This window comes from Diabrotica undecimpunctata, chromosome 3 (genome assembly GCF_040954645.1).
Source record: "Diabrotica undecimpunctata isolate CICGRU chromosome 3, icDiaUnde3, whole genome shotgun sequence".
In the NCBI taxonomy this organism is placed as follows: domain Eukaryota; kingdom Metazoa; phylum Arthropoda; class Insecta; order Coleoptera; family Chrysomelidae; genus Diabrotica; species Diabrotica undecimpunctata.
The window spans coordinates 61,419,833-61,564,011 of NC_092805.1; the positions used below are offsets into that span (position 1 = coordinate 61,419,833).

At 32.6% G+C, this 144,179-nt stretch overlaps 1 protein-coding gene across 1 annotated transcript; it reads left to right on the top strand.

Moving 5' to 3' along the window:
* Positions 1–6,586: 6,586 nt before the first annotated feature.
* Positions 6,587–75,969, top strand: LOC140435819 (uncharacterized). The gene is made up of 2 exons (XM_072524536.1): positions 6,587–7,811; positions 75,719–75,969. Exons 1-2 carry the CDS (start codon positions 6,587–6,589, stop codon positions 75,967–75,969), a joined length of 1,476 nt encoding a protein of 491 aa, XP_072380637.1.
* Positions 75,970–144,179: the final 68,210 nt, after the last annotated feature.

A 144,179-nucleotide genomic window follows, 5' to 3' on the forward strand; every position in this document is an offset into this window, starting at 1 on the left:
GCCACAACCTAATTTGAGACGTTGTCACGTCAAAAATCTTTTTAAACAACTTCAAAAGTCTTAAATGCAAATGTATATTAAAAATATTCTTGTTTTGTCAATAACCGGAAGAAGACATCAACTTTAGTATTTGAAATAGAATAAAATAGTAGTATTTTAAAGAGAACCTAATATTTTTTATTTTATTTTCGAATTGTACATAAAATTTAAGATATTAAATTTTATGTATAATTTTTTGACAACGTCTTATACCAAAAATAAAGTGTTTTCGAGATATTTAGATTTTTTGAAAAAGTTCAATATTAAAATTTAAAAAAAAATCCTAGTCCACATTGAATAACGATATCTCCATTAATAACAAGGCTAGTAACGTGACATTGTAACCAATAAATAACAAACGCTTTTCCGCTAAACCAATATGTCCAACTCATTGATTATTTATACAGGGTGTTTTAAACTTAGCCGTCAACATGTACAATTTAAATCATTTATAAGTTGCTTACTTTAAAAGGAACACTCTGTATTTTATTACATTTTCCGCTGAATTTTTTTTAGTCCAATTCGTTTGGCATTGGTATTTCCTATACCCATAGTCAACCACTTTTGAGATATTTTATTATGTAAGTTAAAACATCTTCTTCTTCTTAAAGTGCCTATCCGTTCCGGATGTTAACGATCATCACGGCTATCTTTACTTTATTTATTGCAGCGCGGAACAGTTCAGTGGTAGTCGTGTTATACCACTTTCGTAAATTTTGAAGCCAGGAAATGCGTCTTCTTCCTGGTCCTCTCTTACCATTTACTTTCCCTTGGAGAATCAGCTGGAGAAGGCCGTAACGTTCTTTATTTCTCATTACATGTCCTAGATATTCCAACTTTTTAGTTTTGACTGTCATGAGAATTTCACATTCTTTCCCCATTCTACGCAGGACCTCCACATTAGTAACTCTGTCAACCCAGGATATACGTAAGATGCACCTATAACACCATATTTCGAAAGCTTCGAGCCGATTCATAGATGCAACAGTCAGTGTCCATGCTTCCATTTCGTAGAGCAGAACTGTGAATACGTAGCAGTTCAATAGACGGCATTTTGTTTTTAATGATATGTCTCGACTGCTGAAAATGGTTCTCATTCTAACGAATGCTGCTTTTGCTTTTATTATTCGCTGTTTAATTTCTGTTGAGTGGTCCCATTGGCTATTTAAATTGGTGCCTAGATATGTATATTGCTCGACTCTTTCGATATTCTGTTGGTTGATTGTAAGATAAGCGTTTAGTATTGGTTTTTTACTAATTGTCATAAATTTGGTTTTCTTTATGTTAAGAGCTAGTCCGTATCTGTTGCTGACTTCTGTTATGCGATTTGTTAATATCTGTAAGTCATTCAGATTATCGGCAAAAACTATAGTGTCATCTGCATATCTGATGTTATTCAACCATTCACCGTTTATTAGTATTCCTTTCGCACAACCGTCTAAAGCTTCCTTAAATACCCATTCAGAATAAATGTTGAACAACAATGGAGACAAAATACAGCCCTGTCGTACTCCACGTTCTATTGCAATTTTATCAGTTAACTGGTCTTCTATTTTGATTTTGGCCGTTTGATTGTAGTAAATGTTTCTGATAATTCTAAGATCTTTGTTGTCAATTCCAATTTCTTGCATTAGAGTCATTAATTTGTCATGTTTTACTCTGTCAAATGCCTTCTGGTAATCTATAAAGCATACGTATATGTCACAATTCACATCCCTGCATCTCTGAAATAGCACCTGTACAGCAAAAAGGGCCTCCCGTGTTCCCAGAGCATCACGAAATCCGAATTGTGTTCTTGTTAGTTGTTCCTCACATTTTGCGTATATTCTTTTGTGAATGACCTTTAGAAATGTTTTAAGTAAATGGCTCATAAGGCTTATAATTCTATAGTCTTCGCACTTTCTCGCATTGGGTTTTTTTGGAAGATTTATAAAAGTTGACACTAACCACTCTTGGGGAACCACGCCCGTATCATATATACTGTTAAATATATTTGTCAACCATTTTATGCCATCATAGTCCATAAGTTTTAAGAATTCTGAGTGAAAATTATCAGGGCCTACTGCTTTACCATCTTTGGTGCTTTTGATGGCATATTTTACTTCTTCGACTGTAAATGGTGGTCCAGATTCGCAATTGGTGTTTGTTGTAATACCAGTGTTACTTCGTATATCTTCAAAAGTTGTTTCTACGTATTTAATCCAAATATCTCTTTTATGTTCTATTTCCAGTACTATGTTTCCCTGATTATCTGTCAGGAATCCAGTGTTCTTGTGTTTATATAAGCCTGCCGCTTCTTTAATCTTTTTATGGAGGTTAAATGAATCATGTTTTTGTTGTAATGACTCTATCTCTGTACACTTCGAGCTAAACCAATTTTCTTTTGCTATTTTAATAGCCCTTTTTATTTCGTTATTTATGTTGTTGTAGTAATTCTTATTATCTTTAGCGTTTCTTCTGTCTTCCATCATACATAGAATCTCCTCCGTCATCCATTCCTTTTTATTTGTTCTTTCAGGTTTTAAGTATTTCTCTGTTATTTCTTGACTTACTTTGTGCAAATTTTCTAGTTCTACATCTGTGTTATCTGTTTCTGTACGGGGCCATGGTTTTTCTGTACGAGCCCACGTTTTTTCTTTTAGGCGTTTTTGTACCTTTTCCTTTACTGTTTTATTTTTCAGTTGGTTAATATCGTACTTCATAATTTTTGGTCTTTGAACTTTATTTAAACTAAGTTTCATTTTGGCGATAAGTGGATTGTGGTCCGAATTTATGTCGGATCCCGGGTACGCTTTAACAGATGTTATAGAGTTTCTAAATCGTTTGTTAATAAGAATATAGTCTATTTGATTTCGTACTGTGTGATCTGGAGTATCCTGGGGAGATTTCCACGTATATAGTCGTCTTGGAGGAAGATCATAGAAGGTGTTTGTCACTACGAGCTGTTCTTCAGTTGCAAATTCAATCAAACGGTCTCCGCGTTCATTACGTTCCCCTAGACCAAAGGATCCCACTAAATTTCCACTTTGTCCTTTGCCAACTTTGGCATTAAAGTCTCCCATTATTAGTATTATTTCGTTTTTCCGAATCCTTTTGACAATATTAGTAAGGTCATTGTAAAATTCGTATACTTGAATAATGTTTGTTTTTATGGGAGTTGTGTTTAGCTGAACTAAGAGCATCCTTTCTGATACAGGTACAAAGTGACTGACACAGTTGGCGATTTTATTATTCATAATTAGGCCCACTCCATTTATATGTTCGTTCTTAAGATTTCCTGAGTAGAATATTTTGTGATCTTTGATAACTCGGTATCCCGTATTTGTCCAGCGCATTTCGCTTATTCCCATGATATTAATCGAGAGTCTTTCCATTTCTTGAATGGCATTATAGATTTTTCCCGCCTCGTACATTGTTCTAACGTTCCATGTACCTATCTTTATGGCTGTTCGCAATACTCTTAGAGATCCATCATCTAGATTGTAGTTTGGTTCGTGAGGATTTCTCTTGATAACGTTAAGTTAAAACATAACAACACTTAATTATTTCAATATTAGTAAAGGGTGGGCCATGGCTGTCAAAGATTTGGCAGTTGGACCGTTAATTGTTTGTACAGTATTGTTCTCTCATTTTTTGTTGATTGTTATCCCAATATTTATATTATTTAACAGTTTGTATATCATAGTAAAAAATGACAAATGTAGGATTTACTAATGATGATTTTGTTTTCTGACAAAGATTTGGTAGTTAATAGTTCATACAGTATTGTTCTGACACTTTTCTTTTACAGCTTGTATATCATAGTAAAAAATGGAAAATGTGAGATTTACTAATGATGATTTTTTAAATCTTGTTATTATTTTTAGCGAATGTAATAGAGTTGTTTAACGAACTTGCCACGTTCCCAAATGTTACCAAATTCAACGTTGATATTTATAAATAAAAAGTTTGCTTAAAAACTGTCGTTAGTTTAGCTTATTTAAGACAAAAATTACTAAAAATAAACCACCAGGCCTACTTTGCCGACGAGAACCGTTAGACGAAGCAAAGTTTAGGAAAAATATAAATATAAAGATAGTTGGAGTTTTAATATTTTTTGTGCAATAAAAGATGACAAAATTTTACCATTAAATTTTAAATGGTAAATATTGCTACTTATAGAAGCAGCCATACGACCGGCGTAACATACTTTAAGCAATGAGTGGCCTTCATCTTGGTATTAGCAAGATGGAGCATTTCCCAATCACTTTGGGCGTGTTGCTCAGCGTCTTTACACGGCATTTTTGGTGATAAATTAATTACCAATCAGGGTTCATTTCGTTGGCCAGCTAGCTCTCCTGACTAGACTTCTCTAGATTTTGGCATTTGGTGTTACATTAAAAATTAGGTATTTTCCAAACCTGTTCTGACAAAGGAAGATATGATGCAGAGAGACTGATTTGCTTTTAATTCTCTAACACACGCCTGTATTTCCAGAATTACAAGACATAACTTAATGAAACGGATTCTTAAACGTTTAGAAGTCACTAGTACTAATTTTGAACAATTAGTTTATAATTTTATTTGTTTATTATTACATTTAGTTATTTAAGTTTGTAAGTTATCTAATTAAATTAATAGAAAATACCTTCATACCTTTCACGCTATTGGATATTTTTCAGAATTAATAACATAACAAATAATAAAATATAATATAATAGTCTCCCGTTTTATACCGCCTCGCGGCTTTGGGAGTATAGCAGGGTAGTCTGCTATATCTAGGGCCTACGGTATACAAGGAAGGTAACATGGCCAGTGCTACGCTTCAACCGCCTATTATTACCCCTGGTTTTACCCAAGGTACTCATTTTATTCAGGCTGAGTCGACCTGGGGCCTATAGACATTTTTAAAAATGTCTAGTTGTTCTTGCCGGTGGTAGGATTTGAACTCTGGACCACCGGCGTGCGAGGCAAGCATCCTACCGCTTGCGCTACGCAGGCCCTTATAATAAAATAAAATATCACCTTAAATAATCTAAATCATGCCGTACCCTTTACTAATGTTGAAATGATTAAGTGTTGTTATATTTCAGTCTCTTTTGTTTATGTTATCTTCTTGACAATGTCTCTCCCTTTCTTCCTGTCTCCAGTATTTCCTCTTCATTTCCTGACTCCTGCCCTTTGGAGGTCTTCTTCAACTTCTTGCAGCCAATTTGATCTTGATCTTCCCCTTGTCTTTCTTGTTCCTGAATTTCATTCTATCATTGCGTATGCCACTGCCTCATCTCCTGCTCACCAAAGGTGACCTAACCATCTACCTCTTCATTGCTTTATTTTAGTCACGATGTCTTCCTTAAGTTCTTCATTAATCTCTGCATTTGTTTTGCTTCTATATTCATTTTGCTCTGTTCTTATTGGTCCCAGTATGGTTCTCATAATCTTTCTCTCTGCTATTCTTAATTGTTCTTCATTTTTTTTTTCACCGTCGTTATTGTTTCTCCTACATATAATAATATTGGCTTAATTATGGTGTTATAAATGTTCATCTTAGTTTTCTTAGTCAGTGTTTTGCTTTTAAGTAATCTTTTGTTGGCAAAATAAGCTTTATTCGCTGCTAATACTTTTTCTTTTATTTTATAGGTACCTATTTAAAGTATTCTACTTCTTCAAACGCAGAACTTCCTATTTTGATTTTTTCTTTCATTGGCTTTTTCCCTAATCTTAATATTTTTTTATTTTCTTGATTTAATCTTAGTCCCATTATCTCCCCTTTCTCTCTAGTTTTTCTAGTATTTCGTTTAATATTTTCATGTCCTTTGCAATAATAGCTATATTGTCTGCATATGCAATTATTTGACCACCTCTTCTGTTCTGAGATTTTCTTTATTTATATTTTGTAGTACATATTCTACTGCTAGATTAAATAGCGTTGTTGAAAAGGCATCATATTGTTTCGACCCTTTATTTATACTGAATTCCTCTGTCTGTCCTCTTTGTGTCTTTATATTTATTTTTGTAGTTCTCATTATCATTTCTATTAATTTTCTGTGTTTATGTGGAATTTTTAATTTTTTAAGTGCTATCATTAATCCTTTTCTTAATGTAAATTCAGTGTGCAGTATCTCTAAACCGAGAGTTGTGAGAAGAAATTCCACATCAAGTAACAGTTCTGAATCTTAAAAAAAAAAGAAAACTGAATGAGAGCGATTATATTGATAATTATAATGAAAGAGTTGAGAAAAGTACAGCCAGTTCGTCAATCTTACCAAATCCTTACAGGGATGAGTTCATGAGACATAAAGAAAAAATAGTTGAAGGTATTACTAATATAATATTCAGCTTTCTCTCTGATGTTTTAAATTGCAAAGATTATATAGACAATGATTAAAATTTAATTAAAAAACATATTTCAAATCTATTGGAAAATTTATCCACATCCAATGGATCATAACAGTTCAAATAATTTAAATATAATTCAATGGAATAGTCGTTCTACTGTATCTAATGCACAATCTTTTAAACAATTTCTGTATTCAAATACTATTGATATTGCAATTTTATCTGAAACATGTTAAAAGATCGTCAAGATAGTAGATTTAGAGGTGTAGCTATATTTTTAGGCCTACGGATAAATAAGTATAAGATATTGGATATTATAAATGTTGGAACATTGGAAATGTGTGGTATAAAAATTGATTTTAATGGCAGAATAATTATTATAATCTCATTATATAAACCTGACAAGAATATAAGCATCCGAGAAGGGGAACGGCTTTTTAATTGGTGTTCCTTACTCGAAGGAGAGACGGTACTAGGAGGTGACTTCAACGCCCATCATGCGGTATGGGGTTCTCCAAAAAATGATACTGATGGCAATAAAATAATTGATGCATTAACTGATATGGATTTAATATTTCTAAATGATGGTTCGGCGACTAGAATTACCCCTCCAAACTCTACAAAATCGGCTGTAGACTTAACGCTAATAACTCCTGGACTAATTGCATTAGCACATTGGCAAACATTGGATAGAACTCTTGGATCTGATCATTATATTATTTCCATCAAGTTGAATATTGATGTACCCTCTTTTGTTGTCTATCCAACAAGGAAATGGAAATTAGAGAAGGCCAACTGGGAATTGTTTCATAGCACTCTTGAAATGGGACTGAAGAATGTTGTATACTTTGAAAACTGTAATGAAATGGCATTTAATTTGAATAGAGCAATTAATACAAGTAGCGAAGCTTCTATCCCCCAAAACGTACCCTTCAGTCCCAAACATAAACAAAAATCAATTTGGTGGGATGACGAATGTAATACACAGATACAGCTTAAGAAGAATGCTCTTAAAAAATACAAAACCGCATCTACACTGAATACCTTTCTTGAATATAAAAAGATAGAAGCTGCAACTAAAAAAATGTTTAAACACAAAGCCAAAACAACATGGATTAAATTTTGCTCCAGTATTAACTCTAGTTGCCCATCAACTCAAATATGGAAGATGGATAACAAATTAAACAACAAAAACGCAAACATCAAACATGCTACTTCCGCAGTTGCAGAAGATATTCTTCAGAAGTTATGCCCACCATTTGTTGACAAACATATACCTTACATGGCTTCATATCCAGAAGAACATTATCTATTAAAAGAAATAACATCATCTGAACTGGAATATGCTATCAAGATATTCAAAAACACAGCTCCAGGTCCAGATCAGATTTCTTACATTATGTTACAAAAAATGGGTGTACTGGCTAAAAGACTTCTACTACATATTTATAACTGTATTTTGCAAACTGGAATATCCCCTTACAAATTTAATGATTGCTTTGTTATATTAATTCTAAAACCGGGAAAAGACAAAGATAATCTGGAATCATATAGACCAATAACATTATTGTAAGGCATTTTTTAAAAATTTGAAAGAATTCTAAAATTGAGAATGGAAATTTGGCTAAGGCGGCATAATATTCTACCAGCAACACAATATGGATATAAACAAGGCTATGGAACTACGGATGCAGTAGTTCGTCTGACTACAGATGTACAAATTGGTTTTTCTAATTCCATGACAACAGGTGCATTGTTTATTGACATAAAAAGTGCATATGACAATATTGATTTAAATATACTCTGTGGTAAACTTGTGTTTATTGGCATTCCAAAATCGATAGCACATTTACTATCAAATCTATACAAAGACAGAAGTGTATCGATAAGAGTAGGTCAAAATATTATTGGACCCAAGATCACATCAAAAGGTATTCCACAGGGAGCTATTTTAAGTCCATTTGTTTTTAATTTGTACACATACGATTTGCACAATTTATGGTCTCCCAATATTGTTTGCTTAAAATATACTGATGATTTGTCATCTACTCACATAAGAAAACGTACAGTGAAAGCACTACTGAACTCAAACATATTATGTACAACTTGGATAATTGGACTTGGTTAAATGGATTCAATATTTCGTACCAAAAATGTGCCGTAGTATTTTTTTCAAGAAAACACCCTATTAAACATCACGCTGTAACCTTACATGGCAATGATATTCCAATTGTTTCGGAATTTAGATATCTTGGTGTCGTACTTGACAGAAAATTGCTTTGGACTCAACATATTAAGTATACAATTGGTCGCTGCGAAAAAGGTATTAATTTTCTTAAAATGGTGTGTAAGAGATCGTGGGGTGCAGATCAAAACATTGCATTGAATTTTTATCGAGCCTATATAAGATCTATAATAGATTACTGTTATATGGTATATGGGTCAGCTAGCATAACCAATTTACGTAAACTTGATAGAATCCAATTTAAAGCTCTAATGATTGTGTTAGGATTGATAAAAAGCACTCCAAATGAAGCCACCCTAGCTCTAGCATCTGAAAACCCACTCTCATTGCGCAGATAATATCTGGCAAGCAAATATTTCCTAAACCAACATTATCGTGGCACTTATAATGCAAAAATAATTAATGAATTAAATACAGCTGATTTAACATCTACATACTTCATTAAAAAAACTCTCCACCACTTGCAAGAGCAATTATAACTTGCAACGAACTGAAGTTAATAAATTCCCCTTGTAATCTTATCTGGGAATCGTTGGATATACCACATCTAACAAGTGTTCTAGCTACAAATATTATTATCCCTAAATACCAAAACGAATTTTGCTACACAACTCTTAAAGAAATCTTAAGTGGCTATTCAGATCATATTGTGATCTATACAGACGGGTCAAAATCACCAACATGTACAACCAGTGCTTACTTTGTACCAAAAATGAAGATTAAAAAATCATTTATTTTAAATAATCATTCCAGCATTTTCTCTGCTGAAGCATGTGCTATATACAAAGCCCTTGAATTGTGCTGTGAAAACCAGTGGAACAAAATTGTCATATGCAGTGATTCACTGTCAGTATTACACTCCTTGCCGTGATGATCGCCAACGTCCGGAACGGATAGGCACTTTAAGAAGAAGAAGATTACACTCCTTGAAAAAACTTTAAATTCACAATAAATAGCAATATATTCATATTAGAAATTTTTCAACAGTTACTAAAACTATCAGATCCATATGGTACTAAATTTCTATGGGTTAAGACACACTCAGATATTGTTGGCAATATTATTGCTGATTCTATAGGTAAAAATCCATTACAGCATCCACATATGGTGATAAAAGAATTAAACACATGTGACCTACTTGCCTATATCAAACAACATATTAAATTTAAATGGGACAGACAATGGATTCAGTTTGGTGAAAGCAGGGGCACTAATTTATACAAATTACAACCAACAGTTGATGTAAAACAATTTTACAAAGATGGTCACACTAAGCAGAAACACAGTGTCAACTGTCTTAAGATTAAAAGTAGATCATGGATGTTTTCCGAAACATCTACACAAAATAGGAGTTCTCCCAACAGACCGATGTGAGTCTGGAACTAGTATAGCTGATTTAAACCATATATTCTTCAACTGCCCACTACATCGTAATACAAGCACGTGGCTGCTAAAAGAATTGATAAAAGAGGGTTTAAGTACACCATTAAACGTAAATCTTCTATTAAGTGAAGACAATATAAAAATCTTTAAAATAATTATGATATTTGTTGTAAAAATTAAATTAAAGGTATGAGTGTAAAATTGATCGTATGCGTGAACATTTCCTTTGTATGTTTACCATATATGTTGCTCACCTACCTAACCGTGGTTTATGTCTTGTTTGTTACAATAAAGCCGCTCTGATGAATCCCTGAGCGTGAAAAGTGTCCTCCTTGTACAATCCTGTATGAATGAATACTAATATTTATATGTAATTACGTGGCTAAAGGTTTCAAGCCAGAGCCAATAAAAAAAAATCCTTTTCTTTTAATTTAATCAAATGCCTGTGTGAAGTCTATGAATAACATTTCCAATTTTAATTTATATTCGTTTGCTTTTTATATCATTTGTTTTATTGTGTGTATTGCATCTATTGTAGATCTTCTTTCTGTGAATCCACATTGGTACTTTCCCACTGTCTTCTTTCTGATCTTTGATAACCTCCGTTTTATTATTAATGTCAATATTTTGTATGTTGTATTATGTATTGTTTTAATCTGTCCTACCTCCCAGTCCCCTGGCATTTTTTCTTCTTTCCATATATTCGTTAATAGTGCTTGTATTTTTTCTCTCGGTTCCCTTCCTCCGTATTATATTAGTTCCATATTAATTCCATCTTTACCAGAGGATTTTCTATTTTTTCTTTTCTGTACTACTTTATCCAATTCCTCTAAGGTTGATTCTTTTGAAATTTCGATGTCTACTGCGTCTGCTTCTTCTTCGTGCACCGTTTTCTTCTCGTTATGCATTTCTTCTCCTGTTGTTTCCTCCATCAAGAGCTCTCTGTGGCAATCCCTTCATACTTGCTTGTATTCTTGATCCCCTATCATCACTGTTCCCTCTATTTTTTTATTGCGTTTGTTTTGTCTTTGTATTTTTTGTTTTGTTCTTTAATCTTTGTGTAAAAATTTTTTGTATTTCTATTTGTTCTCTCCTGCTCTATTTCCTGTATTTTTTCGTCTATCCATCTTCTTTTATTTTGCCTTATCACTTTATTAGCATTCTTTCTTAATTTTTCATATTCTTCTCTGTCTTCCTGTTTATCTGTTCTTAGCCATTTAATTCTGGATTGTACTTTTTTTTCTGTTATTTCTCTACATTCTTGGTTATACCATCCTTTTTTTGTTTTATCCTGACTTTTGGCATAGTTCGTATTTTTCTTCTTATTTCATGTGCTTATTTTCAACTCTTAATTTTTTTTGTCCTGTTGTCTTCGTCTTTTATTTTTGTTTTCTGGTCTTTCTTTCTTTTCTATCTTTCTTTATTTCACTTTTGTTGTAACAGAGTTTATCTGCAGTCATTTCCTGTTTCTTTGCCTCGTCTGTCAACGAATAATGTATCCTCGCGTCCCTTATTAGTTTCTTGAACCACCTCAGTCTCCTTTATGTTATTTTCTTTCTTCTTCTTTTGAAATGAGGTGAGAGACTAATCGTCTGTCGTTTAGTGTGTTATTTAACAAGATTAATTTATATTATTTTGTTTTAAATTTAAAATAACAAAATAACTGTAATAGTCATCAAGAATCACGTCATTTGCAGTGCTGGTTTCACGTATTCTATTGTTTTAGTTGATATTAAAACCATTAAATAAATTATTTGAACCAATCTCGATAAAAGTAATTTTTCATAACCAACTCTGCCTGCATATATATTTAGGCTATTGCTAATGTACTTAGGAAGAAAGGAACTACAACGTTTTAATTAATTTGTATGGTCAATGAATGAATCAATGAATCTTCTTTTATAGACATTTTAAAGGTAATTAAAAAATAAAAAGGATTTTTCTTTTAATTAAATGTACCACTGCATATACTTAAAACTGCGTAGAAAAAAGTTATGGAACAATGTTTGCAAAAAAATAGGAAAAATGGCCAAAATATTATCTAAAAGGCGAACTTTGAAAAATGGTATCTCTGGTAAATACAAAATACTTTTATCAAACATCGTTTTTAAGAGAAAAGATAAAACATTTTGTCTTTAAAACAATACCTATAACCCCAGGAAAAACAGTTATGGGGCAAAAAAAAAATCGCCTGTGTTCCTGTTTTTATTTTACTTCGTTTTTTGAATATATTTTTGTAAAACAAAAATATTTTTGAGTTTAAAGAAGTTGTTTCAATGGGAAATGTTGTAAAAATATATATGAAAACGGCATAGAATGCACTCAAATGCACCCTAGTGCATAGGAACAAATTCAACTCTTTACCAAACACGTACCCGTTTCAATGGTGGCACCCCACGGTTTTTTCATATTTGGGGGTCCATTGACTATATAAAATAATAAAATCTCTTTAACGTTATAGCTCCTTTTAGTCCTATTTTTTTAAACATAATCAATAGCCTAATTACAAATTCTTTTTGACTGATGGCATTTCTTTGATTTATTTTTTGTAAAGTCGCACTAAATTTAGTAATTTGTTATTTAGTGATTCTGTTGCTTTTGTTATAGAAGTTTTTTTATCATTTTAATAAACTTCTCATTGGTCAATATTTTTATGACATTTAAAAAATTATTCTTTAAAAATTATAAAAACGCACAGTCTGCAAAACAAAAGAGGTTCTGAAACTATTTTCTTGTGGTATGTTTAAGTTAAATGTTATTTTATAGAGAACTGAACAACAATTGATTGTAATAAGAACTAAATGTTATATTTGTTTCGACCTTTTTATTTCCAATTCGAAAATCGCTTTTAAAACATTTTTAAAATAAAAATTATTAATAATCTTAACCTGTAAATGTTAATACTTGGCGATGAGTGAAAATATTAAGTTGACAGTTGACTTACTAGGACTCGTTCTTGTAGACATTAGCCGTGTTTTGAGTGAAATTCTGAGATGTGACGTTAAACCCTCGAATTGATATCAAATTAAGATCTGTCTGTGCTTGTGATTATGGATGAAGTATTATAGACCAGGGAAATAAGCAAAGAAAGTACCCTGTTTTTGACATTGACCCGGCAAGGCAAACAACAGTTATTGTTTTGAGTAGTATGGGCGGCTGTAACAAAGATCGTTCCTGCAGTCGATTTTTTGGACTTAATTAATTATTAACAAATTAAGGTCAAAAACAGTAAATTTTTCTCTTTTCTTATCTATCAGCAAACAAATTTGAAATAAATTTGAGTATAAGAAACTTTAATTTTCTAACGTTTTCTAAATATTCGTATCCTTATTTATTGCTTAGAAAGATGCAAAATATTTCAAAAATATTCGTTTTTGATAAATGTTAATAATTTTTTTAAAATACATTTATAACCTTTATATTACAAGCAACGTTGGGTCTTGTGGTGCTTAAAATATGATAGAAATTTTCGTTTTTGATAAATGTTGATATTTTTTTTAAAATAAACTTATAACCTTTATATTACAAGCAATGGTGGGTCCTGTAGTGCTTAAAATATGATAGAATTTTAAGCTGATCGGTCAAATAGTTTAAAGGTAATTTAATTTGTTTATCTTAAATGAAATTTTTTGCAATAAGTCAAAAAACTATATAGTTATATTAATTATACGGGTATATTCTGAAACAAGAAGATTTATTTTGTTAATATTATTAAAAGAAAATTAGGAAAAATAATTTTAAATATTGTAAACCAATTTGGCAAAAACATGTCGATTTTTTGCTTATAAATAATTAGAATAACTTTTTTACCTTTGCTTGCAAAAAACTGATTTTTTCAAATAGAAAGCCTAAATTTTTTAAAAAAATTTACCTAGAACACTTTGGGACGAAGTTAGTTCTTTTTTTAATTGATAGCAGCTTTGTTTATAACAATTTTGAGATCTTATAAGGGTCATCTAAAATAACATACTTTAAAGGTTTAATGTGAAAAATTCGAAAAAGATGCATTTTAATGGAATCTTTCACAAAACTTTAAAAATATGTTCTTCATAATCGGTCGGCTTTTCAACTAGTGACAGCGGTGAAGGGGGAAGGAGCTGTTAACTGTATATCCGTTACTTGTTTATGGATATCGACGTTTCTTTTTTTAATTCGTATTCAACTTTTGCGTGAATTAGAAATATGTATTATTTAAATAATTAAATTGTTAAATAAACTACTTAATTTTTTAAACAATGTTTTTTCAGTTTTTTTTAGGAATATTTGTGGTTATTTTTTTTATTGTAAAAAATAAATATTTATGATTAATAAGTACTCGTCAATAAACTTCGTAAGCATTTTATTTATACTAGATGTTAAGAAAAAACAAATTATCCTATTAAATTATTTCTAAAAATAATATTGGTTTATGTAATGCTTTGGAAATAAATAATCCCAAATAAAGTAGGTTTTATTTCTTGCTCAAAAAAAGCCGGAAATAGTCGATTTCATACCCACATGCTGAAACTTGTTTTAATCGATATTATGATGCCAATATACGATGCCGAAAAGTTTACCGAAAATTTTCAATGGCAACCTATTTATGTATAACAATTTCCAAACAAATTATAAAAAAAATCTTTTTTCACTTCAAAACCATTTTAATAATAATTTGAGAGTTATTTCAAGAACGAAAATTATTATTATGATTTTTATATAAAACGCATACTTTAACCGTAAATTGCCAATAAACTACTGAAAAACCAAAAAAAAGCAATTTTAGCGTTTTTTGGGGCCATTTTTTAGTAGGTTGAACATCACAAGTAAACAAAAAACAATAAATAGAAGATGAAAGCTTAAGTCAATTCGTTTAAAAAAGCTTAATTTCATTTTGATTTTATATTGCAAAAGTTACATTGCAAAAGCATAAAAAAAATTAAAGAAGCATATAAAAGAATGTTCTACAAAATTTTTATGAATTATATTGTAAAAATCTGACAGCTGTAACTTATGCTGTTTAAATATGCATGTGGTGACAAAATATAAAAAAATCATTTGATTTAGTTTATAATAATTATAAAAAAAGAATAAGAACATTTTTTTAAATTTCGAGAAAATGAGAACGGTATAATGGAAATATTTCACCTGAATAAATTTGACAATTGATGAATGTTTTTTACAACTTTTCAAAAAGTATTTACTGATAAATTTATCGTTTATTTTTCTACTATTTTCGCCTTCTTTCGATGTATGAAAGTCTAGAGCAGTGAATTATTAGCATCCTCTGTGAGTTCAACATTCGCTCCATAAATTAAGCAGGACGTAACCTTAAACGCAATTATCTTCTGCTCCATCGATTATTTTCTACAGTTTCCATTTTAACCTGTAAATCATAAACAGATTACGATGCGAAAAACCATAAAATTGGTAGATTTCACCCGCGCATGTTTAAAATATTGGTGAATACACACTTTTCCCACGCCGTTTTCATTTTGATTTCTACCAGTAAACATGCCGTTTGCTTATTACAAATGACTCATTTTGTTTACTCATTCAGGATTTTTAAACATGTTTTTGACGTGGCTGACCCGTGAATATTAGTGTATTAGTTTGCATATTAGTACAAAATAGTAAATATATAGTGTAATAAATAATCATAATATGATTAAAAATGAATTTTGATGATATATAAGTGTCAACGTTTTACCTATATACAGGGTGTTAAAATAAAGTTGTGTTTTGTCATCGTATTTTGTAACACTCTGTGGAATTTATTAGAAACAATCGCTACATCTTATTATTATTTCAAGATAGCTTCATTCTCTTTAAATATTTTAGTCAAATCAATGGATAAAAAAATCATCTCGATATCTATATCATCATAAAAGAAAAGTACGTTTAAAGCATAACATGATTTTATCGAATTGTAATACTCATTTATAGCAGTTATTTGGCTATACAAAATCAAACAATTTGACTAGACCGTTTTAGACCGACAAAATTTTTACAATTCAATACATTATGTTTTCTGCTTTGCATTAGGGATGGCGGTTTTTGACAAAACACCGGTTTATTTTGTTTACGGTTTAACGTGGCGGTTATAACCGGCCAAAAAAACCGGTTTTTCCAAAAACCGGTTTTCGGTTTTTTTTTAATAAAATAGGTTACAAAGTTACATTTATAATGCACTTTAGTTTGCGATACTACATTCGACTCGATATCAATATAATCAAAATTAGTACTATCTAAACAACATCAATATAAATTTAAATAAAACACAATTTTTAATAAAACCATTTTATTCTACTAATTATTATATTTATTTATTATTTTATTATTATTATATATTTATTGATTAATATTAAATATAATATAGCGTAAGATTAATATATACATATTACAATAATAATGTATAATAAAAGTATAATATAAGTAGAATGAAGTAATATTTTAAGTAAAAAAGTATAGGTTAGAAGGTTACAAATACATAGGTTATATTATATGAAATGGATTTAGCACTATGTTGGCCAGTGTTTTTCATGAAGCCTATTGAGAAAAACTCGTTCATATATATGTTGGTCGGTTAAGCGACTTCTCTCATCTAACACAATATCATTCAATGATGACACCAGTCTCTCTGATGCCACCGAACTTCCAACCAACGACATGTATTTTTTAGCTATAAAAGCCAAGCCTGGCATACAGGTTCTGTTCTGCTCCTAGAATGAAAACGGATCACTTAATCTCGGCAGCAAAGGCTGCTGCAGATATAGAGTCAATCAGAACTGGAACCACTTTTCATTAACTCCAGATCGTGTGAAGACCAAAGAGGGTTTGATTTTAAACTCACTTTAGCTTCTTCCTTCTGAAAGGAGCAGGAAGGAGAAAGTTTTCCGATTTCGGTAAGATACTTCCGAGCCTAAATTGGATGTGACTGTCTCCGCCATAGACGGATGCAGATATAGTTTTTTGAACCTCTGGTCCGTGATTGTAGCATGGCAAAGCAGTGGGTTTCGTAAAAGCTTAGTGCCTCTCTCTTGAAGGCTAGTTATAAGCTTTTGGCATAACTTTTGGGCTGTACTAAGGTTTGGCTTAAGGTTTTTTAAAGATATTGCGATAATAGACACAAGGGGGATAACATGGCTAGCAGTAATGTACTGGGAACCCGAGATCCCCTTTGTGGCCTCATCGAAAGGCGATAAAATTTCAGTAGTCAGATGTAGAGAACAGTAAACCAAAATTATTGTACTACTGCTCAACAGAGAGCGCTAAAATAATTCAGATTCTATTGTCATTAAATATATTATGAGAGTAGAATATAATATGCAACTATTGTATTTAAATAATGATGCTAATTTAATTAACCATCTAAAAATATAATCTTCTAATATATATATATATATATATATATATATATATATATATATATATATATATATATATATATATATATATATATATATATATATATATATATATATATATATATATATATATATATACATCCTACTATCATTTTCGCATCGATACATTATGCTTTTACCATCAATTTAGCATCGTCTTGCAAAGTAGCATCTGTATATCGACGCTACTTTACAAGACCTTAATAACTTTTTTCCTGTACTTGTTACAAGAATTTTAACCATCTCATTGATTAGAGTTTTGATACCGTGTTGGTATATTAAAATATCCGCTTTCTCTTTTTATCCCTTACTGAGTTATATAAGTTTATTCCAGAAAATTTTTGAGTCTAAAATGATGGTACAGTGAAAATATTATATATATATATATATATATATTTAGTTCAGGGTTTTACCGTTTACTCGCTGCCATTATATACATGAAAATGTATATCCCACTTTCATTATCAATCATTTTCGCATCAGAAATTTGGCATCGTTGTTGAATATAATATTACCCACAACGAAATAGTAAATTTAAGAATATATATTATTTTTTTCATCCACAAATCATTCTGGCATCATGTTTGGTTAAAAGTAACGGGTTATGATATATTGCAACTACCTATTGTATCTTTGCTCCAATTGGTCCAGTCGCGACGTACAGCGCCTCAAATGATAGGATTTAAACAATACAATACAATAAGACAAAAAAATCAAATATAGCAGCATGTCAAAAAGGCCTTAATTATATATCTTCGTTTCTATAAGTCCAATCGTGACGTACAGTATCTCAAACGACAGGATTTAACCAATTGAAAACGATGAAATAAAAAAATTAAATACAGCAACATGTTAAAAGGGCCGTAGTCACGTATCTTCGGTCCTATTAGTCCAATCTGGACGTGTAGTACCTCTAATGATAGGATTTAACATAAAAAATACAATGGAATAGAAAAATCAAATGCAGAACAATGTCAAAAGGGCCTTAGTTGTGTATCTTTAGTTCTATTAGTCCAATCATGACGTGCAGTACCTCAAATGAAAGGCTTTAACAAATAAAATACAATAGAGGTATAAAAATTAAATGGAGTAGCATGTCAAAATGGCATTAGTTATGTATCTTCGGTCCTATTAGTCCAATCGTGACGTACGATACCTCAAATGATAGCACTTAATCAATAGAATACAATGACATAGAAATCAAATACAGCATCACGTCAAAAGGGCCTTAGTTACGTATCTTCGTTTTTAGTGGCCCAATCGTGACGTACAGTACCTGAAATGATAGGATTTAACCAATCGAATACAATAAGATAGAAAAATAAAATACATCAGCTTGTCAAAAGGGCCTTAGTTATGTATCTGCGGTCCTATTAGTCCAATCGTGACGTTTCGTACCTCAAATGATAGAATTTAACTAATAGAATACAATGAGATATAAAAATTAAATAGGGTAGCCTGGCAAAAGGGGCTTAGTTGTGTATATTCGATCCTATTAGTCCAATCGTGACGTATAGTATCTCAAATGGTACCATTTAATTAATAGAATACTACGATGTAGAAATCAAATACATTAACACGTCAAAAGGACCTTAGGTATATATCTTTGCTCCTATATATGATGGTGGAGAGAAATTAAACATGGCGGCATCTAATAACACCTTAAACTGGCAGCAATAAAACGAATTAACGCACAGAGGTGTGTGGCATATTACGTGACAGGATTTAGCGAATACCATACGATTACGTCGTACATCTCTTTGCTTACGTCCACTTTTAGTTAACTACTTACTATGTATTCAGTACTTTGCTTAACGGTGTTGAGGCATGGACTCTTAAACAGAATAATGTTAAAAATCTTGAAAGCTTTGAGATGTGGTGCTACCGCCGTATACTAAAAATAAGTTGGGTGGATAAAATTACAAATGAAGAGGTAATACGCAGAATAAATAACGATCCAGAAGTTATACTGAATATAGAAAAGAGAAAACTTGAATACTTTGGCCACCTGATGAGAGGACAAAAGTACACATTCCTACAAAATATAATGCACGGAAAAATCCAAGGACGCAGAAATCCAGGCCATAGAAGAATCTCCTGGATGAGAAATTTAAGAGAGTGGTTTGGCTGTACCACTAACGAATTATTTAAAACAGTAGTAAATAAAATTAGAATCGCCCTAATGATATCCAATCTCCGATAGGAGAGGCACTCAAAGAAGAAGATATGATAAACTCGAAAAATTTCCAACGTTCACTATTAGACATATGCCTTCCGTTCACTGCACACATTTACTGCTCCTTGACGCTGTGACGAGAATGAGATAGGATTTAACAAATAGAATGACAAAAAACTAAACAAGACAGTACGTCAAACGTGGAATGCGTCGTAGAACGTGAAATATTAGCGTAAAATTATATGATGGCCATAGACGGTTCTTTAATACCCAGCAAATGACTCGCGTTGTAAAATTACATAGGCGGGATCTGTGCGAGTAAAAGTCGATCATTTGTTTTATAACCCAAAGGGGACCATAAAATATTCGACGTTAAAATGTGACATAATGTAACGGTATGACAAATCTTTTTTCTCCCGCACGGGTGCATGCCTGTGTACCTATACAAGGGGACCCGTGCATAACCTTTAAGTTGATCGTAATACATAACTGCAACAACAAGTATGTTGACGACTTAGGTTAGTATATACAGTGCATTCCGTACGTTTTTTAAACGTGATTAGGAAGTTGTTGACTGGAAGCTATTAAAGAAGTTCTTAAAATTTTTGCGGGTCACCTTCTTTTCTGTAAATGGAGTGAATATTGCTATCCATTTAATTTTTTTCCTCAGTTGAATAATTCCTGCTGGTATTTGGTCTAAGCTTATTTCTTTTCCCCATTCAAGCTGTTTCATAGCTAATTCTACTTCCTCTTTATAGTGCCCTGTTCACCTGTTTTGGTAATTTCGGACTATTTCATCTCTTATAACATAAAACAGTTGTTTCAGATATCTTTATCGCGTTTCCTTTTTTATGGATGAATATGCTGCCGTTTTCATCTTCTACTATTTCATATGGAGCTACACGATTAACAATTCCAAATCAAGAAAACACAAATAACACTCCGAATTATATTATACAACTAATAGTCGAAAAATGAAGAGCAAGAGGTAAATGACCAAGAAGCCGAAATCTTAATGACGAACACAAATATAATCGACTAATCAGACAATTAAGATCAGCGCTACATGATGCACGCAATGTCACATTTGAACACTACATTAGTACATTGTCTAAAGAAGATCATTCAGTATGGATAGCAAGAAAAACACTTAAAGAGACCTGAACAACACAACCCACCAATTAAGAAAGATGACGTTAGTTGAGGAAGATCAGATCAGGAAAAAATGTCAACATTTTCAGAATACCAGATAATAATATTCAAGCAATAGAACACTGAAAGACCAGTTTTAATCCTTGCAACATTTAAACATCATAGTTGTACCATCTCAGGCAAAGCGATGTAAATAATACAAAGAAAAGAAAGTGTACAAGATGTTACAAAATTTTAAGAAGAAGCATGACTAGTAGAAAGGCCGATAGAAAAGTTAAAAAAGTTAAAACATACTCTGAAGAATGTGATGGCAAAACTGCAATATGTCTAGTGTGCTTCAATGAAGCACATTAAAAAACAATCTTTCTTATACAGAAACTATTATTGAGTAAAAACATATTGTCCCTCAAGTGGCCTTATAGTATTGGAAGTCGTAAGTTGACAGTTTCTAGTAGAACGCTGTTATTGTTAATTACCTCCGTAAAAGTGAGTTATATAATATATAAAAAAAAAGGATGTAAATAATATGCCTTCGACATCTAAAAAAGCTAGATGTGAAGATAAACGTAGATTAAGTACTATTTAAATGGGAATAAGCCACAATTAAAAGTTAAAGTACGTTTATTGACGTTTCAATTTCCACTTCGGAAATCGTTCTCAAATTACAAACATTAGTTTATAAATACTAATGTTTGTATTTTGAGAACGATTTCAGAAGTGGAAACTGAAACGTCAATAAACGTATTTTAACCATTAATTGTGGCTTATTCCCATTTAAATAGTAATTAATTTAAAATGCCACAATAAAATAGCTTCAGAACAATATAAACGTGAAGTGGTCTGAAAACTAAAAAGTCCCCTATTGAAACTGGTTTTTAATAATAAATTTAATAATATGTTAAAGTTTTTTTAATATACCCTAAAACTGAAAGCGCAAAGAATCAATTGCAAGTTACAAAATACTGGTAGAGTCATACTGTTTGGACAAGTACAGTTGTTTAAATAATCGCTTTCTGTGATAAACAAATTGAATACATTGTAAAATATTTGTTGATCTGCTTGATATTTAGCACACTTTAATCATCAATTGCCATAATTTCAAGTACCTATATTACCTGTCGTTAGGCAAAAAACAAAGTTATTAACATTTATAAATTACTACAAACATAATATCTTAGAGTTTACGGTTTTTTGGAATTATCTCAATTATTTATGTATTTAAATTTGGTATTTCTCTACATAAAAAACTTTTTATGGTCTACAACTTTGAAATATTTTTCTTTAGAATGTATAGAAAACGTTTAATAAGCAAACAATTTTTTTTTGCCTTTTAAGATTGTTTAAAAAAACAAAGCAAAATCAACTGTACGTCTTTACGAATTTTTCGTCGGCTACCCCTCATACTATTTAGAATTTAAATTTCCGTATAAGATTTTTTTAAACTATTTAGCGAGGTCCGTGAACTACTTTCTTATGGCATGGTCAAAGTCAAATATTATTTTTTGATGTGATTAAGCCACCATTATTGGTCGATATTGAGATGAAAATTACATTTTTAATTAACTAATATTTAACGATACGATTTCCAATATTTAACCTTGTTTATTGTACAAATTATGTAAAAATGTGTATAGGTACACATTTTGTACAAAAAACGTTTTTTGAGAACGATTTCCTAAATGGAAATCAAAATGTCAAACATTAAATAATTAAAAATGTGATTCTCATCACAATCACGACCAATATTTTTGACTTAATCCCATAAAAACCTAATATTTATCTTAAACTATTCACTGATAGCTTCGATTAAACAGCTTGGAAATTAAAATATGTAAAATTGTCCCCTACACAACTCTCTGGGAAAAAATATCTAAATTGAATAAAAACAACTGAACGTTGATATAAAAAACTAGTTGGTTGACCCCAGTCGGCTAAAACCAGCCGACCGACAGGTAGATTCAATGTCTTCATTTGAACTTGAACCCAAACCGATCGATATTTTTATGTTTTCGAATATTATTCTAAGTATTAACACTGGCAACATATATTGGCTTTAAAATGATACCAAATACAGTAATTTTACCTCCTGTGGTTACAATGATGGCTTGATGTAAAAAATTTAATATATAAAAAAATCGGATTATTGAAAAACCGATAACGGTGCCAAGCCTACAAAGGTGCACTAAACGAACATACACGACTTATAAATAGAAAATGATAGCATTTCTTGGTGATGCTAAATTACTGCAACGTGAAAAGAGCTCTAAATGATAGCGGGATGTATATATATATATATATATATATATATATATATATATATATATATATATATATATATATATATATATATATATATATATATATATATAAATATATATATAATTTAGCTCTCCAGGCCTAGAAGGCCCATGGGCTTGGGTTACTATTCTTTTCCATTCTTTTCTGTTTGTTGCTTTATTTTTCCAGATTGGTATTTTAAGTTTTTCTATGTCTTTTTCAACATCCTTCTTCCACCTGGTTTTCGGTCTGCCTTTCTTTCTTTTCCCTCCTATTCCTCCCATTAGAAATCTTCTAAAATATCCACCAATTTTCCTCTCCTCCCAAACCCAAAAAATTCCCCACCCCAACCATTTCAAGTTATAAAAAATTTTCCAGACTCTTTCAAATGGGATTTGAAAAAATATATCAACATAAATATTTTACTTAAGAATAAATTGGATAATGCAATTTATCTTTTATTTTTACTACCATCAAAAAAAATTTATCATGTATAACTTTTAACACGTTTGTATATTTGTATAACAGATACATTTTAACTCATTTAATACTTCCTGTATGGGTGTATCGTTTTTAAAACGTAGGGAAATCCTTGGAGATTCGTATTCGTAATCGGTAATTCGATATTCATAGTCAGAACATTATTTTTGGTAATCAGAAAAAGTGTGAAAAAGCCATTCTCCCACTTTCAATGTCAAGAGTCAAGTGTGAAAAATAGATGATGTACCAGATCGCTTCTTATGTAAATATTACGACTACATATAATTTAAATTATGGTTTTTATGAAATAATTACTTGTAAATAATAATTATGATTGGTATCCAAAATAATACCTAACCTAATCCTAATCACGGTAAAAACCTAATAACCGGTTTTTACTTTAAAAATAAAAAACCGGTTATAACCGGGACAAAAAACAACCGATAAAACCGGTTATTGCGAAGTAAAAAAACCGGTTTTTGGTTAAAACCGGTAGGTATTTCCGATCCCTACTTTGCATGTGTTAGTTAGTTGACATGGACTAAAGAGATCTAAGCCGAGATGAATTTGTACAGGCAATAAGTTTGGTTTATATAGGGTCAAGTTATAGAGAAATAGGCTTGAGGTTAAAAGTGTCTCGTACTACAATATCACGAGTTATTTAACATTCTCAACAAACGACCATACGAGACGGCATGGACAAGGAAGAGAAAGGCTCACCACGCCTTTATCGGGCTTCGTGCTACATGAGAACGTTCTGTACCAATGAGATATTTACAAATAATAAAAGTGGCAGATGTTCACAACATTCAAACTATACAAAGGCGTTATTCTGATCAAGATTTGTATGCAAGGGTACCAGTCAGAACACTAGCTTTAAACGTAAATTATCGTAGAAATAGATTACAATTTGGCAGAGAGCATGTTGATCGGAATGTTGATGACTGGAAGCACGTATTGTGTTTAAGATAAGTAGAGGTATATCTTATATAGGTCAGATAGACGTGTTAGAGTTATTCGAAGGCTAAGAGAGCGCTATGCATAGTGCAACATACGAATTATTAGTTTATGGAGGATCTGTAATGGTTTGGGGAGGAATATCTCTTACAGCGCGAACAGAGCTTGTTGCTTTACAAAGAGGTTCCTTAACAAGTAAAAGGTATATTACAGACATTTTGTCTAAACTAACCGTGAAATTCTATTTGTACCTTGCATAAAAAATAATTTTCTTTTGGTCCATGATTATGTGGACGAGGTTGGAATACAAACCCTGGAATAGTGGAATATTTGTGGAATATTATTGATCGCCAACTCAAGAGCCGACAACCATCACTTGTTTCTCTTGACGACATAGATATGATAGTGAAATTGGTGAAAGTGGGATGAAATTGATTAAGACCAAATATGACGCTTGATTTTAAGTATGCCTTGTCGCTGTGAAGAAATAGTTAGAAGTAGAGGCGAAAATACTAGTAAAAGTGTTTTTGAGAGAGACAATTATTAAAAATTATTACAGTAATGTTTTATTAGGCTTTAAATGTATTAAATATTAACAAAGTGTATGTAAGTAGTTTTTTCTTTGCTTTAAATATCAATAAAAATGTGTTACATTTGATCTGTATAATCTTTGATAATAGAGGTATTGAGATAATTTTTATACGAGAAGAAAAAATCTAAGCCTTAAGTACAAACGAAATAATAAAAATTTAAAGTACACTAAGGACCGATACTTCGAACGCTAATCAAAACTTGATTGTAATCAAATATTTAATTACAATCAAATACGTCAGAGCAGCTGTCAAAATTATTAAAAATTGCTTATTACTATTGTTGTGAATTTATTAAAAGGTTCAATATTTATAACACTTATGGATTTAATTTATTTTTTATTTATATTAACTTATCTGACAATAATTTATATATATCCGTACGTAACAATTAAATTCGCGAGCGCGTCTTCAGAATTAACTGTCCCTCCAAATAAAATGTCCTGTTAATCCATTGCCGTTACGCTAGAACCATCGAACAGCCTTCTCGACTAGCGGCGAAATTATAACGCCAAAGGCAAAGGGGTATTCTCGCATCGGTTCGACCTTTTTCTGGAAGGTCAGTTCAGGTAAATAGAAGCCTGTCGTAAAATCTAAAACATAAGCATGTGAATAAAAACATGTTTACAGGTTAAAACTATGACTCATATTTTTACGTCACATTGCCCCCCTCTCAAAAGATTGTTCCTCCTGGAACCTTGTCGGGACTAGAACTGGAACGGTATGCTGGTATCGGCAACTGGACCCTCTTATACACCTTCCAGTTGTATAAAAATGACAAGGGACGGTTTTCTCTCCGCACCAGTAACTATGCGGATTGCAACAGACTAACACCCGGACTTCGGTGTCTTTAAAGATCTCCTCCACCATATTTTGGATAACCCTCCAATCCAATTGGCGGCACTCCAACTTTGGCATGGCTAACTTTTGCACGTCGGACTCTAGTACGTGCTCTCTTAATTGAAGTAAGGCTTCCCATACATCTCGGTAGGTAGGTTGGTCACGGGCAGTGTCTTTTTTTACCAGGTAGAAAAGGTAACGTGATGCATCTTGAAGTTTCAAGGTTTTACCGGGAGCTGGCACCTGGCATTGAAGTTCTGCAACTCGACCAAACTTCCTTCGAAAGACGGATGCCAACCCTGGTGCGTCTTTGGTACTGGCCGGGATGGTAAGGACCAGCGAGTAGTCATCGGGGAGCGCGAGTAGATCTTGCTTTCCTTCAGTGGTAACACCATGTCTTGCTTTACCGGTACCTCCATAGGCACCCATGAATTCCTCAAACGTGAGGTCAGACACATCTTGGACTTGGTTTACTTCCACTTCTTCATCTACGTCGTGGTCACCTTCGAAAGACGCCAGCCGGTTATGGTGTACTATCATCGGCTTTCCCCTCGGAATCTTGCTTATTCGGTAGATGACATCGTTGATTTTCTCCATGACGAGGTATGGACCTTCCCAAAACTGCTGCAATTTGGGAGAACAACCTTTTCGCTTCTTGGGATTATACAGCCAGACTTTGTCGTTCTTCTTAAAGCAACCCTTTTCGGCTTGTGTATCGTACCGTTTCTTCATTCGGTCGCTAGCGATCTGAAGGTGGGAACGGACCAACTCATGTACATTGTCCATTCTTCTTCGTAATTCGATCACATAATCTTCACCTGCTACATCTTCTCCAGGTCGACACCCAAACTCTAGATCACAAGATAGTCGCATTTCGCGTCCGAATAGGACTCTGGCTGGTGTCTGGCCCGTTGATTCGTTAACAGCAGATCTGTAGGCCATTGTGAAGAACGGAAGGTATTGGTCCCAGTCTCGCTGATGATCGGACACCATCTTTGTCAAATACTTGCCAACTGTCCTATTCATTCGTTCTACCATACCATCCGATTGCGGATGATACGCGGTAGTTCTTGTTTTCTTCATGCCTAGTCTATCACATATTCCTTGGAATAGATCACTTTCGAAGTTCCTGCCTTGGTCACTATGGATCTCCAAAGGCACTCCAAATCGGCTGATATATTCTTGGATCAACTTATCTGCAACGGTGGCGGCCTTCTGGTCTGGAAGTGCGTAAATCTCGACCCACTTAGTGAAGTAATCCATTACTACCAACATGTACTTGCCCCCATTTTCACTTTCTGGAAATGGCCCTGCAATGTCCAAAGCTATTCTTTCAAACGGGCTTTCAACATTATATTGTCTCATAGGAGCTCTCCTTTTTCGGTGAGGCCCGTTACTCGTAGCACAAATAGTACATTTCTTACACCAGTCTCTTACGTCGTTGGAACTGTTCATCCAATAAAACCGTTCCCGAATTCGCTGAAGGGTTTTCCTTACACCAAAATGCCCTCCCGATGGACTGTCGTGTAACTGACGAAGTACTTCGGCTATTCTGCTCTTTGGGATCACCAACTGTCTTCTCTTCTCTGAACCGTCATCATTTTCCAGGACTCGTTTGAGCAAGCCATCTTCGATGATAAATGAGTCCCATTGGGCCCAATACGTCTTAACTACTGAGCATAGGTTTGATATTTCCTGCCAAGGTGGTCGACGGTTATCCTCTTTCCATTTTCGGATTTTCTGTATAACTGGATCTCTCTCTTGTTCTTCCCTGATCTTAGTAGGCGTCCAGTCGTCGTTGACAATCGTCGTTATTAGCACTGCTGCTTCCTTGGATTCCGTTTTGTTGCAGTGGGAACACTCTGCTGAGCATGGCCTTCTGGAAAGAGAATCAGCGTTTCTGTGGCTAACTCCGGCCCGGTGCTCAATCTTAAAATCGTATTCTTGGAGTCGTTCGATCCACCTGGCTATCTGACCCTCTGGATTCCTTAACTGCATCAACCACTTAAGGGCGGCATGGTCGCTTCGGATTAGAAACTTTCTGCCATAGATGTATTGATAGAAGTGCTCTACTGATTTAACTACTGCTAGAAGTTCTCTTCTCGTGACGCAATAATTCCGCTCAGGTTTTGAAAGAACTTTACTAAAATATCCGAGGACTCGTTCCTGTCCTCCTTGAATCTGAGACAGCACTCCTCCAATTCCCACATTACTTGCATCCGTATCTAAGATGAACTCTCCTTCTGGCAGTGGATACCCTAAAATTGGTGCTGTTATTAGATGTTTTTTTAAGGTCTCAAAGGCATTTTGGCAGTCTGTATCCCAGCGGTATTCTCTTGCTTCCTCTGTAAGTCGCGTTAATGGCTTAGCGATATCTGCAAACTTCTTAATAAACCTCCGGTAGTAAGTACATAGTCCAAGAAAACTTCTCACTTGATGTTTGTCAGTTGGTTTTGGCCATTCCTTAATGGAATCGATTTTTCCCTTATCCACGGCCACTCCTTCTTTACTGACTATATGACCCAGATAATTTACTTTAGCTTGAAATAGCTGGCACTTCTTGGGGTTTAGCATCAATTGGGCAGCTTTAGGTCGATTAAAAACGTTTTCTAAATTCCTCAAATGATCTTCGAATGTCTCCCCCAAGACGATTATGTCATCTAAATAAACCAGGCATGTTTTCCAAGATAACCCTCTCAACACATTTTCCATAAGCCTCTCAAATGTCGCAGGAGCATTACAGAGTCCAAATGGCATAACGTTGAATTGCCACAATCCAGATCCTGTGGTGAAGGCTGTCTTTTCTTTATCTACTGGGTCCATTTCTACCTGCCAGTATCCAGACTTCAAATCCAAAGTAGAAAACAATTTACTTCCAGCCAATGTGTCCAATGTGTCATCGATCCGAGGCAGAGGATAACTATCTTTCTTGGTAACGTTGTTCAGCAAACGGTAATCCACACAGAACCTCGTCGTTCCGTCTTTCTTCTTAACCAGGACCACCGGAGAGACCCATGGGCTCGTAGAAGGTTCTATCTTCATTTCCTGAACAATCGTTTCAGCTTCCTCTCTTTTCGCCTGTGGTAATCGTCGAGCTGTTTGACGATTTGGCTTAGCATTACCAGTATCAATTTCATGCTTAACAACGGTAGTTCTTCCCGTCTTTCCTCCTTTCGGTACGAAAATATCACGATACTGCCGAAGAAATTCCCTTAATTTCCTTTTCTCCATCTGATTTAGAGACTGTCCTGCAACTGCAACCATTTGGTCGAATTTGTCGTTGGAATTATCAGATGTTGTCGCCTGACGGATTATGGATGTCACAGGTACACAAGTTCTTACTTTTGTCTCTTTCTTTATGGTCACTGGGTAGTCGTTGACATTGATAAGTCTCACAGGAATTTCCTTAGCCGAAGTCACCAATTCCTTTCCAATTATGATTCCACGGCCAACCTCATCGTCGTGGTTCCAAGGCTCCATCATAACAGGTCTCCCTTCGTCCACAAATCCCTGTAGCCGCGCTACTATAATCGTTTCGCTTCTCGCAGGCACGACTGTATCTTCTGTAATGGCTGCTTGCACAGTGTTGTCATTATGTGGATGGAGAAATACCTCCTCGTTGCCAACTTTGATTACCTTATTCTTAAAATCCAATTGGAATCCATGCATATTCATTACGTCCATTCCTAATATAACATGCTTTATTTATTTATGTCTCTACATATACACTATCTTCACGACATTTCAAAGAAGCTATTAGTATGAGAGGGTCTTTGGAAAAGTTCTGGGTCGAAGCTGTCCCCCTAAGGCTGACCCGTTCTAGTTTTCCTGATGGTGAGTTTCTTGGTTTGCGTCGTACCTAGGGTGCTTACAGGAGCTTCGTACGTGTCCTATTTCGCCACAATTCCAGCATCTGATGGTCTTCGTTTTCTTGTATGTCATGCTTTTTATCATATTAACGAGCTGGTCAAGTTTATCTTCATCTCCTTCCTCTTTTACAGTTCTAACTTTACTGTACCCGCCAGAGGCCTGCGTAGCTGACTCGTATTCGAGGGCGGCGGATAAGACATCAACCAGCGTTTTGTGACGAGCTAATCGCAGTGTTCTCTGCATTTCATGATCACGAAGACCATCAATAAACGTTTGAACGGCCAATTTTTCCATCATGTCTTCGGGAGCTGTTGGATAAGCATATCGTACTAATCTGGCAATATCTACCTCATATTTTTGAAGAGCCTCATCTTTCTTCTGTCTACGATTTTTAAGCTGTGACTGATATACATGCTCCAAATGTTCGTGGCCATATCGCATATTTAACCTCTTCTTCAGTTGTTCGAAATCATCGGTCTCCTCTACGGCTATGGTCTGAAGCACATCTAAGGCATCTCCTCGAAGAGCGATAGTCAGGTTTACAGCCTTTTCTTTTTCAGACCATCCATTTGCTCTTGCGGCTGATTCGAACTGTTTCATGTAGTTATTCCATGACGATTTTCCGTCGAAAGTTGGGACTTTCACATGGACAGAACCTCCACTTCCTTCAAATTTTGGCCGTATTTCCAACTTACATTTCGTCTCATCTTCTTTTGTCTCTATTGTAATCGGGTTGTTTCCTCTCTCTGCTGTCCCTGTTTCCTCCATCTTCCTTTCCATCTCTTTCCATATCTTTTCTTCGAAGGCCAACATATCGGCAGCAACTTGGTTTTTTAGCGAAGACACTCTATCGTCAAGAGCAGATATTTCAGAAGTGACTTTAGAGATGTTAGCAGAAACTTAGCTTTCCAGAGAAGAAATCTCGTTAGAAACTTTGCTTTCTAAAAAAGCGATGTCGCCGGATACTTTGTTCTCCAATGATGCAATGTCGCCGGAAACTTTGGCTACATCAGAAGACACTTTCGAAATATCGTCAGAAACTTTGTTCTCTAATAATGCGATGTCGCCGGAAACTTTGGCTACATCAGAAGAAACTTTCGAAATCGACGAGAGGACAGCATCTTCAAATATATGTCTCTGGATCTAGTCCTTCTTCTAGCAAAGCGTTCTTTAGTCGTTGGACTAACTCAGCCTTTTTTCCGGTAGAAGCTAATTCTCTGTCTTCGAGATGTCTTCTTAAATTAGTCACTGTCAGCTCATAAATCGTCGTCATTTTCACAATGTACAAATATTCACTTGTATTATTATTATAAGTCTAATTTATGTTCGATCCAACTTCTAACACCATTTGTTGTGCATTTATTAAAAGGTTCAATAATTATAACACTTATGGATTTAATTTATTTTTTATTTATATTAACTTATCTGACAATAATTTATATATATATCCGTACGTAACAATTAAATTCGCGAGCGCGTCTTCAGAATTAACTGTCCCTCCAAATAAAATGTCCTGTTTATATATGCCATTGCCGTTACGCTAGAACCATCGAACAGCCTTCTCGACTAGCGGCGAAATTATAACGGCAAAGGCAAAGGGGTATTCTCGCATCGGTTCGACCTTTTTCTGGAAGGTCAGTTCAGGTAAATAGAAGCCTCTCGTAAAATCTAAAACATAAGCATGTGAATAAAAACATATTTACAGGTTAAAACTATGACTCATATTTTTGCGTAACACTATTATTGATTTGTAAATAAAAACATGAAATTAACATTAGAAAGAGTTTATTATGGTTTATTCTGAATTAAAACGCATAAGAATAAAATTAAATAAAATAAATCAGTCAACATAACCTCAAAATGTGACGTATTTGATTTTAATTAAATAGTTAGTTACAATCAAGTTTTGATTAGCGTTCGAACAATCGGCCTTAAATAACTGAAAAATGACAAATTTTCGGGTGACTTACTTCGCCTCGATCTTGTAGGGAAATAGTTATGCTTTTACTTGAAAATTTTGAGGGTAGTGTTTGTACCCTCAGGGTGATACCAAATTTTGATGGTTTTGTGTGATTTTTTTTTTGCATTTATGTATGGCTATTTGCCTACTAGCTCGAGGTCAATTAAGTTACTTGTAAATTTAAAAATAAAAACCGCCAAACAATCCTTAGTTATTATAATAGCTCACTATTTTAAAATAATCTTGTTTTAAATCTTAAAATAATGATTTTCGCAGTGGAAATCGAAACGTCAAGTAAAAACTACAAAATTTAAGTTTCATTACAATTAATTGTTTCTTAATCCCGCAATATTTAACGTGAACATGTCACAAGAAAATAGTTTCAGAACCCTTTCAAAAAATAACAAATTCCTCATTGATAACCTAGAATTGATAACCTGCCGATAGCTTAAACCAAATCCGGCAATAACAATATATTATCTGACAAAGAACTGTAAAAACTGTATAAGGTGTAAAAACTGTATAAAGTCGACTGAAAATCAGTCGAACAAAATGAACTTAACTGATTTACATTTGGTAAAACTCAAGGAAAAATTTCAATACTAACTATTCTAAAATAAACAAAATAATCTTAGAACATATAAAAGTAAAAAGTTATAATATAAAAAGGATATAAGAAAAATCAGTCGGTGGGAAGAAAAGCTCTTCAGGAGTATCGCCTTTCTAATCGATAGTTGGGAAAAGCCAGTTTATCGACGTGAGAGAAGAGCGTACATCGAACCTCTTATTAGTAGTAGAGATAGTAATCTTATTTAGTGACGTAAATAATGATTTATATATATATATATATATATATATATATATATATATATATATATATATATATATATATATATATATATATATATATATATATATAAAATAGTTAGGTATTATTGACTGACACGTTATGTAAAATAAAGTTTTATTTTAAGGTTGCAGTCATTAATAGGGCAGGAAAGTGAAACTCTGTTCTTTATCAAGCTTTCGCAAAATTTATTTGTTTCTTCAGGATATGCTAAAATATGGTATCAGTAAATACAATGAAATTAGAATTAAATAGCATTGTATAAAACTAGTATAAAAACTTACAACATGAGGTTAATCCATTAAATTTTCAAATTTACAAAACATTAAAACTTAACTTATTAAAATTATATAGTTATGTAAGTACAATATTTTAATTTTATTTAATTTTGTACAAATTCATTATGACATTGATTATGTTGATATTTGATTTATGTCAGAAAGACACTCGTTTCTGTTTATTATATTTTTTGTTGTTGATAACTAGCTCTCGATTGTTTTTATGGTTACGTACAAAGTGGCGCCAAATATGAATATTTAAATTTTTTGAAATTATAGTATTTATAGTACGAAAATCTAATATTAGAAAATTATAGTATTCATTTTCGTAAGACAGAATGTAATTATAGATATTGCTTAGTTTATCAATATCAGTTTTTTTAATTAACGCATTGATATTTATTTATGCATACCATTTCTAAGAATTCTCTTTTATTTAATTGGTTTTCACGTATTAATATATTAGTTTCATTTTTATGATTACGTATTAATATATTAGTTTGATTTTTATTAATTGCATGATCTATTAATGCACATGTATTTTCATTATTTCTAAGGTCACTTTTATATGATGTTAGTCTGCCTATTAGATTTCTAGATGTGTGTCCGATGTATGACTTATCACAATTTTCGCATGGTATTATATAAACTACATTTGAGCTTTCCATAATGCTAATAGGTGATTTAGTTTTTGTATACAACGATGCTAATGTTTTAACATTTTTAGTTGCAATTTTAATATCAGAATAGTTAGCAAGGACTTTAGTTAGTTTATGTGTTAATGTTGGTATGTAAGGTAGTGATGTGAAAGTAAATTGAGATTGCACGATTTGTTAATTTGGTTGTCTTGTTTGATTTATGTCAATCATTCTATTATTAGGATTGTTAAATAAAAATTTGTTAATTATTTTAATTGGGTATGAATTCTCTAATAAAATGTCTTTAAGTTCTAATAACCCTTTGTTGATGTTGTTAATGTGTGATAATTTGACTATTCTGTTTTTAAAGCCAATATCAAATTTATTTTCATATGAGGTGGATGTTGTAAATGATAATTAATAAATCTGTTACTAAATATAGGTTTTCTGTACCATTCAGTGCTTAATACTTTTTGTGCATTACGTTTGATTTTTATGTCAAGATATGGGATGCTAGTTATCAACAACAAAAAATATAATAAACAGAAACGAGTGTCTTTCTGACATAAATCAAACATCAACATAATCAATGTCATAATGAATTTGTACAAAATTAAATAAAATTAAAATATTGTACTTACATAACTATATAATTTTAATAAGTTAAGTTTTAATGTTTTGTAAATTTGAAAATTTAATGGATTAACCTCATGTTTTAAGTTTTTATACTAGTTTTATACAATGCTATTTAATTATAATTTCATTGTATTTACTGATACCATATTTTAGCATATCCTGAAGAAGCAAATACATTTTGCGAAAGCTTGATAAAGAACAAAGAGTTTCACTTTCCTGCCCTATTATTGACTGCAACCTCAAAATAAAACTTTATTATATATTTATATTTATATATATATATATATATATATATATATATATATAAATATATATATATATATATATATATATATATATATATATATATATATATATATATATATATATATATATGTTATTGTGATATTTAGAGTCTTGGTGCGCCAAGCAATAATTAGCTAATTAAATTTTTTTGATTAATTAAGATTATTTAAATGATATGATTAATCTCTATCACAATTTTTAATTCTTTTATCTCAGGGTTAAATTCGTGCTTCAATATCTATGCTATTACATGTGGAAGGTAAGGTCCAGAGAATACCGGAATAATAAAAAACACATATGATCTAACACTATATATTGAAATAAAAATAATGAAATAATTCACACTCAAAAGTTTTCAATAAACAAATCTCATATAAGGATTCTCAAAATTTTGTTCTCCGTACGTGAACAATCAAAATTTATGGTACAAACAATATTAATTGAAAACTCAAAATCCCAAACTATTCTAACTCTCCTAATCAAAATATTTATATCCTTTCTAAATTACGAGTAAAAATTGTGTTATCAATAAAAGAAAAAAAAACTGCAGAAAACAAAAATATCTCTCTCTGATGATGAGTGGTCCAAATCCTTGTTCCTTGTAGACTGTATTATCTCCTCTCAACCGCTCCCTATGTAATCAGCAATCTTACAACAGATTGTTGCAAGTATATCGTCCTTAATGATCTCCTTCAAAAGCAAAAATCATTCAAATTATGATAGCCTTTCTCCTCTCGATAAACTGAATCTCTCGTTGGCCCGAGTGAAAAATGACTCTTGGAATATCTTCTCTTTACGATAAACTGAATATCTCGTTGGCCTGAACAGTGACTCTTGGAATATAAGTAGGAAAATATGACTTACAATATTTTGTTGCTTCAGCTTCTGTCAGATACACTAACTCCACAAAAACTCACTAACATTCAACACTACTGCTTGCTACTTCTTTGGAACCACCAGAGAACAATCACTGTTCCTCTTACAGACTTGGAAAATCAACTGACCGCTATCTTTTCTCTCTCCTCAATCTCGCTAAACTTTCTCCCACACACTTATCCCACCTTTTTCAATCTCCGCCAATCACAACTCGTCACAATTCCCCCATTTCTTCATTTCGATAACAAACAAATTTTTACCTATAATTATAAATTTCCTAAAACTTATTTACAAATAATATTTTTATATAAATCTTAAAAACTAACAAAAACCTCTTTCTATAATCCCTTCTATTGTCTTTAATCACTGCATTAATGGATTTTGAAAAACCCCGTTCAATTCTTTGGCTTTCACTTAAACTTATGCGGGTCACTCAAGTTTAACAAAGAAATGATTGATGTAAAGCTTACATTTTGTTTGGTACAGGTAATTCAAAGATTTAATAACTTTCCTTCTCCGAAATGTTTGTTGGATATTATCCTACTTATCTGAATTATTTTAATGTTTTTGAACTTTGAAATATTTTTAAACAAACCAATATTTTTCTCGATTTTACATATCATAACAAATCCCCGCCATTTGATCTGCCGAAAACTCTTTGTTAAATTTTAAAAATGACAAAAGTTTTCTAGGATCAAATTATTTCACTATGTTATTAAAATCTATTCATGATATTGATAGATGTCGTGAATGTTAAAATACCCCGTATATTTCCTGTCTCTATGTGCGCTAATTCATAACTATTTACCCCATTTTCCGTATTGACCCTATATGGACCTTCAAATATCGGCATCAATTTAGCACAAATACCATTTTGTAAATTCGACACCCTCAGTGCCTTCACTAAGACTTTATCTCCTTTCTGGAATTTGATCGGCCTTCTTCTTCGGGTTCTCTCTTGTCTTTGGAGATATTTCTCTCCACTTCGTCTCAATCTTCTTTGAACCAATTCGATCACTTCTTCGTATTGTTTGGGGGCGGTGTCTTCCCACGGTCTTGTAGGCATTGTTCCTTTCATTATATATAAAGGCGTCTCTTTGGTAACCGTATTTGGAGCACAATTCAAATAGGTCTCGATCTCAAACACTTTTCTGTCCCAATGTCGATGATGTTCTTCCGCGGCAATTCGTAGAAATTTTGTGACTTCTTGTATAAAACGCTCCGATGGGTTGCTCTGTGGATGACGGATGCTTATAAATTTTGTATCGATGCCTCTCTCTCTTAATTCCCTTTTAAAACGTTCGTTCCTAAAATATGTCGCATTGTCCAATAAAATATTGTCTGGTCTTCCCACCGTTTCTATAAAATTGTCTATCTTCCTAAGTATTTCAATTCCTTTTGTGGTTCTGCATGCGTACAATTTAACATATTTTGAGAAAAGATCCACCATAACTAATATGTGTTTATTCCTTTGAGTTGTTGGTATCAAATCGCTCAACATATCAATAGCAACAATATCAAGTTTCTTCCGAGCTACGACGTTTTTTGTGACGTTTTCATTTTTAAAGTTCCTACTTTTACACTTTTGGCATGTCACATAATTTCGAGTCACCTCCTTGGCTATTGTATAGTCCTGTCGACAAATGTAGTTCTCCCTGAATATAAGCCACACCTTTCTACTTCCAATATGTCCGTTGTCACAGTGTAACTTTAAAAAAACTTCTTTTGCCATTTGCTTCGTGATTACATAGAGTTCTTTACCATCGACCCTCTTAAAATATAGGTTATTTTCTTGTTCAGCCCTTTGCTTTTCTCTTTCATTCAATTCTTCCTGATTTTCCCTGATTTTGGCCAACGAAAATAAGCCTGCTTCTTCTCTCATTATGTTCATGCCTACGTGGAGAGTTTTGTGATCCTCTTTGCGGAATTGTTCATCTCTCGTCAACGCATCAGCCAAAATATTTTCCGTTCCTTTGATATATTTAAATTCAAAATCATATTCTTGGAGTAAAAGAATGCCCCTATGAATTCTATTATTTACCAACCTATTTTTCATTATATGTATCAACGCTGCGTGGTCCGTTTCAATGGTGAATCTTGCCCCAAGTAGGTAAAAACGTAATTTGTTTACACAAAATAACACACTGGCAAACTCTAATTCAGTAACGCTGTATTTTCTCTCATACGTTTTGGTTACACGGGAAACAAAACATATTGGCACCTCTATATCGTCTTGTATCTGTGATAACACCCCTGCAAATTTTTTTATGGAAGCATCGGTCCTGAGAATGAAAGGTTGCTCATATCTTGGGTGGTGCACTCTTACAGCTGTGGAAAACGCTCCTTTTAAATTTTTGAAAGCGATTTCTTGTTCCGTTCCCCATTTCCATCTGACATTTTTCTTAAGTAATGCTATTAGCGGTATTTCTTTTGTACTGAGGTCTGGTATCAGCTTTTTGAAATAGTTTACCATTCCTAAAAATCCCCGCAAAGTTTTTAAATTGGTTGGCCTAGGGTAGTTGTTTATGACTTCGATTCTATCTTCTGCAAGACTAATCCCTTTTGTGTCTAATTTGAATCCTAAATACAATACCTCTTTTTGGAAAAACTGACACTTTTGAATATTTAATTTTAATCCGGCTTGATCAAGTTCTTCGAGAACAGTATGAATATGTCGTAGATGGCTTGTTATATCCGGTGAGAAAATTAATAAATCATCTATGTAATGTACAACAAATTCTCCATGCCTATTTAAAATTGTGTGTAATGCGCGAACCAAAGCAGCGCATGCACTTTGTAGTCCAAATGGTACTACCCTAAATCGGTACACCACTCCGTCGATAGAAAAAGCGGTATAATTTCGACACTTTTCTGCCAAAGGTATTAACCAAAAACTGTGTTTCAAATCGATTTTGGAGAAAATGTGTGATCCTGTGATTCGTCCAAAAATGGCTTCTATGTTCAAGGGCGCTTCGTATTGCGCGATTGTGTGCGAATTAATGTTTCTTGCATCTAAACATAATCGCAAATCACCATTTGATTTTTTTACGCATACTATCGGGTTGATATATGGAGAGTCACATCTTTCGATCACCTTGTCTTTGATCATATTTTCAATTTCCTGTCCGACGCTTTGCCTGTATTTATACGGGATTGGATATGTTTTCGATTTAAAATTTTCTAAGTTTTTAACTTTAAAAGAATGTTCATAATTTTTAGCCACTCGGCTTTCTTCATTAATAAGATCTCCATAATTTTCTAAAATCTTCTCTATTTCCTTCGCCATGTTTTCTCCACATATTATTTTTCTTTCATCCTCAGTTTGTTCACATGTGTTCACTGTCCGTATTACTTCTTCACAAAATTCTGGATTCTCGTCCATAATTGCCATTTCTTCTCTGTCCTCTTCCGTTATTTCTTCTTCTATTTTTTCTTTATCTTTAATTTCTATCTGGTATTCCGAGCACCATGTTTCGGCTCCTTCCATTTTTCTGCTTATAACTTCCTTTTTTTCCTGCTTTCTTTTCGAACTCTTCTTCTTTTTTTTTATTCTCTTTTCCTCTTCGAATTGATTTTTTTCTTGAGCTTTCGATTTATCCTCTACCGTCATATTGATTTCTTTATGTTTTTCTTGTCCATTTATCCTTTCAGAAAATTTTCTCCTATCTGTCTCCTTTTCTTCTTCTATGTTATCTGGTTCTGCTCTGATTTCCAGTTGATTTTCCGAAAAATTGATGGTGATATGTTTTTCACTCAATTCATCAATTCCCGCTATCATATCATGATTTAGATCTTCGATCACCACACATTGCATAATATAGAATTTGTCTCCCACTCTGATCCGTACTCCTAAACCTTCGTTTACTGTCGTCAATTTTTTATTATTTGCACCCACTAAAGCAACCCTCGGAATCTTATACACAAATCTGTCCATATTTAATTCTTTTACTAGTTTTTTATTGATTAACGAAATTTCCGATCCAGAATCAATAAGAATTTTAATCGCTTTATGTTTTATAAATGCATCTAAAAATATTAGATTGGAATTAGAATTTTGTTTTTCGTTTCCCGCCAACTGTATAAACTCTCTCGGGTGACAAAATATACCGGAGAGTTTTTTAGTTTTGTTTAGTGGATGCCTTATTGAAAATCCTGTCTGGATTTATTGAATACTTCTTCTTCCTCCTTTTCTATTGCCACATGATTCATCTCTCTTCTGTTTTGTCGTTGGAATCTCTGATTATTTCTATCGTCCCTTTGTTCGTTCGTATTCCTATTCGGAGGATTTTGTGCATCTCTATTCCTGTTGTGATTTTCATTTGTTCTATTTTGTGTATCATTCCGGTTATCGTAATTTTGTTGTCTATTGTAATTATTGTAATTTCTCGGCCTATATTCGTTTGTTGATCTGGGATGTCGGTTTCTCTGGTCATAATTTGATGAATACCTTCTTTCCGGTCCATTATATTGGTCATGTTGTCTTCTATTTCTCACTTCTTTTCTTTTCGCTTCTTTTAATTGAAGGAATTGGCACAAACTATCAATATCTTGATAGTTTCTCAAAATCACGTGATCTTCCAACGTTTCCTCAAAATGTCTGCTGATCATTTCTACCAGCTGTTCGGTAGAATATTTGTATTCTAGATATTTTGAATTGTTATATATCTGCAAAGCATATCTTTCTTCAGATATTCCCATTTTTTCGTGATATTTTCCATTTTGTAGCTCTTGGTTGATTTCTCTCTGTTTATTTTTCCCCCAGAAATAGTTGAGAAATTTATTTTCAAAATCTGTCCAATTTTCAAACTCATCTTCCTTGCTTTCATACCATAACGCTGCTCCTTCTTTCAAATGGTTTCTAATTGTTTCTTTGCAATCGTCAAAATATCTAATATGTTGTAATTTGGTTTTCAAATTTTTAACAAACGGTACTGGGTGTGTTTTCCGAATATCCCCGCCAAACTGTATTTTTATGTCACCCGGACTTTGGATGAGTACTTCTCTCCTGTCTCCCATATCTCGTTGTTTTCTGATATCCTCAATTTGTTTTTCTATTTCTTTCTTGTCTTCTTGTAAAGCCATTTTAAATTTTGTTTTTAACTGTTCTAATTCCTTTTTCTGTACAGTCTTAATATCTTTCATTTTAGTTTCTATTTCTTCTCTCTGCATCTCTAGTTTCCTCTCTGTTTCTTCTCTGACTTTTTCTAAACAGACTTTTACCTCATTTTCATATTTGTCCAAACGCTTTTCCATTTTTCTATCATTTTCTTCTAATTTTTGTTCATAGTTTTCCAAACGCTGCTCTATATTTCTGTTATTTAGTTCTATTGTTTGTTTTGTTTCTTGTTGGTTTTCTTCCATTTTATCCATTTTCTTTGATGTTTCATTTTGGTTTTTCTCTATTGTTTGTTTTGTTTCATCCATTTTTTGTGACTGGAGTTGCATTAGTTGTAATATTTTATCTATTCCTGATAGTTCTTTTCTCTCCTCAACTATTGTCACATTTCCTTCATTATCCGATACTTCTTCCAAAATTGTTTCATCTTCTCTGTTATCCTCCTTCCTTTCCTGCATTTTACTTTGTCTCCTTGTGACAGACATGTTGTTACTTTTTGTTATTGTTTTTGTCCCCGCCAAATGTGAAATTTTACAACACTCTATATGTTTCAGAATACGACAATATTTCTCCCCAAATGTATTAAATTTTCACGACAAATATCAAATATGCAATCAGTAAAATTCAAATAATTCAAAATAAATATCAAATGTACGATTGGTAAAGAAAATAAAATCAAATAATTCAATAGCAGTAAATATCCACTAACTACGATCAATCAATAAATCAAATTTATATTCCCTGGAAAAATTGTCAAAATACTTTCAAATTCAAATTCCCTCTATGTTATATGTTTTTATCTCTGGATCACCTGTACTTATTCCAGATCTCTTTCCCTTCCTTCAAATGTAAAGCTGCGATATTTTCAAGCCCCACGTTTTGGAAGCCAGTTATTGTGATATTTAGAGTCTTGGTGCGCCAAGCAATAATTAGCTAATTAAATTTTTTTGATTAATTAAGATTATTTAAATGATATGATTAATCTCTATCACAATTTTTAATTCTTTTATCTCAGGGTTAAATTCGTGCTTCAATATCTATGCTATTACATGTGGAAGGTAAGGTCCAGAGAATACCGGAATAATAAAAAACACATATGATCTAACACTATATATTGAAATAAAAATAATGAAATAATTCACACTCAAAAGTTTTCAATAAACAAATCTCATATAAGGATTCTCAAAATTTTGTTCTCCGTACGTGAACAATCAAAATTTATGGTACAAACAATATTAATTGAAAACTCAAAATCCCAAACTATTCTAACTCTCCTAATCAAAATATTTATATCCTTTCTAAATTACGAGTAAAAATTGTGTTATCAATAAAAGAAAAAAAAACTGCAGAAAACAAAAATATCTCTCTCTGATGATGAGTGGTCCAAATCCTTGTTCCTCGTAGACTGTATTATCTCCTCTCAACCGCTCCCTATGTAATCAGCAATCTTACAACAGATTGTTGCAAGTATATCGTCCTTAATGATCTCCTTCAAAAGCAAAAATCATTCAAATTATGATAGCCTTTCTCCTCTCGATAAACTGAATCTCTCGTTGGCCCGAGTGAAAAATGACTCTTGGAATATCTTCTCTTTACGATAAACTGAATCTCTCGTTGGCCTGAACAGTGACTCTTGGAATATAAGTAGGAAAATATGACTTACAATATTTTGTTGCTTCAGCTTCTGTCAGATACACTAACTCCACAAAAACTCACTAACATTCAACACTACTGCTTGCTACTTCTTTGGAACCACCAGAGAACAATCACTGTTCCTCTTACAGACTTGGAAAATCAACTGACCGCTATCTTTTCTCTCTCCTCAATCTCGCTAAACTTTCTCCCACACACTTATCCCACCTTTTTCAATCTCCGCCAATCACAACTCGTCACAATTCCCCCATTTCTTCATTTCGATAACAAACAAATTTTTACCTATAATTATAAATTTCCTAAAACTTATTTACAAATAATATTTTTATATAAATCTTAAAAACTAACAAAAACCTCTTTCTATAATCCCTTCTATTGTCTTTAATCACTGCATTAATGGATTTTGAAAAACCCCGTTCAATTCTTTGGCTTTCACTTAAACTTATGCGGGTCACTCAAGTTTAACAAAGAAATGATTGATGTAAAGCTTACATTTTGTTTGGTACAGGTAATTCAAAGATTTAATAACTTTCCTTCTCCGAAATGTTTGTTGGATATTATCCTACTTATCTGAATTATTTTAATGTTTTTGAACTTTGAAATATTTTTAAACAAACCAATATTTTTCTCGATTTTACATATCATAACAATATATATATTGATACGATTAGGGTTTATAGAAAATAATTTATAAGTTATATACTACATAATATTAGATATTTGGTTGTTTAAAATAAGTTATATACTAGAGAATTTAATAAAAATTATTTATGTGAGGACATTTTTAAGAAATTATCATATAATAATTGTAAAAAGTTGTATTTTAGTAATTATAATGTGGTAGATATATGTAACTGAGCCATGTGACTAGGCAACCAACTATACAGTGAGTGATAGACAGATATTTATACTCTGAAGTGACGTTTAAGAATATTTACGAATATAAAGTGGGGTTATAATAATATATTGTTTGAAATGTGTATTTTATTAAATTAGAGTGTTAGTTACTAATTTGAATGTTTATTCTGATATGAAAAGCCTAAATGTCAACAAAATTATCAATGGAACATTAACGAATTCTCCAGAGTGCAGAATTTGACCTGTGTTTATGTTGGAACATTCTGGAATAATGATTATGGCGGTGGATCGAACAGATATTTTTTTCGAGAATATCTATATAGAAGTTAATAGAACGAATGGAACATGATCTCTTACCAGATGGTTCTGGAATATCCAAAAGGATATAAATACCCGTGATTTGGATTCAAGATGGCAGTTTTTAGTCAGAAGTCAAGCAGTTTATTATGAAAGTTAGTAGATTAGTTAGTGAAGTCAATTGTTCACAGTTTTAGTAATTCAGTCAAGCAGTTTAATAAGAAATATGAAAGTTAGTTGGAGATAGTCCAATTGTTTAATATAGTGAGTTAAATGAAGATTAAAAATTATGCATATATTTAATGCACATTTATAATTATACACAAATAATTATTGAAGATTATAAAAGTATATTAGAAGAATATTGGATGGACATTGGAAGGAATTAAAATTATATTATGATTGGAGATTAGTATAAATCAACTTATAATAATTGGATATTGGTATATTAAAAAGAAGAATAAATATAAATGGTGTTTGCTGGTAGTGTATAAATGCTGGTGAAGAAAACTATATCTTAAATTGGTAGAAGCTGATAATTGGAAAAAGTAATTTCACAAAAAACAAGGATAACTGAAGTACAAAGACATTCAGTGGTGATTAGAATCTATATAGTGGAAAACAGTTCATTTAGGCATTCAGTGAAAGAAAGGTACAAAATTTTGTTAATATAATTTAGTTAGTGTCATAACAATTTCAATTTTGAAGATAGTTTGTTTAAATTTTAGATTGTCTATAGAATTTAATTAGTTTTATAAGAATATCAATTTAAAGATAGTTTATTTTAAATTTACATTGGCTAGGTTAGATATATATATGTGTGTTTCATAATAGTTATAATAAAGATAATTTAAAAAAGTACTTACAAACTAATTCTTTGAGAACCGCGATAAAAACCCTATATATTATTAAAATTACTCATTGCTCATCATTCAAACAAAAAATACATCATAACAATTTGGCACCCAACGCGGTGGCTCTCTATTTAAAAGAATTAGTTTGGGAAGATAAGTGCTCTCATATAATTAAATAATTATCAGTAGAAAGAAAAAGTATAGATTTTAATTTTAATTATATTTGAACAAGTAAAGTCTCAAAATGTCTCAAGGAAAGAAAGGTACAAGAAGCAAAAAGAATGAAGAAGATGTGGAAGTAGAAACACAACCTATACAAGAGGAGAGTTTAGTTCAAGTTCCACAAGATACTGCAGAAATGAATCCAGAAAGAGAGGAAAATGTCAATATGGCAGCTTTGATGTCATTAATGATGCAGATGAACAAGACAATAGAAGAGAATTCAAAAGAAATCAAAGAAGACATAAAAAAATTGGAAGAGAATTCAAAAGAAGTCAAAGAAGACATGAAAAAAATGGAACAGAAATTGGAAGAGAATTATAGAAAATTAGAAAAGAAAATAGAAGATAATAATAATAAAATTGTAAAACAAATGGAAAAACAAATGGATAAAAAACTTGAAGCTGCAGAAAAAAAAGTTGCAAATGAAATAAAAAGTATACGGAATGACTACAAGAAAAGGATAGACAATGAGAGGACAGAAGTAAAGAGGATTATTCAAGATAATAAAATAGATATAGAACAGAAAATAGAGTTACAGAAATGTAACTTAGAAGTAAAAATTAACGAAGACAGGAGAAACACAGAAGAAAAATTAGACGATATACAACAAAATATCCAAATAAATTGTAATCAAATAAGAAATGTGGAACAGAGAATAGATGATATTTCACAAATGAGAGACATAGGGAGACCTTACTTAAATTTAACAAATGAGACTGGGATTAAATTCTCTGATAATATAAAAAATTTTCATTCAATTAGAGAAATTCTATATTTTGGAAAGTATAATCAAAATTTAAAATCAAATATGGTAGATTATGCATTGAAATTGATAACAGTTGCAAAATATTTAGAACCACCACTTAGAGAGGATGAAACAGTCTTAAATGTATCTAGACATTTTGATGCTGATGTTGTGCAAACCGTAACTGTACAAAATATTCAAACAATAGATAGTTTTATTAATTTTATTCAAAGAATACAAAGAGGCAATATGACAAGTAATAATAACAACAGAAAAAACAATAATAACTTTCAATATAATAAAAATGATAATCAACAATATAGACAATCATATAATAGATATGGTAATAATTTACAAAATTTTAATAATAATAACAGTAATTATAATAGACAACATTTTAATAACAGTACTAATAATAATAGACAAGATTTTAACAATAGAAGAAATACAGAGCGACCTAGCTGTGACAGACAGGTAAATTGTGTTCGAAGGAATAGAAGCTGCGAAGACAGGGAACGAAATAGTACAAGGCAAGAAAATGTGAGTAGAAGTCATAGTAGGGAAAGACATAGGACAGCAGATCCAAGTGGTCAGATACAATCTGACAATTCTAATAATCAAAATTTTGTGCAGTAAACTTTCTGAATTACAAGTTAGGCCATTGCTATTATGAAAAACCTTCTGAATTTATTTCTTTAGATGAAGAGAAAATTATTGAATCTATTAATTTAATTTATATAAATGCTTTGGCCAAAAATAAAATGATTAAGATTATGATAGATACTGGTTCAGAAAGTACTTTAGTCTCGGAGAATTTTATTTTTAATACATTAAAATTATCAGATATAATAAAGATTCCAAAAATTAAAATTGTTGGTGCAAATAATAAGAAGTTGGGTGAAATTGATAAACTAGCCAATTTTAAAATTAATATTCTTAATAAAGAAATTAATATGCAAGGATTTATTGTCAAGGATTTATGTGTTGATATATTAATGGGAAATGATGAATTGGAAAAGAAGAAAGTAAAGATAGATTTTGAAGAAAGAATGGTAACTTTGGAAGGGCAAATAATTAAATTTATGCAGAAAGATGAGGTAGAAGAAGGAATAAAAGTTGATAGGATATTATTAAAAGAAAATAATAATGTTTATGAAGAAGAAATGTATTTTGATGATAGGAAAATGTCCCAAAAGAATGTAAAGAATAATTATTGTAGTGAATATTTAAGGAATGGAAATTTTAAGCAGATGGATGCCTACGAGGCGGAGTGCGTAAAATTGGAAGCAAGGAATAATGAGTACATAATGAAGAATAATTTTATTTGTAAAGAAGAAGATGTGATAAAAGTTTTAAATTGCCCTGAAGAATATAAATCAATAGTCATTTCCATATTGCAGCAACACAAGGGACTTGTCAATAAAGAAAATAGAATTGCACAAAATTATATCCATAGTATAAAAGTTAAAGAAGAAAAAGATTTTAAAACAAAATCATACCCAATACCATATAAATACAGAGAAGAAGTAAACAAAACAATTAATAATATGTTAGAAGATGGAATCATTGAGAAAGCAGACACACGTTTTATAAATCCCATAGTAGTAGTACGAAAAAGATCAGGTGAAATCAGGTTATGTTTGGATGCAAGGAATATTAACAAGATTACTGAAAAGCAATTTGAAGCACCAATGAGTATAGATGGAATACTAGGAAGAATTACAGGAATGTCATTTTTCACTAAAATCGATTTACAGCATAGTTTTTGGTTAATACCACTAGAAAGAAAAAGTAGACAGTATACAGGATTTCAGATAGATGGAGTAGTATATCAATTCAAAGTAGTACCATTTGGACTTCAATCATCTTTCAGTGCTCTATGTAGATGTCTTCATGATATTTTAGATCAATATGAACATTTTGTAATTCACTACATTGATGATATATTAATTTTTTCTAAAACGGCCGAAGATCATGAGAAACACCTAAAAACTATAATAAATAGATTAGACAAAGTTGGACTAAAAATAAATCAAGAAAAATGTACATTTTTTCAAAAAGAAGTCATATATCTAGGTTATAAACTTAACACTAAGGGAATCGAAATGGATCCAGAACGGACACAAGTCATTCAGGAATATAAAACACCACACAATTTAAGAACTTTAAGAGGATTTATTGGAATAATTAATTATTATAAAAGGATGATACCAGATCTAAGTATAAAAGAAATTCCATTACTTGAACTACTGAGAAAAGGTGTAAAATGGAGATGGGATCAGAGAAGAGAACTAGCATTCCAAGAGATTAAAAACATTTTTCTGTCAAATTTGAAAATATACTATCCTGACTACACACAGCCATTCATATTAAGAACAGATGCATCAATAGAGAGATTATCAGGGGTATTATTACAAATACATGATGGGGTCGAATACCCAATACAATTCATTTCAAGAATTACAAAGCCACATGAAAAGGGTTACTCAGTTTCAGAATTAGAACTAGCAAGTATAATACACTGTGTCACAAAATTAAGATTTTATTTGTTGGGTAATGAATTTACAATAGAAACAGATCACCAAGCTTTAACGTCTATATTAAATAACAAATATGGAAACAGTAGAATACATCGGTGGAGTCTAATACTTAGTGAATACTGCTTTGAAATCAAATACATTTCGGGAAAATCCAATATAGTGGCAGATGCTTTATCAAGGTTAGAAAATACATCATAAAAAGGGCAGCGAACAATAAAAATTGGATTAAATCAATTAGTAGAAAGTACTGGATTATATTCTAAAGAAGAAATTATAAGAGATCAGATCAATTTGAGTGAAAAACAAAAAGTCCTTAGGAAAGATGGAGTATATTATAAAATAATAAATGGCATAGAAGTATATGTAATAACTAGAACTTTAGCAAAGAAAATATTGAAAAATTTACATAACAATTATATGCATATTGGTTCAAGAAAGCTATGGATGCTATTTAGGGACAATTATTTTGCAAAGAATGACATAAGTATAGCAAAAGAAATTACTAACCAATGCCCAATATGTCAACTAAACAAAGAAAAGAATTTAAAAAAAAAAACTTACTGATAGATCCATTTCATAGATAGATGGTAGATTTCTTTGTTGTGAATAAATTTGACATCATACTTGTTGAATTTTGTATATATGGAAATTAATTTGTACCCTAAAAATCATAATTTGGGGTTAGACACAAAATTGATACTATAATTGCTATAAAAATGTCTTTCTAATATAATAAAAAAAAAAAAAAAACTTACCAATTTATATTGATGAAAGTTATTTTGAATGGAAATAATTACTAGATTTTGTCTATAAACAAACAGAACACCATATCGATTATATTTTTAATTAAGGTTATATTTTATTCTCTGATATCGCATCCATTGCCCCATTTGACATGACAGTTTGACCATAGAATAGCCGAACTGTGCTCCGTTGTTCTCTGCTTTGACATAGACAGCGAACAGGGATGTATTTAACACATTTTAAATAATAATAATAAAAAAAAAAAAAAAAAAAAAAAAATTGAATTATTAATTTATTAAATTTAATAAGGTATGAGAAAATTAATATTTAAAAAAATAATAAGTAAATTATTTATTTTAAATATTATTTTGGGGTATTGATACGATAAGGGTTTATAGAAAATAATTTATTTATAAGTTATATACTACATAATATTAGATATTTGGTTGTTTAAAATAAGTTATATACTAGAGAATTTAATAAAAATTATTTATGTGAGGGCATTTTTAAGAAATTATCATATAATAATTGTAAAAAGTTGTATTTTAGTAATTATAATGTGGTAGATATATGTAAGTGAGCCATGTGACTAGGCAACCAACTATACAGTGAGTGATAGACAGATATTTATACTCTGAAGTGACGTTTAAGAATATTTACGAATATAAAGTGGGGTTATAATAATATATTGTTTGAAATGTGTATTTTATAAAATTAGAGTGTTAGTTACTAATTTGAATGTTTATTCTGATATGAAAAGCCTAAATGTCAACAAAATTATCAATGGAACATTAACGAATTCTCCAGAGTGCAGAATTTGACCTGTGTTTATGTTGGAACATTCTGGAATAATGATTAAGGCGGTGGATCGAACAGATATTTTTTTCGAGAACATCTATATAGAAGTTAATAGAACGAATGGAACATGATCTCTTACCAGATGGTTCTGGAATATCCAAAAGGATATAAATACCCGTGATTTGGATTCAAGATGGCAGTTTTTAGTCAGAAGTCAAGCAGTTTATTATGAAAGTTAGTAGATTAGTTAGTGAAGTCAATTGTTCACAGTTTTAGTAATTCAGTCAAGCAGTTTAATAAGAAATATGAAAGTTAGTTGGAGATAGTCCAATTGTTTAATATAGTGAGTTAAATGAAGATTAAAAATTATGCATATATTTAATGCACATTTATAATTATACACAAATAATTATTGAAGATTATAAAAGTATATTAGAAGAATATTGGATGGACATTGGAAGGAATTAAAATTATATTATGATTGGAGATTAGTATAAATCAACTTATAATAATTGGATATTGGTATATTGAAAAGAAGAATAAATAGAAATGGTGTTTGCTGGTGGTGTATAAATGCTGGTGAAGAAAACTATATCTTAAATTGGTAGAAGCTGATAATTGGAAAAAGTAATTTCACAAAAAACGAGGATAACTGAAGTACAAAGACATTCAGTGGTGATTAGAATCTATATAGTGGAAAACAGTTCATTTAGGCATTCAGTGAAAGAAAGGTACAAAATTTTGTTAATATAATTTAGTTAGTGTCATAACAATTTCAATTTTGAAGATAGTTTGTTTAAATTTTAGATTGTCTATAGAATTTAATTAGTTTTATAAGAATATCAATTTAAAGATGGTTTATTTTAAATTTACATTGGCTAGGTTAGATATATATATGTGTGTTTCATAATAGTTATATTAAAGATAATTTAAAAAAGTACTTACAAACTAATTCTTTGAGAACCGCGATAAAAACCCTATATATTATTAAAATTACTCATTGCTCATCATTCAAACAAAAAAATACATCATAACAATATATATATATATATATATATATATATATATATATATATATATATATAAATATATATATATATATATATATATATATATATATATATATATATATATATATAAATATATATATATATATATATATATATATATATATATATATATATATATATATAGAAAAGAAATTTAATCTTTGCAGATTAGTTAAATAGTAAATTAAATTAAATTAAATTAGCCATTAGCCATTAGCCAAACATGTCCATTCCACTGGTCATCTCATGGACTATACTAACACCACAATTCTCCACCGTGAGAACAATAAATCTAAAAGAGAGTTCATTGAAATGTCTTATATTTTCCTTAACGATTTCTCCATTAATGTTAAGAGTGACATCAAGAATCTAAGCGATATATACCACTTGTTACTTAAATCAGATACCAAGAACAATACTATATCACAGATAACTAACTTGACTGATATATCCATTAACAACTAACATACCTTTATAATTAATTTTCATTAACACAAAAAAATATATAACATTCCCTTGCTTTTCTTAGATACATCTCAATAAGTTGCAATAATACATGAACAATATAATATATTTAAATAAAGTAAATCAACATAATATTTCCCTATACTGGGATTTAAATTCATTCGTTTTTTACCAATGAACCTTAACGACATAAAGATTCATAAGAACAATGAAGTTGTCAGCGCTTGCGTTCTGGCTAAAACAGAACCTCACTTTTAAACTATCTAAAAATCAAAAATTTAGTTATTGCCGACAATTCAAAGAATTACCTCCTTTTAAATGTAGATACATTGGGTTTTTCGATTAACCTTGGGTAAGCCTTTACGTGTCAAGTTCAAAGCTACCATACATTTCAAACCTTAAAAAAAACTTTTTTTGCACATAGTAACAAAAAACACCACTATGTTACTAGCAAAGTTTTTTAATATTCTAACTCTACAATTCGAAGTTACGGTAAGATCAATAATGTTTTAATAGATAATATATGGTAGCTAATTATAATTTATTCTCTTTCAGCCCTGAAGAAGCCAAATTAATTCTCTTTGGCGAAAACGTTCGGCGAAACAATTGATACACATTAGAGTCTTTCTTGCAGATTTCCCCAATATTTAAGAGTTTACTATATATATATATATATATATATATATATATATATATATATATATATATATATATATATATATATATATATTTATTACTGGCTCTTTAAAGTTGGTATTTCGTAATCGTTCTCATTACTAACTAAACCTAACCTAACCTAAAAAAATAACTTTGTATGGGAAAAGAAAATATAAAATTATAATTTTTTTTACAAAATTTTTATTTTTTTAGACTTTAATTACTGCAGATAAGTTTATGAAAACTGGAAAACTGCAGCATATAAATGCATTAGCATGTTGCATATAATCTAGTCAATACTTTACCCATATTAATGGACTACTCAATTTTTACACGATCTTTGCCTTCATTTGATATTGCAGATTTTGGTTCTTACATAAATTTTAAGTAGATAGGAAGCATACTGTATTTTAACCACGATAGGTCTTGGAAGTTAGAACTAATTTCCTCAATATATTTTCACTCCGTACAGCGCTCACCTTAAACGGCAGAAATATTGCTCAACTTCATGTTTTACCTAACCGTACTCTTTAATAAATCTTAGTTTTAAACGGAGCTATACTGTATGTGTGTAATATGTTAGCCTTTGATGGTTATCCTTTATTATACAATGAAAGAAAAAGTCATAAAACCGATATTTAGAACTGTACTATTATAAATATTATATAATTTATATATATACATATATATATATATATATATATATATATATATATATATACATAAGTAATGTAACACATTAAACATCTCTGTCTCTTTGGCAAATCTAAAGAAGTTCTTAGGTTTTAATGATGAATAACAAAAAGCAGAGAATTCATTAAAAACCAAATCGATATTTTCTTCGGAGAAAGAATAACTGGTCGCACTGACTTAGTCGAATATCTAATAAAACTGTTAACTCCAACCCTATTAGACAGGCACCAAGACGTCTCCCATTTGCAAAACAAAAAAAGCTTTTGTCATTCCTAAAGATGTGCGGAAATTAAATATTATAGAAAAGTCGAGTCACCCCTGATCTTCTCCAATGGTATTGTGTTAACCTAGAAAAATGGCTCAGCAAGGTTCGGTGTCGACTATAGACGATTAAATAGCGTCACTAAAAAAGACAGCTACCCACTGTCACGAATTACCGATAACGTTAGCTTGTATGGATCGAAATGATTTTTCATAGGGAACATAAAAAGTGGCTATTGGCAAGTTGAAGTCCACTTTGAAAACTTTAAAAATACAGCATTTTTTGCTGGAAATGGGCTCTACCAATTTAAATTGATGCTATTCGGATTGTGTAATCTACCTGTCACGTTTAAACGATTAATGGAGTTAATACCTCTGAGACTTACATTCTTTCTGATATACCTCGATGACATGATGATCATCGGAAGGTCGACAAACACATTGATAATTTAAAAAAAGGTTTTATCGTTTTCTTGGCTATAAAGCTTTCTTGGACATGTACCTTCATCTTCAGTAGTTAAAGCAGATCCACCGCCCCGATAAATAGCCCATACCAAGAACAAAACACGACGTCCGAAGGTTCCTTAGACTTTGCAGTTACAATAATCGTTTCGTAAAAGATTTTAAGAAATTGTCAAACCTCCCCGTAACCTGAATGACACTAAGTTGTCATTTGACTGGACTTTAAACTGCCAGCTTCCGTTCATGACACTCAAGCATAAATTGACAACAGCTTCAATCCTAGCATATCATTAAGAACAGGATATATTCGTACTTGGTACGGGTGCTTCCCAAAATTTCATTTTGACATTGATTTTCCAAGAACATGTGAGCGAGGAATACGTCATAAGATACAATATTAAAACTGTACAGATTTAAAAGAAGTATTCTCTACAGAAAAAAAGTAGAATTAAACCACTGTGTTACCAGGACTAAGTTACAGGCCATCGTCAAAGCAGTAGAATGCTACTATTCTTTCCTCTATGGCGACGATTTTTGATAAGAACCGAAGAACCTTGCAATGGCTTCTCAATTTTAAGACCCATGAAGGTCAGATAGCTTGATGGTTAAAGAAACTACAGACTTATAATTTTAAAATTCTTCAACAAGTGGGAAGAAGTCATGAGAATGTCAACAACCTCTAGAGAATACCATACAAAGAGAGAAACTGCCGATTCTGCTTGCGCGAAAACGAAATAAATTCCAGATTCTACAGTTATAAACAAAGAAAACCTGAAAGCCGTGGAGAAGACAGATCCAGTTCTAAAGATAGTCCGTGTGTGGCTAGATAATAGAGCTAGGCCACAGTGGCAGGGCATTGCCAAATATGGTCAAGCTCTAAAGGGCTTTGTCTTCAGTGGGACTTCTTGCGTCTGCGAGATGGCGTCATCACTCGTAAACGGATGAGTTCAGATAGAACAAGTGCACCTTTGGGGGCATTTTGGGATTAATAGGACTGTGGCTAGAGTCTATGAGAGATATTACTGAGTTACTGTTAATAAGATGTACAAAATAGTTCAAACGTTGTGACGTGTATGCAAGGTACTCAAAATGGGTCTTACGAGAAAACTCAATGAATACATTACCATGACTTCATGTGAACAAGTTGCTGTAGACATTCTGGGACCATTTCTAGTAATAACATCAGAAATGTGGTTGCTACGGAATATATTTCCAAATGCTTAACAGTAGTTGCACTACTTAACCAAAAAGCAGTCACAGTTGGTAAGGCCCTGGTTAAGAATGTCGTTTCCCGATGTAGGGTTCTACTTCTGCTTCATTCCGACCACAAGTGCAACTTCCAATCGGAATTTTGGAAGACCATAATCGCTTTTCTGAAAATTAGAAAGACCAGGACAACACCGCTTTATCCTCAGCCCGATAGCACCGTGACAAGACTTATATGGACCATTAACAACAACCTGTTCTTGTTTGTATAGAAAAACCAGAGATACTGAAACAAAACGGTGCCTCTGAAGCCACAGGTTACATTCCAGCAATGCTATTGATTGGTTGATACATGAAGCTTCTCATCGATCACTTATATAGCTATCTACCAGATCTGCGTTCGATCAGAAATCCTCTACCATCATCATGAAGGAAGGTGATGCAGTTTGACACTGGCAACTGGCTCGACAAAAAGGAATCCCAGATTGCAGCAACCCTGGGGAACCCTACTAGTTCACTAAGAAGATAAATGACCTTATATGTATAGTGCAATTGACACCACAAAGTAAGCCAAAGGTCGTCCTCCTGAAGAGACTGTGTTCTTATGAAGGGCAGCACCATCGACCTGGTCTATTTAGGTTTGAAACAAACAGCCTTAATGGAGGGGGCGATGTTATGTAGCATACGCTTGATTGCGGCTCTGTGCTTTAGTGCAGTCCGAAATTATCGATTACCTTTCGAGATTTCAGCGCCGGCAAGAAGTTCCAGAAATTATGTTCTGTTTATCTAAGCCCGCCGAGGCGACATTAAAAAATTAGTATCGGCGAATTGTTTTGTAAGCGAGATCAGTGCAAATTGTAAGCGATTAATGTAATTAGAATTTGCAATATTGGTAATAAAGTGAGTTTTTATTTGTTAAGTAATTTTTATTAATTAAATTATGTCACAATATGTAAATTTTTCAGGAAACGTAAAAATATTTCTCTTAATTGGGTATTTCTATTAATTAAGTAAATATAATAGTTGGGTATAATAAGGTAATACTATATTTTATATAAGTATTATGGGTTATAAATGCATGTTTCTAAAAGGCAAAAAAGACTAAATGTTTCTTATTTTTTTTTGATATTAAGTTTTTAATTTTGTGGACTTATGTTGTTTTCGAAATGAACCATAATTTTTATTATTTGTATTAAAATTTTCTTCACTTTCAGTAAGAAACAATTAAAATATAATAGAAACTTAAATATATTCTGTATGTATTTAACATTGTCCAAAAACTAAACAGTATTCCATATTTTTTAAACTCATAAACTTAGACATATGTATATGGTACTGGAACAAACTAAGCATTATTAATCTTGAACTCAAAACGCATTTGCATCTGAATTAGTTGTAGGCCAGTTACATAAATCATTCCAAAATATTGCAAATTCATCAGGAATTGCAGGGTTTCGCAGCATTGCAGGTAGTTTAGACGAGCTTCCAGCAACAAAAGTATGGGAATAAAACCGTTTAGCAAATTATACGCTTTGATAGTATCAGCATATTCTGAAGAAAATGTTATCACATTAAATTTTGAAACCATGAACTGAGTCTTTGGTATCTCCATTTTTGCTGATTCTACAAAAACTGTGATTTTGTACCATATAGGCCATCAACTTTTGTAATTCCCAATTGCCTGGCTTGGCCTAAATATTATTTTGTATAACAGAATATGTAAATGTGGCACTTCACTTTGGAATCAAGCTATAGTACTCGTCGGGAACATATAGTCGATTGTATTTTTTCAATATCCGTTTTAGTGGCTTAAAATGACGAACACACGCCAATATCATGTAAACTTTTACAGCATACCAAAAAGGTATGCTGTACATTTTCTAAATTATTAGTGCTTTTGCGTGATCGTTGTCTCACAACTGATTTGATATCCATTTGCGCTTAAAAATTGGCATTTTAGTAGTTTTTGGTATCAAATTTGCTCATATATTCAATGATGTTTAACTAATTTAACACAGATGCGAACTAAGCATTTTTCTTGCACCTACGAACATAACATGCACAAGCAACATAAAATATAAAAGAAAACAATAAACTAACCTGCAGTTTTCACCGGTTACTCATTTTGGTAACTTTTTAACATGGTTAGTGTGTTGCACAACTCTAGCCCTTTCAATCACATTTCCGCTATAATCTTCTGAATTTCTTATACCTTTTACTCTTTTCGGTGCACCGATATTTTCACACTTTATAACACTTTCCGTCATGTTGTAAACAGAACGACATGATACGTCTACATTGAGTTAAAGCACATGTCTCTAAAGTTTGTATATCCATTTTATAAGGCTGAATTCAAACCAACCCTATAATTTATTGCTATTTTATTGCTAATTTATTGAGGAAAAAAATATTGCTTTAGTCGCTTCCGAGAAACAGTGGGTATGCTAACTTTACGGTAAAGCTAGTATAGTCAAAGATATATCTCGACAAGGAAAAGGGGTACAGGGCCCATCTTGGCGGCATATTTTATTGCTAATAATTGTTGGTATATGGCTGTCTGTTGGTATATGTACCATTCCTCAAAAACTTCTTGATCATCCCCCTAGCGCAAAACTCATCCCTGAAATAATGGAGATATCCGCCAAAAACGTTGAAACCTCAAAAGTAAACCGCTATGAATTAATTGCTAATCTCTTACTGAAATTTTATGCCAGGAAACACTTTATTAATGTATTGATGACTGAACCTATCTTAGTGTCGTATTATATTGTATTGCTAAACAAATTTTCTTGAATAATGTTGAACTTATTTGCTAAATTGTTCCCATCATTCTTCAATGCAAATTTTATTCCTGGCGAAATACTGCTGATACAGTTTATAAAAAATAATATTTGACAATCGCTTTTAGCTTGGAAAACTTTTTGCTGTATTTTTTGCATAGACCAGGATAATATTTCTCTTAAGCTCCATATACCATGGCAGCTACGAGATATAGTCCTTATTTTATTGCTAAATGTTTGCTAATTTAAAGTACCCCTCCCACTGTGTGCTAACGATCTCACTCCCTTAAATTTACAGAAAATAGAAATAAAGTACTTGTAAGGTAAGTACACACATGCCTCTTTCGTTGTTAATTTATTGCTCAGTTCTGAGCCTTTTATTAATTCACCGTATTAGCAGTAAAAAGCATTTTGTGTCGTTGAACTGCATCAATAAATTAAATAAAAATCACGTATCAACTGGTCTTAATTACTAAATACATAATTTTTCCTAAAAAGATTGCATTTGAGTTTAAGTATCTAATAACCAGTAGCAGAGGTAAGACGTATTTACAGTTATGGATTTTGTATACACGCGTACTTACTATTCCGTATAGTTTTTGTGGATAAATATATGTGACCACTTAGATAATAACTAAAATGGATTATAATAATAAGTTATTATTATTATATTATTATATTAATATGAAGGTATTGTTAAGTTAGCATAGCCATTGTTTCTCGGAAACGGTTATAGCAATGTATGGTTTCTTGGCGTAAAGCTTCAACAATACATTACCAATTAATTCCTTATAGGTAACTCTTCTATTTTCATTTGTTTTGGCCGGTATCTCGATTTTTTAGAAATGATTTTGCGCTAGAGAATAATGGGGTAGTTTTTGGGGAATATTCAATATACAAATCACCAGAAATTATGTAGCAATAAAATATGCCGCCAAAATGGCCTCTGTGGCCTTATTCATTGCCCAAAAATAGATATGGCTATGTTAGCCTCACCGTAAAAATAACATAGTCATTATTTTTCGTCAAAGATTGCAGCAATAAATTGTGTCCGGACGTAAAACTTCGACAATAATTTTAGTAATCAATTCCTTGCATTTTACTTTTTGATCGATATCTCTGTTTTTTTCGGAAGGGGGCTATTAGCTAGGTAATAATGGGGTAGTTTTGGAAATTAATTAATATACCAATCTACAGCAATTAATTAGCAATAATATATGTTGCCAAAATGGGCCCTGTAACCCTTTTCCTTGCCAAGATTTAGCTATAGCTATGCTAGCTTTACCACAAAGTTACCACCTAATCATAATTTCGCGAAAACGGTTGCAGCAATAAATTTTTCTCTCCGTAATAAATTAGCAATAAATTAGCATCAGGATATGCTTGACAGACATTTAAAGCAAAACCCGTTCACTTTGAAAAATACACAACTAAAGGACATATAATGTTTTCAAACTGACCGAAAAACATACCGACCTGCCAATTATTTCAAACAGTAATTTACTTTGTTTTCTCGCGCGGAATGGTTGATTTCAATTTTGAAATCATCATGACCCTGAAAAGTCATTTTACCCCAAATATATATATATATATATATATATATATATATATATATATATATATATCTATATATATATATATATATATATATATATCTATATATATATATATCTATATATATATATATATATATATATAGATATATATATATATATATATATATATATATATATATACATATATATTTGGGGTAAAATGATATATATATAAGTTATCGACCCATAAATTACGAACTAAGCTTTAATGAGGTAATGACCCAAGTCCAGTGAACTGAAGAACGCTGATTAAGACAACATACGTTCCGAATGTTATACATTGCACTTTTAATATTATATTTCATTCTGTATAAAAATCATATTGTTAGTTAGTCTAGTTTCTGCTTTTATCGTAGTAAAACCTATTGTTACTATTTTGTGTTAAATAAATATTTTTTAAAAATATAGTTTTGGAAAACTCTAATATATTTATATATATATATATATATATATATATATATATATATATATATATATATATATATATATATATATATATATACATAAACTTTAATCAAATAAAAGGCAGATATGGAGCACAGTTTTTTATTATTAAATCTTGCCCAAGTACTTTCACTCTCCGAGCATGTTCAGGGTTATTTCGTCAAAATTGTAGTGCTCTCCAGCACTTTGATGAATATTGTTAACATGCAATAATACATTTACACAACACTAGACAAAGAAAAAAAGGATAAAATTAATTTTTTTTTCCAAAATTTAAAAAGCTACATCTTCTAGAAAGCATCTCTCTCTTGAGAAATAACAAAATACAGCATTCTGAAATATTTTGTACTTAATCTGCATTTAACAAAATAATCCTTCCAAAAAAAAAAGAATAAAAAATCCCGTCATTTTATTATTACTGTTACGTAAAAATATGAGTCATATTTAAAAAAATATAAATATGTTTTTTTATTCACTAATATGTTGTAGATTGTACGAGAAAATTCTACCAGCTGGCAGAAAGAAAACCGGTCAGACGATGACCCAGATTTACCTTCTAGTATAAATCAGAGGGATTCTCCTGAATTCTAGACCAGTTGTGTTTTCATATATAATAATGGATTTTTCATTGAAGAGTCAGTTAATATCTGAAGACCGCGACCGCGATTTTAATTGTTACGCTCGGCTATATAAATTATGTATTATTCTTTAAATAAATTGATATAAATTATTGTGCTTTTTTTAATGAATTAAGATAAGAACAATATAATAAATTATTAAAGACATTATAAATTAAAGAATTCACAATCAAATATAAATAAATATAAATAAATAAAAGACTTTACATTACACTTAAATATATTCATTTACTATAAGTAATTGCACAATCAATGGTGGTAACTTAACAGTTAAATTTAGTTTAAATGAGACTCGAAATCAAAGTATACAGATCACAATTAAATAGTAATACTGTTTGTTAATCTGTAATCAGTCAATTTATCTCTGTAAATTCTCTATCAGCTAAATACTTGTCACACTGGATGTATTCCCTTGACGTCTGGGCTATAAGGTAATGTGATTCGACGCGTGGTATAGCATTTATAAAATGTTTGACACCTTCATAGATCTCCGGCTACACAGAACGTTGTTTACCATGTTTCCAGCGTAATTAATGTTGTATCAAACCACATTATGTTTTTGTATAAACCTGTAGCAATAAAACGAACGTTTATAGTAAGAGTATTTTTAAAAAATGTTTTGCAAACTCTAATGTGATCGTTGTTTAATTTAAAATTAAATCCAGTGTTTAGTGTACAAAAATTTTGTATTAAGAATATCAATCTGTATTTTGGTTTAATTTCAGTATGTCTAATAATAAATTCTTTTTGTTTTTGTAAGTCTTCCAAACTTCAATACTTATTAAAAGTGTCTTATCTTGTTGTCTCGTTTATTTGAAAATGACAGTTTAACCTGCATTTTTGGTCACAAGTCGAACCCAGTTTCCTTGCAGGTACTTGTTTTTTGTTCACAGATTCATACGCTTTGTCAGTATTGTTTGGCTACGTTGTTTGGCTACGTTGTATTTCCAGGTTTTTATATTACGTACCCGCTGTTTGCCCTTAGTATTATTGTTTTGCTCTTCCGAAGAAACATTTGATTCATTAGTTCATTTGATTCGAGCTACTTGATGAAGGGCTACTGGTAGAAGAGCTACTTAATGAAGTTTCTTAAAGAAGAGCTTCTTGATGGTTTTATTGTTTGACCTTAAAGCAAACTATAAGTATTTATTTGCACACCAGGAACGAAATGTGGATCTCGGTCGAAATCATTGGAATCAAAGTCATTCTGTTCTGAGTGCATCGGTGAAATGTTAAATAGCCTTCGGTTGGATTCTGTAATCGGTTTAACATTACTGACCTTACTAAAGGAAGTGTTAACGTCAATTTCTTGAAGTACTTAATGATTTGTGAATGGTGAAGGTATAGGTAACGGTTGTACTTTCGCAACGTCACTGTTTTCTATCTGGGTATCAGGTTCATTATTTGTACTCTCCAGTGACAATAACGACCGTGAAGAGTTCCTGCTCGCAATCCTCAGCATTTGTTGCCATAGCAACAAGTAGTTATTCACGACTCATAGGTATTGAATCTAAAAATAAATCAAGTAATTATTAGATGAAGTACATAGGTACTTGACGTAAAAATGTCACGAAGAGGGTGGTAACTCTAAATTTATAAAATAAAGTAATTAGTAAGATTTTTTAATAACACTGCTACACATTTTAAATGAGTTATTCATCATCATCCAGCCCCGTTTTCACATCCATTGTTGGATATAGGCCTCCTCCAAACGTCTTCAGTTCTCTCTATCTCTAGCTGCTGCAATCCAGTTTGTTTCTATTCTCCTTAGGTCGTCGGTCCATCGGGTGGGTGGTCTGCCTCGACTTCGCTTGTCGGCTCTTGGTCTCCACTCCAATAATCTCTTCGTCCATCTTCCGTCTTCCATTCTAGCAACATGTCCAGCCCACCTCCACTTTTGTTTATTGATTCGCAGTATAATATCGTCAACGCCAGTTCGTCGGCGTATCTCCTCATTTCTCACGCGATCTTTCAAGGTCAGACCCAGCATTGATCTCTCCATTCGCCTTTGTGTTACCCTCAGTTTTTCGGCAGTAGCTTTCGTTAAAGTTAGGGTCTCTGCTCCGTAGGTCAAGACTGGTAGGATGCATTGGTTAAATGCCTTCCTTTTCAGGTGAATTGGAGTATTTGTTTTAAAAATGTCTCTCATCCTTCCATATGCCGCCCATCCCAACGTGATTCGTCTATTTAGCTCGCAGGTTTGGTTGTCTCAGGTTATTCTGATTTCATGACCCAAGTATGTGTATTTATCGATTAATTCTACCTTGTTGTTATTGATCTGTATCTCTTCGCTGGGAACCATATTGGTCATCATTTTGGTTTTCTCGAAATTTATCTCCAGCCCAGTTTCTTGTAGTATGTAATTCAGTTCTTGGAGCATGTCTTTGATCTCTCTCAGATTATCTGACAGAAGCACGATATCGTCCGCAAAACGTAGATGGTTTAATCTTTCTCCATCGATGGATATTCCTTTCTGTTGCCATGTTAGTCTTTTAAATGCATATTCAAGAACGGTAATGAACAGCTTTGGTGACATGGTATCACCTTGCCTGACTCCCCTTTTTATCTTTATCTTATTAGTTGCTGAATGTAGACTTATGGTTGTTGTGGCATTTTCATATATATTTTTAACTATATTACAATATCTGTGGTCGACCCTGCAATCTTGTAGTGCTCTTAAGATGGACGGTAATTCCACTGTATCAAACGCCTTTTTAAAGTCTACAAATATCAATGCCAAGGGACGGTTATATTCGTTAGTTTTTTCTATCAGGGTTTTTAGGCACTGCAGGTGATCATTTGTGCCGTAATTAGGGCGGAAACCGGCTTGTTCCCGAGGTTGGTAAAAATCCAGCTTTGTCTCTAATCTGTTCGTTATTATTCGGGTGTATAATTTATAAAGATGGTTAAGGAGACTGATTGGTCTGTATCTTTCCAGGTCTGCTATATCTCCCTTCTTGTGTAAGAGTACAGTTATTGAATTATTCCACTTTGTTGGCAACAAAGTGCAACAACAACAAAAAAATGAGTTATTACTATAAGGTAATTGAAAAATAGATAATGATTAATAAATATTTTACAAACAACAAAAAAATGGTTTAAAGTTATGATTTAACAATAGTGTAGCATACGCATATCTACTGTTATTAATCTCAAATGTACATGTAAATTGCAGGTAAGCAGTAAAGCAGTTAAAAACTGATAAGGTGCCCACCATCTTGTCCTATGAAGTTGCTGTGAGAATATCAAGGGAGTTAGATTTACAGGTTCTTTGGTTTGCAAAGGTCCACTGCCTTTGCAAATTTATCAAGTTTGCAAAGGCAGCGGGTACCTTATCAGTTTTTAACTGCTTTGATCCTCACGTGCAATTTACATGTAAATTTATGGTTGATAACAGTATTGCGTTTTTAGATATGCACATTATTAGCACACATGATAACAGATACAGATGTACGTCACTATCTGACATAGAAAAGAAATGAACAAACCACAAAATATGATTAGCTCTCGTACTTCCCACAAATCACGAACAAGTCTACCAAAAAATTTTTAAAAACTTTGTTTTCAAAACCTGTCAAAAATAGCCTTAAAAATTGTCCCTTTTAGAACAAACTAATGTCGCCTATCATATACCCTGTGCAAAGTGCAACTCCTCCTACATTGGCCAGAATAGCCGCTCTCATTATGGTCGACTAACGTCCCATAAAAGCGACATTAGGATTTCTAAACTATCTTGTGCCCTTGCACAACATGTCATCTTAACTAAACACAATATCGATTTCACAAATACCAAAATACTGTGCAAACAAAAAAAGTATCATAAACAATCCCTCCTTAATATGTACCAAATTCTATAACATCCAACTTCCCTAAATAAAAGAACCGACATTAAAACTTGAGCCCGATATATCACTCTCTCATTATACACAACAAATAAAACCACCATACAGCACAAATAAGAAGCTTCATATCACTTATTCTTTTTTTTAAACTAATAGTCTAAATTAGTCCATTCTCTATCGAAAAAAATATGAAAAAAATTTTAAATCTTTTTTTTTAAAACCTGCTTTTTTTACCAAATCTCTCGATCATCTTACCACACCGCAGTACAAAAAAACACGTGTATGAAAGCAAGTCACATATGGAACTATGACACTCATTACCAGACAGCAAATAACCAAAACCATACCAGTGTCGTTTGCTCCTTAAAAAGAGCTTAAACAATACATCCTAATGAAGCCATCGATCAAATAAATAGCAGATATCAGGAATAGTTTTTTATTAAATCTTACCCAAGTACTTTCGCTCTCAGAGCATCTTCAGGGGCATTTTGTCAAAATTCTAGGCTATTCAACAATTTTATGAATGTTATAACCATTAAAAAATACACTGTTTGTGCTCGTTTAGTGTTATGTAAATGCATTTTTCATTGTTTATAATTATAACATTCATAAAATTGCTGAATAGCCTACAATTTTGACTAAATTCCCCTGAAGATGCTAGAGAGATAATGATGAATATATATATATATATATATATATATATATATATATATATATATATATATATATATATTTATATATTTATATATATTTATAAATATGTATATATATATATATATATATATATATATATATATATATTTATAAATATGTATATATATAATATTTATTAAATATTTGATAAGTATTTTCAAAACGAAATTAGGGTATACTTATAATATATAGTATACGTAATTAAGTGTATAATACTTATGTATATTTTTTTATTTTAGGTGAGCACTTTAATAAGTAAAGAAGACTCTAAAACATGGTAGCTTTTATATTTACGGAAGTTAATTTTCTATTGACTATTTGGAAGAATAGATGATAAAAAGTAAGTTGTAAGTGGATATTTTATTTTATAATCTTTACTCACTTTAACAGCTGACCTGTAATTATTGTAAGAAATTAAACAAAATTTTTTCAAAAAATCAGAAATTACACAATTTTTTTCTTTATTTTCTTCGTAAAAATGGATTTTGTGTTTACCATTGACAACGATAGATGCGTAATAAAACGAGTTTTGAATAAATCTTTTATTTCCTTATTTCATCCTTTTAATTCATCATTTATTCACGGATCAATTACTTAAGTACATTGTAAACGTCTCTCACTCGATTATTAAAATCTAGATTTATATTATATTTCCGAACTTCAAAACTCGTAGGATTTACATAAAATTAATAATAAAATGAAGCAGGTTATAAAAACTTAAGTATAATTTCATTTTATGAGATATTATAATAAGCAAAAGTTTTTATCAATAATGATATTTTTCTTTAAAAAAAAAAATAAAGGAGTTTTATTTTTATATGTATATATAAGTTTAATATTTGTTTCCAATATAGATTTCATTCATTTACAAAGTATAACAAGAAAAAGTTAATGAGAGTTTACAGTAAAATAAAGTATCGGCATAACTCGCAACAAAGGCAAAAATAATAAAATATGTATATAATTTAATGTATATAAATATAATAGTTAAACTAGATAGTAGAAAATAAATGACAAGGGTCCTTAAGCTAGCGGGGACAAATGAGTGGAATCCAATTTAACTTACGTAATATTTTTTCGCGGGACGCCCTCTTTGCACTAAATGCATTACTGCAGAAATGTCGAGATCAAAGGAAAGACGTCTTTGCTGTATTTATTGACTATGAAAAGGCCTTTGATCGAGTACAGCATCACAAATTAATTACAATATTAAAAGATAAAGGAGTTGATAGACAAGACATACGATTCATAGAAAAGTTATACTGGCGTCAAACAGCGACAGCTCGCATAAACGGAAAATCAACAGAAATATGTAAAATACAAAGCGGTGTCAGACAGGGTTGTATACTATCCCCACTGTTATTTACTTTATATTCAGATAGAATATTTAACCCTTAAATGCCCAATCGGGGTCACTATGGGACCCCAGACATACATTTTTGGCTATAATATCTTTATTTGAAACATTTGGCAACCGCGCAATCAGGTATTTGTGTGGACGTGTCTTCTACGTTTTCTGTTAGTATACCATGAACATTCGTGAGGTGCAGTGGTCTGTAAGAGAGATTTAGATAAGTGGGGTCTCGCTGTGACCCCGATTGGGCATTTAGAGGCACCAGAATATTTTTATTATTTTTAACATTTTTCGTCAGTTTACATTGAAAAATGGACCGTAAGAGAATGAAAATGACAATAAGCGACCAAGAACATGAAAAAATTATCCGAAATATAGAAGAAGGGATATCAGACTCCGATTTCGACTATGAGATTACCGACGAATCAGATAGCGAAGAGCAAGATGTTTTTGAGGAAAATGTTTCGGAAACTGAGGACAATTTAGAAGTCAACAGTGACGAGGAATCAGATGCAGAACCTACCGAAGTAAACGATAATATTAGTGAGGTTAGTGGTCCAACATATACATCCAAATCTGGAATGCAGTGGAATAGCCTACCTTTCGTGAGATCCAAGAGGCAACAAAAAAATATTATAAATGTACATCCAGGCTTAACAAACTATAGTAAAAATTCCAACACGTTTTTAGACTATTTCAATTTATTTTTGACCGAAGAGATGAAGAATGTCATATGCCTTCATACTAATGAAGAAGCTGTTAGGCGTTATCAAGAGTGGAACGAAAAACATCCGAATAACAAAAAAGAGTGGATGGTACTTACCAACAATGAACTGGATAGCTTTTTAGGAGCACTTATCAAAGCTGGTGCTTTAAGGTGTGGGAAAGAATCGACACGAGAGATATGGTCTACAGACACCTCAATACGCCGGTCATTTTTTACAGCCGCATTCGCTAGGAACCGATTTGAAGAATTATCGAGTTTCTTGAGGTTTGATGACAAAGTGACCAGGGTGGAGCGGAAGGAACAGGATAAGTTAGCGGCGATACGAGTAATTTGGGACATGTTCGTCTCTAACTGTGACAAAGCCTTTGAACCATACGAACATATAACCGTTGACGAACAGTTAGTGAGTTTTAGAGGAAAGTGTCCTTTTAGACAATATATAAAATCAAAACCTTGCCGCTATGGGATAAAAATTTGGGCTACCGCGGATGTTAAAACATCTTATTTATCAAAACTTCAGGTGTACCTTGGAAAACTACCAGGTGGTAGAATAGAGAAAAATCAGGGATTTCGTGTTGTGAAAGATCTGGTGGAACCATATCATGGCAGTTGGAGAGGAATTACAACTGACAACTTTTTTACCAGTGTTCCTCTTGCTCAATATCTTTTATCTAAAAACCTTACTTTACTTGGGACCGTCCGCAAAAATAAACCTGATACACCACCACAACTAAGTTTGACAAAAAGACCTGCGGAGTCGTCAATATTTGCTTTTACTAAAGAATTAGCTATGGTTTCGTACATACCTAAAATACACAGGATGGTACATCTTCTTTCAAGTCAACACGATAGTGATATAATTTGTCAAGACTCTCAAAACAAACCCTTGATGATTTTAGACTATAATAATACCAAGGGTGGTGTTGATAATGCCGACAAACTGATTAGGGAATATTCCTGTAAAAGAAGAACTGCTCGTTGGCCATTCAGGCTCTTTATGAATATTATAGACATATGTGCACTAAATGCCTATATTTTATACATTGAAAAACATCCTGATTGGAAGAAAAATAATTTTTCACGAAGACGTATTTTCCTGTTACAATTAGGGGCTGAGCTTGCTCGAAACAACATGGAAAAAAGAGCGAAATATATAAAACATAAAGCCTATGTAAAATCTGCTCTAAAAGATTGTGGCATACCAATGGTAAACCCAACTACCGAAGTTGCAACTCAATCCGTCCATTCAGCTAAGAAACGTGCTCGTTGTTACCAGTGTCCGCGAAACTGTGACAGAAAAGTGAATACCGTTTGCTCTTTTTGCAAAAAATTTATATGCCAGGTGCACAGAAAAGAAGAAAAAACTATTGTATGTAAAAATTGCAACTAAAAGTTATATGCTTATATTATTATTTAATTTTAATTTTGTTCGAATTGAAAATAATTTGTTTCTAGAAAAGCCGTTAATTTTGTATGAAAAATAAATAAAAATTATTCAAATATGCTTAAAATTATTTTTAACCGTGTTTTCCTTTTAGTCACGGGCATTTAAGGGTTAAAGAAGCGCTGCATAATTTGTTATGCAGCGCTTCTTTACTGTTGATACAGTTACAGTACAGTACAGTTACTTAACTCTAACTGTTGATACAGTTATTTTAAGTGATGACATGAATGGATTACAATGCCTTTTAAATGCCATTGATACAGTGGGAAGAGAGTTTGGCCTAAACATAAACTGTTCAAAAACAAAACACATGGTGTTTAGCCGTTTAGCACATCAAGATGCACAATTATATGTTGATGGTCATATAATTCAAAGAGTGTCCAGTTTTAATTATCTTGGTTGCCATATTACTGAACAACTAGATCCAGATCAAGAGATAAAACGTAGAATCAAGATAGCCCGCACGACATTTTTAAAAATGAAGTTATTCTTCTGTAATGATAACTTGCAACTTCAACTTCGAAAGCGCATGGTTAAATGCTACATTTGGTCAGTCCTCTTATACGGTATCGAAGCATGGACATTAAACATATCCACCATTAATCGTCTGGAGGCCTTTGAAATGTGGCTGCACATACGTATACTAAAAATTCCATGGACGGCTATGCTTACAAATGTGGCAGTCCTTGAGAGAGCAAATGCTGCTCGCGAGTTGCTTGATAACATCAAATGTAGAAAGATGGCCTATTTTGGACACGTAGTAAGGGGAGACCGATATAATATTCTTCAACTTATTATGATGGGTAAAATCGAAGGACGCAGAGGAATTGGTAGAAAGCAGGCCTCTTGGTTGAAGAATATCAGGAAGTGGACAGGAATGAGGAAAGCTGAGCAACTCTTTAGAATAGCTCAAGATAGAGACAGTTTCGCCATGTTAATCGCCAACGTCAAGGGGACCTGATAGGGCACGTTAAGAAGAAGAATATTTTTTCACCCATTTTTCAATAATTTATTACCACCCTAATAATTTTTTACCACCAAACCAGCCTTAAGGGGAGCGATTTTGTGGCTTAAGGTTCAAGCTAGCAGAATTCAAAAAAAAAAACTTTTTGCGTGTGGCATATTTGTTCAACCATCTTTCACTAATTTATTACCACCATAATAATTTTTCACCACTAAACCACCCTTAACGGGAGCGATTCTGCTGGCTTACTTACCCCTTATTTATGTAATTTATGTATTATTTACCCCTTATGTAAAGTCAATAATTCTGTTAGATTAAAATTTAAGGGGAAAAATTATTATTTCTCAAATTCACCCTCCTCTACTGAAATAAGTGTTATGTTAAGTTTATACTAAACTTAAATCACCATGATAATTTTTCACCCCCAAATCAATATTATTTGGAAACGTTACTGTTAGCTTGATATTCGAGCCAGCGAAATTAATAAAAATTATTTTTAAAATACCACAGTGTTCTGCTAGGTTTTTACGAATTTATTATCGAAGGTAGTATTTTAAATTAATTTTATACTTATTTGATCAGTATTTGTTCTTTATTTTCTAAACCCTTCCTGATATCTTTGTTTTCGTATTTCATTAATCTTTTCCAAATAATTTGTGCAAGTATTTTGGATATCGAAAAAATAAGAGCTATTGTATCGGCATTTTTCCTTTTGCCAAACTGCTAATGTCTAGCAGACTGTTCTTTCTTTCAGTCTTTCCCCGCATTCCTCAAAAATCTCAGCTGTAATATCACTTTCTCCTGTCGATTTGTTATTTTTAAAGTCTCTTATGATTTCTTTAACTTCATTTAGAGTATTGGTTCCTCGCACGTCCCCTCTTCATGTTCTTGCCAATTCTTGTTACCCTCTGGTTTCACCTGCTGGTCTATATTTAATAGATCTTCGAAGTATTTCGCCTATCTGTTTATTTTTTTGGAATTTCTTCTAGACGTAAACCTTTTTTGTTTCTGCAATACTTTGTATTATTCTTTATAGTTTATCTGGATTTTTTAACTTCTTGGTAGAAATCTTTTACGTTTTTGTTTATGTGTTTTGACTTCTTTTATATTTATAATTGATTTTCTTCTATCTGTTACATTTCTTCTTTCTGCAATTTAGGTCCGTCATGGCCGTAAAGTCTATATTTTGTTACAGTATTGCTTTTGATGCAACAGATAGAATACTTAAAGTATCTATTCATACAATATCGATATTTATATAAACAGATAATTACTACACTTGAGTGCAAAATAATCAACTCAAAATTATTTTGCGAAAGTATGTCTCTTGTTTCAATCTAAAAAGTGTAAATTTAAAAATATTTAGTGTATAATCATTAACATCATTATTGAGTTTTAAAAAAGTTTTGTTTTTTGGTGAATCCGATGACTTATTACAAGTAAATAATGCAACACGTAGAGAGGGGGTCAGAATTTGACTCATTTAAATCGACACGCACCGACTTAACGCGTTAAGTAACGCTTTAGTTAACGCTTAATACGTAACATCGTACGTATCAATTTTCATAGCAAACCCACTGATAGATCAGTCACTAAGTTCGCAACTGCATTACAATTGGATACCACATCCGTCAAAGCATGTCAAGCAGTAGCATTATTGTGAGAAGGCCTGAGTCAGAGGGCCGTGGCAAATCGACTAAATTTAAGCCAATCTGTTGTATCCCGAGTGTATTGTTTGTACCAAGATACTGCTGATTATGTCCGCCACTAAGGAGGAGGCCATAAACGAATAACAACGGAGAGAGATGATCGATTTCTTGTATCGAAATCACTGAGAAATCGACATTTAACTGGTACTAATCTCAAAGAAGAGCTTAGCGGGGTTCGAAGTGTAGTTACCAGTGTTTGGACAGTCAGAGGGAGACTAAAGGCAGTTAACCTGACACCAAACAGGGCAGCTACGGGTCAAAAGCTCACTGCAGTTCAGAATAAAAACGATTAGAATTCGCGTGAGAATATCTGGATTGGGGCGACTATCAATGGAGTCAGGTATTATTCTCCGACGACAGTAGGATATACCTACATGGCAACGACAAGAGGCGTTAAGTCTATAGAAGGCCAAGAGACCAATTTACTCAATGTTGTATACGAGATATTGTGTCATATGGAGACGGTTCTCGTATGTTTTGGGCAGGCATTTACATGGATTAAAAAACCGAGTTGGTTTTCGTGCCTGGTGGAGGATGTTGGGAAGTTTTGCCATTATTTTAATGCACGATAAGGCACGATGTCATACCACACGAGTCACCACCACCTATCTGACTAAGATCGGTATACCTACAATAAATGGGTCGGCGTTGAGCGTGAACATAAATCCAATAGAGCATGTTTGGGATGAGCTTAAACAAAGGGTCCAGGACATGAATCATGCACCAAGGAGCATAATGGTATCGAGAGCTGAGCTTAATGATGAATGGGAAGCAATGCCTTAAAAATTTATTATAAAAGTCATCCGATCCATACGAAATCGATTGGAAAGTGTAATTAGGAGTAGGGATGATAATATTAAATACCGAAAAATAAAGAAACTCATTTTGTAATTGATGATTTCTCTATTCATAACGTCTTTCTTGCGTTAGTTCCAATGATGAATATTTAGGAAACTCTGTTCGTATTGCATATTGTTTTTATAATGCGTCTTCCAAATAATGCAATAGCAGTTTTTGTAAGTTCAATAATAAAGTTATTGTTTGCACATGATGACATATTTTTATGTTCATACTTCTTACATTAAAACAGAAGGTGTAACCTCAAATATCACTTTTGTGTCGATTATTTTGCACTCAAGTGTATTTTACAGTCTTCTAATTCGAAACAGAAGATATATTATTACAAACTCTTCTATTACCAAAAACAATAATTAAAAGTGACCTTTCTACCAGTCACCGATTACAATTATTGATTTAAGAAAATACTACATATTATCGTATTATGAAATTATGATAATCGCTTTTTAACAATTTAAAAGTTATATCGTAGAATCAGAAAATTACCATAAGTTATAATGTTTTATCAAGTAAGAAGGTTATAAATGGTAGATGCCAAGTAATCCGATATTACATCGTATTATATTGCTTGACGACGTAAAGTTTAAAGTAGCGTCATTAACTAAGTTAGAATTTGAACCTGCTGTATTCATAAATTAAGTTATTCTGTATTTAGATAATGGCAAACTTAATAATTTTACTTTAGTTTGGACAATCATTATATAACCGTGAAATTCAGTCACACAATTTGGTGAAACATTGGCGTATGTAAGTATAGAAAACAACAAAATAAAAATTTGGAATAAAAAATAAATATAAATATAAATAAATATGTCTAAATTGAAATAAAAAACAAAAGATTTATTGAAATTATTATAAGTAATTATAAATATTTGAATTATATTGAATATGAATGAATGAAGAGAATTACTTAAAAAGCCTTTTTATTAAGAATCATTTATTGATGATTGCCTAAACGTTCCTCTTTTAATACAATATCTAGATGATTATTATTTTGAAAAACTTCCTTAGACATACCTTTGGTTTCAAGTTATCCCACGAAAATGTCAAAATAGGATTCTAATTTACTATTCTCCGTTCATAAATTGTTGAGAGCACGAAATGTGCCTCAAACTCATAAAACGGTCGTAAACCATAGGCGTTCCTGAGGTGTTTATTCATTAAATAATAATATTTTTGAATACTGTTATATATATAATATTAATAATATTTTAATACTAATATATTTAGCAAAAAAACAATTAGAACTTTCACGGCTAATGTTATGTAATTATATTATATTAATAAAAATAAGAATTTAACCATTAACAATTTTGTAAATAAGAATACCTTATTTTTTTGGATATTTCAATACTAATATTCGCGTTTAATCACTTTACTAGAAAACCTGGAATTCATATCCGAAGGTACTATTCGTTGCAAGATAATTAAGATGGAATTCCCCAGATTTTTAATAATATAATGGGTATGCTTTGGTCACGTGCCTCGTTTGTTCAGTTTATATTCGAAACTTAACTTAAAAGGGTGAAGTTATTACGAACGAAAACAATTTTTTTGTTTAGTACGTTTTTGATCGCATGTAATTTACAGCTCGTCAGAGTTTCCGCATCTACGGCAGTAATAAGCGTCTCGAATATTTCTTTTGCGAATTATATGCAGTGCGTGAGTGATTTTTTTATTCCATATACCTACGAACATATACGTACCTTTCGCTCGTGCTCGTTTTGTTGGATTGTTTGTGATGGCTTCATCATCAACATCATCAAGTTTTACACCGGTACTGTTGCGTACAGTCAGTAAGTCTGTCTATTCACCAAGAGAGAAGACTATTGTCCTGAATGTTCACGATGTTCTGGTGTCTCAGAATCCCACAAACACTGTTCGCAACATAGTCGAAAGTTGTGCCAACATGACTGGAGTAGGAGTGTCAACTATATATAGGTTCCTATCAGCAAGAAAAAAAACACGGTATAGCTAACCGAAACACAAACGAACACTTAAAGAGAGGGAAAAAGCCTATTGAAATTGATGAATTTGCCAAAAATGGTATTCGAAGGAAAATTCATGGATTTTTTTTCAAAAAAGAAATACCAAACCTAAACAAAGTTTTACAAGAAGTTAGAGACGACCCGGATTTGCCTCAGAACTAAATTGTGGTAAGTTTTAAAAGAATTAAATTTCCGGTGGGAGAAATCAGACCGAAAATCACTTTTGATTGACCGGGAGGAGATAATATGTTGGAGAAGAAATTATCTAAGATCCATACGAAAATTCCGGGCTAAAGGAAGGCCAATCTTCTACCAGGATGAAACGTGGGTAAACACAGGTCATACTCTAAAAAAAATTTGGTCAGATAAAAATATATTAAGCTCCAGGCAAGCCTTAATGGAAGGTTGGTCTACTGGTATCTCCCCACCTTCTGGTAAAGGCAGTAGATTAATAATTTCTCACATTGGCAGTCAAAAAGGATTTGTTAAGCATGGTTTGTTGGAATTTCAGTCCAAAAGCACAAAAGGCTATCACGAGGAGATGACAGCTGATGTTTTCGAAGAGTATTTTGAACAGATGATTGAACACATATCACCAAATTCAATTATAGTATTAGATAATGCACCTTATCATTCACGACTAGTAGAAAGACTTCCAAAGACTGCATGGAAGAAACAGGATATTCTTGACTGGCTGCGGAATAAGTATTTGCCTTACGAAGATGGAATGGTAAAAGCAGAACTTCTTAAAATTGCCTGGCAACACAAATCTAAGTAGAAGGAATACGTACTTGACAAAATGGCGGAAAGGCGAAACATTACAGTCCTTAGACGTCCACCCTACCACTGCGAAATAAATCCAATTAAACTCATTTGGGCACAAATGAAAAGTTATGTGGCTAGAAAAAATACGTTATATAAAATACAAGCTGTACATGAATTGTTATATGAGTCTTTACAACATATTACAGAACAAAACTGGAAAGATGCAGTAAGGCATGTAATAGAAGAAGAAAAAAATGTGGGATCTTGATAACATAATTGATGCGACCGTAGAGACACAACCGCTAATTATTAACCCTTAAGATGACTCGGATTCCGAAGTTGATCCTATTTATTTTGAATTTGAATAGTTTTCTAATCGTAATTATATAAGGTAAGTAATAATAGTTGTAATAGTAAGGTATTAAAGGGGAAAGGCGCAAAATGTCGCCTGTCAAAATGTTCAATGTGTTTTAAATGTATCCAGTTTTTTTTCAAATCCTGAGAAAACTAAACAGCATTTTTGCATGCAATATTTTCAATTAAAAATTATACTATATTTTCTCTTTTATTTTGACCCCCGTTACATAACATATTAAAATAAACATTGTAGAAGTTTTCAGGGACTTTCTGCCCTGAGTAATAATGTAATCTTTCATTCTGCGTTTAAATGTTTCAAAAATATTTATTAATTTTCTCCGGATTCGAAAATAATGGATACATTTAAAACACATTGGAAATTTTGCCAGGCGACATTTTGCGCCTTTTTCCTTAATTAAATAAATGTATCTTTTACAAAGGGCAAGAAACTTTTTATTTTTGAATAAAATAAATAAGTTTTATTAAAAAATACAATTTACATAAGTACAATTTAAAAAATATATTTATTTAGTTCAAATAAATGTTTCAATCATATACTCTACGACACTGGTCGTTCATCTCTAACCATTTAAAATACCCCCGTAATAGGATTATAAGGTATTGTGTTCCTTCAGATATAAGGTGGGTTAGTCGAAAACGTCTTAAACCGTCAGTTTTAGGTTGGTTTTTACTATTATATCGTATTACCTATCCTCGCTGTATTTCAGTTTTCTAATTAGGGTTAAACTTGTAGTGAGCTATCAACAAATTGTGAACTGACTCTACTTTACCGTTAAAAGTGTATAGAACATAATCTCCAACGTTTTGTCTCGTGGGTTAAAATGGCTTTTCTTAAGAATTACCTTTATTTAAAAAATAGTAATTCCCTCTAAATAATATATTTTGTTAAAACTGACAACCGAATGACAGCTGTTCTCGATTTGATAGGAATTGCTTGTCTGGTCAGAGACCAATTCGTATCTAAAATCACCCTTAAACCAGAAGTGTCATGGGAGGACAGTTTTTTAGAATATATGAGACTTGAGGTCATTTTTCGACACTGATATCGACTCATCTAGCAAAGACGGGAATGGACACTCCTATTGGTTGTAGGTACAAATATAACCGAAGTGGACAGTTGGGGGATGAAAAATATAAAAAAAACTGTCAAAGTGTTTAGACGGTAAAGGTCTGAATGCAAAATAAATTTTATAACGACTATTAATCGGATAAACTGCCAAAATATAGTGACTATAGTCACTAACTAAATTTATGTATAAAAGTGAATGACAAAAAACATTAAATACCAGCGATAAATTAATACAGACTCAAAGAATGCCTTAGGGCCTACAAGCGAGCATACTAGTCATCAGATGACCACCGAAGTAAGTACATTAAATTAAGTAAACAAATCAAATGAATTTGTAGGCTATAATATTTACGATGATCTTCCTGACTTTACGCTAGATAATTTACTAGAAGAAATAGAAGACAATGAATTCAATGATATATAAGTAATCAATTACATACATTACATAAAATAACAATAAAAAATAATAAATACATTAAATAATACAGTTACAGTTAGTTTAAATACATAAAAAATTAGCTTCATCTGACCAAACAGTTGACAATAAAATAAATATCAATAATACTAACTTTTTTCAAGAAACAAATTCTAAAGATTCGCTCGGTAGTATAATAATTACAGTTGATGATTGCATGAAAAATAGTAGTAATAATGATATATCCTTCGATAGTGCCCATAGTGACAGTGAAAAAGATATTAGTGTAAATGTAAATAACTTAGACTTAGTAAAAAGAAAAAGACCCATTCTACAAAAAGTAGCTCAGAAACATATTAAACGTACCAAAGAAATGGCCGCAAATAAGGAACTAGTTCGATCAATGAACATATTGATTGAAAAATTAGAAACCGAAAACAAGCGTCTAATGGACTGAATTCATAAGATGTAGGAGAAAAATATGAAGCAAATGACAAAACTCGAAGAAAAAATCTACGGAAAAGACCAAGAAATACAAAGTTTAATGCAAAAGATATTCAAACTGCTGAGGGGTTTTGGCATTTAAACACCACGCTTGCCAGGCGGGTTGGTGAGTTGGTTTGGGAAATTGGTAGGATAGTAGGTATTGGGTAGGAATGTGTTTAGGACATGATTTCTCTCCATAGGAGTTGAGAGACAATCAAGGCTCGCGTAGGGCAGGGTCGCATCCCTGAAGTAAGTCTATCCTCCACTGGGATTGTGGAGGAGTACTTACCCGCTACCACTAACACTACCACTAAAATGCAGCTTAGGTCGAGGAGTAAGACAAGGAGACAATATTTCACCAAAATTGTTCACGGCAGCTCTAGAGTCAATATTTAAGAACACCCAATGGCAAGATATGGGCATCAATATAGATGGAGAAAGATTAAATCATTTGAGGTTTGCAGATGATGTCGTATTAATCGCAGATAACTTACAGGATACAGTTTCTATGCTACATTCGCTTAAAAGTCTGTCTGAAAGAGCAGGATTAAAGATAAACTTTGAGAAAACTAAACTTATGACAAATCTCGTAATGAGTGGAAATATAACTATCGACAATAATACCATACAACAAACAGACACTTACAAATATCTGGGACACGAGATCAAAATAAACAGAGACAATCAAACAAATGAAATACAGAGGCGAATAGGCCTGACATGGGCAGCATTTGGCAAACTAAGCCATATTCTAAAAAGTTCAATTCCCATGTGTCTCAAGCGAAAAGTTTATAACCAATGTGTTTTGCCTGTACAAACTTATGGAGCAGAGATTTTAACACTCACGCAGAAATCTGCGAATAAACTAAGAGTTACTCAACGAGCCATGGAACGTGCAATGCTGAATGTGAGCCTCCGAGACCACATAACAAACCGACAAATCAGGCAAAGATCAGGAGTTCAAGACGTCATCGAAAGAACCACGAGACTTAAGTGGAACTGGGCAGGACACTTAGCCAGAACACAAGATGGACGATGGACAAGACGAATTATGGAATGGAGGCCCAGAAATTATAAAAGAAGCCGAGGACGACCACCGACTAGATGGACCGACGACATAAAAAGAGTAGCGGGAAACTGGCTACAAGCGGCCCAGTGTAGAGAACACTGGAAAGAACTGAGGGAGGCCTATGTCCAGCAGTGGACGGGATTGGCTGATTGATGATGATTCAAATTAACGGATATAATAGCAGCATTACAAAAGCTGGTAGTAATACTGGCTGATTTTTATCCAATACAAACTAAAAAATAACAACAAAATTAAAAAATGACATGAAAGCAAACAAAAAAGAAGAGAACGATGATGCTGACTGTACAATTCAACAAATAAAAAAAAAATAAAAAAAAATGCTAACTCGGAAAGAAATAATACTAAAGTAGAAAAACCAAAAAAAACCAATGTTGCTGAAAAGATACAAGAAATACAGAAGCAAAAAGAAGATAGTTGCGTACCCAAGAGTATGCAAAGAAAAAGACAAGATAAGAAAGAGACAAAAAAGAACATCACGATGAAATAAAAAGGAAAACTGACAAAGGTAAATAAAAAAAAGAGGCCCAAATCACCCGTAGAGACGGAATATACAATAAGCGAAAAATAACCATCAAGAAATGATGTGCATAAACCACTGGCGATCCTCTAAACCATTATAAAAAGCTAGAAGATCCTGCAGTAAGCTGCAAAAAAAGGGATAGGATTGTCGAACAAATTCGCCAAATCTAGAAGATCTATCATTATACAGACTAGTCACAGAGCAATAACAACTACCTTGCAATAATCAGTATACTGGAAAATAGTCTAAAGAACCCTATTAAATGGGTACATTGCGTATCCAATAGAACAAGAGAGAACATCGAGACTACAGAAACAACAAAAATCGATCAAGAACTAAAAGAAGCAGGTATTAGTAGTTAAAGTCTTCTGTAAAGAAAGTCACTCTTCCTGGTCACAATAAAATGATAGAAAAGAGAAAAACTGAGAAGCTTAATAAATCTCTGCTACAGGAGAATCCACGTAGAAGAATAACTAAGAACCAACAAAGAAGGTATGCAGTTATGCTATAGTTACCAAGGATTCTACCATGGATCGAAATCATGCCACTATGAAACTAAATGCGCAAATCTGGCGAAGAACAATTTAGCAGCGAATGCAGAAAGGACAAAAATACTAATCCAAAATGCACAAACTGTGGCGAAACCCACACTGCCAATTACAAGGGATGCCCCAAAGCACAAAAAAGATAAGCAAATACCCCACATGCACCAATAAGAAGCAAAACAGTCAAACTTGCACCAACAACTAAAAACAACAATAAAAGCTATGACCAAGCAGCAAAGAAGACAAAAAAAACAAAAGAAAATTATGAAGTAGCGAATCTTATGGCAGTCCTGCATAAACAAATTAAGAACACGTTTATATTCGAGCAAATGGCCGCTGTACTGAGTGCAATGGGCAGTATCTGTTTACCAACAGACTTCAACTAGACATCATAGCTTCAAAAGAAACTAAGATAACAAAAAAAAACAAAATTTATGGCCTATGATGTCTACAGAAATTACTACAGGGATAATTCAAGAGGCACAGTCATACTGATGAAAAAAGGAATCGAACATCAAACAATTCCTACACCAGATGGTCTAGTCTCTATAAAATCCACCATAGTAAGGATCAAAACGGGAAACGACATGATGAAAATCGTTTCGTCGTATGTGAATCCGAACAATCCGTTTTTTTTTGAGGACCTGAATGTCATTTTGGACACGGAAGAGCCCACCATCATTATTGAAGACCTGAACGCGAGATCACCCTACTGGTTCCTCTTCTTCTTTTTAACATGCCATACACCAAAGTGCGTAGGCGACTATCTCATTACTAGAATTCTGTTCTTGGCGGCGTGACACAGCTCGCCTGTATTGTGTATTCCTGTCCATTCTTTAATATTTCTTAACCAGGATAATTGTTTGCGGCCGGCTCCTCTCCTACCTTCGATCTTCCCTTGTAGGATTAACTGAGGTATTTCATATTTTGCTCCTCTCAATATGTGCCCAAGGTAACCAATCTTGCGTTTTTTAATTAATTTAAAGAGTTCTCTTTCCACGCCGGCTCTCTTAAGGACGTCATCGTTTCGAACTCTATCCACCCAAGGTATGCGCATCATTCTTCTTAATGACCACATTTCAAATGCTTCAAGTTTGTTGATAGATGTTTTTTTCAAAGTCCACGTTTCCATGCCATAAAGCAAGATGGACCATATGTAGCACTTGACCATTCTGTAGCGTATTTCGAAATGTAGGTTTTGATTACATAGAAGCGGTCTGAATTTCACAAAAGCTTGTCTTGCCATTTGTATTCGGGTTTTTATCTCTGGTTGTGGATCCGATTGGTCATTGATTGTGGTGCCAAGGTATTTAAAAGTTTTCACGCGTTTTATGCGATCGTCACCTATGCATATTATCGGGTTTTCTGGAGGGTTTCTGCTAATGACCATATATTTCGTTTTCAAAATGTTGATTTTGAGGCCATATTTTTTACCTATGCTATTCACCCTATCAAGTAATAACTGCTGATCTTCCAATTTATCAGTTATAATCACTGTGTCGTCTGCATAGCGTAGGTTGCTAATTGGTATGCCGTTCACCTTAATGCCTAATTCCGTGTCTTCTAATGCTTCCGCAAATATATTTTTATAATTATAATTATTCCGCAAACATATAAATTAAAAAGCATCGGAGAGAGTATGCAGTCTTGGCGGACACCTTTCCGGATTTCAAATTCATCAGTATATTGGTCTTGATCAATCCTCACCTTTGCCATTTGGTTCCAGTATAGATTCTGAATAATTCTGATCTCCTTCTGGTCAATGTTGGCCCTATGTAGTAGTTCCATCATGATATCATGTTTAACATTGTCAAATGCCTTCTCGTAGTCGATGAAGGTGAGGTAGACATCTTTTCGTTGATCTAAACAGTTTTGTATTAAAGTGTTCAAACATAAAATTGCCTCTCTTGTTCCTAGTCCTCCCTTAAAACCGAATTGTGTTGACCCGCTAAGTTCTTCTAGTATCTTATTCATTCTTGAGTGTAATATCCTAAGGAAGAGTTTCAGCAAGTGACTCATTAAACTGATTAAGCGGTGTTCATTGCATTTTGTAGCATTAGCTGTTTTTGGGATCATCACAAAGGATGACTGCAGCCATTCTCGCGGAATGTAACCAGTATCATAAATTCTATTGAACAGCTTTACCAAGATTTAGATATTCTCCTCGTCTAGTAGTTTTATTGCTTCTATATTAATTTCATCTGGACCTGTTGCTTTATGCATCTTTGTGGTTCTAACTGCATATTCTATTTCACTTCGCATTATTGATGGCCCTGATAAGTTTTCGGAAGGAAGTTTGCGCGTTGGTTGTGTTGGTCTTTCGTCATTAAAAAGTCTTTCTGCGTATTCTTTCCACGCCATTGCTATCTCCTCTTCTGACTCTATGTATTCGTTTCTGTCGTTCCGTATTCTTGTTCTGTGGTGGCTTTTGTGTATATTCGATATTTCTTTGATCTTCTTATGTAGTCCAAAACTATCTCCTTTTTCCTGCAATTGTTCTATTTCGTTGCACCTTTCCACCATCCAACGTTCTTTTGCTTTCTTAATTTTCTGGCGAATTTCTTTGTGTATCTGTTTGTATTTGTCTTGATTACGTTGTTGTTTATGTTGCCTTCGCTTTTCCATTAGATCCATAATTTCGTCCGTCATCCATTCGTTATGCTTTCTCTTCCTGATCTGTGTTTTAACTTCCCTGTTTACTGCCAGAATCGTTCCTTTAATATCATGTACTGGTTCCGCACAATCGCAAATCGTATCGGTAAATTGCTGTGTGGCTATCTCGAAGAAAAACAGAACACCATAGTAATAGAGCTCATAGATCCTACGTGCTTCCACGTTAGTGAGAGTCTTCCAACATATTTGGACATACCAAATCTACAAAACGTGACTCAACAAAATGAAATACAATTAATCAACGCGTTAGACTTAACACACAACTCAATTGTTTTTATTCTGGGTGCAGTAGAAACAAACTACAAGCAAACCTACAAAAAAAAGACAAGTTGGCCAAACTACAAAACTAGAGAAAACAGTACAAAATGCTATCAAAACTACAAACTCAAATACGAAGACCAAAAAAGCGTCTGTAAATGGCAACATATAAGGAGTGTCAATCTACTTCAATAGCCATGAATGAAAACAAATTGTAACAGTATTTTTTCTATGGGTACATAGAGTAAGGAAGCCTGTTATAAATATGAGCTGATTCCTGTTTGCTGTCCGCAGTACCTTTGTCTTTTTTGGCGCATATTTGTCAAATTTTCATTTTTCCATGTACTTGACTGGATATATTTTGTCAATTAGAGCTATGTTGTCATCAGATTCAGGCTTTCTCCGGTCTATGCTGTATGATATTTCTACGATCTGGCTCTGAACCGAAGTATTTTGTAGCTTATTTTCTTCTGGCAAGTTATATATATATATAAGCGGGGATCCTACAGCTTCTGCCGCTTCCCGCATTTCGATCGCCATCTTTTTCTATCTCTCCAGGTGTCTTCATCAATGGCTCTGTCTTTCATGGTTTCCATAACACCTTGTATCCAAGACTTGGCTGGTCTTCCTCGTTTCCTTCTATTACTTGGATTGTATTCCATAGCTCTTTTTGGCCATCTGTTGTCGTCCATCCTCTGTACGTGTCCATACCATATTAACTGTCTAGTTTCTATTCTTTCAGAAGTTGTATGTACTCTATCTGTTTTTCTTCTAATTTCAGAATTAGGTATACGTTCTACTCTTGATATACGGCAAGCTCTTCTTAGGTAGTCCATTTCAACCGTGTCAACTTTTTTCTTTCCTTTTACTGTCATTTGCCAACATTCTGCTCCATATGTAAGAATGGGCTCTACAATTACTTTGTAGATAGTCATTTTAGTTTTCATAGTAGCTTTGTTGGACCAAAGTATCGAATTCAGAATTTGAACACTCTTCCTGCCTTGTTGCACTCTATAGTCTATATCTCGTTCCGTTGTTCCTTTACTGCAGATAATACTTCCCAAATATTTGTATTCGTAGCACCTTTTCATTTGTCTAATTTCCAAATCCGGGTCTTCGTCTTCACTGCCTATTCGCATATATTCTGTTTTAGACATATTCATACTCATCCCCCATTTTTCGTATTCATCTTTGAGCTTTCTAAGCATATAATCTGCATCTTCTTCACAGCTTGCAATTAGTACTTGATCATCTGCAAAGAACAGCGTTGTCAGATAATGGTTGTTAAGCTTCAACCCCATTCCCGTACATTTTTGTCTCCACTGGTGCAGTGCTTCTTGGATATATATTTTGAATAGGGTGGGGGAAAGACAACATCCTTGTCTCAAGCCTTTCGTTACTGTAAATACCCTTGAGAAAGTATTTCCTGTTTTTACAGTGCTTTGAGGACATTTATAGATGTTCAGTATTGCTTTTAGATATGTTTTACTAAGGTCCGTTTTCGTCAAGACACTAAATAAGAGTTTTAAAGGAACTGTATCATAAGCCTTCTCCAGATCTATAAATACCAGATGCGTAGGGAGGTTTCGAGCTGTTCGTTTTTCAATTACTTGTTGAAGGGTAAATGTGTTGTCCACGCACGATCTTCCTGCTCTGAAGCCGCTTTGTTCTTCAATTTCTTTATACTCCTCTTCTATTCTTCTTTTCAATATACGACCATATAACCTTCCCAGCGAGCTAGTTACGCTAATGCCTCTATAATTTCCGCATTCTTTTCTGTCTCCCTTTTTATAAATGGGGCTAATGTGGGCCAAATTCCAATCGTCTGGAATCGTTTGGCCTTCAATTAAGCATTTATTAAAAATATTCACTAAGCTCTCCAAAAGAGCATCCGGTCCATGTTTCACCAACTCGATGGGAATGTCTCCAGGCCCGGGTGTTTTTCCATTTTTCATTTGTTTCAATTCTTTTTTCAGTTCTTCTTTGTTTATCTTATGCACCTCTAAGTTTTCTGTCATTGAGATATGGTCAGGTCTTTCCATAAATTCGTGCCTACTTTCTGTTAATAGCGTTTCGTAATATTTTTCCCACTTTTTATTTTGAATCAGGTTTATATTTCCCTCATCTTTTCTTTCTTTTCTAATACTTTTTATGAATTTCCAAGCTTGTGTCACTTTGGTTCCTCCTAAGCATCGGTCCATCTCTTCGCATTTCTCTTCCCACATTTCGTTTTTTCTTTTAGTGACTTCCTTCTTTGCTTCCCTGTTTAGTCTGCTGTAAATTCTGCGGTCTTCTGAGTCTTTCGTGGATAGCCATGTTTGATAAGCTTTTTTTTTGTCTTTAATTAATTTTCCTACTTCTTCGTTCCACCACTCAGGATTTTTTCCTTTGTCAGCTTCTTCGTACCCCAATGCCTCTTTGGCCGCCTGATGAATGCAATTTTTTATATCTTGATATTCTTTTTCGGCTGTTTCTCTTCGAGTTAAGTGAGTTAGTTTTGAGGCTAGTCTAAGTTTGTAGAGGAATTGTACTGATTCTTGTTTGAGGCTATCAATATTATATCTTATCTTTGTGGAAGCTGCTACCTTCTCCTGTTCAATTTTGTTCTTGTTTACTTTCCTGTAGTGTATGGTTATTTTTGCGACCACCATATAGTGGTCAGATCCGCATTCGGCACCACGATACACCCTTACGTCATTTGTTTGGAGCCTTTTGTTTTCTGGTTGGATGAGATAGTCGATTATAGATTTTATCTTTTTCTTTGGTTGTTCCCAGGTAAATTTATGTATATCTTTGTGCTGATAAAATCCATTCATTATTTTAAGCTGTAATGTTTCACAAAGATCAATGAGTCGCTCTCCGTTGTTGTTTATTTTGTCTTCACCATATCTTCCTACCACATTATCTTGTAATTTTTTGCCCACCCGAGCATTGAAATCTCCTAATAGGCATATTTCTTTGGATCGGTTTACATGGGTCAACACGTCAAGCAATTTGTCATAAAATTCATCCTTAACTTTTGTATCAGAATCGTCACTAGGAGCATATACTCCTATTATAACTATCGTCTCCCCATGTTTCTCAAGATCCATCATAATGATCTGCTCGTCTATCTCTTCCCAACTCTTGATATTGTTTTTGAGTTTTGTATGCACGGCTATAGACACACCTCTTTTTGCTCTTAATGATTTTTCAACTCCACTGTATAAATTAATATAGTCGTTGTTGATTTCATTTCCCTTTCCTTTCTTTTTTGTTTCTGTAAGAACGCATATGTCTATTTGTTGTCGTTCTAATTCTTGAAAGACTTCAGTTTCCTTGGTTCTTAGACCTTGTACATTCCATGTGGCCAATCTCATAGTCCTTTTTCGTAGCAGTCGTCGTCTTTTGTTTCCGTCCTTATTCCGAGGCTCTTGATCGAAATTTTTAGCAAATAACTTTTTTCTAGAAGAAGGGGTGCTGGCCCATCGTTCAAACCCCCAGACTTGGAGGACCAGGATTTGTGAAGAGTATGTAGTAGGAGTAAATGTAGTGACCCGTCTGCCCTCGGAAACCTAATAGCCATTCGGGGTCGGAAAAAAAAACGAGAGTTAGCCAAGAGAGGCTGATAGGAAAGATTAAAGACATTTTACTCAAGACAAGTTGAAACAGAGTAAAATGTGAAGGCCCTTATGATCCGCCAGGTGCGTATCATAAGCGTATGAGTATTGATACAATTTGTGTTCCCGCTCACACCTCGGGGTGTTGACTACAGACTGTATGGCTCGTCCAGCATGCCATAGCATGGAGGATAGGGTACACGTCATTTATACAATGTAGATACCCCAGCTCCATGGCCTGACCCCATTCCACTTCTGGCAAGTTCATTAGCTTTTTTTTTGCTGTGTTTTTTTTAGTAACCTTAAACCCATATTAGTATTATCTTTTGCCAGTATGTCAAGTTATTCTTGGCATTCCTAACACTAGCTTAGAGTCCACCTTAGGACTTATAAGAACCTTATAATGGCTGCTTCGCTATCTATGAGTATATTGATCCACTTCAATTCGAAAGTACTTATATTTTTTGTTGCAGAGGTATATTCTCTGAGTGGAATAAAAATGTTTAAATTTATACCACTACTAAATTATATTTCTGTGCTCGAACCCTCTGCGTCTCTTTTGGACCCGTCTTTGTACTAGGTATAATCAGTCTTGCAGTCTTAGTCCAGTGTTTACTCTGCCATATCCCCCTGGTGGGCAAATGTTGACTGAAAATTCATTCAATATATTTAGTTTTATTTATGATTAAATCCTGCTCTAATTTTTACGTACGTTAGTTCGCGTAGTTTATAATATAAAATTTTCGCCTGCCCCTTATGAACTGTGCGTAAATAATTTTTAATTTTATCAACAAGTTTTAAATCCAGTATCACTTATCTGTTTTAAAACCCTACATTTTTTTATGAGTGCTTCTGGCTACCATCAATATTAACATAGTTATCGCTCCCTTGGTTATTCGTTCTATCTACTAATTCCAAGTAAGCTTCGAGTCTAATACTAGAGCAAAATACTTCACACAACATAATATAGATGTAGACTTATAAAAATTTATGTTAAACACTATATTTAAAGTTCATTCTGTAACTACAGCCAGAGCCTGGTACACTATATATCTGACTGAGCCATTAAATTTGTCGTGGTCTAAGCTGACAAGGTTATCAGCCTAGCCCAGAGCATGATGCCTGTCTCTGCTAAGTCTAGCTATCAGACCATTAATGACCAGATTTCATTAGAAAAGAGAGAAAACTCCCCCTTGCTAAGAGCTTTTGGCTACCTGTGCTGACACTTTATCCTCCAATAACGTTGCGTAGATCAGACGGCTACTCAGCATGCACCTTGTTTTGTTAATTTCTTTTAGATAAATTGGCATTAGGACTTGTTGTCAAATGCTTCATCTATATTTAGAAATGTACCCAGTATCACCTCTTGGTTTTCCAGATCGTAATTCACTACGTAGAGTCCTTGATGTATCGGATTTTCAACAATACACCATTTTTAATATACCTATCAAGCAGTTTTATACACTCTTTAATACAAATGACATTAAACTTTTGGACAACAGAGATTTTTCCGACTTTTCAAGGTTTGGTATTTAAGTCATCTTTATCAGCCTACATGATATGTATGTACCCCAGTCCGAAGCTAACCTGTAGTATCATAATATTCTTTTGTACAGAAGGTAATTTTGTTTCTGTAAAAGAATTGGATAAGTTCCGTCCATGGGGTGTCCATTTGCTCCAGATAGAGACTCTCCTCGTATATCTTGTCTCCTCATTCGTTGGTTTTACTTGCTACAATTAAAAGCAGCGGTGAAAATTCTGATGTTTCAATAACCTGATCGTTCAACTTTTTCTATGAATTTTCTATTATTATTTTCGTTTCTTGTTAGTGTAGGGACCTATATGGCATTTTCTAAACTAGCGAGACAGTTGTACTATACTTTCTAGTTCCTTAGTTTTTCGTCAGCTTACCTGAGGGTTGTTTTTTTTTCAGCTGATTCGTAATCATTTAAGTTATACTTAGTGTATGCTGTCCTTAATTTAAGCGTAAGACTGATAAGTCTGTCTACTTATTTTTCGGTGACATTTTTACTTTTCCTCTGCGGATCTTTGCTTGAGTTTATTTCTTAATTCTTAATTTCCTCTAAATTACGTTGTGACTAACATACATTTTAGCTTAATTTTGTACGCGTGGTAATTAAACTTATATATAGTGTGTTTATAGATATAGAAATATTAAAGCATTTATCCGATATAATAATAAATAAATATTTACAGTCCATCCGCCAAATCTTTGCACAAGTATGACATTATTCACGAATTATTTTTTATATTAAGTCTCTTTCTAACTGACAGGAACTAAATCGATGAAATTCAGCCGCCTGTCTATACCAGTCTATACACAACACATCTTCCACTTAATTGTAAGTTACCTTTTGACAGGCCTTGTAGTGTTTTTAAATTATTTTCATGTAATTTAAATATTCAATTCTATTTTGTACTTTGAATATACATATACTTTGAATACATATTTCGTACTTTTAATATACATTTCGTACTTTGAACAAACAGTTATTATAACGACTAACCGTTACCTAATGATGAATAATATATTTACTCTAACCTCTAAATCGACATGTAGATATTTAAATATGGCTAAAACCACATCGACCGAGTGATATGAAACATTTTTTAAGGGTTCTTATTGTATTGTATTCGCTCCGTGCGTGACCATGGTAGGGGTACCTTGAAACGATGCCAGCGTGCGTAGCGGCGAAATATGACAAAATTGGACCTATCTTTTTACGCATAAATTTTATCAAAAATGTGTGCAAATACATGTTGCGTATTTAATTGTGCTAATAATAGCAAAAATAGTAAGTGTAGTTTTTATAGGTTCCCTAAGATTACATATAAATTAGAGAAAAGAAAAAGATGGATCCGTGCTATTAATATGAAAAAGTAAATATCACATAACCTCATTTTTATGCAATTGAAATAGAAATATTTAAATAATTTACCTTAAATGATATGTTATAAGGCTTCAAGCTAACTGCAGAGTGCCTGGACTTTAGCTTTTATATCATTACTTTTACTATTACTGTTTTTAATTATATGCTCTTTCACGTAAAAAACTTGATTTGCCAGTACTAGATTTTTCCCTTTCTTTTCAGTTTGGGGTTAAAAAGATATATTATGATGAATTTTGAGAAACCCAGTTTTTAATACTACATTTATTTTGTACATAAACTGAAAAAATATAATTAAAAAGTTAATTATTAATAATTGTCAATTTCGTCTGTATTTAACAATGTCAAATATATGTCATATGTTTAACCTGAAAATTGGTAGGTCCAAAACTGTCAGATGAAGGCGGTAGGTGTCGCGTCAGTCACGCACGGAGCGAATACCTAAGAAACCATATAATTGTCAATTTGTGTTAAATGTGTTAGAGTATTTCGAATTAGAAAAAATTGGAGACATCAGACATTGGAGAAATCGATAAACATCAACACGGATATATAGGATTGGAGCCAAATTCTCCTTACTGATGAATTGTGGTTCTGTTTGAAGTTTGGTAATCGCCGAGAGAGGGTTCAAAGGCGGAGAAATAAAAGATATGTCCCAGAGAAGAAAGTTTGGCGGTTATGGAGTCATGGTTTAGGCTGGAATCTCATTTGAAGCTTGAACTAAACTTATTGAACATCTTTGGGATGAACTTCATCGTAGGGTTAGATGTCAATCAGGCCAGCCAGAAAGTCTTGCAGAACTTCAAAACAAGCTTCGTGAATAATATGAACGTATTCCTCAAGTTTTTACTCAAAATTTGTTCCTTTCCCTTTTAAATCATATGCAAACGATTATTGATATTTTGAAACAGTTCATAAAATTTTCAATGAATTTTTATTTCCGGAAATTTATAGGGTGGCCACTTTTTTTGTCGATCAGTGTATATATATTAATATGGTATTTTAATTTTGAAATATGATAAAAAAATAATTAAATTAATTATGATCCAATTAGCTAATTAAAACAAAAAATTTTATTTAATGAATTTTATTACGAATATGTGGATCAATATTATTAACGACGCCAATTTCATAATTTGAAGCCATGGAATGTAATAAAAATGGAGCAGAAGAAGTGATGTGAAAACAAATTTAGAGAATTTTAAACAGGAGGATTTGGAAGAAATAAATTTTCAAAGCGAATATGTAAGTGAAGAAATAGAAGAAATGGTGGTTTTTGGATGAAATAGAAGAGGAGAATTATTATGAAATAAATGTGTGTAATCAAGCTAATAAAAAAGAAGTAGAAATAACATATGCGGAAGGAATAAAAGACGAAATAGGAAATTAATTGTCAAATTATTAAGAATTGATCAATGAAGAGAATAGAGTGGCCAGGAAATATGAACATACCTTGAAAATGAAGAATTTATCTAACTTTCGCGCTAAGAATTACCCCATTCCATAGTATCGACAAAGTGTATATAAAGAAATTGATAAAATGGTAAAGGATAAGATAATAGAAAGATGCGATTCGCAATATATATTGCCAATTGTTATTGTTAAAAAGAGTAATGGAGATTTGCGATTGTGTTTAGATGCATGAAATATTAATCAATATACTGTCTGCCAATATGAGACACCTTTGAACATAGAACGGTATCTGTGCAAAATTGCTACCAGTATTTAAAGGCCCATACAGGGTGCATAGTGAAAATGGAATCAATAGTTATGTTTTAGAATACTTAGAGACTGAAAATATCAGGGGAATATTCAATATAAATGATATATATAAGTATAACGAATAAATCAAACCTAATTTTTTTGTTGAGTAGATACATGGACAGGAAAGTTTTTTTTTCTCTGTAGTTTGAGGGAATGGATGAAAGATCCATTGGCGGGGATCATGAAATTAATAAATAATAGAGTATGATTTTTTTAAAAATGATTTCTTGTTTATGGATAAAAAGAAAAATTTTTAAATAAAAATCAAATGTTAATATGATCTGGAAATGTATATAAAGAAAAATTAATCGAGTAAAAAAAGAAGACACCAAAATTTGTAAAATCGTATGTCAAGTCCACATTTTTCGGTGCAACCCAGGTATTTCTATTCCAATGCTCCACTGTTCTCTCATTTTCATAATCTCGAGTCTTTTCGTTCATGTCAATCTTTTCCGATCTCATATTATTTTCCTTTTCCTTCACCTTTACTAAGTTCACGCTTTCTTGACTTTTGTTGTCTTCATCATCCAAAAATTTTTCTTTTACTCTAACTGTATCCTTGTCTATTTGAACATATTTTTCAGTAAAATTTATATTAGCCTTTTTGTCCTCCAATTTGTCAGCACCCACAACCATATCATATTTCATATTGTCAATCAAAACAAAATGAATAAAATAGTAATTATTTTCAAGTTTAACTTTGACTCCTATACCCTGATTAATAACCGTTAATTTCTTATTATTCGCGCCCACGAGGGTAACCCTCGGAATTTTATATATAAACTTATTTTAATTTAATTCATCTATTAAACGTTTATTTATTAACGAAATTTCTGATCCCATATCAATGAGTATCTGTACTTTTTACCTTTAATAAATCCATCAACCAAAACTAAATTCAATCTTTGATGTTCTGCTTTATTTTCCGATAATTTAATAAATTCGCGTGGATGACAAAAAATTCCGAGTTTGCTCTGATTCTTATTTAGTGGGCGCCTTCGTGAAAAGACGAATCGTAAGATCTGTTGTCTGCTGGTCAATCATTTTGGATCTCTTCTTCATATTTATTACGTTCTGTTGTTATATGATTTACGTCTCTTCTTTGCGGTCTATTGTTTCTAAAACCCTATCGATCATCTCTGTTGTTATGGATTGTACATGTTATCATTTCTATTTTGTCTATAGTATTCATTATTATCCCTGAATCTATTCTGTCGCAAATTATTATTAAATTGACCTTGTGGTATATTGACTTGATTGTTATTTTGGAATCTATTGGTATGTGGTGTTATTCGATTCCGGTTGCGACTTCTCCGCTCTTTTCTCTCTTTTCTACGTCCTTCTCGAACTTGTAAAAATTGACATAGGCTGTCTATATCATGGTAGTTTTGTAGCGTTACATGATCTTCCATGGTCTCATCAAAATGACGCGCTATCAAAACCACCAACTGTTCTTGCGAATAATTGTATTCTAAATGTTGTGCATTTTTATAAATCTGTAGAGCGTATCTTTCTTCGGATAGTCCTTTCCTTTCATCGAATTTTCCATTTTGTAGTTCATTGTTAATTTCCATATGTTTTGTTTTTCCCCAAAAATATTTCAAAAATTTTGTCTTAAAATCCTTCCATGAGACTAATAAGTTTTTTTCTTGATTTCGAACCACAGCGATGCTCCATCCGTTAAACAAATCCTTATTACTTCTTTGCAATCTTTAAAATTTCCGGTGTGTTGAAATTTATTTTTAATTATTCGAATGAAAGTCACTGGATGTTGTTTTCTTATGTCCCCGCCAAATTTAATCTTAATGTCACCAGAGTATGATAACTTCTCGATTTGCATGAAAAAAAGCTCTTTCTCCTATTTCTTCTACAGTCATTTGGATTTCTTTAATTGTCTTTTTTGTTTCGACCTTATCTTCTTGTAAAGCTCTCTCCAGTTTCCATTCCACCTTCTCTATTCCCTCTTGTATCTATTTGCGTGTTTTCTCTTCCACAGTTTCTATTTGTTCATGTAAAATTTCTATTTCCTTCCTCTGACTTTAGTTTTATATCTGTTTCTTCCGCTATTCTATCGACTATCTATTTTCTTCTCTAATTTCATCTTGATGTGCTTTCATCATTATTCTATTTTCTTCTTGCTGCGTTTTCATCATCATCATTAATTTTTCCAACATTCCTGTTTCTTGTTTCTCCTCAACTATGGTATCATTTTGTTCATTATCAGACACATCTTCCAAAATTACTTCTTTCTCTTTGTTATTCTCTTCCCTTTCCTGCATTTTACTTTGTTATCTTGTGATCGACATTTTTTTAACAAATTTTACCAGTATCCACAAAAATCTCTTTTATATAAAAAAAAACCAAAGCAAACCTTTCACTTCGATCAAAGCTTTCCCAAATTTTATCAAACATACTAAATCCCTTTAAATAAATATGTCCTTTAGAATATTTGTGAATTCACAGGTAACAATTATTTAAAATTTTAGAGAGAAAGAAGAATATCCAATCATATAACATATATGCTTCTATTCCTGTTCTATCTTAAACTATTTACTAGGTATTTCTTCATAGCCCTCTAAGCTGGAAGACAGTTAATATGATATTATAATTTTGAAATATGATAAAACAATAATTAAATTAATTATGATCCAATTAGTAATTTTATTACGAATATGTAAATAAATATGATTAACGATGTCAATTTCATAATTCATATTTTTTCTCTCAGGGTTACTACTTGAGTTCAAAAAATACCTTTATCTTCAATAGTGTTCAACAAGAAGAGAAGTAAAAGGAGTAAATAAAAACAAACTGAAATTTGTGCAATATAATTAAAATATAATAGTAAAATAAACCTTTTTAAAACTGTTTATACAACTAATGAAATCACTTAGAAATAAATGTTCCCCAAATCATATAGCTTTCACATATAAAATTACAATAGGAAAATTAGTCCCATTTATTGTCTCGTCTCAATAAATTTTTCTCTGCACTTTATGAAATTGATTCACTTTAATTAACTCTCTATTGAAAAACTCCTTCCCTGGTTCTGCTTATAAAAACAGTTCTGTCGATCAAAAGAACGTCCGGACTCACGTTTTGGTATTGCCCCTACCTGCTTAACTACGAATCTCTCCGGAAATAATAATTTGTTTGTACTTACAAATTCTGCACCCTTTTCATCCGGCAAATCAGCTTTCAAAACTTACTGACACTACTATTTTCACAAAATCTATACTTTTCTTTCAACGTTTAAAAAAAACACACACCTGTCGATTTGATCTTTCCTCACTTCTCGTCCAACAGCAGATGCTCCCTTTTTCTACTTCAAAAGTCATTCTCGTCTCTCAATCCTTTCCATAATTTTTTGTTGACCAACCAACATCCTCGACTCAATTCTCCAAACGCCAACACTTTCCAATTCCCATAATTGTGTACAAAAATATGAGACAAATACTTTCTGCTTTCTACTAATACCCTTAATGACTTGTTTCGTAGTAACCGAAATTATTCCTTAAAAAAATGCAGGTAGATTTGATATTTCAATATAACATTTTATTTACTTAAACTAATCTTAAATACCTATCCTTATTTAAAAAGTCCGAAATTTACCGTAAATCTAAAATTGAAAAAGTCTCTTGTCTTCACATCTTCACAAAACAATATAACTTCACAACAGAATAAAGTTCTGATATTAGCTTCTGAATCTACCACAAAGAAAGACGAAGAAAAAGAGCAATTACCAATGAGTAGTTACGAGTCTTTATGTTACCGTTATCAATAGACTGACAAATTTTCTAAGACTGAACTTTGAAATAATAAAGTAAATATACCCTTTACCGACCATTGGCTATCACCGACCGCAATTAATTTTTTAAGTATTAGAAGCATTATGAAAAGTCCATGTAGCTAATGAAACTTTTAACAGTTTTCTTATATAAACCCTAGATATGACAACATTACAAACATAAGCAAGCCCATGACTAACGCAAAAATTTGACAAATTTTAACGAATTTATCAGTGGTGTTTCTGTCACCTCGGGGGAACAAATAAGGGTCTAACCACCTTCTGATATCCCCGGGTGCTCTGTAGAGGGCTTCGAATATACTGTCGAGAGCTCCTCTACTTAAGTCCATTTACTGGGTATGGACTTGTAAATATTTATATCTTCGGTGTCTTGCCTTGAAAAAGGCAAGATATTTCTTACACAACAAATTCCTCGTCGAAAATGGTACATTAGGTTGTGGTCTTCCGATGGCTTGTCTTGAGAAAGACAAAATATTTTCTTACATGACAAAGGATTGTCGAAATAAAAACACCAAGTTAAAGTTGAAAATAACTCTCAGCCACAGAGTATGGAAAATAGAACAGGAGCAGAGCCCCGAGAGCACTAAGCTCTCGGAGAGCCCGTGAGGGACTGACCTGAAAATCGCCAATATTTATATGTGCCGTTCGAGCGATAAATAGGGATTTCCAGGTCAAGAGCCAATGGGAAAATTCGAGGCGGGGTGATGCGCATCGAAATGCGTACTAGTCCACAGACTATCGCATTCGATCACATTTCAAGACCCCATAAGGCAGGTTAAAAGAAGCATTGTGCATGTGTCTTGGCAATAAACAGTGTTTATTAATATATCAAGGCTAAGTACACTTTTATAATAAGAAATAGCACCAAGCCACGTTTTTTGAAAGATTTAATGTGTTACTTGATTAACTATTTCGTTAAATTAAAATTTATTTACAATTAAAGACCGATCGGCAGAAGGTGTAGTCATTTAACATTGTGAAATTTTTAAAATATTTTAGTATACCTACAATTATTCATAATTTTTTTCTTAAAGGTAATAAACTAACAAGTCACTTGAACATTTACCGACCGACTAGATTGTAATTTTCAATTAAGAGAAGTATCATGAAAGTTGAACAAACTTATATTTTTGACAGAATTATTTTCAGGTAGAATAATTTATTTTAGGGGCCATATTTCCAAAAGTCTTTTTCTAAACGGTAAAAAAATATATTCGTGGTACGTCACTGTTTTAAAGGGAATAAAATATATGAAATTTAAAATATATAAAAGTAGTCGACTAAAATCAAGATTTTTTCACTATTAGTAATAGAGTAAAAGAAGTATATGTGACTTCAGCTAAGACCCAGCTGACTCACCTCCAGCGGTTGGCATGCGTTGGCATCTTAATAGCCATGAGGACTACTCCCACAGCAGCTCTTGAGGCTTTGCTGAATATACCTCCTCTAAATCTTATTGTAGAACATGAAGCCATAATGGCAGGATGAAACCCCGGATTCAAAATGAAAATAATAATAACCATCACGTTACTCTGGAAGTAAAAATGCCAGAATATAATGGGATTTAATACAAAAATGTGGATTTAGATAGTTATATTTGGGACCAAAGGCATATCTTGCTGTTACATCCTGATGATTCTGTAGTGTAGGAAGCAGAATGTGTAAGCTTCATTGTTTCGGAAGATACTCTGTTTAGCGTATCTGAAACAGGTGACTCTCCTTTATTAAGGATTAAAGCTTTTATTCTTCTTCTTTTTCTTTGAGTTCCATCTTCTATCGAACTTTCGTCTTTTGATAGTTAATATTATTTCCGCCCCATTTCCTTTTATTCTTAGAGCAGCATGATATCACACCAGAAAAAAAAACTATATAGCATGAAGTTTCAGCAAATGAAAACAAAAAAAAACATTAACCGGTGTGGCTCTGGGAAAATATTTCTCGTCTTCTTAAAAATATCGCATTTTCAAAAAGGCTTTATTCTGGGCTCAAAAAAAATTATAATAAAATAAATACAAACGTGCAAACAATGACTCCTCAGTTGTCACATCGGAATACCAACGAAAAATTGTTGCCGAAAAAAAAAGGAAAAATGATTGAAGATTAAGAAAAGAAATCTGATTTCGAAATCAAATACAAACAAAGATAAAACAAAAAATGTGTTAGAAGAAGAACATATTTTTCATAGTGAAAACATAACCAAAAATTAAATTAATACTATCGATGGAGAATTCGGGATTAAAAGTGAAGCCCGAAATGGCCCCTAAAAGGAGGATATTTTATCAGATTTAGACAATAAAATATTTTGTAAACTTAATCCTAAAAAACGTGTGAATAAAAGGAGCAGCTATGCAATTCCAGAGATGGATGAAATAAAAAATATAAATGAAAAAATAAAATTTGTTCATACCAAAGTTATTTATTATACATGCCCCAATAAAATAAAATTTTGAAGTGCGTTTTTTTTTAATCGAACCAGTAGATATGACTATTTTTAAATAAATACGTACGTAGTTATTTACTTAAATAAGTAGTCAACCAAGAAGGTAGCTAATAGGACTGACATGTCCGGTAATTAGCTGATTGTGGTCGGTAATAGCGAAACGATCGGCCGGTGATAAGTAAGTGCTTTTCAAGCCGGTCGGTGAAGGGAGCATTTTAATAAATACTGTAGAGTAGATAATTATTAAAGCACTTATAAAGAATCAGACTGTGATAATATATTTTTTCTATATTCCTAGTTGAATCGATTAGATTAAAAGTTATCTTTAAAAATCATACAAAGACAAAGAAAAATGTATTCTTCTTAGAATTTAATCTGCTTCTAAACAAAACTTTAAGTGGTCGATAAAATGTACCTTAGTATATTTTTTACAGCTTACCCCGTAATTATTTATAGCTTGAATACAAAATAAAATCGAACTTTTAAATACAAAACCTTCATGCAACTTTAATAGTTAACTTACACCTAAGCTATCAATTTCCGCACTTAAAATTTTAATATATTCTAAATACCCAGTAACTTCTAGCATCTGCATAATAGACATTAGGGTAAACACCGCCTTTGCATGAGTAAGTTCTTAAAGGAGGGTATGAGTCATGCAATGCCGTCGCTACAACTCTTAATGCTAAGAAGTTAGAACTTGTAAATTATTTCTGCGTGTGCTGCCTGCAAGGCTTCTACTGTTTCTAGTAGAATACGAGAAATGATAGTTGTGCTTCTAGCTACCCGGTTGGAATTGACATTAACTCAGGCGTAAGCTTCCTTAATGGAAATATAAATGATTAACGGTTTAAGCAAATATTTTATTTTAAATTCTAGATGAACTTATTTTGTTAACGAAAGAAAAAGAATTTACTTTTTATTCTTAGATAAAATTTTATTTTGTTTTTTATTTATTTTTTTTTATTAGAAAAACAGTCGCATCCTCCAAAAGGCGACAGAACAAAATATAAATAACAAAAGTGAATAACTGCAGATTATAGAAAATATTTATAGATCTAATAGATATTTAGCTTGGTATGTCTAAAAGTAGGAAATTATATTGGTTGTTCAGAGTAGGCTTGTTCTGGATTGTTTGTTTGAACGTTAGGTAGTGTCATGTTAGATACGTCGGGAGTATCATGGTTGAGAGTTTGGGTGCTGTAAAATGACACTACTGGAACTGAAAGAACGAGGATTGTGTTGTTGTGGGTAGGGTTTATGATATTGTGAGAGTTGATGGTCTGATATTCGCGAGATGTACGGTGGGGGTAGGGTTGCTGATGATATAGTTGGGGGTTAAATGGCTGACAATTTATTACTTTAAAATCTTTGCTTTTGGGCAACATACTTTCTATGGGCTTCGAACTCTTTATTAGGATGAATACTTCTTAGCCACTGTCCCGTGAGCTCTATCACCTTATCTACCCGAGTCAACATCTTTTTTTCTTCTGGCTTTGCTACAATTGGTGATATTGATAGTTTTTTACGTGCTAGATATATTATTACCTGATGTTGAAAGAGCCACATCTCCTTGTTCAGAATGGGGTAGATACGTATGTTCTATATTTTTCTATTTAAAATAAAACACTGTTATCAGTTTTCCCTCAACTTATTAGACCAGGTGGTATCTGTTATCCATTTGATCGTGTCCGGTTAACTTAACTTACACTCACAGGTGCAGAGAGCATGGTAAAAATCCAAAACGATCTCTCAAGACCCTTCCATTGCAAAAATGGACTAAAGGCAGCTTTACATCTAGGCTATGCAAGTCTCATGCTATGCAAGTCCGTCTTGCATGGCACATCTCTTGCCTAGCTTGACCTTTTTACATCAGAGATATTTCTGTGCAATTTTAGATCCCACTTTCATTGTTGCCAACAGAGAAAATATTTATCAATTTGAGGTTATTTTATTTTAAATAAATATAATTAAGTACTAAAATAAATAATATAATAAATAAATATACACTATTTATGGTTATTAAAAGGGTGAAGGATGTCAACCAAAGAAAAGAAAACATTGTTATTGTTGAATATTGCTGTTGTAGCAACAATCATGAAAAATAATAAAAAAAGAAAACCTAGAAAATGCTGGGTCAAAACTTGGTTGAATGCAGGACTGGGAAATTTGAAGTTACCCCAAGAGTTCTTGGATGCTAGAGACCTTCAAAGTTTTAAAAAATTTCTTCGAATGAACGAGTCCACTTTCCTTAAGCTCCTGGAAAAAATTAATCCCTTAATTCAGAAAAGAGATACCAATTTTCGCCAGTGCATTCCATCAAGGACAAAATTAATTATAACTTTAAGGTATCTGGCAACTGGTGAAACGTTTCGATCTCTAATGTACAATTTTAGAGTATCAGAATCAGCTATATCTCAATTTATTCCCATTGTGTGTAGGGCAATTTATGATATACGCTAAAGATAGAGATTAGGTTATGTTTTATTCTGTAATCTATTATAAATTGTTATGTTGGCAACATGAATTTTAACGATAAATTGCAAGAAAATAGCATGAAAAATAGAACATGTTCTAATTTTTCGTCTAGCACAGGAATTGCATGGAAATAGCCCGTGGGCATGCGCAGTTCCATGATCTGTCTTGCATGGCTCTTGCCTAGCATGAAAATAGCATAATGTAAAACTGTCTTAAGACAGGGTGATGGACTATCGTGTCTCTTATTTAACCTGGCATTAGAAAAAATAATTCGAGAGTCGCAGATTACTACGAATGGTACTATCTTTAACAAATCAGTACAAATTGTCGGATACGCAGATGACATAGACATCATAGGTAGGCCCACAGAATCTCTGACTGAAGCATTTCGGTCGTTAAGAGCATCTGCACACAGAATGGGACTAAATATAAATGTTCAAAAGACCAAATATATGTGTTGCACTAGGTCAAGCAACCCGACACCTACACGAATAATAATTGATGACCTAGAACTGGAAGGTGTTGCCACCGTCATATACTTAGGGTCGCTGCTAACCAAAGATAACAACGTCAGTGAAGAAACAAAAAGAAGAATAGTGCTCGCCAATAAGTGTTACTATGGCTTAAGAAGACAGATGGCCTCAAAAATGCCTAGAAAAATTAAACTGACTGTATACAAAACACTAATAAGACCAGTGCTAACATATGGTTCAGAAACTTGGATACCAACACAGAATGACCAAGAATTGCTCAAACGTTTTGAGCGAAAAATACTAAGACGAATATATGGAGGCATAAAAGAACAAGGTTTGTGGCGCAGGTGTTACAATTTTGAGTTGTATAGAAGATTTGGAGAACCTGACGTTGTAAAATTCATTAAGGTAGCACGCCTCAGATGGATAGGTCATGTAATCAGACGAGAGGAAGATGCCATAGTCAGAAAAGTTTTTGACCGAAGAGGGCCGATCGGACAACGAAGAAGAGAAAAGACCGAGACCTACGTACCAAGACAACCTAGAAAATGATTTGAAGTCTATCGGAATTAGAGCATGGAGAAGAGTTGCCAGAAACAGGGGCGAATGGAGGATTGTTCTGAAGAACGCTTTGGCTCATAAAGAGCTGTAACGCCACTGATGATGATGGTAAAACATCCTCATTTGGGTAAATCGTAGTTTACCTTGTAGACAATTTTTAAAATTTAAAAATGCTGTATATGCCGAGATGTAGCAACAAAAAAGAGAAAAAAAAATAATTTTTTCAGTTTTTTTTGCACAAATTGTTTAATAAAAAGTTTATCCCACCTTTAAAGTGTACATATAGCGAAAGTATTATTTTTAATAATATTTGGAAGCAATTGAAGCAAAAAAAACTAGATCCTATACGATTAACCCAACCCAAAACAGATACCGCCTGGTCTACATGTACTGCTATATTTGGCATATGACAGAAACAGTTCTTCAGTTGGGACTGAGGAAGTAGTTTTAAGATAATTTTTATATAAATTTATATTTAATTTGTATTTAATTTTTTTATTTATATTTAAATTTGCAATTTAAAATTTATATCGACTGAGAGTAATGCCAACACATTTTGCGTGTGCGTATGTTCAAAACAATATTGATTTTTTTTCAGTTCCCTAAAACTGCCGATGTGAGGTTAACTAATGCCTCAAATGTTGTAGTGAAGTGGCAATTTCTTCATTGTTTGAGGACCGTCAATAGAAAACATATTGAGATTGTTCCACCGAAGGATAGTGGTTTCTATTACTTTAACTACAAAAAGACACAAGTTTTCGTATTTTTTACACTGCAATAAACTTAAATGTGAAATCCATCGAATCACTAGTTTTTGATTGCTGTGCATTGCATAACTTTTTTAGGAAAAAATCTGTTATTTGCTCCCCTTCTGAAAGTTTTGATTAGGAAAATATTATCGATGATGATCGATGATTTTTGACATCGCTTTTTTACGTCATTAATAACTAGTAAGAAAAGAATGGACTTAATACACAGCCTTGTTTTACACCTCTGTTTATCTGAAATTCATCAGATTTATGATTGTGTCCTTATTTTTTTTTATTTAGGTATTAATAGAGATTAATTTCTATTATATCCATTTTTATCACCCTAAAGGCCCATGTTTTGAAATTTTTTCAATGTTTTTCTTCATTTTCTTCTCTCTTTGGCCTCAGTTCTCCAATTTGTTATCCTGATTGTTTGTAGGCCTTTCTTTCACGCTTCTAGCCACTTTTTTCGTGGCCGTCCTCTTCTCTTCTTTTCTTTCCCTCTTAGCAGCAAGTTCTTTGCTTAATTTTCATCTGCCATTCTCGCAAGATAGACTAATCATCTAAGCCTCTTTTCCCTGAGAACCTGGCAAATTTCTGGTTTCTTGTACAGCTCTCCAAAGTTATCTGCTATTTCGTCTCCTCCGAACGTATTTATAGTCTTTACTACTCTACTGCCAAAAATATATTTCTTAAAACAATCCGTTCCTAGATGTTCAGCAAAGTTTTGTTCATGACCCATGTTTCACTTTCGTACAGAACCGTGGTTTGGATCAATGTTCGATATAGTCTCTATTTGGCCTCTCTGAAGTTGTTTTTTGTGTTTAGTAGTTTGTGCAGAGCTTTGACCGTCTTTCTTCCTCTCGACAATTGCTTCTTGATTTCTTGGTATTCTTCGCCTTTACTTGTTAGAGTTACTCCTAAATACCTAAACTTCGTTACATTTTGAAGCAATACTTTTTATTCTCGTTGTTTGTGGCAGTCATCAGTTGTGTGTCTTTATATGTGATCTGCTTAATTTTTCTATACCTCAGTTTTTGCTCAATAATAATCAGGCCATATTGTTTAGCCTTCGATTCAAAGCGTTTTAAAATCATAGCAGTTCGCCAGCAAAAAAATGGAGAGTATCGTGGATAGTGAATCTTCCTGCTTTCTACTTTAGAAGAAAGTTATCTTTCTACTTTAAATTCTCCTGATAGGGTTTCTTTTATCCTTACTCTATTGTCGGTCTTGATAGAGGCTATTTTATTAGTCTTATCATGTTTTCTGAAATTCCAAGTACTCTCAGAACATGGTACAGATGCCTTCTTATCACATAATCGTAAGCTTATTTAAAACCTATAAAGAGGAGAATTAGCTCTAACTACTGCTCGTAGGTACTGCTCTGAGTTATTTTTAACGGTGAATCTGTCCTTTCTAAATCCTTCCTGGTATTTACCAATTTGCTTGTTTACGTACCTTTCCAGTCCAGTTCTTATAGCTCTGTTATATGTCACATCAAGATAAGGTGATACCCTTGTAAATTTCGCACATTGCTTTATCTCTCTCCTTATGAATGGGACATACTTCCGGAATTTTCTCTCGCTCCCAAATTTTACTCAGCAAAGTACATGTCCGCGTTATAAGTGATTCTTTCCCATGCCTGATTAGTTCTGCAGAAAGACCATTGCTGCCTGCACTTTTATTGTTTTTCATGCTGTATGTGATTTCTTTTATTTTTTACGCAGTGGAAGTCTCCATTGTTTTGGCCGTGTCGTTGACTATCCCTACCATTTCTGCTTGTTCCTCATCATTTTCATCTGGTTCTTCATTAAGCAGCTCTCTGAAATGCTCTTACCATATATCTAGCTTCCCCTGCCTATCTCCTATTAGATGCCATTCTCTACTCTTGTTATAACTCTGCTTTCTTCTGTCTTGGTTACTGCTCCTTTTTGTCCATTGGTTAAAGTTTCTCAGATTGTTAATAATGTAATCATGGTCAATGAATTTAATTATCAATTAACGGTGCATATATCCACATGCACCGTTTTCTTCCTCCTAGACACTTTTTTCTCATGTCTTGTATTCTCCCTGCTTTATATTCTCATTTGTATTTTCGCCACTTGGTTTGTCCATATATTTTTTTCACCTATTTTACTTAGCCTAATCGGTTTTAAGGTGCGTTCTTAATAATCTGTTAATAATTCCGCGTACTTACTTTCTGCTAGGACATGGTCGATTTGCTTGTGTGTTCTACCAGCTGGAGCGATCCATGTTTCTGTGTGGATTTTCTTGTGATAGAAGTTAGTACTTATAATTCCCAAGTTGTTCTCTTGCACAAAGCCTACCAACAACTTTCTATTCTCATTGCTTTTATTATGTTTGCTTTTACCTTCCGTAGTTTTTCGGTGTATCTCTTCATTCCCCCTTTGGCATTTAAATCACCTAATACAATTTTAATATTATATTTTGGAATTTGATTTTATACACTAAACGGCAAAAAAGTAGCCACCCTATCTTCTTTTTCTTCTTCTTCTTCTTCTTCTTAGCCTTCTGTTGTCCATGTTTGGACATAGGCCTCTCCCAACTCCTTCCATCGGTCTCTATCCTGAGCAACATATTTCCAATTTCTTCCAGCTATTCTTTTAATATCATCAACCCATCTCATCTGTGGTCTTCCTCTTGGTCGTTTACTTTCGTAAGGTCTCCAATGTTGTATTGTAGTATTCCAACGTTGGTCTTTTTGTCTAGCAGTGTGGCCCGCGAAGCTCCATTTAATTTTGGCAATTTTTGTTGCTATGTCCTCGACTTTTGTTTTGGATCTTACCCAGTCGTTCCTCTTTTTATCTGACAATTGTATACCTAACATTGCTCTTTCCATTGTTCTTTATGTTGTGGCTAGTTTATTCATGTTTGCCTTGGTTAGGGTCCAGGTTTGACATTCATATGTCATGATAGGAAGGATGCATTGGTTGAACACTTTGCTCCTCAAGTATTGGGGTATTTTGCGGTTCGTAAGTATCCAACTAAGTTTTGCAAATCCTGCCCATGTTAGTATTGCTCTTCTAGTAATTTCCGCACTTTGGTTTTATTTGTCAAGTCTCAGGATTTGGCCTAGGTAGAGCCACCCTATAAATTTTCGAAAAAAAAAAATTCATTGGAAGTGTTTTGCACTGTTTATTGCGATCATGTATGCTTAATTTTGACAGTTTTAACGTTTATATTGTTGTTTTTTTGTAGCCGCTGTTTATCTTTCAAGTTAAAAACATTTAATTAAACAGTAATTTAGCTTTTTACACGTGAATTTAGACTAAGGGAATAATTAGGATATGATGTTATTTAAAGTAGATGTTTATCGGATGTTAGTCAATAACAAAGAAGTCAGTCAAGTTAAAGTTGCCTCGCAAAGAGAAGATCGTTTTATTATGATGGAACTTCCAAGTAATCACTATTTCACTGCAATGGCTACAAGAAACAGTTTGCATGAAGTTCTAGATGTAAATGTAAGTGAGAGAATGCTTAGAAGACGCCTCATTAAAGAGAACTAATAGCAAAAAGGCCGGCTATTGTTCCCGAATTACAACCCAGACACTGTAGAAATTGATTAATTTTTGCTGGACAACATCAACCCTGGAATATACAGGATTGGAGACGAATGCTCTTAACTACCTGGCAATGGCCGAGAGAGAGTTTGGAGACGGAGAAATAATTAAGGATATGCCCAAGCTTGTATGTGCCAAAGACAAAAGTTTGGCGGTGGTGGTGTCATCGTTTGGGCTGCAATCTCATTTCAAGCTCGAACTGAACTTATTTTCATCAATAAAGCTCCATTAATAGAGCCCCTGAAAGCTCACCGGTATTTAAAGGATATTTTGATAGAAGCAGTAGTTCCATTTGATCTAGTTATTAGGGACAATTTTGTCTTTATGTATGATAATGCACGGCCGCATACTGCAGGAATCGTGACAAATAACTTGGGGGAAGTAGAAATTAATACTCTAAAATGACCAGCCTGCAGCACTGATGTAAATATCATTGAACATCTTTGGGATGAACTTCATCGTAAGGTTAGAAGTCAACCAGGCCAAAAATAGTTCTAAATAAAACAATTATTTCCATATTTATCAGTAGGTATACTCGTACTGATATTTGTTTAAACATATAATTAATTAAATTTTTTTTCTGTTCTTATTTTACTCAAACCGTTTATGTCATCGAAAAATAATAACTAAAATAGATAATATAAATACATTGTCTTAAAAGCATTTAGACTTAAAGCAAATACTAATACCTCGTATAAAATAGGGTTGGCGTGTAATCGCTGGGCGGAAACCATGACAGAAGCAAACTAATAATCATAATTAAACTAAATAGGTGTAGTTGAACCGTGCCGGTCACGCATATCTCAACACTAACCTATATTTTAATATTATAGTATGTGACAAAATCGATGAAGCAGTAATTGTGGCATTATATTGTATTGTACATTTTATACAAGCATACATATATGACTTGGAATTTGCAAAGTCAATTATTTTAATTTCTTTATATTTTTTGGTCTTGGCTATTCACAAATGACATTCAAACTGTCAAACTAAACGTTATTCACCATTGACATTTTTAATTCACTATTTTACGAACAACTTCAATTTTCAAATTTTAGCCTTAATGGGAATAGAACCGGGAATTAGCAAGGCAAAGAACCATCCTGTTCACTTAAGCACTGAGCCTTGTTAAACAAAAATAAGATCCGCTAAAATATCAACAAAAATTAAGGTAAAACTGTGTATTTGTTTAAAAATAAATATGTTAGTCATGCTGTCATCTAATAAAAAAAGCCATATACAGGGTTTTTCAAAAAGGTATGTCATAAATTAAATCACGCATTTTAGGGACAAAAATAAATTGATTGAATCCAACTTACCTTAGTACAAAAGTGTACACAAAAAAACTTACAGCCCTTTAAAGTTACAAAATAAAAATTGTTTTTTTGCAATATCCCCTAAACTACTTGACACTTTGTAATAAAAATGGACACTTTACTTTCTTGTTCTGAAAGTATTTTTCATACAAAAGAAACAACAAAATCTAAGTGCACAGAAAATTTTTAAGGGGGGTGTGAAGCCCTAAATCCCTCCAAACTTTTGAGTACGTTCAAATCAAACGGATTTTGATAACACATTATTTTTAAAAAAATTTTGCCACCTATCACTTTTTTCAAAAAACAGTTTTTATTGAGTTATATTAACATTTAAAAAAATACGTGCAACTAAATAAATGGCTTAAATGAATTAACAAGTACAAAAAATGTCTATAACCTAAGCACAGTTTCAGATGGCATCCAACAATGTCCGCTTATTTGTCAAGTATATCGATCTTTTCATGTCTGTCCTTTCAGGTGTTCTTAAAAACATTCGTTTCTGGAGCGGGAGAATGTTTAGGAAAGTATTTAGTATTTATTTACATTAATATTTTTATCGCTGTACTATAATATGATCTTGGTTTGTTTCACTATCTTCCACGCTTACGACAGCTCTTTGATTTTAGTATAGTTTTGTGATTAAATTAATATCCTTGGAATCTATGTGTATGTGCTTTAATGCATGTATGAAAATCTTTTTAAAACTTTATATAACATATAAATACCTTTTTAATATATTCTCTGCATTTTTGTAGTAGTACTGCCATTGTGCAGAATGCCTCAATTGTTCCCATTCCATCTCTAAATCCAAACAGTGTGTTGTCTAATTTTTCTTCACTTACTTCTCTTACTTATTTCTCTTACTCCTCTTCTTCTCTTACTACGTTATACTTACGTTAAAAGATAATATTTTCTGCTATTCAGTAAAATCTCATTGTAAAACTTGCTTAAGCACATGTCTGTTTTTAAGTTAAAAAATATTGACTTCTTCTTGTTATTTTGGTCACTTCCTTGCAAACCATAGAAAACGTTACATAATATTATATTTCAGTGACCATTTAGGTAAAATTATTGCCATTGAAAATCGCAATACAATAGAGTTGATTTATTGGTATGCACTTGCCCTACGGACCACCTAGAAGCGTGGCCAGAGAGTTTCTGACTATTTTATACCAAGGAAGCTTTTTTCTATCGAGACAGCGAATGAAACGCATCCAGTTGTTTCGTTACGTCCTTTTTCTGAGCCTCGGCGCTGAGCGTCACGACGGTCAGATACAACTCTACTATTCTACTGCTTGATACGATTAACACACCAATATTTTAAAGGTAAGTTCTTTTCTTTGTACAGATAACAGCAATAAGTAAAGCCAGCTAATTTTCGTAATATTTAAATTATTTGCTAATGTATTCACAGTCAAAATATTGAATTTCTGTTGAATAACTTTAAGTAGTATTTTTAAAATATGGCTCATGAGGCTATTTAATCGGTATTCGTAGAAGGATTCTTTTTCTTTTGAGAGGCTAAAATCATAGATTTTTACCATTTATCACGAATTTGACCGTCGTGGTCGTGATGTATTTTATTAAATAATTTTATAAAGATGTAAATATTTTGACACGGGAGTAAATAATAACGCAAAACGAATTAATAAGTAAAAACATTTTTATTCGATTTGAAATCAAAAACTTTCAGTTAAAAATTAATAAAGTTTATGGTTAAATTTGTGTAATTTATAATTTCAGCAGTCTTCTCCTTAAAGTGCCTTCTGAATTACTGAAGGTTGGCTATAACTACAGCAAATTGCTCTATATGTTGAGCTGCTCTTAGTATCGAATGTGTGTCCATGCCTGTCCAGTCTCTTACATTCTTCAACCAGGAGCATTTTCTTCCTTGCGGACCTCTTCTTTCTTCCACTTTCCCTTCCATTATAAGTCGTAGGAAGTTGTATTTTTATCCTCTGTAAATATCTCCTAGATAACTTGTTTTTCTGTTTTTTACAATATTTAGGAGTTCTCTCTCAGTACTCATTCTTCTTAGCACCTCGTTGTTGGTCACGTGCTCTGTCCAAGAGATCTTCAGCATCCTTCGAAAAACCCACATCTCAAAGGCTTCTATACGGCTCATATTTGTAATTCCGAGAGTCCATGTTTCCACTCCGTATAGCAATATGGAATAAATAAACATTTTTACAAATTTTTATCGGATATAAGTACAACAATAACGTAGAGTTTATTAGAAATTTTTTCATTCGTTGAAATGCGGACCTAGCATATTCTATCCGAGCACGTATTTCGACCTCGTGGTCAAGATCGTTTGTTATCCAGCAACCAAGATACTGGAATCTTTGTACTGGTTCTATATGTTTGTTACAGATATAAATATTAATGTCGACATTTGGTGCACGTGTAACAGTCATTACTTTTGTTTTATTTGTGTTTATATTTAGTCCGAAGCTATCTCCATCTCTGGTTTAACATTCAAAAGTCGTTATAAACCCTCAGCAATGTTCGCAATAATGACGGTGTTGTCTGCGTATCTCAAGTTGTTTACGTATTCTCCGTTGATTTTTATTCCTTCTTCAATATATTCGAGGGTATTTTGAAAGATCTTTTCGGAATATATATTGAATAACAGTGGAGAAAGTACACAGCCCTGACGAACTCCTCTTTTTATTGGCAATTCTACTATCAGACGATTGTCTATTTTGATCGACGCCATTTGATCCCAATATAGTTTTTTAATAAGTGCTACAGTGTTATGGTCTATACCATGTTGTGTTAGGGTTTCTATGAGTTCTGTGTGTTTTACTCGATCAACGCTTTTTCGTAGTCGATAAAACATAGAAACACGTCTTTTCGCTGATCTCGGCATTTTTAGTAGTAATATCTGGAAGCCAAATAATTCCTCCCTTGTACCAAGCCCCATACGAAATCCAAATTGATTGTCGCTTAGGTTTCTTTCGCATTCTCTGTATATTCGTTGATATACAATTTTGGGTAAAATTTTCAGAAAATGGCTCATTGATAAGCTTTATCATCTTTACGTATATTTCATCTGGACCTAAGGTTTTTCGTGGCTTTGCCGTATTGATTGTTTTTGTAACTTCCGATGTTAATATTACAAGTATTGTTTCATGTACTATATTCATTTGTGGTTCTGTTCTCTCGTCATCAAACAGATCTTTGATGTATTTTTCCCAGATATCTTCTACATTTTCTGGACTAAATACTATTTGGTTGTTATCATCTATCAAAGTTGTTGTAGTGATTTTTTTCTTCATATTTGTGACTTCCTTAATTTTTTTGTATGCATTAAAGTAGTCATACTTTTTTAGTAAATCTCCGAGTTCCTCACAGTTGCTGCTCATCCATTCTTCTTTCTTCTTTTTCTTCATCTGCCATCTTCTCTAAGAAGGTTGGCAACCATTATGGCAATTGGCACTTTTGATACCGCTGCTCTAAAGAGGTCAGCAGAAATGCAGTTAAACCAAGCTCTCAAATTGTTTAACCAGGAGATGAGTCTTCTTCCGCTACTCCTTCTACCCTGTATTCTTCCTTGTATTATTAATTGCAGCAAGTTACAGCGCTCGCCCCTCATGACATGTCCCAGATATTGGAGTTTTCTAACTTTAATTATATTTAAAACCTCTTTATCTTTTCTCCTTGGCTTTCCTGATTTTGTTTCGGATAATTTTCTAGGTTTCTTTATATTTTTCTTCATTGTGATTTTTGTAAGATCTCCTTATGTCCATCAGTTCTAGGACTTCTTCCGTCATCCATGTATTCTTTGTTTTTCTGATGTTGTCTTGCAGTTGTTCTCTTTGTATATTTGTGATTGTTATTTTGAAGGTGTGTCAAATACTTTCTATTGTTTCTTCTGCTTCCGCGGGCGCTTTATTGAACTTTTCTTTGAGTGTATCATTGAGTGTTTTATCTATTTCTGCCTGTACTATTAAATCGTTAAGTTTTTCGAGGCTAGGTTTTATCTTCTGTCCATATTTGATTTTCTTTAGTTTAATTGAAATTTTACCAACAACAGGATTTTGGTCGGAACCGATGTCCGACCCGGGATATGTTTTAACTCCTCTGATTCCATTTCTATAACGTTTGTCAATTAATATATAATTAATCTGGTTTCTTATTATGCGGTTTTGATTATCGCCAGGTGCTTTCCATGTATATAATCTTCTTTTTAGTTGTTTAAACCAGGTGTTTGCCATCCTTAGATTTTCTTCTTGGCAAAGTTTCTTCTTCAGCGGTCTAGATCGACAAATAAATAATATCAATGAAAAATATGCAGTAAATATGATATTTTAGTAGAGTACCTAATCACTTAAAGTACTGACAAGCATCAAATTATGTTCAAAGGGATTATTTGACAAATCCTTCTTTCAATAACTATTAGGGCATTTTCTAAATCAAAAAGATTAACTTATTTATTCCTTAAATAATAGAACTACTCCATTTGTTTATAGTTTTTGATAAGGTTCAGTCATATAATTATTAAAAATCTGGATAAACGCCGTTTTGTAAGATAATTTTAAACGGAAAAGTATGTTTTTTATTTTATAGCTGTTGTTAAAAAGAAGTTTGACCGAACTTTTAAATAATACATTACACATAAAAGAATTCAGCTTCCAACTAAAAAGGAAATAATCACATTTATAAGAAAATAAGATGCGACATCTTTTAAGATGCAATATAATTGAAATGAATATGAGTGATGGCTGTATGAAGGATGTACAATAAGTTAACTAATTGTAGCAGATTGGTTTAAAATAGACGACTTTCATAAAGAAGCATCTGTTTTTAAAGTTTTATGAGTTTCAGCGATGTAATCATTAAAAATGTCAGAAAGGCGGATGAAAGATAAAATTTCATTTCATTTCTAACGACACCTACACAGTTATTAGACGTAGTCCAAAAATTGCAAACAGTTTATTCCAATTATATTGCATCTTTAAAGATGTCAGATCTTATTTTCTTTTTAATATGATAATTTCCTCATCAGTTGAAAGCTGAAATAAAACACCTCTCCCTTAACATTAGCTATAAAATTAAAAAACATATTTTTCCATTTAAAATTATCTTACAAAATGGCGCTTGTCCGGATTTTTATTAATTACGTGACTGAAAAACTGCGTTAGGCTTTCACGGCCATCGCCTAACTTGTTAAACTGTTTGTTCGGGCTGTTAGGCCGTTGTCATCTGAGATTAGTTCTCGACGTTTCGCCAACACTAGGGATTGGCATCTTCTGGAGATGTTACTGCGTCGCTTGTAACCTGAAACAGTCAGTTTCACTGAGGGGTACAACTATAGAATATTTATATTATTTTTTAGATTTCATCTGAAAAATAATTTCAAATAGATCAACATGTCAGAGCCGCGAAACATTTAGCTAAAAAAGTAAAAACCACATCCGGTACAAAATATCAACCTTCAGTGTCCAAGTTCTTTCAGTCAAGTTCCAAAAAACAAACCGAACAAGAAACTTTTAACGAAGACTTGTGTCGTGCATTAGTATCTTCTAATATACCGCTTTCAAAATTATCTAATGAAAACTTGAGTTCTTTTTTAAAAAAATTATGCAAACAAAACATTTCCAGTGAACGAACTCTAAAGAGAAATAATGTTAATTTGTTATACTCCTTAGTTATCCACAACATAAAAGCCGAAATAGGTAATAATTAGTTTTACATATGTGTGGACGAGACCACTCACTCGTCAGGAAGATACATTGTGCACTTATTAATTGGTCTACTTAGCGATGAAACCAAGCAAGTGGAAAAAACCAACGCTCTAACAATATCACGGTTTCTACAAGAAGCATTAACAAACTTTTTTCTTCCTGCTGCTGTGCCTAATGATAAATTATTGCTTATTTTATCTAATGTCGCACCATATATGGTGAAAGCAGGACAAACTTTAAAAATATTTTACTACTACTACTTGTCGGTTTATAACGTTCTCCGCCGTTTTCTGACTTCCAATGGCCACTTAGACCGGTTGTTCCATAGATCTTCTTCTATGGCCCTCTCTCTCAGTTCTTTATTTATTCCTTCGCTCCAACTTTTTCTCGGTCTACCTCGTTTTCTCTTTTCTTCTTCTTGCCACTTTAGTATTTCTTTTTTCATTCGTTGTTTGTCCATTCTTTGTATGTGTCCGAACCAGATAAGTTGTTTTGTTGTTAGGTCATCTGTGATTGTTCGTTTGATTCCCATTATTTCTCTAATGCGTTCGTTGGTAATCCTTTCTCTTCTAGATCTTCCTGCGGCTCTTCTCCAAAAATCTATTTCCGTTGCTTTCAGTGTTGATAGTGTTCTTTCTTTCAGTGGCCATACCTCACAGCTGTATAAAGTGATAGTTTTTACTATAGTCTCGTATATCCTGTTTTTATTTTCTTTGCTGATGGATTGGTCCCATAAAATGGTCTTTAACATTATGATGGCTTTTCTCCCTAACGTATTTCTCTCTCTTATGGCTTTGTCTAATGTTACATCTTGTGAAATAGTGATACCTAGGTATTTGTAGTCACAGCAGTGCTTTATCGTAGTGTTATCGTCTAATATGAGATCTTTTTGTTCTGCTCCAATGCACAGGTATTCGGTTTTCTTTTTATTTACTTCTAGACCCCATATATCATACTCCTCAATTAATTTTCGTGCCATATAGTTTAAATCGTCATAATCTTGAGCCATTATTACTTGATCGTCTGCAAAGTTAAGCGTATATACCATAGTCTTGGTGAGCGGTATCCCCATTGTCCTGCATTTTTGTTTCCATCTTTTTAAAGCTCTTTCGAGGTATATTTTAAATAAAGTGGGAGACAAGCAACATCCTTGCTTTAATCCTTTTGATAAATCCTGTTATTATTTGTGTCCCTGCTTTTATCTTTGTTATTGGTTGGTTGTATAGCACTTTGACGGCTTTTATTAATTCTATATTAATATTCGTGCTTTCCATTGATTGCCACAGCTTCTTCAGTGCAACGCTTTCGTAGGCTTTCCGTAGGTCGACGAACAACATATGAATCTCTTGATTCCTTGTCATCTTTTTTTCTATTATCTGGGTTAAGGAGGAAATGTGGTCAATAGTGGATCGACCCGTACGAAATCCTGCTTGTTCTTCTGCTTCATAATCTAAGTATTCTCTCTCGATTCGGTTCTTTAACACCTTTCCATTTATTCGACTCATAGATCCGGTTACAGCTATTCCTCGGTAATTTTCACAATTATTTTTATCACCCTTTTTATGTATAGTGCTGAGGTATAATATCTTCCATTCCGTAGGGATTTCGCTTGTGTTTATGCATTCTTGGAAAAGTTGTCGAAGACATTCGTACAATTTATTCGTTCCGTACTTAAACAATTCTCCGGGTATATCTCCTGATCCGGGTGCTTTGTTCCTCTTCAGCTGTTTACATACATTTTTAATTTCCTCTGTTGTTAATCTTATTGGCGAGCCAACTATTAAAATTCTATCTTGTAGAGATAGAATTTTAATAGTTACTAGCTACTGTAGAGACTCTATTCTCTACCAAAAGTCCTTTGAAATACTCTTCCCAGTCTTCAGGTTTTATGCTCTGTATTACTTCTTTATTCTTTTTTTTTTGTCAAATTTTTCAACAGTTTCCAGCTTTGTGTGCTTCTGGTTCCTCCTAGATAAGTATTTATTCGTTGGCAGTTTCTTTCCCAAGACTCGTTTTTTAAATATTGTTGATATAGTTGTCTTTTACATTTTATTTCTTCCTCTATTTCGTTATCCCACCAGTATGGTTTGTTTACCTTGGGTTTTATGTAGTATTCCATTGCTTCAAATGCTGCTTCGTGTGAACAGTTTTTTATATGTTTATATAGCTGGTCGATATTCTTGGGGGCGGGAATTTGCAGCTTCTTATCCAATTTATTTTTAAATAAGTCTTAAGTACTTTCTTCATCTAGGCTTCTGATGTTGTATCTTCGTTCCTGTATCTTTTCTGTTGTGTTTATGTCTATGCGTGTTTCTCTCTGTTGTCTTCGGATTGGGAAGTGTATTTTTGAACGTAATAAATAGTGATCGCTACCGCATGTTGCGCTTCTCTGAACTCTTACATCTTGTACTCTTAGTCGGGTTTTTTGTTTTGTTACAATATAATCGATTATTGATTTTATGTTTCGTGTTTCCTGAGTCCATGTATAGCTGTGTATCAGTTTATGTGGAAAGTATCCATTTAAGATTCTGAGTTGATTCTGGTTGCATAAATCTATGAATCTTTCACCATTGTGGTTCGTGGTGTCTTCTCCGTATTTTCCTACTATTTCATTCGCATCTTTTCTTCCTACTCTACTGTTAATATCCCCCATTAAATTATTTCCCGCGATTGACTTATTTTCGATATTTCTTCGTGAAGCTGTTCAAAAAATGCGTCTTTTACGTTGGCTAGTGTGTCGTTATTTATTGCGTATACGCCCATAATTGTTAGTTTATATCCGTAAAGACACATATTTACTTTAATCAATCTTTCACTTATGGCTTCCCAGGTTGTTATGAACTTTCTTAGTCTTCTGTGAATCATTAAAGAAATTCCCTGTTGAGCTCTACATTCTTTTGGTACTCCACTATAGAAATGGTCATATTTTCCTAGATTTTCGGAGCCGGTTCCCTTCTTTTTTGTTTCAGTAATCTCTGCTACGTCTATTTTTAGTTCTGTTAATTCATGTAGGACTTCATTGAGTTTTTTTGATATATCTTGAACGTTCCATGTACAAAAAATCGTGTCCTTTTTCGAAGCTTATGTCGTCTTTGTTGTGCCGTCCTATTCCGAGGCGTGTGATTGGGTTTTTTAACATTTTTATGTTTTTTACAAGTACTGGGGAGTTAGCCCAATGCCTTAACCCCCAACCTGGAGGACTAGGGGTTTGGGTTCAGAGTCTCCCTCTCCTAGACGAATTGCGGGATCTACCGCTAACGGGTTTAGTCCACCCTTTTTAATTTTATACGAACCCTAAAATCAGGGTTCGCCACTTCCGCCATACACACCGTACTGAAGATGTTCTTCTCCGCCGTTAATACCGTTGTGGTCTTCATCCGTGACCCTGGACAAGGGACCCTAATCAGGTATTAGTTTCCCGGATCGGGAAACTCCTGGAATCTGCGGAGGGCAGGGATTGATTCATTTTCCCTGGTAGGACTGTTCAAAGGAGTTCCTACCCGCTACCCTCTTTGGATAAAAAATATTTTATCCAAACTTAATACATGTCACTTGTTTAGCGCATGGAATAAACAGAGTTGCGGAGGAAGATAGAAAAAAATTTCCACTAGTTAACAGTTTAATACCGAGCGTCAAAAAGGTATTCCTGACATCATCTGTAAGAATATAATGTAACAGAGATATGCTTTCTGCTATTCCACTGCCACCGCAACCTATTTTAACACGAAAACTATAACTCAATTAGAATCTTCCAAATTATCATTGTTATAGAGTACAGTTTTAATAAAAGAATTTGAGTCATTGTGTCAAAACGTTAAAGGTACTATTGGAAAGGAAATTTTTAAAAAATTTAAAGTAACCATGGAAAAAAATAGTGGTTACCAGGTTATTTCTGAAGTGGTTCAAGTACTAACTGGGACATTTTCCGAACCACTTAATTTAGAACCATCTATTAGATTAAATTTGAAAAATGCAACAGTTACATCCGTTGATGTCGAAAGAAGTTTTTCTATTTACAAAAATATATGTATTCAGATAGAAGCCATAAGTTTGTACTAGAAACTTATTTGATAATCTATTGTTACCACAATTCAAAATAATATTTATATGTTAAAATAATTGTATATGTTATATATTTATAATATTGTAAGAAATATGAAAAACTAAAAATGAATTTAAACAAAACAAAAGTCATGCACTCCGAAGACACCGTGACAATAATAAACGATAAAGTTATAGAAAAAGTTGAAGAATAACTTAGGACAAAAAATAATACTAAATAGGGAAATTCAAACTGAAGAAATAATAAGAAAAAGAAAGTTAGCTTGGGCAGCATTCGGTAAACTGAACTATATACTCAGAAATGAACAAATTCAATTACATCTTAGATCTAAAGTTTTTGATGCATGCATTATTCCGATATTAACTTATGCGGCACAAACATGGACAATCACAAAAAAGAATATGAATATACTTAGAGTCACTCAACACGAGATGGAAAGAGCAATGCTAGGTATGTCACTTAAGGACAAGAAAACAAACACATGGAAAAGACAGAAAACCAAAGTCACCGATGTGGTGCAAAAATCATTAAAGTTGAAATGGGAATACGCTGGACATGTAGCTAGGAGCGATCTAAACAAATGGCACAGATCAATTTTAACCTGGAGACCATACCAACACAAAAGACCCAGAGGCAGACCTCCTATGAGATGGACAGATGATCTGAAAAGGACTGCCGGGAAAAATTGGCTACAAGTAGTGTACAATAAAAAACAATGGAAAGGCAGACTTGAAGAGGCTTATGTTCAGATGTGGACGTGAATGGCTAGATGAAGAAGAAGAAGAAGAAGTATTATTGTAAATAAAAAAATATTGTAAATATTTTTTACTACATGCATATTTTCTAGATAAATATGCATATTATGCATATACTACATGTTTATGAGCATATTTCATACTTTTTTATTTGAATATTTGCCTAAGTTTAATGATAATTTTTGGAAGTAGGATTTGTCAAATAATCCCATGTAAAATAATTTGACGCTTGTCACTACTTGAATGATTAGCTACTAATCATATCTATTGCACATTCTTCCTTGATATTATTATTTATTTGTTGGTATAGACCCCAAAAATTATAAATTAAACAAATTTAACATTCAATTTGATTGATTTAGAACTCAAATATTTTTTTTTATGTAGAAAATCGCATCGACCAAATGGCCATTAGCGAAAAATTAGTGGATTACATTAGGTACAATTACTTCATTACAATTTAGTTTATTAAATATTGTGGTACTTATTAATGTCTTTCAAGAAATTCAGAGTATTGTTAAAGTTATAGTCTGCACCTAGAGCTTCTATAAGTGTTCCTGGTATCTTGTTATTGCTTCGTTGTTGATTGTAGAGGGGACATTCACATAGTAGGTGCATTATTGTTAGTGTCGTATTACACGTTTCACATCGCGGCGGTTCGCACTTTTTAATTAAGTAATCATGCGTTAACCTAGTATGTCCGAGTCTGAGGCGCGTTACTATTATTTCTTGGCTTCTTGACTTAGGTAACACATTCCATGCCTCTATGCTGGGTTTCACTTGTTTTAATTTTGAATTCGACACATTCCATTTATTTTTCCACGCACTTAAGATTGATTTTTTTATATAAGCTTTTATATCCGTTGATACTGATGTGTTTACGATCTCGGAAACGTCAGTCACTATCGCGTCTTTCGCACTATGGTCAGCAGTTTCGTTGCCTTGTATTCCTATATGGGATGGGATCAAGATGAAATTTATCTATTATGATTGATATAAGCCTAAAGAAGGACTGTTTTAATTTTTTTTAAAGCGGGTTTTTTGGATACAGTTGTCGGATGCTTTGTATGGCACTAAGTGAGTCTGTTAAGATAATATATTTGGAGTTTGTTGTCAGATTGATTAGTTCTATGGCGCGATAGAGAGCATACAGTTCAGCTGTATAGATAGTACTAACATTAGAGAGTTTGAATTTAAGAACCTTCTCTGGAGTTACTACAGACGCTCCCACACCTTCGGATGATTTTGAACCATCAGTGTATATCTGGGTATGATTTTTGTAACGACTAATGATTTTTCTAAAATGGGAAATAATTAGATCAGGATTAGTGGAGTTTTTATCAAATGACGTAAGTTCAAAGTTATATGATGGTATGTTTTGAATCCAAGGTGGATTATGATCATATGTGTATGGAAGACATTCAGGTATGACAATATCAAACAGATGCAAATGGTCTTTTATTCTTTTATAGAAAGGTTTATTAGAACGGTGATTTGCATTAAGGTTTGGGTAATTATCAGTAAAAGTATTTCTATAGACAGGATTTTTTGCATTATCCTTAATTTTTGTTGCATATGTTAGACTAAGGTAAGCTCTTCTATCATTTAACGACAATTCATTTGCTTCGCAAAGTAAACTTTCAATCGGTGTTGTACAAAAGGCTCCCAGGCATATTTTGAGTGCTGTGTTATGAATAGTATCAAGCTTTTTAAGTACTGATTTCGATGCTGAGTCGTAAGCTATAGCCGCGTAGTCTAGCTGTGATCGTTTAATAGTTCTGTATATAATTAGCAATGTACTCATGTCTGAACCCCAATTCTTGTGTGCTAGAATTTTTAGTAAATTTAATCTTCTGTAACATTTACATGCTAGATTATTGATATGTTCTTTCCAATTCAGTTTTCTGTCAAAAGTAACTCCTAGCAATTTTAGCGAATCTTTTTGTTGTAGTGATTGGTTGTATAGATATAATGAGATTGGTGTACTGACTTTGTTTTTAGAAAATACTATATATTTAGTTTTAGTTGTTGAAAAGATAAATCCAGTTTCCTTTGACCATTTGTCAATATCTAACAAGAAACTCTGTGCAAGTTGTGAGAGGTTGTTTAAGTTTTTGCTTTGACCAAATATTACGAGATCGTCAGCATATAAGCGGCCTTTAAGTGGAAGTTTTAAATTTCGTAGAACATCATTTATGGCAATTATAAATAGCGTAGGACTTATAACAGATCCCTGAGGAATTCCATTTTCCAATTCCACTTTTGACGACAAATTACCATTTACTCTAACTTGGATATATCTTTTATATAAGAAGATTTTTATAAATGCAAGGCAATGTCCTTTGATTTCTAAATCGTACAGTAATCTGATGATACGGTGGCGCCAAGCTGTATCAAAGGCTCTTTCAATGTCGAAGAATATTCCAATACATTTTTGATTAAGGGAGAAGGCTTCATGTACACTGCTTTCTAGGTCTATGATATTGTCTAGAGTTGATCTATTTTGTCGAAAACCACTTTGTTCTGGAATAATAATATTTCGATCTTCAAGTGTCCAGAGGAGACGACTGTTGACCATTTTTTCTAACAGTTTGCATGCAGTACATGTTAGCGCAATTGGTCTATAAGACTCAGGATCTGTTTTGGGTCATTTTGGTTTTAATATAGGTATTATAATGGAATCTCTCCATGCTGTTGGAAATTTCTGTTCTGTCCAAATAACATTAAATATGTTAAGAAGATGATTGTGTGCATTCTCAGGTAAATGCTTAAGAAAAACCATTGGGATGTTATCTGGACCCTCACTAGTCTCTTTAAATGAGTTTAATGCATCTTTGTATTCATTTATATTAAATTTGGTGTTTAAAGCATCTGTGTCATCTACAGACGGTATAATTACATTGCATTCTTGGTTCTGTTTAAAGTTGATAAAATTATTATTATAATTGCTTGTATTAGATCTATTTTTATACGTATTAGCAAATTCTTCTGCTATTTCTAGGTCATCTGTGATTATTTTATTATCTTTCTTTAGTTGAGTGATTTTGTTATAAGCCGGTATTCCAGATATTTTTTTGACATTCTTCCACATTTCAGACATAGGGGTCCTAGTGTTTATACTGGACACAAATTGAGCCCACGAATTTCATTTTGAAGTTTTTACTACTAACTGAGCTTTAGCTTTAAGTTTTTGAAATTCTATTTTATTGTTAAGTGTTTTATGTCTTTTGTATTTGTTAAAGGCTTTTTTGGAAGCTTGGATCGATGTCTTACATTGTTCATTCCACCAAGGGACTGGTTTATGTTTTGTAATAGGTGCAGTTTTCTTAATGGTTTCCTCGGCTGCTTTTAATATGATGCTGAAGAAGGTTTCGATGTCTGTGTCAATACTGTTGGATATTTTACAGTTTGTGACATGTTTTTCTATGATGTCTTCAAATAATGTCCAATTTGCTTCCTTCGTTTTCCACCTAGGGGCGTGCTTTCCATTTTTGGGCTTGAACAAGTTATTGGTGATTATTATTGGGTAATGGTCACTGTTACAAGTGTAGTCTAATCTGTTCCATGTCATTAATGCAGAGAAGTTATTATCCTCTATCGTTAAGTCCAAGGGCGTTGATTCGCCTGTTTGTATATTGAATCTTGTAGGGCGTCCATCATTCAACAGTGATAAGTTATACTGATCTATTAATTCTTCAATAATAAGTCCTCTTTTGTCGTCATATGTAGAGCCCCAAATACTGTTGTAAGCATTAAAATCACCTGTTAAGATACGCGGAGAAGGTATTTGTCTCACGAGGTTAAAAAGGTCCTGTTTATCAATTGGTTGTCCTGGGGGTAAGTAAATCGTGCAAATATTTATTTTTGTGGTTCCTTCTAGAGAAATAGCTACAGCTTCTAAATGTGTTTGTAGGGGTAACCTACTTGCGGTTAATTTGTTATTTACAAGAATTGTCACTCCACCGCTTGCTATTCTTTGGTTTACTCTATTTTTTGAAAAACTTTGGTAATTATGTAAACAAGATTCTTGGTTGCTCTTAAGATTCATTTCTTGAAGACAAATAATATCTGGTAGATACTCTGATTGTAGAATTTTTAACATCGGTAAGTTATTATAGTATCCGTTTATATTCCACTGAATAATTGAATTAAACGACGCCATGTTTACTTTCTAGTTATAAAAAAGTTTTAATTTTATTAAGACACTGGGTCTGTGTCAAGTAAAATGTCATTTTCGTTGTCGGTAGAAGAAAGTTCGTCATTTAGGTGTTTTGTGATTTTTTTTCTAAGTTTGGTACATTTGATTTTAAGAGATCTATCTGTTATGTGAGCATATAAGTTACTAATCATTCCTAGTAATCCAGTAAAATCATGTGTATAATTAGTTATAGTGGTGATAATATTTGGAGAACCTGGTGCGTTTTGTAACAGATCTATAAATTGGTCGTGATTTAGGATATATGGTGGTAAATGTTCATTTATTATTGTTTTTAGGTCAGTATCAGAACTTTTCTTGGGTTTTTTGTTGGGTTTTTGTGTAGGTTTCCTAAAATTTATTTCTGTTTGTTTATCTTTTTCTGACAGAGCTGGTGTATATGTTGGTGAAGGTGATAGAATTTCATCTACGTCACGCTTACGGCTTGTCTGTTGAGTAATATCTAGTAATATAGCGCTGTTATTTTCGGTATAGCGGTAGGTATAATGGTATTGGTAACTGAGGATGCTTTTGGTTCGACATGTTCAGGATTTGTACTGTTTGTTAAGGAAGTAGATTGTTGATTTGGAAGTTTTTGTATGGTGTCCATTTGTGAAGGAGTATTTAACGATGTTGAAATAGTTTGAGGTGTGGGTGTTTGTTGAGAGTTTGTGGGATTTTTACAATTATTAGCATTATGTCCTTGCTGTTTGCAGTTAAAGCATAACTGATTATCTTGCAATAAGAAAATTAGATAGGATTTGTTATCGTAATTAATCAAAAAAGATTCTAGTAAAGGATTTATAACAGGGTTGATAAAAACTTGTCTTCTAAATCTGTAAATATGATTGAATTCTGGTAAGGTAGAGCTAATACGAAGAAAGGCCATTGATGACATTGGCTTGAGACCTAGGTTTTCTAATTCGTGAATAAGAATATCATGGGGAATTGAGGGGCATACATTCGATAGAACTAACCTATCCGCTGGAGTAATATATTTTCTAGCTTGAACTGGTTCACCACTTATTAGTATTATACCATCATATACCTGCATAAAGTTATCAACAATTTCTTTGCTCGCTACATATATGCATACTCGATTATTGGACAGCCTTGAAGAAAATAAGATGTTTTTGGGCTGTATAAGTGCTCCTAGTGGTGTGAGGTAGTCCTGTAGGCGTAATCCATCCTTTGAAGAGAAAACAATCGCTTGTTCAGGACTAGGATATGTATGTTGGCTTAGAACTTTTGAGTAAGATTTAACTGTGTTGGTATGTTGTGGTACAGAGTTAATTACGTTGAAACTTCCATCTGATGTTACGGACATGATGAATCCTCTATATGCGATTTTAACAGGACTTTATTTTATATATAGATTAAATCAAATAAAGTCCGACTCTGTTTATTTTAAAACTAGTTGATCGGCTGGTAATTACCAAATTAGCTGAATAACGATAAGAGTACAACTAGTTTTTTGGTTAATTTGTAACTACAATTATTGATGAGAATATGTTATTGATGCTTAAAAGTGATATTTCTAATCAAACTATGATTAACTGGAAAGAAGTACTTACGGCACTTAACAAATCACTGTAAACTTCTTTGATATATCACTTTTAATTATTTAAATTTATACTTTTTCTATTAAAAACTATAAAAGTTGTGGAGCTTAAAATTAAGTTGACTTTCAACGCTTCAGCTATTTCTCTCTTCTTCAACTCAAATATTTATTAACTCGTTTTGCCTTATTATTTACCCTCGCGTCGAAATATTTACTTTTTTATAAAATTAAATTTAACTAAAGATTCTAATCATTTAGCTATTTTAAGTCTTTGCCCTAAAGATAACATAATCTGCATAATATAATATTCTCTTGGGAGTGGTTACCCAATTCGGATCCCATACTAATTTCATTCTCACTCCAGATAATTCGATTTACGCATATATTAAAAAGGATGGGTTCAAAATGTCATCGTTATCGTTAAACCTTTGGCTATTCAAACGTATTGATAGTCTTATCGCTTGAAATCGATTGTACTAATTTGCAATCAAATTATATCTCTGTTCCTAAATTATTCACAATAATATCTTAATAACATACTTATATAATTATATGAGATACTCAATATATGGATGTCTGTTTCTTCTTAAATACTTCCCCAAAAAAATTTTGTATTTAAAACTAGCTGACTCGACGAACTTCGTATCGCCTTAGAATTAAATGTTTCTAAAAAATTAACAGAAAATAAAACCAAAAAAAAACACTAAAACATATTATACATGAAAAAAGTTCAATCCATTTAATGTTTTCTGATAAAAATATTCTTATTTCCTTTGCGTTAAATAAATATACAAAAATGACGATTTTCCAATACACCAATAAGTGCCCATGCACGAAACATGGAAGTGAATTTCACAAACTTTGAACAGTTGGCTTTGTAATTTGTTTATTGTCATTGCAGAAGCCAAAAGCACAGGAAATTGTAAAAATCAAATGGTACGTTCGTTGAATTCATTATTATACACGGGATCAAGAGATCCTTTCCTTTTTATTTTTTATTGTTGTCGCAATAACATTTTTCATTAGCCTTTTCACAGTCAGCCTTGTTCCATTGCATAGTTGAGATCCAGATAATTCCAATAAATTCAAAAAGGCTGTAGGATAGTTGACTACGTCATTCTGGTTTATAACTGTGTCAACTGATTTGAATGAAAACAACTTTCTTGAAAGAAAATTCAGAGTAGTATATTCAATCGAATATACATATAAAATTTCATAAAAATCGGTCAAGCCGTTTCGAAAGATTATGGCAACTAACTCTATGACACTTAAAACTTTGACACACTAATTTCGCTAATAAAAAATAGGAGTTGGTGATCGAAGGGTAAAAATTAAGGGTTGTTTGTATTGTTTATGGTTGTTGCATGTTACATCAGAAAATATAAATTTTTTTTTTATAAAAAAAAGTTTAGGATTAATCACCCTTACCCTTTAGTGGTATGACAAATAGATCACGACCGATTCACATACCTACCGAATATAAATATAATATAATTTTATCAAAATCGGTAAAGCGGTTTCGGAGAAGTATGGCAATAAATTCTGTGACACTAATGGCTAATAAAAAATAGGGTTTAGTATGGTATTTCTTAATGTCACATCATAAAAAAATAATAATAAAAAAAATTTTGTAAATCAAATAAAAAAAATGTTTGGGGTGAACCACTTTTACCCAGTACGGGTATGAAAAATAAATTACGACTGATCGGTCAAGCCGTTTCGAGAAGTATGGCAATTAACTCTTTGCTAATAATAAAAATATTGTTCAAAAAATAAAAAATAAACTGTTTCAGGTGTACTACCCTTATCACTAAGGGATATGAAAAATACATTACCACTAATTATCAGACCTACCTAATATACGTGGAAAATTAAAAAAAAAACTATCACTGTGACACTAATATGGCTAATAAACAATAGGTGTTGGTAATGGAAGAAGAAAATTAAGGGTTTATATGTATTTTTAATTGCACATCATAAAAACACAAAATAAAAAATTGGCTTTAAAAATAAAAAAATTGTTTATCTATTAGGGGTCTAAAAAATAGATAACAACCTATTTTTACACTTACAGAATACACATGTAAAATTTCATAAAAATTGGTTCAGCCATTTCGGAGAAATATGGCAACTCTCTAGTATGGCTTTTAAATAAAGGGTTAGTAATAGATGGGTGAAAATTAAAGGCTGTATGTAATCCATCATAAAAACATAAAACTAAAAAAATATGTTTGGGGTGAACAAAATTTACCTTAGGGTATAAAAAAATAGAAACCTTAGTGGGCTCATGCAAAACAATTTTGCTAAAGATTATCATATATTCAAATGCATAGTTTACGATTCTAAAAAAGGATTTGTAGACAAACATTTATTTTTATATACATAGATTATTCTTTTGTAGTTTTAAATTGTGAAAAAAGATATAACAAAATGATTTGTATGATTTTTATTGGAATCTTTATTCTATTGCAAATTATATTTTAATTAGCAAATATTAAAAAAAAACGCGGCGGATATTCGTAAGCATTTTTATAACATGCCGGTTCTTCCCGTTTAAGTTCTTTCAATAATGTTGCCATGTTGAAAAGCACTTCCCAACTCACAATAATTTAACAATAAAGGACTATTCCAATTGCGTCAATTAAAACTTATCAATGCCGTATTAATGGTAGTTTACTAACAACTGTAGTTAAATATGGTAAATCTGTCAGAGATACCTTGTTTCATAATTATGAGAGTAAATTTTGGAGTCGCATAAACTCAGGTGTTTCAGAGAAATATCTCATATTCTGTGGAAACATGTCCGAAATAAATTTCTCCTTGGATAAAAATCTTAAGAGATTTTAGTCTCCTTGTGGACCTCTTTTTTAAGTGCCGTCTCCCAATTGGAGGTGGGATATCATCATCACTATCTTTATTCTATCTACCGCGCTGCTCTGAAGAGTTCTATTGAACTGCATCTAAACTGCATTGAAAACACGTAATATCTCAGAGCTGATCAGAGCTCTCAGTTGTCATATTTTTTATTTCAAAGTCTTTTTTATTGCAGAGAATTGTTTTTATGTTTAAAGTCGCATTTTTTGCTATTTCTATCCTCGCTCTAATTTCTGTGGTTTAATCAATATTTTAGGAAATCCCAGATTTCCACGTATTTGTATTTTTTAACCCTTTCTATCGATACATCTCCCAAATGCATGTTTGTTAGTATATTTGTTGTTAGTATATTCGTCCCTCTTGTCCTTGTGGATACTTATGTCTTTAAAACCGGAAACAGGTAATATAGCAAGTAGTGATAATTATTGTTTATTACTAAAAAATCCTAAAATCATAAAATAAACGTAAATATTGTACCTTATAGTTTATTTATAGATTAAACATTTTTGCAATGTAGCTATTTACGACATGTATACTGCGGCATCAAGACTTTTTAACGGTCGAATCCAGTTTCTTTAATTATATAACAAATTATAAAAATGAAAGCCGCAAACAATAAAAAATACTTCATCAAATTCACTTTAAACTTCCTCACAACAAACGCTTCATAAAATTACTTTGTCTCGTCACATTTTACGTCCAAAGAACGAAATCTTTTCTCTTTGGTTTATTATAAAAATACACCTGACATGATTATTTGATAACGTCCGACACTTTACTTTAGCCCAAACATATTATCTTCTTTAGGCGTTTTTCAAGTAGTAAAGTATGTCGTAAAAGTTTTGGCACAAAATTCATTGACTTTAATTAAAAAAAAATGTATATCCAGTTTTCTTTGGACAAGTTTGAAAAGTTTGTTTACTTTGTTTACTGTCAGTTGAAATTTATTTATTTTGAAGTTTTCGTTTTAGGATTTTTTTTATTTGACATCAATGATATTTTTAATATTTTAAATTAGTCTATAAGACCAATAAGCAATTTAAAGAATCTATTAATACCAAGTTACACTCTACAGCGTTCTTAATTTTACTATTTTAGTTTAGTACACCACTTTAACTTGTACACTTTCCTCCTCCTCCTCAGTCTTAATCCCTTTCGGGATGTGGTGACACCATCAGGCCTTTACAGTTTTTTCACTATTTCTCTCCATCCTTCTCTGTCCTGGGCTATTTGTTCGGCTTCATGTAACCCTTGGTTAATCAGTATTTCTGTTTGATCTACCCAATGGCTTAAAGATCTTCCCCTAGGTCTCTTTCCTTCAACTCTACCCTCGACTATTAGTTTTTCCATCGTACTTGTTCTTCTATTGTACACTTTACACCGCACCTTTTTGCACTTTAGTTTAACACTTACTCTGTCAAATCAAGTAGTTTTGTTCGTTTAAGTTGTCAATTCACGTTAGTATTGTCTCAGAGCTCACGAACCTCTAGATTTACGTGCCCATGAAGCCTTTTTTCATGACCCTTAGCTTGTTTTTTATTACCTCAGCGACAGTTTCTATATTTAAGTATTTATGGAGGTTATCGTTACGAATATACCAGGGACCATCGACTATGCCTGAAGTACTTTGTTCAAGAATCTTTGTATGACAGTCCCCACCGGTTTGATAACTTGTTGATACGTCAGGAGCTTAATATATGGGCGATTCCTGGTTAAATGTAACTTTTACGTCCCTCTAGGCTAATAACTGATATTTCTTAATTCTATGGTTTAAAGTTTTACAAAAATAAACTTTCTAACATTATTTATCTAAATAAGTGATAAATTATATGAATAGTTTAGTAAATAGTGCACAAAAATACAGTGTTAATTGCGGATTCCGACGTAGGTCTACAACGACTCATCGACAAGACCAACTCGACCTGTGAGCAATTTGGTATGAAAATAAACATTAAAAAAACCAAAGTGATGTCAATCCGAAAAAATCAAAACGTACCTCAACCTTGCACAATAAATGGGCACATTTTAGAACAGGTCAATAGATTTAAGTACCTGGGATGTTGGATCGATAGCAGCCTAAATCCTGATCTAGAAATAAGATCGAGAATAGAACAGGCCAGAAAATCTTTCGAAAAAATAAAAAAACTGCTTTGTGATTCTCGAATAAAACTCGAAATTCGACTACGTTTATCAAAATGCTACGTCTGGTCGACTCTTCTATATGCAGTTGAAACGTGGACTCTAAAAACATCAACCGTAAATAAATTGGAGGCCTTTGAAATGTGGATCTACCGGAGAATGCTTAATATTTCATGGACATCGCATACCTCAAACGAAGAAGTGCTGCATAGAATAGGCAAGGAAAGAGAACTTTTTAACACAGTAAAAGTTAGAAAAACATCATACCTAGGCCACATACTGAGAAATAATAAGTACCAATATGCCCAACTTATAGCGAAAGGAAAAATCGAGGGAAAGAGAGGCCTAGGAAGGAAAAGACTATCGTGGCTCAGAAACATCCGACAATGGACAGGGCTAAATTTTGAACAGCTAATAAGAACAGCTGAAGATAGAGAAGATTTTAAAATTGTAGTAGCCAACCTCCATTGAGGAGAGGGCACTTTAAGAAGAAGCACAAAAATATTTTTAATATCTTAATATTTCAAGACCGTCCCTGTCCCGATCGTCTATTTTTGACTTTGTACTGTTGAAAAACTAACAACATGTACCCGGAACAATAAATTATTTATTTTTTTTAATCTTCATTAGTACTTAATATGTCCATTACTTTATTATAATTTTAATTTTAGAAGAAAGTTAAATATTTTCTATAATATCTTGTCCCGACGTTCTAATTCAAGACCGTCACACAGATATATTTTACACACTACGACTGCATATTTTCCACCAATCTGAAAGTTACTATTACGTGATATACGTTGGATCTAGACTGCATTCGATAAGACGTGTGTCGAAGTGAGTTTGTTTCGAGTTTTTTTACTGCAACGTTTTAATTACATTGATAACTTAGCGTGGTTTTTCTAGTATCAAGACCGTCCACATATCTTCATAAAATACGGTAAGTTATAAAAATAAGTTTCTACAAACGTTTCTACGTTTTTACAAATTATAGTTATTGCTTCTTGGTTAAAATATAACATCAACCCATTGGCCACGCATTTTAAGGTTATGATGCATACATTTTGTAAAATTTTCCAGACCGTTACGTTCAAGACCGTCGCATAGTGTCACGATATTTCTTTGTGACGGTCTTGAACTCTACGGGACGGTCTTGAATAATAAGTGTATTAACAACTTGTTTTGTTTTAGTAGATATAAATATTATTTCCAAATAATGCATGAAAAGCTAACAATTCTTAAGGCAAAATTAAAAGAAGACAGAGAGAGGGCATACGAAAAAAACTTACAGAAAAAAAATAGAAAAAAGAAATGCATGCGTACTGAAAAAACACAAATAAACATAAATAAGGGTATAAAACACGACAATAATTTAGCACCACCTGAGAAACAGGTGAAATCGTTAACACAGACCTCAAAAGCATGTCCGAAAATTAATATTTTGCAACACGTTGTGGTTGAACCTCAAATGAAATTAGTTCCTAATTGTGCTAGTTCTACCTGTTATGATACTTTAAATGAGCAAAGTCATTCTACTCTTAAGATACCAAATACAATTAAAACTATATTAAAGCCTAATACAGGGTGTATGGATGCTAAATTAAAAAGTCATTTTAAGGATTCAAAATCAAAAACACCTGAAAAACAAAAGGTGGAAACAGTGACTAATCGGGTGACAGAAGGTGTAACATCCAAACGTTCTTTCAAGGGTAAGTCTACAATTAGCGAAAAAAATTTAAAAGAAATTAGAAAACACGCCGCAGAAAGAAAGAGAAAACAAAGACAGAAAATTAAAGAAGATCCTGAACGATTGGCAAAGGAAAGAGAAAAGGAGCGACTTAGAAGTGTCCAAAGACGGGCAACGGGAAAAATTAAATCAATTGGGGTAATGAAACCTAGGGAAGCCAAGTACCAAAGAAAAAAGTGGAGAGAAGCAAAAGATCGTGAAAAAAAGAAACGAAGCAAGGAGGTGAAGGCACAGAAATTTTTAGCCGAAAATACACCACCAAGTTTAAGTATTTCGGCCGAAGAAATACCAAGACCACTTGAAATCAGTAAAAGAGCTAAAGGACGCAAAAAGGTGAAACTAAATAGATCTAAGATGTCCAGAGAACTGAAAAAGATTAAAATGGAAAACCTACGATTAAAACGATTGGCTGAGAAGTGGAAGAAGAAATTTAACAGAATTAATAAGAAACCACCTGTTGGTAGTCCTTCCCCAACAAAGCTTGCGGAAGAATACCTGAAACAAAATGTAACTACAATAAAAAAAAGATTGGTTTTCGGAGACATCGTAATGAAGGAAATAAAAACTCAATCGGCATCCCCCAACATTGACATTAGAAGAAGTGCAAAGAGATGTCTAAATGTGGAAAAACTAAAACGGTATAGATGTTTGAAACAAGCAAAAGAAATTGTCGGAGTTCGTAATTTAATTTCAAGAGATACCAACCCAAGGAGCCGGAGAAATCTTAAGCAATACACCCACGATGTGAAGAGAGTAAAAAAATTTCTTGAAGATGATAGTAACTCTTGCATTTTACCAGAAGAGAAAGATACAATTACTAGTGGAAAAATTAAAAAACAAAAACGTTATCTACTTGACAGTTTGTATAACCTCTATAAAAAATTTAAGGCTTCAACGAACATAAGTACTAAAACCTTTTCATACTCATATTTCTGTAGTATTAAACCGTTTTGGTTTGTTAAGCAAAATGTGAACAAACAGAATACGTGTCAGTGCAAAAAATGTGTTAACTTCCGATTTCTTTTACAAAAACTGCATCTTTATAAGTTAATCCTTTCCTATCATCCGTCTGAAATAATAAGAATATTAAGATGTCACGAAAATACCTATGATTGTATGTATGGATTATGTACAGGTTGCAATTTTAAATGTCTTTCTAAAAGTGGCCTTAACACTGATAACTTATCACAAACCTTCTACTGGCAATGGGTGAATAAAAAAGAATCGAGAATAGGTAAATCGAATGCTATATTTAATGTGCAAATAGTAGTAAAGCAAAAAATATTTTGCTCTGTTGATGAGTTAATTGCGGAAGCTAATAAACAATTGATACCGTTTTTAAAACATGCTTTTAATATACAACACCAAAATGCCACATTTAAAGAACATCAGTTAAATTTTCTACCAAATGAAATAATCCTTGTAGTTGACTTTGCCGAGAATTATGTGACTAAGTACAGCAGTGAAATTCAGAGTGCACACTACGGTGCATCAAAACAACAGCTTAGTCTTCACACATCTGTTCTCTACTTTATCAATAAAGATACAATGCCAGCCAATCATTTTGCACGGTTTTAAGCTTCTTAGACCATTCGCCTTGTGCAATATGGGCACATATAGATCCAATTTTAAAATTTTTAAAAAGAGAATTACGTTACACTTACTTACTTAGTTGATACGTTACACTTCAGATCTGATGGCCCTATTACACAGTATAGAAACAAGAAAAAATTTATTCTACTTTCCAAAGTTGTTTATGACTATGGATTCAAAACTGTTTCTTGGTCGTTTTCGGAAGCAGGACATGGAAAAGGTCAGGCTGACGGTGTGGGCAGTACTGTAAAACGTACAGCAGATCACTTTGTCAGTTATGGAAATGATGTTATAGACTGTGAAATAATCTTAGAGGCCACAAAGAATCTAAAAGTACTTATGTTCGAAATTAAAGAAAGTGATGTTCGAGTTAAAGAAGGTATGCTACCGATAAATGAAATAATTAAACCCATGAAGAACACAATGTCAATACACGAAATAATTTGGAATAGAGAAAAACTAGATGAATTCGGCATTAGAAGCTTAAAATGCATGATTTGCAAATGGTCTATGTACATTTGCCCACATTTTGATAATGCAAGTTCGGTTTGGAAAGTTCCTTTTAAAAAAGTTAGAGAACCATTACAACAGCCAGCGGTCAATGATGAGTACATTCAAATCCTAACCTACGATGACTTAGAAAAAGAAAAAGTGCCATTGCATTCAACAGTAGAAGACGAAAACCAAGCAGAGCAGCTTCAAATTGACGATTATGTAGAAGACAACTGGTATCCTGGTAAGTATTTTGGTGGTCAATGGTCAACATTGCCAGCAATATTAGTAAAATAAATTTTTTAATATTTCAGGTCGTATTACACGCATCGACAGTAAACTTTTAGACATCACTTTTATGTCGAGAAAAGGAGAAAACCGTTTTGCCTGGCCTACAAAACTTGACCATGTAAATATTGAAACAGATAATATATTGTGTCCAGTACAGTTTCCTCCAAAAGCTATATCTAGCAGAGTCTACACACTTAATGTCGATGAATATGATAGAATAAATGAATTATTCAATGAAAATTCATAATATTATTATCATAAGCTACTTTTTTTTTAGAATAGCATTTAGTTTTTAATTTTTTAATTGAAATGTACAATTTTTTTACATTTTTCAATAATATGTTTACCAGTTGGTATCTCATAATAAACAATAAAGATAATTTCGTTTTAATATAAATACATTTTTTATTTATGTCATTTGTCCAATACTAAGATAAACTTAATTCATAAACTCCTCATTATTTCCTGACAATCGTGCTGACTGTCGCACTAATTTCAAAACCGTCACATTAATTTCAAGACCGTCACATATCTTTTATGGTGTTTATATAATAGTCACAAGTAAATCTAAGTTTTAAAAAGTCCAAACTATTACAAGAGTGTATACCCTCTCAAAAGAAAGTGTTTATTGACACAATATCATGTACTAGGAAGTAATAAACCTAAAAAAATTGGAAGAAAAGATGAAATTTTTGCTTTTTGCAGTTTAATACGTGTAAATTGGTAAAAATTTAATCCACATCTTGGATTTTCCTTACAAATAATAAATAAGTACAACCAAAATAGATATATTTAGCCCCAAGAAATCCAAAACCTATGTAAATATACTATTAACTGTGTATTGTTGTAATGTGACGGTCTTGAAAGTAGAAGAGTACTTAAGGCATTCATTCTCAAATATTTTTAATAATTTATAAAGTTGTGCTCGCCCAATTCAAAACTAGTGTCTATATGATATGTAGAAACAAAAAAATGCTTTTCAAGATGTATAAATAAATATAATTTTTATTTTTATTTTACTTCTAATTTACCACTTTACTGAGGAATGGCCCATATACTAGTAAGGTCGAATATCCACCCAATAACCAATACAGTCTTTTGTATTTCATCTTGAGTTCTTCTTGCTTTTCCTTAACATTTGTTTTCCATCTTAATTTATCATCCATTGTTATACCCAGGTATTCAGGTATTTAGCCATGTTGACATAAGGAACTGTATGATGATTGATATATATATATATATATATATATATATATATATATATATATATATACTATATACTATATATATATGAGTTTATGCTCAATCTTTTTGTTGGTAAAATCTACACTAATCTACTCTGTGGTACCCCTACACTGATTTTCCTTAGTTCAGAATAATCATCTTTCTGCTTAATCCTGAAGTATCTCTGTGACAAATATTAAATTAAGTATTAGCCAGGAAGGGTCATTTGATTTTATGATCCAATGCTTCGTGCCAGACCTTGTCGAATGACTTTGATACATCTAAAAATATTGCTGAGCAAATCTTTTTTTCTTCAAGTGATCTTTCGATCACTTCCGTAATCTGGTTGACTTGATCAATAATAATTGTAGAGTGCTAATTTTGTAATCTCAATTAGTGATCGAGGATCAGGAGATGTTTTTCTTTGATAATAGGTTTCAGCTTCTTAAGCAAGAGCTTATCGAACAGTTTAGACATAATCGAAAGTAAGTATATTGGCCAATACGACGTCATTTCATATGTCGGTTTGCTTAATTTTAAGATTGTAATGATCTCAGCTACTTTACACAGTTGTTAAACATATTAACAACAGATAATTATATTGGTAAGTTTAACCAGAGCCTTTCTAGTTAGTTCTTTAAGCACTTTCCCACGTATCGAATCAAAGCCGGGGGCCTTTTTGGGATTAATGTTTGTGTCGATTTCATTTTTAAGCTATTTTGGTGTGGTTAATGAAAAAACCACGTCATTCTCGGACAACTTCTGGTAGAAATTCATCTATTTCTATTATATATAGTTTGAAAACACGTTAGAGATAGTTTGCAAATATTAATGCTTTTTGTTCGTTGTTTTTTGCCCAAACTCTTTGTTTATTTCTTATAGGAGGCGTTTGCATAATTGGTCTCTTTAAATTTTTGGTAGTTATCCATAGCGAATATTCAGTATCAGAATCATTTGCTAAATGTATCAGGAATTCACTACTGGATTCATTCTTAAGTTGCCTAATCTCTCGCTTTAGTTGTGAGGCAAGTTGATGTAGTTTTGTTTTGTCTTGGTGTGGTGGTCTGGTAAGTTGCCATTTTTTGGCTAATTTCAAGACTTTCCTAGGGTAGTTTTCTTTTTTTAATCTTCTTGGTAGTTAAGGGTATTTTCCAAGGTCGCTTGTTGATTATTAGTTTTGAATGTTTCCACCTCAGCGTCCAAGTCTTCTTTAGTATTCAATGATAGTGCCAAATAAATGCTTTTTCTAGTGCAAATCTAAATTTGTCCCAGTACTTTTTCTTGTTGACTAACACAGGATTGGGCATTTGTATGATATTTTTACTAATAGTTAATAAAATGGGAATCATGAATTTTTAGAGCGTCTGTGATCCAATATATAGGATTTCCTGTTAAGATTGCTTCACACGTATTCTCATTTATCTCTTTGAGAAATTCTTAACTTTTTGTTGTTATGAGTCTTGAACCCCATTATGTGCGTTTCGCGATAAAATCTCTTTCCATCTTCTTCCAACAACTGTAGTATATCTTTCAGCTTTGATATTGTGTTTTGGGGGACTATATAGACCAATAACTGCCAGGTCATTGTTTTCGGTCCTAACGTTTATTGCCGTTGCCTGAATATCTTTAACTTCAAATTTAACTTCTTCGTTATGTTGAAAAAAATTCTCTCTTATTATAATCATACTACTTCCATTTGCATTATTTTTAGGATGTCTGGTGTGGTAAACTTTGTATGCCCTAACTCTAATGAATGGTTGTTTACTGAGGTGTGTTTGAGATAGTAAATACACGTCAATTTTGTTTATATCCATGGATAGTTGCAATTCTTGTTGTTTTTGCATTTACGGCTCTTTATGGCTCTTTTATTGCCATATTCTAGATCAGTTAATATTTCCTCAATTCTTTTAAATGACCTTTCCTGAGAAGTCAGTTATCTCATAATCACTTGAAGGCTGGTTTTTATAGTCGGGTCTTGCTGATTATAAAATTCTTCCCCAACTTCAGTTTTAGTACCTTTAACTGTCTGTGCATATGTCTTATTAGCGTTTAGTACTGAGGACTTTGTATTTTGATTTCTCTCGGAGTTTTTATTTGTGTTTGTTCTAGCTTCTTACCTCTGCGAGTTATTTTTTATAATTGCTTTAACTTCCCCCCTTTGGACATATTGAGTGGGACTTGATTTTTTTGACCGACTCATTTTAACTTTTTGTAGTTCCTTCACCACTTTACATCCTCGATAGGTAATAGGGTGAGGTTCTTCGCAGTGAACGCATTTAGGCTTCTAGTTTGCGGGTTTTGTACATTTGTTTGTGGGATGATTAACGGCACATTTGACACATCTAGGCGGTTTAGTACGATAGTCCTTGTGTGTCGGTAGCCTTAGCATTTTTTGCACCTTTATCGGCCTTTTCTGCTTGTTTTCAAATAAATGGTACTGAATGTATATTTCATTTTATAAAGATATCACTTTTCTATAACATGTAACATCTGTTACATTTTCGACTCCTTTTACTCGATCGATTTAAGATTTCGTATCAATCAAAACTAAAAAATTATCTAAAAAATGATTGGGCGGGTACCAAAAGCTGAAATCTGTCTAATAATCCAGAAAGAAAATACATAGGAGATCAGATTGACTAGCGAAAAGAGCAAAATACTAGGTTGGAAGGTAAACGAGGAGACTGGCTCATAAATTCAGATCTTCTAAGAGTAAGATATCGTTGGAACTGAGGAAGAATCGTCTTAAATATTAAAAGTGACGTAAGTACCCCAAATATTCTCATGCTCAACTCATTCATATAGCAAGATGCTTTCGTCAACTGAGGCGGGTTCACTTTGCCAATGAAAAAATCATTATTTTGGATGACAAAAGTCATTTCACTTTGAGTAATGCTGAAAGGATGGGAAACGATAGATTTTATACAAATAACGTAGAGGAATGTCCTTACACTGTTAGATACTCAATTTATAACAGGGGTGTATCGCGACGTTTTGTGAGAAGAGTGAGGGGTGAAGCTTAGAATAGTAAGAATTCTGTTGATAACTCAATTTTTAAATTGCTTCAGTTTATCCACAAATACCATGCTACTAATGATATAATGTTTTAGCTTTACCTAGCATTATGTTATTACTCAAAATTTACTCAAAACTGGCACCTACTAAAAACCCTATTAATTCATAAATTATAAAAAATGGGTCTAAATTTTGTGAAGACCTCAGGTAGTACATAAAAGTCGGAGACAAAATTCGTTTTTCTCAAAATATTTATTTTGATCTAAATAGACAAAATCATTTCACAATTTCAAATTGATTCTCATTCACATTCTACATGAATTTGTTAGGCTTTCGTAGACCTTAAAAGGATAGCATGATGATATTTGAACCGTGAATAATAAATCAACGGTTGGGGAAATTACTCAGAAGTCATTTCTCAGCGCAAAATAAATGTTTACGGAAGAAAATGTTCCATTCGATACATCAGACGGTAAAGAAAGTTTGGTAGCTACATTCAGCGCATGTAGTCGCCGACTGAAAGGGAAATTATTGATTTCATTGAAAACACCAAATCGACGGAATGGAACACGTTCAGCACACCTGTTTTGATAAGTAACAATTTAATATATTAAATTTTTAAAAGATCTCAGCTTTATGCTCAGAAAACTAGAAGAAGAATATAAAAACAATGGAATGGAAATAAACTTAGAGAAAACCGAATACCTAACAACAGAAAACAAGGATATGAGAAACCTAGATATAGACGAGATAAGACAAATAAATGGAACAGATAAATTCAAGTATTTAGGAACCATAATATCGAACCAGGGAACAACAGAAGAAGATATAAACAACAGACTGAGACAAACAAGAAACTGTATAAGACAACTAAACTCAGTGTTGTGGGATAAGAACATTACGATAAAGACAAAAAAGAGAATATATATAATACCCTGACAAGAAGTATCCTGACATATGGGTCCGAAAACTGGACAATAAACAAGAGAAATAGAGGTAGAATAAGAGCAGTAGAAATTGAGTTCCTGAGGAGAAGCTGTAGACTTACAAAAAGAGACAGAATTGAAAACGCAGAGATTAAGCGGAGAATGGGAGTGCAATCAGACATAATCGACTATATAGAGGAGAAGAGACTATCCTGGTACGGCCACGTCAGAAGAGCGGACAGAGGACGCTGGATAAACAAAATCACAGAATGGAGCCCGATTGGAAGAAGAAAGAGAGGAAGATCCCGAAGGTCATTCAGAGATGAAATCGACGAGGCTATGGAGAAAAGAACCCTGCGAGATGGAGACTGGAATGACAGGGAAAATTGGAGAAAACGGTTGAGTGAAGGAAGACAGTGAAAACTGTGGAAATCCTTAGTAGTAGTAGTAGTAGTACATTTTTAAAATTAATTATCATCTTTTGCAATAAAACCACATCATAAATTGTAAAAGGCAAGTCTTTAAAAGTCTTTATTAACTGACTATCTCAGAGTAAATATTACTAACCACTAAAGTCAATATATACATAACATTCATAACATCTTTATTTTATTCAAGTGATAAAATTGAATATTCATTTCAAGCTAAATAATATACAAAAATTAAATAAAACATGAAAGAAATTAAAAATTTACAGTCATCTGTAATGTTACTTGAAATAATCTAAACAAAGGTGCGATTGACCTTTACCAGTGTCACAGTAAGTTACGTTTTTTACCCAAATTTTTTTACGTTGTAACCTCAGAAGTCTTTTGGATGGTTCTAGAAAGCTCACTAATGGAGACACTGCGAACGGTAGCTAGATGGTTGGTGGATAGCGAGTCGGGGGTTCAGAACTAGCTTTTGGAACCGGAAATGAATCCAACAGAAGAAATAATAAAGATAAGACAAGGTAAGATAGATTAGAAAAGACAGAGGAATAGATAACAAGATAGACAGGTAAAATTACCATAGATAATAGAAGATAAGAAAAAGGGCGCCACTTAACTTTTTGGGGTTACAAGGGGAAAATGAGGAAACGTTAGAAACGAAGAGAGATAAGGAGAGATAATAAGGTTCTGGGACCAAATAAAAGAAAAGATATTAAATAAAGGTGGTCAATACCCCACGTTAACAAATAATAAATAATATGTTCGGTAAAATTCGTCCACCTACTTACCTACAAACATATACAGCCTGATCTTTCTCTCGGTCGAAGATATCGTGATAGTTAAATATTTTTATTAGCAAATATTCAGACACTATTATCAGGAAACTTATTAGAAGTAGATAAATAAAATTCAGTATGTAAACAAAACAAAACATATTCAATAACTGAATCACCAGACGGGTGAATTCCAAAAACAAGAAATATAAATAAGTCTACAGTAACATGTAAAAAAATGCAAAATATTTCAATATAATAGACAGACACATGCGCATATAAATAAAATACAACATTAAGGAGAACTTGATGTTTTAAAAAAATTCCAAAAGAGTAGATCATATAAATATTTCTCCTTAATGGCTTATCTCGAGATAATTTGCTTTAAAAGTAATAATTTATATCAAGTACAAAATAATACTTAATTAATTTACATTAAAGTTGCAGTACAGAGACACGATTATAAAAATCAGTTCTACCAAAAATTAAAATAAGGACGAAGCCTCACTTGGTTCACAAAAAAGTTACTCGCACAGCTTTTGTTTAAATAATGAATTTTTGTAATTAATATTTGTTAATAAAAAGATGTAAGAGTTAATGAAAGTTCTAAAAAGAGCAATTGATGAAACCGTTGTTCCTTAGATGAATTGATTGCATCGGTAGTTAGCTGTAACCACCGATCAGGAAAATGTTGTCAAAAATAGCCCATATATTACTCTACTTTGGAGATAATTGGAGCTTATATTAGTAGTAAGACCACTTACAGTAACTCTAGATGATGTTGCCTCCTAAATGTTGCACTGAATTTAAACTATACTCAACTTTAGTATCGAACACTGAAGTAAATTTATAATGTATATTTGATCTACTCGGATGTTAGATCAAACTACTGGAGATACCATGAAAGTGTATTTATACACGTATAGATAAATTCTCAGAGAAAGAAATGCGTCCAAACTTTTAGACGACGCAACTTAGAGTCAGTCTAATCTCTTATACTACCCAATGACAAGTGATTCTCTTTCTCTCAAATTGGACAAACTATCCCCTAAAACAGGATTATCCCCACTTAAAGAACTTCATCTTAACAAGAACCGACTTATTTTCATTTTCCGCTGAAACATATAAACATAACGGTATTTTTTAAAAAGGAAAGCAAAAAGGCAAATAACTTTATCATATTAAGGGAAAGATTTTTTTTAAAATAAAGCTATTTGTAAGAAGTTAAACACATTTTATTATTCTCTTTCTAGCGTAATAAAACAAGGGACCTAAATGTTCTTTGTTTCCAAAAAAATGACGATTGCTCTCAAATTTTTAACAAAGCAGCCATCAAGTAATCTGCATGTTTTGGCACTTCTTTTAAGTAATAAAAAATCTAAAAGATATTGAAAAATTAGGCCTATAAATATACAAAATCTAAAATACCGTTACATTCTCATAAAGGACTATATCGGGACCTCTCATTCGTTTCGGCGAGGTGCATAAGGAAGATTTTTGGATTTGATCATTGGCATAGCTGCGGTAATTACAAAAAGGTTTTTAAAATTAATCTTAAAGTAATATTTAATAATTAGTTACTAATTTAATTATAAAAAAATGTTACACAGCCCCCCCAAGAGAGGAACCTGGTGGAGAACAAAGACAATGTTTTCCGATAAAAACCTAAGGTTACATTTTTTTACACTCTTAAAACCCTTCAAAGATCGTGCCTTGAAAAAAGGTTTAAGATATAAAAGACGTTAACATCATTAAGAAATAAGGTAACCAAACGTCAAGATAATTAAGATATTTAAAGTAAACCTTAGTATCAAGGAAATACCTATCGAAGAAATAACATCGAGATCGGCACTCATGAGTATTTTGGCAAGATAAAGTAGAGAAAGAAATATAAAAAAAAGAGAGGTTAGTCTTTGTATGTGGGTATATTTTATTTTATAAAAACCCTTAAAAGGGCAACATTACAAGCACGAACGTTTTCGGAACAACTGTTCCATCATCAGGTTTAAAATGCAGGTTAACATGCCTGAGCCACCAAAATATTTGGGTAAAAACCCTTTAAATTGAAAAATGTTACCAAAGATTTCACCAAAATATTTTGGTGGCTCAGGCATGTTAACCTGCATTTTAAACCTGATGATGGAACAGTTGTTCCGAAAACGTTCGTGCTTGTAATGTTGCCCTTTTAAGGGTTTTTATAAAATAAAATATACCCACATACAAAGACTAACCTCTTTTGTTATACGTGGTATACAGCCAGCTACAGGAATTATTTTCCTTGTGGATTTTTTTAGAAAGAAATATGTTTAGAAAATCTCTAATTAAAAATACCGTATCGAAATGGCTTAATTAACAACGCTTGATAAAATCTTAATATCAATGAAACGCATATGCCAAAGTGGATGTCACAAATAATTAAATAAAACTCAACTAGCAGTAAAAAGAGTAAAAGAAGAAGAAGAAATTAAGTACATGGTTGTCAGTATCACACGCCCAAATTAAATTTAGGGACACAATCAGTATCATAACGAAAACTTCTAAGTCATATCAGGAAAAACGGTCTGCAGATAACATAAGTACTAAAAGAAAGAATGATAGGGTAAGAGGCTTTAAGAGGAATTTGTCTGTCTTCCTTAAAAGCTCAACAGGTCCCTAGCGAACGAATCCCAATTCATCGTCCTAGCCGTTTCTCGCATGACACTAGTAAGGTCAAAACAGATTCCGAAATATAGAAGAGGAAGAGGAAAAGTAACGGTTTGCGTTGAGAACTACATTCTCATGATTCACATATGGTAGCTCGATTTATCACTTTTTGAATGATAGCAAAAATAATGTATCGCCTTTCGGAGTTGCTAAATAAATAAAGGACTTAGTCTAAGTTTCTTATATAAATCAAAAAAACTTATGTTAGATAATATTGGAGTTATTATAGCTACTACGTCGATACTAAAAGTATAACATAATCAAAGTTATTACAACTTTAACAGTACAGTAAACAAATGATTTTTCACTTACTGACCAGGTAATGAGCTTTCGCATAGATAGTTTAAGTGGTTTTCCACTTAACGATAAGATAATGAGCAAAGATAAATGAAGTTTCCTCAAAGTTAATTTAAGTCATTTTTCATCGAACGGTAAGGTAACGAGTTTTGCTCAAAGATAATTTTAGTGATTTTTCACTTAACAGCAAGGTAATGAGTTTTGCTCAAAGATAATTAAATAGTTTGAGTGGCTACACTCAACGGTAAGATAACAGAGATCAGCAAAGTATTAGTTCACGAGTAGATCCTAAAGATAACGGTACTGTGATAATTTTCAACTAGCCGTGCTCAATGATATGACTTTTCGTGGGTAATCAAATAGGTAGGCGAAAAAAAAAAAGAAAGTAATATTCATATATTTTCTATCTTTAAAATTAATCTTAAAGAATATATAATAATTAGTTATTAATCTAATTATAAGAAAAATGTTATAACGTTTCTCCGAATCTTATTTGCATAACAACATTTACAGTATTTTTTATTTTATCAAAAGATTCTACCTTTTTCACCAACGTATATGAATTTGCATCGATCTCTTTGTCATTCGTATTTGTTGTTGTTTCCCTTCGGAATCATTCTGAGACTCCGTGTTCTCTTTATATTATTTTAGAAGTAACTTTATTACATGCTCTCTAAATTTAGTTAATTTAATCTTTTTATCGGCTAGTTGGTTAAAAATAATGAATGTAGAATTTACTAGTGATGTACTAAGAAGAAATTCCACAACGAGCTTCCTGTACCATTTCAGTGATTTTCTTGAGAGTGAAATATAACTTGCCGTCTGGTCTGACTGGTCAATTGAGGACGTTGCCTCATTGTATTATTCCCTTAGAGCCTAAGATTTATGAACAACATCACTTCATCGTTTAGTTACCCGAGTTTTGGTAGTGTGTTTAGTAGATAGTAACAAGACATCTATTTTATCTTTCAACTTTAAAACGAAGATGCTTCTTTTGCTTTCTAACCCAAACGTTCCTCCTTTTTTAAATTTTTTATTTACTAATTCTTTTAGGTTTCCACCATGACGGTATTGGCGTCCCAATAAAGTGCGTTTTCTTGTCAAGTAAAATGTTAGCTAATTTGAGGGTTATATAGTAGGTATCAGCTACTATCGTACGTCTTGAATTTAAAAGGCGTTCTGACAGAGTAATTAATACATTTATTGGTACAGATGCGTTACATTAGTATTTCTCCCTACCTGCAACATTTTCATCATCATCACTGGCTCGACAACCCTTTTTGGGTCTTGGCCTGTTCCAGGATTCTTCTCCATTCTGATCTATTTCGTGCTTCTTGTCTTCAGTTTTTTTATTTTTAAGGTTGTTATATCATTTTTTATTTGTTCTAAGTATCTCAGTTTCGGTCTTCCTCTTGTTCTATTTCCTACTGGCATCTGTTTGAATATTTTGTTTGGCATTTCGCCTTCTTCCATTCTTTCTACATGTCCTATCCAACGCAGCCGTCCTATTTTAATGAATGTTATAATATCCGGATCCTGGTATATTTTGTATAGTTCAGAGTTGTATCTTCTTCGCCATATTCCGTTTTTTTACCCTTATATATGTGTCGCAAAATTTTTCTTTCGAAGGGGCTAACAACGTTTCCTCTCGTTTAGTGAGTGTCCAGGTCTCTTAGCCATACGTGAGTACCGGTCTTATTAGGGTTTTATATATTTGGCATTCAACATTTTACCCTTTTGTTTTTAATTATAATGGTATTACAAAGCACGTGGTGTTCGTGTGTATTAAGGTATAAAAAATGCTTATTAAAAGCTTAAAATTTTTTATTTTAAAGAAGATCTTTTCGGAATTAAATCATTCCATCATCAGTTTACTAAAAGAGAGAGTAAAAATATTAATATTAAAAAAACAAGTAAGTTAAAATTTAAATATATAGAAATAACACGTTGGTTTTTTACACTAACTGTTAACTTGTTAATTATTAAAAACTGAAAATGGGTGCATCTTACATGACCCCCTGTAGCTTGTGAGGTTTTATCGACTTACATTACCTCTGATCTGTTCTGGAGTCTTGGGCTAACTGATAGAAAGATGGTATGAAAAATCAGTTAGTATCCGTCAATGTCAAGTGGAATGATGTAGTAGGAGCAAAAGTCATTTTGCTTAAATTTGTGAATAGGCAGTTTTTAGTGAAGAATTGTGTTTTGTGTGTAGTAGGATCAATAGCAATTTTTGGTATTTTAAAAAGGTGGTAGAATGTAAAACAATGAGTGACTGTGATGTAAAATAAATTTGGTATACCAGGGTAAGGCAAAATTTAAGTTAGGTAGTTGAAATTAATAAATCATTTTAAAGGCGATAAAAAGAATGTTATTACCTAATTGTTTCCTTGTATGAAGTAAGTATAGATAAAAGTTGGTTTGAAATTTCTAAAAGATGAAACTATATCTATACTTACTTCATACAAGGAAACAATTAGGTAATAACATTCGTTTTATCGCCTTTAAAATGATTTATTAATTTCAACTACCTAACTTAAATTTTGCATTACCCTGGTATACCAAATTTATTTTACATCACAGTCACTCATTGTTTTACATTCTACCACCTTTTTAAAATACCAAAAATTGCTATTGATCCTACTACACACAAAACAAAATTCTTCACTAAAAACTGCCTATTCACAAACTTAAGCACAATGACTTTTGCTCCTACTACATCATTCCACTTGACATTGACGGGTACTAACTGATTTTTCATACCATCTTTATATCAGTTAGCCCAAGACTCCAGAACAGATCAGAGGTAATGTAAGTCGATAAAACCTCACCAGCTACAGGGGGTCATGTAAGATGCCCCCATTTTCAGTTTTTAATAATCAACAAGTTAGCAGTCTATTGCATTTACCTTGATAAATACCATGAGGATTATATTTTATTACGGATGTCCTTCCACTGTTTTTTATTTGGCCATACAATGTTTTTAACAACTTTTTATGTAAGTAGTAAAAAACCAAGGTGTTATTTCTATATATTTAAATTTTAACTTACTTGTTTTTTTAATATTGGTATTTTTACTCTTTCTTTTAGTAAAATGATGATGGAATGATTTAAATCCGGAAAGATCTTCTTTAAAATAAAAAAAAATTTTAAGCTTTTAATAAGCATTTTTTATACCTTAATACACACGAACACCACGTGCTTTGTATTCAACAGGTATACTAGCCACTCCTGGATATCTCCACTTCATGGTTTGTTCCAGTTTCACTTTTAATAATGGTATTACTTATTTCTACTTTCAGGAATCACTGATAATGGTCTGATCAGAAAATTAAAACGTTGTTATGGATGGTTTTTAGTATAAATTTTATATACCGAACAAATATAAATATATTACAAAAACAAGAACTTTTTATACTTCATTTTTAAATTTTAAATTATGGTATAAAGCCAAATGCTACTGGGAATATTCTCTTTATAAATTTTAATTCATTTTTCTCTGAATTACCTTGCTTTCAACCAGGAGTATTTGTTATCAGTATTTAAGTTTGTTTTAATATAATATTGATTCTACCAAAAGCTCACCATTCGGTACAAATTAGTTCGTCGCTAACTTTTGGTTCAAATTGCCAACAAATTTGCTGAATATTGAATTATTAAGCAAACTTTTGTATTTTCTCGTCATTTTACAGATTGTTAGAATGTGTTTTCGGATAAACAATAATTTGTAAATGTATATATTTTTTAAATTTTGTTACACCCACATCTTTATAAGTTTAATCATATATATTACTTTATGAATATTTATGTCTAAAAAACTTATTTTTACTGTATTTTATTATTGAAATTCATATACATCGATCGGTCACTTCCTTAAAATTACTCGACAAACCCTCCAACGGACTCCGGCCGATCGACTTATAAAAGAAAGAGTAGACCGATGGACCGTTTGACGATTTTATAGAGGTCTATACTTTACGTTGAATGCTTACGTCAGATCCTACTTCAATCTGGACGTCAAGTCATCCGTAACAGAAAGCATTTTTACAAAGGGATATTTATTTTCTGACCTAAGAAGTATAAAATGTCTCAAATACATTTGGCATATTTTACATTTATAGATTGAGTTTGAAAAAAAATATATATATATTTAGGATTTGAAAACAGGGGTCAGATAAAGACCAAACCCAGAGGACGGTGTAACTTATAACTCTATCTCCATCATACTAAATTAGTAGGGTTTTGAATTTTTGTACGCCCTTCTTAATATTAACAGATTGTGAAATAGTTACCTTATAGCGAGAATTTCACATGTTTTACAATATATTAATAAATAGCAAGAATTCCTATCGTTTATTTAGTTATACTAAATAAGGTGTAACTTGGCGAAATTATTATTTTTTTTTACTTACATTTTTGTAAAAAGTTCATAACAAAACTAGCCATGTAGCTGAGAAACTTGCCTTTACGTTAAATGTTACGTACCAAATCACGTTTTATTCTTTTATACTTTTCTGGTAAGTGGTACTTACCCCTAAGCATTTTACCTTAACAAAAGACATGTATGCAATGTTTTTCTTTATTTCGCAATTCCTGAACCATGGTTTATTTACCCTTATCTGTGTTTAATCAGGAAAGTTTTAGT

Bases quoted from the DNA above. Each gene is read 5' to 3' on its own strand.
- LOC140435819 (XM_072524536.1), top strand. From the start codon at position 6,587: ATGTTAAAAGATCGTCAAGATAGTAGATTTAGAGGTGTAGCTATATTT. The intron at 7,812-75,718 runs GTATTTTGCAAA...TAATAATTACAG, and splicing joins TCTACTACATATTTATAACT to TTGATGATTGCATGAAAAAT.